Consider the following 115,735-nt stretch of genomic DNA (forward strand, 5'->3'; position numbering starts at 1 on the left):
AATGTAATTTCAGTGTGTCCCTGCCCCAAGCCCCTCATATATCTTCTATTACAGCTGTAAAATAACAACATTATTTAGAGAATTATACGGATTCGCACTATACTGGATCTTGTTACAGAACGGGGGCCAGATTAAATGGAAAGAGAGATATTTAACGGAGTAAAAACAGCCTATTATTTCCCAATTTAAAAGAATGACCCAATCGCACAGTTATCGATAGTAGTGTGACAATCTTCAAACAGAAGATAACTTCAACAACACTTGGGTATTAAGTCGTATAGGTCTTAAAGGATTTCGTTTTAATAATATAAAAAAAACAATACACGGCATCAAAAAAAAAAGGCATATGGAGTGTGAATGATGGACGACGAACGGTTTGTACGTTTAGCAAAAATGAAATTGAAGGCCCCTACAATGTCTTCAAAGAACACTTAACATTGATATTTTTTCAGCAGAAGTTTGCTCAAGTTTAATCGTTAAAAGGCAGATTACGTACTGCCGTGTGCTGGCTATCTTCCACAGCTTCCAATGTACGGATCTACAAGAAATTGCGACGGTGGAAAAAACGTAATAATTTTGTGTTTTATTAAATCCAGGAACCCAGTTGGGAGCACAATCTGCCTAACTATGGCTTTATTGTAGTCAGACGTGCTTTCGATCTCCCCTTGCAATGAACTATTGCTTCTTTACCACACCTACTTTTGAGTGGTTTATGAGAACCAGAAAAAATTTATTTATTTTTTTTTTTTAATGAAACTTCCATTTTATTTAAGTACAGTATTATCACATTTAATAGAACATACATTTGTTTTTTTTGCACATAATTTTGATAACAAAAAACATCCACACACTGGAACACACATATGATATTATGTAGAATAAGTATACCCTGCACTGAAAAGTACTAGTTGTAAACTATATATCTTAGGTGTAGTATAAACCCGACGGCCATATACAAGTATGTACTTAGTTAGACAACTGTCTTTTCGTAATACAAGCAATTGATGCGGTTTAAATTGCGATTTTCTAAGAGATGTTAATTGTTATTAGTTCAAAAAATACTATGTTGTATTGTACATAAACAAATTCATCACAAAAAATTAATTTTGAGTTATATATTTTTATGCTAGTAAGTTATTAAAACATTCAAGTTAAATAACGCAACTTTTTAATAAAACGTCTTGAAATTAATATTAGTCTGGGTATTTTTGAACTAGTTTAATTTCAGCGCATATATACTAGTTTTGAACCAGTAGTTTTGTAACTAGTTCAATATTTTTTTCTGCAGGGTGCATTTTAAATCATTGTGTGTGTACTTTATCAGTTATATTTAACAATTTATATGCAATTTTCAAAACACATTTCAATATTTGTATGTAGAGTAAAATTTGGCATAATTTTTGCTATGTAAGTAAATTGTTTATACCTATACAATAAATAAGTAAATATATAATACTTTACTTGTAATAAAATTATGCATACACACATAGCTTAATACATACATGTGAACATATGTATGTATGTATACGGGTATGTATGTATGTAAATGCAGCTTAAATGCTAGACAATTTCTTTGGTAAATAAACTGCTACTGCACTTGTAGTTGTACTCGATAACTTGAGGTAGCAGTTACTTCATGTAGCTAGTATGTACATATGTAGATATTTTATTACTTACAGCTATTTATGCTTGTATGTATAAACTGTGTGTTTTTAATATAAATGCCCGATCAACCACTTGGTGGCAACGAAACACCTACATATGCATTTATTTATATAAAGGGTGATTCATTTGGTGAGATTTTTACTCACACATTATTTGAACAGTAACGGTTCTTATATAAAAGTATAATAGCTCCGCGAATATTGATGCTTATATACACTTATAACTAACTAAAGATATTAGATGGGAGTGTCTTCCGAATATGAATATAAGGGTAAACTGATATTTTACTACCTTAAAATAATACTCGCCTAGTTTAAGTTAAGGGGTCGATCATACCAGGAAGCTCACTTGGACAGCTTAGACTGCCAATACGTTGTGATACCTAAATCTCTTATATAATAGATCATTTGAACCTTACAAATCGACAAAGCGCTTTGAGCATATCAGAAATTTGTTGAGATGACTAATGTCAGTTTCAGATATGTCTCCTGGTTCGCCGAAGGTGCCGAGATGCTTCAAACTCAGTCTTCGAAAAATTGGACAATGGATCAGAAAGTGTCGGAATGTTTTCAGCTCACCCTCCTTCATACAACTTTGACAACTTACGTCTGTCAAATTTTTAACTTTACGGCATGAATGCCTATTGGACAGTGTCCAGTAAGAAACCTTACGATTGCTGCAAAATAAACTTTGCTAGGATAAGTAATTCAGTAGTTCTCCTGTATTCTACCCTAGAATTTTGCAGACACACAGAAGCGAGTCGTCGATCAGCGTCTGCTAAACGCATGTGAGGTCCATTGATCCAGTGCTAGAATGCTAGACGTCAATGAAGATCCAACTCGATGCCATTCCGATGTAAGTTGGGCAAAGGTGCCCCCTGTCGCTAGTAAAACTCGTACAGTTTGTACATACAGGAGGAGCAGCCCCCGATAAATGTGAAATATAGGAAGGAATAAATATTATATAATTTTCACGATCTAAACTCGATGTCACTGACTCTGACAGTCGTATTGGATTTCATGTATCATGAGAATAATTACTGAGTACATCATTCAAGACTCTTCCAAAAGCATAGTCACGAAGAGTCTAAAGAGTAATACAGATGGAATACCAAACGCCTCAATACTTGGGTCACTGCTATGGAGTATAATATAAAACGGAGTATTAAACCTAGACTTTTCAGTAGTTGTAGAAATATATTTGGATTTGTTGTTTAAGATTGTAAGTAAAATTTTAGGTATTGCGGATATTTCCCTAACGATTAATCGGCATTATATAATGAGGGAAAAAAGAAAAAAAAATTATTAACGTGGGTTCACTTTCATCTCGATGGCAAGATTTAGAAGAAAAACCCACGCTTCCAGGGAGGAAGCAATGCTAAAGTCGGTTTGAGAAGGGTAATAAAGGAAAAAAGAAAAACTCAAAATAATAACGGTCTTTCGATGGTTGGCATCATTGGTTCATTTTTCTTTGGAAATACTACAGGATACGTGATTATGGTAAGAGTTAAACGCTCTCCAATCAAGTTGGACCATTTTTAAAAAATCTAAAACTAAAGACATACACTTGGATGATATTTTGGTGCAGCACTTCCTATGAGACAATTAATCTTTTGGATAGACGAACTATTCAACAACGGTTCGGTTGAATAAGGACCAAGGCAACCTCGAGATAAAGCCAGAATCTGTCACTTAACGTAGGAATTTGCGGAATGTTAGTTTAACAGAAACAAATATATGAACCACCCTTTAATTAGTATTTATAAAAATAAATCTACTCTCAGTGATTCACTGTCAGCGGTATGGCTTTGCTCGACGATTCATCTGCAAGAAGGTTGAAATTTGTTAATACTATTGTGATTACCAAAAACAAACACTTGAACACACACACATCTGTGTACACATTCACTCACAACTCACTTGTGTGTACTCACCCGGATTGGATGATGCTGTGGCGGTTGCAATTGTCGTTGCCAAACCGTTGGATGGATCAGCTCGACGTCGCGATGTTATTTTCTTCCAACCGCGTAAGAGTATTTGATTGCGATATTTCGGTGTGGTGAATGTGTACAGTAGCGGATTGACAGCGGAATTCAGCGGCAATATGAAGACTACCAACCAAGCGTAGATATCGTCTGCTCATAAAGAAAAGCAAACACACACACGCATACAAGCATAAGCATTGCATACCGCGACCAACATTGCGTTTGAATAATAAAATTTACGATTTCTTACTTACCCGAAATGTTATAGTTAAAGAAGACCCAAATCTTCATGGCAATAATAGGCGCCCAGCACAATACATCCGTGAGCACAATGAAAAAGAAACGCACCGCAAATTCACAATCCAACAGGGAGAGTGGTGTCGCTTTACGTGTACGCCAAATGGATATGAGCAACGCTGTATAGAGTAGCGCAATCATTAGTAGTAAAAACAAATTCACGCCCAAGAAGATGAATGCCGAATATTGCCAACCCAGTGGATATGGTTCTTGTATGTGTAGCGGGAAGCATGTGCCCGAGTAGGTGCCATAGAATTTGGTGCTTGAGTGCCAAAGTGCAACTGGCGCCACAGCAATGCCCACGCCCATCAACCAAATAGCTAGTAGGGCTATAAAAATATTCTTAATACCGATACGGTGTTGACTGCGAAACGGATCGGCAATGAGTAGAAAACGTTCGAATGACATGAAGGCGAGTATTAGCATGGACACCTCGGATGATGTGACGGCCAGCGAGCCGATAGCAGCGCACTGCCAGGAGGTGATCCAATCGAGTGCGACTCTGTACGTGAAAGAAGTAGAGAAGAAGGAAGAAAACACTTAAGTACAAGTGTGTAGCAGATGGAAAAATGGTAGCAAATTTAATTATAAATCCAAGTTAATTTAACAGCCATTAAACTTGAAAACACGCGCTTTGATAAGTGTTCAGACATTCCTGTTCTGCCGAACTGAACCGGTAGTTCAAAAGATGGGATTAAAAAATATTGCGTAAAAGTGCAAGACTAGAATGTATTAGTTGGAATTTTTTGTAGCAAAACCAGAAAACGATTATCATCACATTTTTTACCAATAGGACAGACTTAGCCTTCTTCAGAGCAGGTTCGTGAATGAAATCCACTGTTTTTACTGTTCTTCAGTTGCGCTTAAACAGCATCAAATGATACCGTGAAGTGGCCTAACCATCGTACTACTATCGCTGAAATTGGTTGCATCAATTTTGACGACCGTCATCGAAGCAAAAGAGTGTCCATTCACAGTATCCAAGCGATCTTTTATTTCACTGCAAATAAATCAATTGCAAATGCTATCTCTTAAGCTCCAAAGCAGAATCCCCCTTTTCGAGGCTTGGTTTGGTGTCAAAGTGCTTATGTTATCATCGACTCTGACGAGGCTTTGTAGATATAGCAAACTTAAACAATTTTTAGTTTGGGCTTTAAGGAAGCCTAAAAGAGGCAAAGCTCTAGTCAAAAGTATGTTTTCAATATCTAAAGCGGTACAGATAAGTTCGACCAGTTTGTCGACGGTTGTCTTCAGTTAACTACTTCTAGTCCCACTATATACAGCAAAGATCGTACCTGATCCACTTTTCAACCCTTTTTACTTAAGTTAATTTTCACTAATTTTTTCTGATATATCTACTTACTTGTAATATTCGCTCCGATAACGATAATCCTGTACGCCAATTGTTATTAAATAGAAACCCATTAATATATCAGCCAATGCCAAATTGCGTATGACCATTGTTACGGCAATATTCTCATCGCGATAAATGAAACGTCCCCAAAGTACCATTATATTTCCTACCACCGTTACAAAAGCCATTATCCAAGCCGAGTAGCGTAACACCGGTTTACTTAGCAGATCGCGAAATGACGAAACACCATCACTATTCGGCTTACACATACGAACTTGTGGTGTCATTGAGCAAAAATAGAAACGGTCAAACACAATATATTTAAGATTGGACATCTGATTGATGGCTTCAAAATCTATGCGTTCGAATGGGATTTCCGTTAAATTAAGATAAGATATATTAAGAGTTCCAATTAGCTGTTGGCTGATGTATAGCGGTGTATGACTAAGGGAACTGTGACGATAATAATTATTTTTAATGTTAGATAATTATTTTAATGCTTACTAAGTAATTGCAATATATCCTGTCATACTCACAGCGCTTCCAAGCAACTACTCCGTAAAAATACTTCACCAGAGAGCTCCTTCAATGGATTGCCAATCAGCCGACTACAATAAAATGACAAATAAATAAGTGTTAAGTGTTGAATTATTAATTAATTATTTATTTTTGACCCGTACGCTCCGCGATATTCAGCGAATATCTCTCTTTCAGAGTGAAAATATTTCAAAACAATAAGGAACAAGTAAGGAAGGGCTAAGTTCGGATGTAACCGAACATTTTATACTCTCGCAAAGTCAAATAGTATACTCGTTTGAGATTTCTTTGTGGATTGGCTGATATTTTCGGTAGAAGGTCAACTATAGACACTGGGGTCCACATATTTAGTACTTAGGGGCTTAAACAGTTTTGGTTCGATTTAGACAATTTTTGGCCACAAGGTGGCATACTTTAATCGCATTATTCACGCAAAGTTTTATCCCGATACAGTCATTGTTGCCTGATTTGCATAGTGGAAAGTGAAATAATCAGATGGAATTTAAAATGGTGTTATATGGAAAGTAGGCGTGGTTGTAGTCCGATTTCGCACTGTGACATAGAAACATGAAAAGAACGTTATGCACCGAATTTGGTTGAAATCGGTTAAGCAGATCTCAAGATATAGGTTTTCACCTAAAAGTGGGCTGTGCCACGCCCACTGTCTAATTTTGAACGCGGTTCCTATAAAGTCATCTCATACCATCCCAGAGATAAAATTTAATGACTCTGGCGTGTTTAGTGCTTGATTTATCGCGCTTTTAGTAGTTTTTAACAGTACCGTTATATGGGGAGTGGGCGGAGTTGCCACCTGATTTCAACTATTTTCACACCGTCAATAGAAGTGCTAAAAATATTTGCTTCCAGTGAATTTTGTTATTATAGCATTAGCGGTTTAGGAGATATGCACATTAAACCTATTAGAGGCGGGACCACGCCCACTTTTTTAAATTTTAACTGCAGATGCCCCTCCCTAATGTGATCCTGTGTACCAAATAACAGTCTTGTATCTTATTGCGGAGCTTAGTTATGGCAAGTTATTTGTTTTTGATTAATGGCGTTTTGTGGGCGTGGCAGTGGTCCGATTACGCCCATCTGCAATACCAACCGTCTCACGGTACCATGAAACATGTCTACCAAGTTTCATAAAGATATCTCAATTTTTACTCAAGTTAGAGCTTGCACGGACGGACGGACAGACGGACGGACAGACGGACGGACGGACAGACAGTCACCCGGATTTCAACTCGTCTCTTCATCCTGATCATTTATATATATATAACCCTATATCTAACTCGACTAGTTTTAGGTGATACAAACAACCGTTAGGTGAACAAAACTATTATACTCTGTAGCAACAGGTTGCGAGAGTATAAAAACTTTATGTTCGCAGTTGCACTGAAGCTATAATACCCTGCACAAATACGAAAGGTTTCTTACAAGAATTTGATTCCATTCGTTCAGTTTGTATGGCAACAATATGCTATAGTGAACTTATCTAAACAGTTTCTTCGAAGATTGCATTATTTTCTTAGACAATAATCACGTTAACTTTCATGAAAATAGCTCGTCAAAGAAAGTTACAAACTTTGTGACAAACTTAATATACTATAATCACGGTATAAAAACTCATAAAAATTAAATTTGAAAGTCGAAAGGTCGCTAAAAGAACAACTGCGGGTTTTAATTTATATATTCACTGACCAAACTTTGAGGAAAGTGAAATTACGATATATACACAGGACCACGTAACCAGCCTATGCAATACTGTAGCGAGTATATTGTGTAGAAGTTTAACTTTTTTCTGTAGAATATATCATAGTCGTGGACCTTCCGCAGAAGAATTATTGAGACTTGAATGCGAGAGAGAACAGGAAATATAAACTGGAAAAGAACTAGAGTGTGTTTATAGTTTATTTCAGATGACACCTTCTTCGAAGTTTGCTTCACATGAAGAAGATTAAATAATTATATTAATAAAAAATATGTTTTATCGGCGTCAAACGAATCCAGTGTACTTCAATTGCCACTGCGTACATTGCCGGCTGAGCTACCAGATACGGGCAACTAAAAGTGTAACTTAACAGCAGCTGGAGATTACAAACTTTTAGAGCCGACCATTTGTTGAATAAAACAACAAAACAAGCTTCACGGAGTCGAAATTCACTTAAACACGTGCCAAAAGTATAAACGTAAAATTATTATTATAAGAATTAACCATTGCGCTTATATTTGAACACAACATTTCTAAAATTAAATAAAAAATTTAGCTTTATGCATCACAAAGTTATTCATACATTACTCACACGCCACGTAAAACCCATACACATATTATATTTAACACCGCACACAATTTTTATTAGTTATTTAAAATTGAATATAACCGTTATTTGCACACTAATTTGCAGTGTGACTCACATAAAGTATCATGGCTTACACATGTATTTGAACAACTTTTGTTACCTTGAAGTTGCAATGCTACGTCAAATAATAAGCGCAGACCAAAAGCGGCATAAATAGCATTGACGCATTCGTGCGGCGGTGACAGTGGTACGTGCCGTTCGGCAAAAAATGCGCCGATAAGCGCAAATTTGCAAAGTAACTATGTCAATAGCTGCACACACATAGGATTTATTGGGACACGGTTAGCATCTTTTGCTATTGATTTGCCAAATGTATCAAAAATGACCAGCAACAAGTAAATATTTACATATTTTGTACCCTTAAATACTTGAACTCACGCCTGCGGTTATAATTTTGTAATGGGTTTGACCCGAGAACTGAGTGAACATGTGCCCTGCGCAGAATATTGTATCAGTAAATTTTCCTAAAAATGATGGTAATTGCGCTGTGCGGTTGTCAATAATTTATACTTCAACGTGTTGTTTATGAGATAATGAATTGGAAAATTATATACAACAGCAAACATTGTGACAGAATCGTTTAACTAATAACCAATAACCAAGTGGATGCACGAAATTTTTTAAAGACTCTTTACTTTCTTACTTGCTGCTTTCATTTGTTTGCTTTGCAGCTGATTGAATTTACAGCTATTGTTGTGTCGATATTAAGGTAGGGTACTGCAATATTGCGTATTTCTCCGAAGCTCTGATTATGAATAACTCATTCATGTCGGAATTATTATACCATATACTTGAAGCTGTAATAGTAGCTGTCGACAAGCAACCGTTATTATATCTGCTGTTTGACAGAAAGCATGGTTTTGCTGAAATCACCTCTCGTTTAATACTATTTATGGCTAGAAATACCAAAAATATAGAAATTTTTCTAATTGTATTGACAAAAGGCTAAGCTTGACAGGTTGTCGTCATATATGGTCAGGTGATTCTGCGATCGAAAATTCCCACCCTTGCTTACGTTGTTCCTCTTTCTTAAATTAACCTCCCTCTAATATTCCAAAATACTCCAAACCTTCATTACAAATAAATGACGCTTTTTTTAATGTTACATTGCCTTCTCAAGCTTTTACCAAGCATTCAAGGTTCAAAGTGACGCTGAAGTCTATAAAATAGTCCTCTGGTACAATGACGATTTTGCGTTAAAAACTTTGACTAACAAATGGCGGGTGTTAGCTGTATACTTGTATATATAGTGCGCATCTTATTTTAGATTTGTTTTCCTAACGGCCAATAATCGATTATGTAGAAACACTAAGTCAAATATAATATGTTCGCAAACTAAATTATCGACCCGTCCAAATTGTTAAGCCCTGTACATTATTAAGGGAAAACAATTTGCATAAATTCAAGTCGGGATAAATAAATATTTTGAAAGGGCTGAGCTTGCAATGGACAGTCTTTTGTTCCCACGATGTTTAACTCAAATGTAAATGATTCACTTTAACATTTACTTCGCTTTGCTCCAGACTTTTGCATTGACATAAGGGTTCGTATGAGTTCGTTTACATGGAGTCGAAGCAAATGAAAATCTTGGGCAACTCTTATATTTTTATGCTTTGACGAGTAGCAGTCGCCATTTTTATTAGAGAGAAGAACGGAAAACAAAGCTTTCATATAGATGTACACTATGCTTTCCTCGCTTCGTGGTTAAAGTGTGTACTGTCAAGCAAAGTGAAGAAAGTTTACCACTATTTAGGGTGTGTCTAGTATCTACTCTGGTTGGACTATATTTTGTTTATTGGACTTACCATAATCATTACTTAAACCATCATAAATGTGGCACCGCCAAATTTGAGAAGAATTCTATGTCTAGGAAAATATTAAGCGTCTTAGCCAAATATTCGCAAATTTTGAGGTTATAAATCTTCAGTATGAGTATATTAGCACATTAAATACTTGTTATTCCAATTGAAATTAATCGAGACTGTCACTTGGTGGATCAAATTTGTTTGAACTGAAATATTAGTTTCTTCTTAACTGAGAGTAGCTTTATTGTGGATTCAATGATTTTGAAACAAAAAATTCGTCTTAATAAAATTAGATATTTGCATCTTTATTTATACAATTACGCTTTTGTTTGGGAATTTTCCATTTTTTGTGGCACATATCTGCCATTTTCGCGCCACACACAGATTAATTAAGCACTGACATGTTTTTTCTTTTTGGGAAAATATCCACACGTATTGTTGAGTCAACTGAAAGAAGAAGCAATCGATTAAGATAAGTACAAACAAGAAAAAACGTTAACTTCGGCTGCACCGAAGCTGGAATACCCTTCACAAATAACGAAGTTTCTATACAATAACTTGAATTTGAACATTCAGCTTGTAAGACAACTATATAATATAGTATAATATAGCCCAATCTAGAAATATTGTACCGCTGCCTTAAGAAATAATATATACCAAATTTCGTAAAGATATCGCGTCAAATACAAAAGATTTCCATACAAGGACTTGATTCCGATCGTTCAGTTTGTATGGCTGCTATATGCTATAGTGTTCAGATATCGGCGATTCCGACAAATGAGCAGTTTCTTGTGAAGAAAAAGATGGGTGCGAAATTTTAGATCAATATCTCAAAAACTGAGGAACTGGTGGGTGTATATACAGACAGACGGACATGGCTAAATCGACTCAACTCATCATGCTGATCGTTTAGATATATATTTTATAGGGTCTCTGACGTTTCCTTTTTGGGTGTTACAAACATCGTGGCAAACTTAATATACCCTCTTCAGGGTATAAAAATGTGACTATTCGTAAAACAAACTGTATTTAACAATATCAATCAAAGAAATTGCAAATGCCAGCAAAATTAATATAATATACAAATGTAACACAAGTACAACACTTATATTATTTTGTCAGAACGTATAAACATAGTACGTGTATATGTGTATATAGACAAGCTTTTCTATACAAGCTTTACTATACAAGCTTACTTGTACATATGTATGATGATTGAGACTTTTTATTACCTCACGCGTCTACTCTATATTCAACTGATCAGCGATTTCGTTTTAGTTTTGACAGCTCCGTTGACTGACGTCAATTCTCTTTTCTCTTTATTTTTCTAAACAACCTCGGGGCTGTACTTCCTAAATTGCATTCGAATTTTCATCTCAAATGGAAACGTATGGACTTACTAAGCCGATATACAATACAATAAATATTATTAACAGCCAAAAGGAAGCTATTTTAAGGGGTATAGCCACTGTAGCTGTAGCACTTATTAAGTTTGAACTTTAAGCTGATGAAAAATTATTATTTTTGGTTAATTTTGTACGATATTTTTTTAAGCGCGCCGATGCGAGACATTTAGCATCCATAATTGTCGTTCTGGAACAAAATAAATAAAACGTCTTCAATTCACATGAGCATACCCATACTTGTAGAAGTACGTAGGGAAATTTGAAAATATTGATTCCTTTAAAAATTGTAGGCATTTGAACAGAAAATTAGATTTTTAGCCAATCATTTCGTAATAAACTGGCCATAAAAAAAGTTTTGAAACAATAGAAATTTCCCTACGTATTTCGATGCAAAATTGAATTTTAAAGATAATCTCAAATTTGAAGTCGATCGGATAAAAATTGTCAAAGTCAAATTTGTCTCGCGAATTGGAAAAAAGTACAATTGTTTTGATAAAAACGCGATTAAAGTTTCACATAGTCTTCAAAGGAAGGTCTTCAAAAACTTGTCTGTAGTGCGTGAGAAATACTTTCGGTACATCTTATCAAAATTTAGAAAAATCACCGAAAAGTTTCGAATAGAAAGAAATTTATACTAGCTAACGCAAAATTGTCTCGAATATATGTAGGCATGTTGTTGCAACAATTATCAAAGAAAATACTTAATATTCTTAACCGTTTGAAGTGAGAAATAAATGTATTGTATATCAGAACCTAGGGAAACAGCAAACAAAAAGTTTAGAAAGTGGACAGAGTTTATCGGCACTGATTATATTTTGAATCCACCATTCCTAACGCAGATCATTCGAAGATCTCTTGATGAAATACTAAAATGATAAACCTTGGATTCTGCAAGTATGATTTCATGGGGTCTTACATTTGTAAACAAACGCTCGGCGGTAACGAATAACAAAGTGCTAAGCATAATTTTTTCAAGATAAATCTTCTCATTAAAAATTTCATTTGAAAACTTCATATTTGATCCAATTTGGCGTACTTTGTTTGATTGGTTTGTTTTTTACTTCCATTGCTTTGAATGGGTGGTGAGTGCGGGTTTTTTTAATCAGTGGAATATTCGAAACAGTTAGCTTTCTAAAGCATCCATACTATATAACTATAAATCAATAGTGATTGGAATATGATGTTCTAATTCCTTTTGTATATTAATTTCGAGGTTTTGAGTTCATTTTTATTTATAAAAATATACCTTGGGTAGAAGAAACTGTCACAATGTGTCAAATCAGGCGAAATGGTGGAGTATTTAGCATATAGATTCGTTATCAGTAAAATATAGTAATTTATATAATTAGCGCCATTAAGTGTTGCTTCCTTTTATTTACCGCAGGTATAGTGAGGTTATAACCCTTAAAATTATAATTATAAGTGATATGCTGTTAACGCTTCCACCGCTACCACAAAGATATTCTTGGTGAATATACATATTTGTAACTAATGCACTGTTCTGCAAAGTAGTCACATATCATAATTTTATCTGTTTTATTTTTCTGTCTGTTTATACGCGTTGTAGCTTTTGATTCATTAATTTTGTGGCATACAAGTAGCTTTGATATGAGCGCCTACTAATGAATTCCGAACACGCCCGTCAGCCAGCAACGCCTCTTCCTCACCATCATTGTTCCGCCCACGGAGCTTAACTACATTTTTTCGATACTTGTTCTGTTTTTATTCTCGTGTGCAGAAATTTGCATGAAAGCGTAAATATTTCTTATCTGTCTTGGATTTGTCTGTTTTGCAACGAATTTATTTGAGTGGATTCCAAAGTAAATAAGAATAAAAAAAAAGAAAGAAATGATAATAAAGCGAAAACACTGATTACAATAACCAAAAAGTTCCAAAGGTTGCACATGCTCGCTTGCGAACCCCTATGTTAGGTGGGGTGCTTGTCAAAGGGAGCATGTTTCGGGAGGAAAATCACACAATTCTTGTTAATAATATTAATGCATTCATGCGTGAATATGGTTTATACTCCTACAGTATTTTGTTGGAATTCCTACCCAACCACTCGACGCCGTCAAAGTAAAATCGATAGGAGGAGAATGAAAGGGTTGCTTTGACCATTGTTTGGGGAATACCGCAAAACAGTGAAGTGTAAAATTATACCAACAACAACAAAGCACACTGCCAACAACTATTTAAATTAATTTGTTATTCAACAAATGCGCATCAATGCAGCTGAGGGATTCCCTAACCGATGATGTCTGGTGCTTGAGGCGATATTGAAAAAACAATAACAACGACAAAAAGCAACAAATAAATAATAATAATCGCAGACAATAATTATGTACAAGGTATATGTAGTATAAGCACAAGTAGGGTTGGGTTAGGTTCAGGCGAAATCTCTCTGCTATGACAAGAAATTGATAGTCTATGGTTATAGAGATGAAACAGATAGATTTTTAGATAGAACAGAACGATCTTTCACAAACTCAAAGTTGTTTCCATAACAAATACTATGTTGTAATAATCATGAACCAAATTTGGATCTCCATAATATCTCAAAACGGTAACAAAGTGAAACATAGTATTTCCTGTCCTGCTCTGCAATGGAGGTAATTCTCTCATGGAATCGCACATTTTATACAATAGTTAAAGCCACAGTCACAGCTAAAACTATTCAACGTTGCTGATTTTGGCTGTGGAGATTAAGCTAGAAAAATTTTCGGCACGAACTTTGCTTGCTTGAAATCTTTTTTGGATCTTAAGAAAGACAGGTCTTAAGATCGAGTGTTTTCATTTAGAGTTTTTACGAGGTCTCTGGTTGAATTATGCAATTGATTCTTCTGAAGCTTGTTAAAGCATATTTTCTAAAAGTTTCTTTCAATTCAAATAATTTAGAAACATTTTGAGGTCCTCGGCTGAGCTATATAATATCGATTATTCAAATATTGTCAAAATAAAATTTACAAATATATTTCTTTCGTAGGTCTTTAGTTGAACTATCTACTTATTCCAAGGTTTGGTTTCACAACAGTTTGTTTCGCTGATCCACGGTTCTTTAACCGTTGCAATGATCCTAATCCTAAAGCTATGTCCAATGAGAGAGTAGCCGTTATGTTCATACTTACTTTCTCCTTTTTGATTGAGCTTTGATCGAAAATTATGAACAATAAAAGTATTATGTTGTTGGTGACATATTATGCTGGGGTATACAAAATTCACCACAAATTCTCAAGTTTTGCAATTTTACAGTCTTGGGCGGCTTAATCATTACTCAACCACGTGCTTTTTGTTGTTCCTTAGTAATGCAATCATAAAAGCTTTAACTCATCTCTCCTTGCAAATGTCGCGCAAAGTAATTAACCCACTTTAACGTTGTGGTGAAGCTGTGTAAGCTGCGCGGCGGCGACTAGGGTTAATTTGTGCAGATGACCTAAAGATTTTAAAATAATAAATTCAAAACTTTTCATATAAAACTATTTATAACTTTTTATCACTCTTCAGTCTCCTTGTACTTAAATTTGCTACTTTTGTGAATTAAAGGAAGGAAAACAGTTGTATTTTTACAATAATAGTAATAATAATTCAAATGTAGCATTCAAAGTTTTTCAATTGCAACGTATTGGTGTGGGTAGTTTGTCAATCTGCGGCGGTTCAGATGTTTATGGCGGCTTCTAAACTCGTTATTACGCTAAATTTTGTACTCGCTCGGACTAATGGCTATTCGAAATTAGTGGTTGTGGAATTTAGAGGTGGACTATGTAAAGTTTAGCGTTCTAAAAATTTCGTTTTTTCAAAATAACGATGCTGTCTATGGTACAAATCTTCAATATGCAAAGTAATTCAAATATACGCCGCCTTAAATTTGCCGGAATTGGTGTCGCAAATCGAACAGTGAATCAATTGCTAACAGGTGGATTACAAAAATCAATCTAGGAAAAATGGATAATCTCTGATGAACTTAAGACGTTTCAGCGAAATATAAATTTTGAAACTGTATTCAGAAATGTTCCGTATCATAAAGAGATAGCTGCCATGCCGTAATTGCTTAAGCGTCGTATATAGATCGGGAGTCAGACACAATACACACCCTTATCTGATGTCATAGGATAACTCCACTAAGCTAAGATAGTAAAAGACCTCAAAAGTAACGAAAATTAAATTATCACCAAAATTTAAACTATTAAATGTGTAGGGTCATAAGAAATTGAACGTGTGGGAAGATTTTTGTAATTTGAAGTGGCCAAAAGAATAAGCACTAATGCATGGGCTTCGAGTACTATTTTTACAATGACAACAATCTTACTTATCAAGAGTTCTTTTATTATGATCGAAGTATGAACTCCACCAAAAAATCTACCATACGTAATTCAATATAACTGTTTTATGTATTCAAATCGTTCGATAAAAAAAACTGCGGATATAAAAATTTTATTACTGAAAGAATACTTAACCAAACCGAAAGAGGCAAAGGGCTCAAAGAACACTGCATTTCTGGAAGCGTACGAAAAAGTTGTTGACCAATAAATAGAAATATGCAAGTGCAATATATGTATATGGAGCTATGAACTTGGTTGATAACTGCTCACCGTTCGGTGTTTCAGTGTTCGTACCAGGTATCTGAATATTTGCGCCAAATTACAGAAAAATCTTTTTTCGACATCATTTTCTAGGAAGTTTAATTTTAAATAGTTATTGTAAGAAAGGCTCATTTATCAGATGCGAAACATATATAAGAATAGGAGACATAGGATTAAATAATATTTTAACTAGAGATGCCACATTACTAAAAAACTAAATTTATAAATTTTCATCAAATAACAAGTTAGGGGTATTTGAAAAAGCCATACCTTAAAAAAATTTTAAAAAATTTCATTGCTATACAGTTCGACCATTTGTAAGCTTAGCAAAGTAATAATGTATTGTAATGGGTGCACTATGTTCAAAAACCAAAAACAAAAAGCATCTTAAATCACTTGTTTTCTCTATCGCAAATTACTCAATATTAATGAATCTGTAGGTGTGTATTTATATTTCCTACATTTCTAATTTCATATCTCCTCTGCAGTGCTGTGAAACCTCGAAGACAGTTTTATGACAAATAAAATTTAAGTTTCAGAAACTTTAAGATTTCGCTGGTTTACTCATTTTTTATTTTTTCATGAAGTATAGAGATTCCGGTAGGGAAATTTGATAAGTGTTGTTTAAAAGGTATTATGTATATATATAGTTTTGTTGATAACAAATTTTCTGATTCTAGTCGCATTATCATGGAATTTTTTCGGTATCCCGAAATTTCAGAATCCGATTTCCATATACACATTTATGGTTTCTCTGCATTTTCAACGCACCGAAATAAGGTTAGAGGTTTTTTATGCAATCCTCAAAATAAACCGGTATCCCGAAATCGGCATTTCGTAATCTCGATATTGAAATAATTAAGCTTTAGTTTACATATACATATATGACTTATAACAGAAATGTTTTAAATTGTACATATGTCATATTGTCAATCAAATAGTTGAAAAATTATCAAGTTTTTGTTCATGCAATAAACTGAACATTCAAAAATCACTTTAATCTGATGATCACCACTACCCATGCACACAATAAATATTCGTATGTAATAAATAAAATATACATACACTGGTCAAAGGAAGCGACTTCAGTTTATTAAATAAACATTTCACATCTTAACTTATTGCTGACGTTGCGTCACCAACGCATGCACACATAGATATAAATGATTTGTGTGTGTGTGGAAAAGGTTAAAGCAGCACATGTAGTAATACTTCTCAGTTGTATGTTTGTATGTGTGTGTTTGCCTAAAAACGTGATGTTGTGTACTTTCTAATCTCACTATTCACACACAACACACCAAGTTGTCACAGCGCAGACCGTCAAAGAGTATGACTGCCAATTGTAACTTTATGAATTTTTGTTTTGTTTTGCTCGTCTGCCAATCTGTTGCTATTTGTGTGCAATTTTGTTTAGCTTTATTTTTGTATTTATCCCTTAGTTTTTTGCTTACTTCGCATATCTACACATATATACAGACATACATAAGTATATGTTTTAGAACCTTTTTTATTATAGTATTTTAAAGTTTGTATATTGGTGCATGTAAGTTATTACTTTCCTTAAATTTGCTTAAAAAAGAGTATTCCTAATTTTGTGGCAAAAGTTTTTTGTCTATTTTCTCCAAAGCTTTTTATCTCGTTTCTTTCGATATTCATTTCAATAAAACAATTTATCTTGACAACAGCATCAAATATTTACACATTGGGATTTCAATTGATTTATGGTCACTCAAGCAGGCTATATGTACGTAAGTAGATTACTGGTCAACGCCTTTGCGTCAATTTTAATCTCAATATTCACTAGTTAGTGCGACATTTCTAAGAATTGAATTCAATTAAAACGAAGAGCTGAGTATTTTACAATTCTTATTTTTGATTATATGTATATTACTCCACATATACATACATACATACAAATATTTATGCAAATAAATATTTTTTTATTACATTTGAAAAAGATACACATGCATACCCAGTGCCACGGGTCGTATACGTAATAAAACTTAATATGCGCACTCTTGTGTGCCGCCGCTTCTTAACTGCTTTCTAAGTCTATTATCATTCATGAATCACAGTTTATTATAACATTATGCAAATGGTTTTGAAATTGTTCTAGTTGTTTATTGAATATGTGCGATAAATTAGCCTCCTGATATGAAGACGATAATATTTGAAGCAGCGCGAATGTTTTATAAATTATTTGAAAGTAATTTTTAGTGGTTTTGTAGTTAATGTACGTACAGAATTCTAGGTTATTTACTATTATCAGCTTTATATTAAATTTATTTAATAATCTGCACATTTTTCGCTTCCCCAAAAGAGTTATTTTCATTTTCTTAAAAAACACTTTTAATAAACTTACTTTATGAACTCTACAAAGAAACGTTGCAGGGAAGTATAATAAACGAAAAGTTGAATGAATTGGTTGAGAAATAAGTTAAATTCTGCAAGATTTGTGCTGACGGCTATTCAGATGTTACTTCAGTTCTGTAGAAAACGCTTAACAAAAAAAACAGCACGGACGGAAATGGAATTCAAGGCTTAAACCTGAAATTATAGATTTAAAGTTTCACCATCGCTCTATCAGGACGGCCAAGAAATAAATATGTGGTTCAAATACTGATGATCTGCCAAACTTGCGTCTACTACAAAATACTTAATCAAGCCGAAGAGCCATTCGAGTATTTTCGACAAGTTTATACCATCAAACCACCTAGTGGACAAAGACACTCACACATGTTGCTCATACGCCGTGACATATCTTAAGAGACGTGGCATATTTCATGCACATTAAAGTGCTTGCCTCATTTTCATTGCTTATTACAGTATATTGTTGCTCGTTACTCACGATGAGGGAATTTGTAGGTTAATACGAGTGTGTCCATATAATTTAGCTTATTGTATTTGGTTTTATGTATATAGCTAAGTGGAGCAATATATTTCTTTAAAGCTCAGCGATTTACTACAAACGATTTGGTTTTTTTGTTTTTTGTCTTTAATGTAAAACTTTAGTCATATATTATTTTGCCGCCCACAAATTCTCAATACATACCTACATAAAACACTACGGACTATTATTCTTATTTAATAGCAGTTGAAGTAGCATAAAAACACTGTAAATCAACAGTCAGCATTGCTTTACGATTTCAAGGAGTAACAGAATTTATAAGCACGTAATGCCGTATGCCTGGCTTTACGTGATTGCTATTGCTCTTGTACGCCGCTATATAAGACATAGTAAACTTTAGCGAGACAAAACTTGATGCTCTACTACTAGCATTGATTTCCGATTCGTGCCCCGACCATATTTGTTTTATAACAGCTGACCATCGGTGCATGAAGTTCTGTAATGTGGCAATGGTGCATTGCGTTCGTGTGTGTACGAGGTGTGTTGTAAAAGTTGACCACGTGTTTCGATTTCTTTCATGTTTTAACCAATTTTTCAGCATTTTAAGGTTATATTTTTCAACTCTCTGCGATCTTCTTCACGGTATTTGGATGCCTATGACTTCTGTTTTCTGTTCCAAAGACGACTCGGAATAAGGACTACATTTCTAAGGATAACTTGTTTTCGTCTTGAAACATTCCTATTATAAAATACTACTGAATCACTGATTATGAAAACTTGTAAGTCAAACTCTTTTTGAAATCTTGAACTTCGAGAAGACCCCCTTATCCTTCGACTATTACAAAACGACACCGGCATTTTCCTTTCTACAAACCTTTCTACTACTATATTCTGGTACTGCTTTGAAGATTTAAGACAAAATATCCTAGCTAGTGATTGCTAGCTTATAACTTAATATATCAAGCTCATCATTCCTCTATTCACCGATCAATTTAAAAATTGTCTTCATGGTTTTTGATTATTCAAACTATCATCCAATCCACCGCCTTCTTTCATATACCCTCTTGTATTTAAATAAGGCTTCTGTAGTTAATCCTTATTTTAAATATACTAAGCAGATTTCTACAATAGTCGGCTCTACGTAATCTAAACGGACCTGAATTTTTATGTGGATAAAGGCAGTGATACATACAGCATTCTATAAAAATATGTCGTCAAAACCACAACTAAACTGTGAACCACCAATCAGCCGGGTTGCATCAAAAAGTGGTAAAGAAAAATCGAAAATTACACAGGCTTACCAAACGGACCTCGCATTTGAAAGCAAGTAAACGTGTAAATATTTAGTTTAGCACACGAGCATTTAAGTGGTCAAGCATTCACCGGAATGTAATATTATAGTTTTGTAAATATTTATACATTTTGTAAAAGAAATTTACACGAGCAAGTGACTTAACAAAATGTGATTTAATAAAATGTGACGAAAAGTAAACAGAAACCCTAACTTCATAATGGAAAAATTTAAATTGAAATGTAAGAAAAAACTTGAAACTTCGGTTGTAGCGAAACTGTTATGTATATAATATACTTTACGAATGCCAAAGAGTCCAAACAAGAACTTGATTTTGATCAGTCAGTTTTTATGATAGTTAAATGATATAGTGATCCGTACGGAACAATTTCTTCGAAGTTTGTACCATTACTTTGGATAATAAGTGTAGACAATTTTGTGAAGATATTTCGTCAAATAAAAAGTTTTTCCATATAAGGACATGCTTTTGATCAATCAGTTTGTATGGCAGCTATATGTCTTGTGGTTTGAACTGAGCAATTTCTTCGGAGATTACGCAATTGCCTTAATAATTCATGTACAATTGCTAAAAGATATCTCGTCAAATAGGAAAGCTTTCCATGTAAGGACATGGTGGTTCCGACACATGAGCAGCTTCTTGAAATAAAGGATATGCGCAAAATTTCAGATCAATATCTCAAAAACTGTGGGCCTAATTCACGTATAATATATGCCGACAAACGGATATAGTTAAATCAGCTCAGCTCGTCACGCTGATCATTTATGGTCGGGTCTCCGGCGTTTCCTTCTGGGTTTCACCAACTTCGTGTCAAACTTTATATACGAGCTGATCAGCACATAATAATAACAAAATAAACAATAAGAAAACTGGCCATAATAACAGCATTACTAAAATCCACTTAAATTGAATGAAATTCAGAACAAATATGGTGACATTTCATGTTGTCAGATTTTGCGCCTAAGTTATGTACATATGTATGGGTGAGCTGCGTTTTCGGGCGATATAGATATGATTTCGCCCAAATATTTGCCTTGAGAGGTCATCACTGCGCTCTGACTAACAAAAGTCTCAAAATTATTTCCTTATATATCTCAATCCTGAAGAAACTATTAGTTTCAGCTCAGCTGAGACAATAATACCATACTCTTTCACTGATTTTTATTTGTACGACTATTGAATGCAACAAATCGCTTGTGTCTCACTAATACACTCTACAATTGCGACTACGGGTACTTCCATTTACTTGCACTTAATATTTTCGATGCTTTCTGCATGGCATCTTCCTCTGTTGCAACACTTAAAGAAACATTTACTTGGCGCAGAATTCAAAACAACAAACTAAGAGACAAGTAGACAAGTTTCTACTTTCACTTTTGGCTGTTGCACTCCACATACTAGCAGAGGGTGAATTAAATTTATCGTCTATAAAAGTAAGTGTAGAAATCACTATGAAAATAGAGTGACTTAAGAATGTGCAAATCGTGCAAAGATGCAAGCTGTCAACTCATACTAAAATTTTAACTGTTCATGTAATGATTGTAATAATTTTTTGTTGTTTTAAAGACCCTAAATGGGTATTAAGTAAAAAATAATATACTTCAACGTAAGAAAAATAATAAAATAATAAATAAATGTTTGACTAGCATCTGGTTTTATATTATAATTGGTATTAACCTTTAACGTCAGTTTCTCGCATCAAATTGATCTACCAGAAGCACCGCGGAACACTGACATTGTCCCGGTGACAATATATATTATATATTATGAATGTCTAATATGTGAAGGCTATGTAATACTACAAGAACTACTGCCATATTTTTTCCTATATTTAAAACCAATACATTTTCTGTTCTCCCTTACAAAGTGCCATAACTTTTTGAAATATAATATATTAGAATTGTATCTTCTTTTATTTTTTCAATGCTAAAAAGAAAGTAATAAATGTGCTTTATTGTCTTAAATTAAAAAAATATATATTTTACAAAAGTAAATATTAAAAGTATGTGACCTTAACAAATAATTAATGGCAGATAACCATAAATTGCAATGGCAGCCTATTACACTGCGAAATAAAACATTTGAAAGACACATTTTTAATATCACTCATACGCACTGTAGCACCAAAAGATAATATTCTCGTTAAATAATAGAAAAAGCAAAAGATTGAATTACTCTTACTATAAATGGTATGAAACTGAAATTTCTTAACTAAAAACACTACATACTTACACATCTCTAATGTCATTCAAACCCCAAAAAGCTCTCGGATGTATGTGTGTAATACGATTGTCATTGAGATTTCTTCAAAATAGCCATAAAAACCATTACGCGACATGAAATGATACAAAAGTAATAAAGTTCATATCAAAACAAATTAATCACCTTTTCCAACAATATTAAATACATAAATAAATATCATAGAAACAAATGTGTAAATCATTTGCGGCATACAGCAGCCGATGAAGGGTAACAATTTCGCTCAGCAAAAAAATAAGCACTAAAGCAAATATATATACAATATATAATTGTGTGTTTGTTAAGTCAGCGTCCGCATTTTATTTTGTGCTGACGTGTTTGTTGCTATTTTTGTATACGATTGTTTTTGTAATAAAAAATTGAATGACAGCAACAAATCACGAAAGCTGAGGTGTTTGCAACGCATGTAAATTATCGCAACAGCACTAACACAATGTTGTTGTTGTCAGTGTATTTTTTTCTAATTTTTTTTTTATGTTTTTCTTGATAATATATTATGTCCGCCCTGTCACGTGATTTCATGCCAAACTGTCTAGGCTGGCTGCACCAATTTACCATAATGTACTCGATATTGACACTAAATGCCGTGCAATCGCCCCTCACTCCGATTGTTGACAGTGAAAAATGATTGGTATTAAATAAAAACAATGTAGACAATTTATTAACTGAATATTTATACACAGACGAATTTCGCCTGTTTCTGGCAAGAGCAAGCATGTGAGAGGTTGAGTGCGTACTAAAAGATAGATGAATGAGCGGCAGGCAAAACATGCCACAATATAATGGCTGTGTATTTAAGTTATGCCATTCTTTAGCTTTTGCTTGAGGTAGCAAAATCACACTGTTTACTTTCAAAGAATTCCACACAACAGCGCTGGAAAAAAAAACATTTTTGAAACATCAAGTTTAGGAATTTCAATGATTTAAAATTAAAACTGCTTGCTAGCATCTTATGTGTTGTTTATATTTATATCAGCATTTACTTAGCGCAAGCAAATCAAAAAATTAGCGATAGCTATTTAATTTATCTCTGCGCTAAAAATAAATTTTAATATTTGTTGTTTGTTTTTGTTGTTAATAAAAACCAGTGTTGAGGGTATTTTGAAGTCATCAATGAACTAAAATAGCAAAGAGACAGGTGTTTTTAAACCTATTGGCTTTTTATTTATTTAAGTATTGTAAATAAAATTAAAAAAAGTGAAGTAATAAAGCTTTATACGTTTTCACAACTTTAACAACATCTCTAACTAAGGCATTCTAATATTTAAATATCGAGTTTAGAGTTAATAGAAATTAGTAAGCTCACGAAGTTAGTGTAGTTGGAAGATAAAGGTCATTATAATTTATTTTAAGTACGGTATTGTTGAACCCAAAATATTGTACAAATAAAAAAGAGGAAAAAAGTTAACTTCGGCTGCACCGAATCTCTAATACCCTTCGTAAAAGCATATTTATATCATAAAAGTGTATAAAAAGAACTTTATTTTGATTTTGATTGGTCAGTTTGTATGGAAGCTACATGTTATAGTTGTCCGATATCGGCAGTTTCGACGAATGAGTGACTTCTTGTTGAGAAAAGGGCAAAATTTCAGAACGATAAATCAAAAATTCTTGCTGATCATTTAGATATATATACTTTATAGGGTCGCTAACGTTGCCTTTGGGTGTTAAAAACATCGTGGCAAACTTAATATACTCTGTTTAGGGTATAATTATATTGAATATATGTAATGATGCGTTTGATGAACGCAGAGTCCTCGGCTACATTGACATGTATTTCTTTTTTTATTAGACGTCGTTTTTTGCAAAAGATTTAGGTCTTTTGGTGCGATTCTTGCATTGATACGTTTCATACCCAAATAATTAACCAAAATGTGCTGAGTCAATCTGTTAAAACTGTTGAGATTCTCTGTTATCTCGCTGATGCCAAGACGACATTTTTCGATGTCACCGTATTAACAGAGGTGGATGGACGACTCACTTGAGACTAGTTTTCGCTGACTTCACGACCTTCAATTAATGCTTTGGCCACTCAAATACTTGTGTTAGTGATAAAGTAGATTCCCCAAAATACTTCTGCAAGATTTTCAACGAATCCGTAGCTGTGATTTGATTGGAAACACAAAATTTTGAGCAAATCATTGCTCAATTTTATTGGAGTACAAACTTCACACGAACAAAAAACAAGTTGTATGCAAAAATCAAAAAAACAAAAAAAAAATTGTATGGATTTGGTTTGGGCGTGCTGTTTATATGGACCAGTCCGGTCAGTTACGGTTCTCATTGACTCGTAATGTATTTTTACTTGCCAATATTAAAATATTGAAAACTCCTATGTAATCATCCGGATTTTCCAATTAAATGAAAAATCACCAAAACAGAAAATACTATTATTTTAATAGAAATTAAACGTACATAAAAATACAGATTGAACAAGATAATTGGTTGAGCGATCTTCGAATACCGTCAATCACTGTAAAGACATTTTTTAGTAATAAATTTCCTATAATCGGAGGAAACTTTAATCTAAAATAATCAAACAAGATTTATTTTTATAATTAGTTATCTTTTAAAGTCATAAAGTCATTAATAAAAATATTATTTATCAAATTTTATTCATTTATACAAAGCATTCTAAAAATTAAAAAAAAATTATATTATAATGTTTTAAAAATCTACTTACAACAGATTTAAAGCGGCAAGATTCGCAAACATGTCCTCTGAAATGTACTCAATGGCATTCGAATCCAAATAGCTGTAAAGAAATTAAGTGCCGCAATTTAGATTAAATTATAGGCGTAAGAAAGTAGTTTTGCATATATTTTTGGTATAAAAAAAGAACAAAAGTAAGTAAACATTTAATAAAATAAAATGTCTTAGGGTGCGGGACAGCTGAGAAAGATTGAGATTCAAAGGAAACATAATATCAGCGCCCGAAATGATTTTGCAGGCATTATTGAAAGCATGCGTGAGGTAATCAAATATGATACGGTAACCCAGTTAGCAAGTGGAGTAAATTTTTTATAAACTTACCCAGAATTAAAAAAAAGTTTTGAGCCTTACCGTATCTTTTGTATATTTTATTTTCTATGTACACTTAAGTATAAAATAGAACCGCATCCCATTGACCGATGAGCTTCATGTGTAAGACAAACTCTCCTGATACAAGTCTCGGAACACCTAACATGAATATACTCTGACTTTGTGGGAATGAGATGTAAGGATTTTGCGCGCGATGTTGCAAGGAATGGACGGTCAACAGGTTTTCATAAATTAATTCGTTTTAAAATAACCAACAAAAATATTTGAAAGACAGCTCAAGAGAGGCTACCTTTACTGAGCACTTTTTCATTTTTTCAAGTTGTTTATGTTTGCTTTCTTACAAGTACGAGTTAAATATGTAATCGAACATATATGCTTACTGGCAAGTATATTTATAATATATATAGTTAGCTGACGTTTTCCCAAACATTGACTTTTACGACTCACATGCAAACTCACACCCGCACCACATATACTTAAGTGAACACATATTTGCCACGACTTTCATCAATAAGCTTAAAGCACGTTTTAGCACCTACATACTCACATTTCGTAGAGACGCTGCATGTGCGGAAATTTCTCGTTACGCAGTGTGAGCAAATTATCACTTAGCATCAGCCATTCGAGGCGTGGCATGTCCACAAACAGCGCCAACGGCAACTGACGCAATTGATTCGAAATGAAAAAAAGCCACACCAGAGAGTTCATGCCACGAAATATGCCAACTGACAAAATGCTGATATTGTTATGCCGCACATCCAATTTCTCCAGCTGATGTAGGCCATTGAATGTGCCTAGCGGCACATGCGATATGTTGCAATGCTTCAGTGAGCTGCCGAGCAGGAAGGTAGGCGTTAAGAAAGCAAACAAAAAAACAAAGAAATGTTGTGTAAATATAATATAAGAAATGTGGAATGGAGAAGAAACGCGCCAAAAAATATATTGCTACAAATTGTACAACAACCGCATAGAGATTAGCGAATAAGCGCGTGATAGGTCAAAGGCCTCAACGGCTTGCCGCTAACGGTGTCTACGCACTTCCGTTACTTACAGCTTCTGTAAGTGTTTCAACCCAATAAAGCTATTTTCACGCAGCGTCACATTACTGCGGACTATCATCAAATACGTCACCTGCAATGGAAACGGGCAAAAGTGGTTGCGGTGAGCATTTAAATTTTTAGCTATAGCGGCTCTATAGTTCTCTACAGTTACCTCGACACTTAAGCGCGGTATGCGCGTCAATTTCGCCTTACGTCCACAATATAATATCGTACGCTGGCGGCAGGTGCAAATACCTTTTGGATATGTTGTTATTTCTAGAATGTAAGAAGGTATGTACAATAAGTCATAAGTTGCACGGACTATATACTTGTATTATATAATAATATTAAGCGTTTGAGCAATGCGTCCGCAGAGATATAAAATGCGACATTTAAACGAATACTTACCACAAATCGCAACTTCTTCGTTGCCACTCACTTGCGTTCGACGTCCACCATTTTCGGTGTCAATGGTTGCTTGCTCCACCGGCGGCACACCCATTGTCGTCACATTTATCAATTCACCCGCGGTGCCATTGCGACCGCTGCTAAGTGTCTTACTCTGGTGTTGTTGTTTTTGTCGCTGTTGTTGCCTACGCCGTTCAATTGCATTGCCGACAATTTTATCGGTCAGCGCCTTACTGCCATAAAGTAGGCCACACTCGACCGGGTGTTCGTCGCTGCCATCCTCGCAATCTGTGCGATTGTCGCAAATTTGACGCTGCGGCACGCACAACGTGTTGCCATCACAAGCGAAGGTGCCTTGCGGACAGGGTCCTGCAAAGACACAGTAGGAGACAAAGAGAGTGAGAGAGAGAGAGAGACAGGGGGAAAAAATTAAAACGCGGAGGCTAAACAAAACAATTTACAGTTGAAATGTTAGTAAAAACTCGAATGGGAAAAAATTAGCGAGCGGTGCGAATAAAATAAAAGGAATTAATAAAAAAAAAATGTCTGCATCAAATTGTTGCCAGATCTACCGTAACCGACCAATTAAAATGAAAAAAATTTGGTGTTTATAGTATTACCAAATATTCTTATTGCCGCGCTAGCGTTTGTTCAACCGCAGCTCGCGTTAGATGTTGCAAATTAATGTAACCGCTAACTACCCGCAGCAGAACGTTAATTTAAAATAATTGAAATGAACTTTTACAAGCTGTCTGCATTTTTATTTGCACAATGCGTGTTCCGTACCAGCGTGATAAGGGAGGGAAGATGAACTCAATTAATTAATGTCAGAAACGGAAAAAATCGATGAATACATTTCTTAAAACCTACTGGTAAATATACTGGTGGCTTCAAAAAATAGTACAGTCGATGTTACAAACTACGAGGATCGTTTGAATGGTTCGTGGCTCGAATTTATACTTTTCCGCTGCTTTCCTATCGATTACTTTTAAATAATATCCTAATTCGTTGCAAAAGTTTTTACGACTCTTGGCTATCAGCTCTTCTCCGGAGAAAGTTCCCTCCAGCACCTTCTGAGCTGCAAAGTACGTTGACTATCTTACGATCTGGGGCTTCCTAATTACAGATTCACAGTTTAAGGTTCACATCGAGATTTTCCACATTCCTTACAAAAGTTCGTCGAACGGGGATTCCGTGTATCATAACTTGTCTTCTCTTACAATTACACCACCAACAAGATGGTAGGTAATATGTAGCCCATATTGTTAAAACTTTCGACACCCTTGCGATGTTGATTGTTTAGGTCAGGTTACAGTAGATATTGACTATGTCAATGATCTGGTTACTTCCAGATAGTGCTTTTTGGCCTTCACCATGGACACATAACTTGATTCCAGATAATTGAACTTCCTTAATAAATCTATTTCCAAAAAAAAGTCGGATGTTTACTGTTTAATTTTAAGTAATCGGTCAATCAGCAGTTAATTTAGTTTTCAATTCAGTAATACTGGGGCAGAATAACGGATTTTTATTATTTAAAACAACTTTTACTATAACATAAAATTATTAGATCAAGTTCTAATAATTAGAATGCTCACCATTTTTTTTTTGTTTCTATTGGTTATTAAGTGTTTTTTTTTTATAAATATATAAGAGATATAAGACGCTTGAGGTTAGTAGTATATTATTCTAAGGACAATAAAATTTTCTGCTGGGACAATATTTAGTGCGGATCTAATAAATAAATAACTAAAATTAATAATTAATTAATAGGCAGCCAAAAGTATGATACTGAAGTCTCAAACGACCCTCGTTACTTAAATACAGTATATATTTTTTGTAAGTACATACGTATTTATACTCATACCTAACATATATGTATCATTGTTGTAAATTTTCAGTTGTTGGACAAATGGAGTATCCTTTTTGTCTGAGAACGCTTCGAAACGGCTAATGGATTTTTGTTGAAAACTAGAGATTTCTAAGTCTTCAAATTAATTTCGAACATTTTCGCCATAACCGTTATACAAACCATATTATTTCAATAAACAAAGTAAATAAAGTCGCTTGGATAATTTGCTAACTGCACATAAATGTTAATGCACCATATGTGCTGAGTCGTCTTCTGTGATTTCACTACAAAGAAGCACTTTAAGGTGACACATAAAAATTTACAATCGATTTACCAGCCTATTTGTCTCAAGCCAAATCAAACCAATGTCGATATCTATTATATATACCTATATACACATATGTGTCTACATATAAAGTAACGTAAGGAGCATCTTATTTGTACACAGACATAGATGCATATCTCTTGGCTTTACTACAATATCGAAGACATCAACAATTATTTGATATTCACGTTGTATATAAACGTTCAGTCGAATAGAAAAAATCGACTCGTTATGGAGCATATGCACACTCGGTTTCATTGTATTGGCTCAACATTCACTGACATACGCATATTTAGGGCAATTATTAGCATTAAACACATATCGAAGGCTTTGCTTAAATTGCGCGGCTTTTCTTGTGCCGATAACAGTAAATGTCAGCCACGTTGCGTGTACTAATGTATGAAAAGGCTTATATAAATAGTTATGTCTTCATTCGCAAGTATAAATATGCATTAGGTAAGTACTAACGTATAAATATTATAAGCAAATATTGCGATGTTTGGAGTCAAAATTCAAAGCACCGTAAGAAGACTAAACAGAACCGAAATGTATGTGGATATCATCGAATATAGTAAAAGCATGTTTTAACTCCTATGGGGCCGTCCATAAATTACGTCATCGATTTTTTCAGATTTTAGATATAATCATCCTATCGTCATTTCTTAAAGACACCGTCTTTACCGACTTTGACTTTACCGTCATCCGCAGACCAACCCCCCCCTAATTTAGAATGACGTAATATATGGACGGCCCCTATGCGTCACGTCTTAATTTTCATCTATGGGGAAAATATTTACATATTTTATTACACACAGTCAAGATCACACTTGACCTGGAAAACCGAAACGTTTAATATATTTTTTCTAAATTCTAGATTTTATTTTTATCTGAAGTTTTTCGTAGGGTGTCAAATCATTAATTTTAATTTTTGATTACTACCCTAATGTATGTACATACATATACAAAATTATTAGCCATCGATATTAAAGATATTTACTAAACTTTAACTATTCGGTGATTGTTATAGCCGAAGATTTCCATATTGTTCTGAATTGCTTTGAATTGATTTTATGAACGACTTATTTGTCACATAACAGAGTAATAATAACAGTAATAATCATAAACACCAATTGGCGTTATGAATTGTTAAAAATGCGAAAAGTATTTCAAATGCGAATATTTTCTTTTATTTTTGGTGCTTTGTATTAAATTAGGAGAATGAAAAACAAATGTATTGAAATCACGCAAGGAAGAGCTAATTTCGGGTGCAACCGAACATTTTATACTCTTGCAACTTACAAGAATCAAAGCTCGGGAAATTCCTTCTGGTACTGGCAAAACTTTATATTGAAAAAAGTTGCGAAAGAATTAAATATTCGTTATTCAATGAAATCGTGAATAAATTAAAATCAAATTTCGTATCTTCTAGATATTTTATATTATATTAATAAAGTGTAAAATGTTAACCAGAGCATCGAAATTCGTTATATTAGGGATATGAGGTTTAGACCAAGGTATAGACCAATTCCATTGTAATGCAGCGCTAAACCACATAATTTTTAAGAAAACTTGTCCATTCAAATTCATTAAAATATCACACATTTTGACCAACCTAAACGGTTTAAATACAGGTGGAAAGACGAAAATCATGTTATGGGTTATATTGGGGCTAGAGAAAGGGATGGGTTCATTGCATTAATTTTGACGTTGCTCAGTTGTACTCGAAAACATATTTTGAGGCTATTTTATATATATATATAATACTCATTCACTGACATATTCACCATACAACTTGTTAGAATAACGAAATTCATTATAAGTAGTATATGGGAGTTGAGGGTAGTATTGACCCGATTTTAGCAATTTTTGCCAATACCATCAGCAATCGTATGAAGTAATGTCAGCCCTATGTTCGAAAATCTTAAAAATAGTTATATGGTCAAGTTTTCTTCCAATTGTATCCATTTTACCATAAACACAGAGATACACCGTAACGATTAAAAGACACTCTCTAATTTTCATAGAGTTAACTCCCATTATGATCGATATATGCGGTATAAAGTCACCCGGAAGTTCAAAATCTTTATATTAGGTATATGGGACTATTAACCCGATTCATTCTATTTTTGACATACAGACAAACTATTATCAGAAAAGGATTCTCTCTGTATTTCAATTATATATCTCATATATTGACCGATATTTTCGGTAAAAAGACAACTTTTCTGTACTGGAATCAGTGTAAAATTCAACATCTCCGACTGGTTTATTTAATGTTGTTATCGCACTTTTAGTAGTTTTAATTAAAACCGTTATATGGGGAGTGGGTGCTAAAAGTATTTGTCCTGAGAGAATTTGGTTATTATAGCTTTAACGGTTTAAGAGATAGGATAGGAGGACCACGCCCACATTGTAAAAAGTTTTTAAAGTGCAGATGCCCCACACTAATATGATTCGCTATACCAAATACCAGTCTTGTATGTTACTGTGGAGCTTAGGTGTGGCAATTTATTGGTTTTTTGTGGCCATCTGCAATAAAAATAAAATTGGGTGGGTACAAAAAGTATTACGGATTCTCATGTTTTTACATTCGGTAAGATAAAGTGCAGCTCTTCTGCAAGATACCAGAAGTTACATAAAGATCAAAGCAACCATGTTAAGAGTAGAACTTCATAACAGGGGTTTTTACACTTCTTGGCTTTCATTGATCTTTCATCTTAGAATTATGGCAAAGGACTTATTTTAGAAGTAAAACTTAAACAGTTGAAGACAACAGATATAGTGGACGTATTGCTTGGGACCCAGTAGAGTAGTTTATATCAAGTCTTCATTATATGAAAGTACAAAATAAGTAGTACAAAAGTAATTCATATTTTCAGACAGTATAGGGATGTCATACTAGAAGGTAGACTGATTCGCGTTTTCGAATAAATATATCCACCGTGTATGAAATACAATATTAAACACAAGACCTGTTTCTGGCTTTTGCTTGTGAATTTCCTGAACGGTTTCAATCGTTATCTCCTCACATGTGACATTATATTTCTGCACGGCTGCGTATATAAGTCCAAAAGAGTTTTAAATGATTAATTGACTTCACCGAATCGATTATAGCAGTCGTGAGTGCCCGAGTGTACTCAGACATTAGGGGTCTCGGGAGTATTAGCTGGACTGCTGGTCGATTAGATGTTAGCGGTGTGATATCCAGTAGTTGCAATGCCGAACAGTTTTGGTATGTTTGCACGTAAATTGTTTAGACAGCGAACGCGTTTAACTGAGAATTATGGTTAGCTTCGTGTGTGTGTATGGTAGTTTCGGCTAGGAGGTCTGACCGGAGGCTTAATTCTGGCACCACTGGGAGCAAGAGCGCTTGAAGTTTGCATCAAACTGTTCATACAACACGGCCGTTCGGATAGTAACATGGCTTAATACCCGAATGCGGGAATAACTAACCGTTTGTCAATTCAATGGGAAGTTGCGTTACAACCGGGTGCCGGACCCAAAAGTACGGCAGAAGTTTTAGATGGACCTCTATCTCTACCAAGGTGGTTAGTGTGTCCATTTCACATTGCCAATTGGTACTGAAAAATATTGATTTGATCCGTTGTGTTTTTAGTACCGTAAGACTGTCGTCAATAGATACCCATGTTAAACACACCGGACGTTGTCCGCAATCCGCGTAAAACTTTCACTCTCAGGAAAAAAATTTTCGATTTTCCGGTTTGGTTTTTTCTATCCTCACATGTGACGCCCTTTGACCTGCAGTTATACATACAAATGTAGATGAATACAAAAATATGCTTCGTAAGAAAAAGATTTTTTCTTTATGAAAATTATAGGTCATTTTTAGCTGATCTAGGGTTGGAAATAGTACAACATAGCATCATATATGTCATCACATATGAAAATAAAAAAAAACATATAGATAGACGAAACTTATTATGCCCTTCTTATTTGATTAATTTTGTGTAAGCACTTTTTTTATTATTAAGTGATCTTTAAGTTTCAAACACTTTTATCTATAGCCTATAGTCCAACAAAATGAGAGACAGTTACTTAATCCACATAGAATTTATATACGAAAATGCACTCACATGAGATCTCACGTTAGCATAGTAAACGTGACAGAAATTTACTCCTTATCAATGTATCACATTGTGTTGCCCAAGTCTTCATAAGCCACTTTGCTCGTATTTGGTACAATTTAATCTAAAACGCAGCCATTGTTGGAAGCACTAAGGCAAAATGGCCTATACATAGAAATAGAACTAGCGGTCGAAATGAACAAATAAACGCCATTTTATAAGAGGCGTAAAAATACGTCAAGAATAACAAAGAAGCAATTAATACTTGTAACTTTATTAAGTGGTTATAGCATGCCGCAGCAGAAGGCAACAACATGCATGTGTACGTACATTAACAATTATCAATTTCTGCGATTGTATATAGATACAAACGTACATATGTAATCGTATGCAGGCACAGTCACGAATACCACAAGCCTGAGCGTGTTTGTATACATTCTCGTATGTATTAAGTCACTACAAGATGCTAGCAAAGGAACAGAAAAAGAAAACATAAAGGCATGAGTGACAGCGGGTCGTGAACATATCGAAAAGGGCATTAACGGGAAACGTGCGCCAGAATGCGAATAGCGCATTGCCTATTGCCATAAATAGGTTAATTTGAACGCCTGGCCCATGGGAGGAAAGGAAAGATGCTCGCACGGCATATAATTCACACTGGACAATGGTTAAATTGCATGGACACTGCCGCAAACAAAAAGAGTCATCAAAAACAAAACAAAAAAAAAAAGAAATGGTGAAAAAGAAGAAGCAAACTTTCACGTAAACCCAAAAGCAAAAAAAAAACGATTTGATAAATACACAAGTTCAGTTTATGTGGTGTGTTGTGTGTCAAAAGCCAATAGGTGACACTCACCCCCCGTCAATTGCATTATAAATAGCAAAAATAGACTAAGTAGACAACTGACAATGGTCAATGGTCAATAGGCATTGAAATGCAATGGCAAGGTTCCGAGATATTTTAGCAAATGAAATTCAATTTGGTTTCGCCGCCGTATATTCTAAGGTGTGGAATTGATAATAAACAGACAACAGCAATGATATTGGTCGGCCATTAAATTTGCGTGAATTTGGCATTAATTTTATTTTATTTTTTTTCATTAACCAATTGAAATATTTTGCATTTTTATGTGATTTTGCGGCTATAAAGATTGTTAAAAATATAAGCATTTACACTAGGGTGTCCGTGAATTAAGAAAGAAAATTTTTAGAGCAGGCTTTAGAAAACTCAACCCCTAAGTTGATGCAACTATAATTGAAACAATTTGTATCCCATTTTGTTTCGCAGAGATATTCAAGTTGATCAGGAAAAAAATCCACATAATAAAGGAATTGCTACCAATGGACTGATATGTTCACAATTTTTATTGGTTTTGGTATGACTGTCATTGAATTTAACGTAATGAAAATGTCACATAATAAAGCAGCTGCAACCATTGTTCAAAGCTCTTACTAAACATAGGGAAGTAAAACATGACGTTAAGACAAGAACCATTGAAAATCTAAGCTAAATTGGCATGGTGACGGTGTGAAAACGGTGGGAGCTTCGCTGCAATAATGACAGAATTATGACAGCGAGAAATAGACTAAGCTCTTCTGTTTTTATAAAACAAGCACCTTTAAATTTAGCAATAATATTAAGTTTACTGAAAAAAATCCTTTTTTTTTCAAAAAATAGCTATAGTAATATGTATCTCGCGTTGTATGAGTACGATTGGGTTTACGCAAATTTGCCTGCTGCATAGTAACAAAAGCGATCCATTTCTGAAGTGGATAGTTACGGTGATGAAAAGCCGCTCACTTACGACAATGTCAAAACGGTCATGCTGAAATCGCGGTTAGTTGCCGGCCACACTTATACTGTCAACAACTGAACTGTCTAAAGTAAACAATCGCCTAGAAGTGGCCTGTTTTGGCCAATAGGAGAGAAATTTTGTTCCATCAGGACAACGTCAAACCACACACATCGAAAGTAACTCGTCAAATATATTAGGAGCTTAGTTGGACTGTTTTTATGCATACATCTTACAGTTGGACTAGACATCAAGTGATTATTACTTGTTCTTGTCTATGGAGAATGATATTGCTAGTCAAAAATTCGGCTTATGAGAAACTTATGAAAACGACTGTCCCAAATTTTTTGCCAACAGAGACGGAGGTTTCTATGAGAGTGCCATTATGAAATTAACTCCAAATACAAATAAGTTATTGAACAAAATGATGCATGTGAGTATCACATTAATGGGATAATTATAATTATGCTAAATGAAGCCTTCAATTCAATGTAATTTAACATAATGTATTTCTTTTTACTACACCTTTTATATTATCTGTGTTTACCAGAAGATATGTTCTTGGTAGGATTGCTTAACAATCCAAGACTTATGTAGCTAATCAATGATTGAAAGTTGTCTTACAATTACATATGATTACCTTAATTCATTTCTTGCATTTTTGCTGTAGTTTTTGCTTTATTCTGAAATATTCGGAATTTTTCTTTGTTTTAAGTTCCCTCCTTATTTTGTATTTATTTACATATACGATATGTATGTTATTATCTGCGTTGTCTTTTATTAGGGTCATGAAATGTGCTCAATTTATTTGCATGTGGACAAGAAAAATTACCAAAGCGTGTGTCAAAAACTCCACAAAATGCAAATTATATAAAAAAAAGTGTATCAGTTGGGACACTTTTGTAATTATGATTATTGATAAACACATAAAATTTACGGTAAATATGCGAAATAGAAATACAATTATAAAATATATATAACAGTCAAATCATATCATATAAGGGTACACGATATATGGTCGTCTTGGGTGTTCTAGACACAGCAAAAACTAAGATTACATAATCTTCTTGAAACGTTTCCTTGCATTAGCGGCGTCATTACTCTGTACGAGGTATAGAGGGATACATAAGAACTCACGGCAATACTTCAAACTACAATAAAAATGTGTAAAAACAATGCCCACATCAGGAAATAAATAAATTGACCGAACTGAACAAACAGATAACCAGAGAATAAAGTATTAATATACAGAAAAAAACGTTATTATCGGCTGCACCGAAACTACCATACCCTTGACAAATAATGTTTCGTACAATAACTTGATTTTTGTCCGATCAGTTTGTATGGCAGATACAGGCTTAGTGATCCGAACTGATGATTTATTCGAAGATTTCACCATTGCCTTGGGCAAAAATCTGTGTTAGATTTTTTCTCGTAAAAAAAGTTTTCATACAAGAACTTTAGTTTTATCGCTACTGATCCGATATCGGCAGTTCCGAAAAATGAGTAGCTTTTTGTTGAGAAATGGAAATGTCCAAAATTTCAATCAATTTCTCAAAAAAACATTTATATATTTTTTTTGAGGTCTCCGACGTATCCTTCTGGGTATTACCAATTTCGTGCTAAACTTTATATACCCTAATCCAGGTATAAAAATCGAAGTAGGCAAAAAAATAAACCATTTGATATCAAAGGAGTTTTTACTTACAAAAGAATGAGTAACCTTTATGGTGTAGTATGCGGATGGATGAAACATATTTCAATAACAGACAGACAGACAAAAAATGTGTAAAGTGATTTTACAGTGAAAGGAACTGGTATTGGTTTGTCTTTGAAACTCAGTTGACAGTTGCAAATTATTAGTTACATAAAGCGGTTTAAAAGATGCAGTAAGGTGTTTAAAACGTGTCAAAAAGACAAGTGTACTAACTTAAAAATTACTAACGAGAACCAAGGAACTTTTTAAAGTGATTCATATCGCATGTTTGAAGTTCTAAAATTCTCTGATATATCTAAAACTAACGGTCAACATATCTGAAGAACAAATATGTTTATACGCAAATATGTTCCCGTACGAACAATACCTATCAACTTCTTTTCTATAAGATATGCAGATATGCATAATCCATCCACCAATATACCTACAACCCAGAGCTGCATCGAATTGTTGAATAGGAAAGTCCTGGTAAGAAGTGACTAAAAAAATCATTTAATCGGATGGTGGTTAACGCTTTATTTAGAAAAAAAGTTCTAAAGGAGCAAAAAAAGAAATAAGATAAGAATTATTAGCACAACAAAGTCTGGAATAAGTGTGTCCTTACTACAAATGAAGAGGTCAGCACCACCCTCGGCTTAATTGTTTAAATCACCATTATTTTAGTCCAAAAGGCACTGCACCTTTTCGTCAAAAATGTTACCTGAGTAATCTGTAGTTCATTTCGTTGTCTTAATTAGGAAAATCTCGAATTAAATAAAATTAATTAGGAAATATTATATTATAGCTACTTAAAACATTTTATCACAATTTACGCTCTCATTATCAACTTGAAACGTACGCTCATAATGTCTACAAAATGTTTTAGCTAATAAATTGCGAACTCGTAAATTACATTTAATGACGTTAAATACTCACCTAAACTTAAATAGAATATTATTGCCGAAAGTGTAATGACCAAAAGCAGCAGACAGCCACCGATTGCGATGCTGCGTCCATAAACCATATTTTAAAAGTTTAACCAGCTAATTTTATTTATAACAAGCGAGCGCCGTTGTTTAACAGTTCATTTGTTGTGTATTAAAAATTCTTAATTTTCTCCCGCAGCTCAAGGCCCGTCTTCACTTGGAGTTTACATTTTACCAAACATACTTGTAACAGCATTAACCAGCATAAAAAACGCTTAAGCAAAATTAAACGCTTTCAAAAGTTGAAGCTTTGCAGCAACGCTTTGTGTTCGCCTTTCCGTTAACCGTTTTAAATGTTATTCAGTCACGTGACAACAATCACTAAACAAAGAGCTTCCGCGTCGTTTAACGATTAATCAAATACATTGTTGTTGTATTGTTGTAGTTGATATTGTTTTTGCTTCTTCTTCATTGGCAATAACTATCATCACAGGCAACATCAACAACAACTTCAGCGACATGATAATACGAGTTGTTTGCCCTTTTTTCTACATATTTACACTGTGAAACCCATTTTTTTTACACACGTCAACACTTCAAAGGTTCACTTTATTAATATGCATTCGTATATATTTTTAATAAAGCACACAACAGTGTAAACATAACTTTATACTGCTGCATATCGTCAGCATCTACTCGTATATAAAAGCTTCACAAATAATCCATCATTATCAGCATAAACATCATCAAACTGTATGAAATCTCCATTAGACAAAGTGACCGACGTTTTGGTTAAATGCTCGGGTGGCAGTTGATTTTTCACTTAGCTCCCTTTATTATCAGTCGCCTTTGTTTTAATAGCGTTCGACATTTTACGATGGTTTTAGTATTTGTTACACTGCGTAAGTTCGTTCACAGTGCATATATGTGTGTGTATATATAATTACGTCTGTAAGTTTGTGCTTATAACTCTATATGAGAACTTTTTCGTTAAACTTTTATTGACACATTACCTTAAAACTAATATGAGAATACTAATCCTCCTTCCTTTTAATCATTTTTTCCAACCAAATCTAATATTCCTCTAATCTAAGCTTTAAACTCTAAAAAGATGTTGAAAGTACCAACACAAAGGAAGAAAACGCGCTAACTCTGGTTGCAATGAAGCTAAAATACCCTTGACAAATTAAAAATATTTCCATACAAAACTTGATAGATAATAGAATAGAAATAGATATGATAAATACATGAAGTGAAGTTTTTTTTATCAAAATATCTTGCGTGGTGGACTCGCTGAGTTACTCTTCTTAATAATATACACTGTCTTTATCAAATTCAGCCACACAATGGTACTAAGAAGACATTTAACCAAAGCAAGAGTTGAAATTGTTAATATAGCCATAGATGTCATTTTTGTCAATCATTTCTCAGAGTGAGTAGTTAAACATTTTCCATCAGGCTTATCAATCATTTAAAATATAAAAAAACTGACTATTTAGGTAAAATTGCACCAAAGAGATAGGTGTAACAGAAGGGTTCGTTTCAAGAAACCAGCTGAAAAGTCGATGGTGTTATGTATATGCACAGTACAGAGAGAGAGAGAGATAGAAAGAGAGAGAGAGAGATGACGTTTGTTTAGTATGACACAGTGAAAATTGGAAAGGTAATAATTTTAGTAATTTCATCTGTTTCTTTACTAAAAAACCTAAAACCTATTTAAACTGTAGTTATATGGAACCGACTAAAGAGATAATTTTATACAGCTAACATTTGCACAGTATGTTTTTTTTATCAATAAAGGTCGCAAGAAATAGCAAAACTTCAGTAGAAAAGCTGAAAAAACTGATCAGAAAATCTAAAAATCGTTCGGAGCTCTTACAATCTTCAATTTCGATGGATTATAACAAGAAACATACTAAAAATAGAACTAAAAGCTCAACCAGATCTCTTGCCAAGAGATAAGACTCAATTATTCACATACATACATGATTTTTAACTAGGTTTAAAGTAATATTTTTTCCTGTAAATGGTTTCTATCTTATTGCCAAATAAGGGAAAAGGTAGAAACAATAAGACATCTTTAATCTAATCTAATCTCATCTATCTTTTAATCGCTAAAGTAATTTACTATCATGAAGCCCATTATCATGGACAACTACTGTCGTAATTTCAACCGAACAGGGCTCGTTGTTTTGTTTTGACTAAGTGCGGATAAGGGGTGTTCGCGGGTGTTAGAAAAATTTTATAAGAACAATATCGGTCGGTCGAAAAGTCCACAGTGCACGAGATAGCTGAGGCACATAATATAGTAAGGATATCAAAATAGCACATACAAAATATTCTGCATACAATAATTTACTTGATAAAACTGGCGATGCTCATACTACGAAGAGACTACTTTACTGTAGTATTTGACCTTGTTTGAGCGCATATGGAATGTTTACTACGATATTTTGCGATGGCGGACATAGTTCCCCAGAAACACGACAAGGCAAGTAACAGTCTAAACAGCGGAATTCTCTCGGCACAACCAGCTCCGAAGAAGTCGAATAAAATCATATAGGCCGAAAAGATGGTGGTCACCGTTTTTTGAAGTTTACGAAGTGTAATCTACATTGAGTACCTGGAGAAGGGAAACGATTGTACGGCTCTAATATACCGAATTATTTAATTCGACGTCAAATTGCAGTGCTCTTCCATAATAACATAGTTTTGGCTAACACCTCCACTCTCGAATTGGTCGAATCAACTACGAACTTTACCCCATCGATCTATTGAGTTAATTTGGGTTTTAATGGAATTTCGAACGACTGTTAGATAGTTGAAAGAAAAAAATGTCAGTGTTTTAAAACATATTATATATTAATATTATATAATATCTACATATGTAAAAATTGCGGGTCAAGTTTTGTTAGGGGTAAACTTTTATAAATCGGTTTTATTAAAATTAAGCACACTGTTTACAGTTTGATTTAACTTAACAAATAGAACAGTTTATATCTCTACTATGTTAATAGTAAAATAATTCATAAATAAAAATATATATTTCTAAACTCTAAAAAATATATAGATAATTCTAATTTCTGATCCGAATCAAAATATAGGATACTTAATATCTCTAATGAATCAAAAATCACAACCATGCATAAATAAAAAAATAAAAAATATTTCTAAAAATATGTATGTGCTCAAAATTTAAAACAAAATTAAAATCGTTATAATTTTAAATAAAATGCCAAATGGAAAATTCATTAAATTGATTCATTAAATTTTCCATTCACAAATATTTGTATCAATAATTTTCAAAATTAAATCTCAAGTACAATACTTTGAATTCTTACATCGGCAATAACAGATATTCCGGCTTTATTCGCAAATAATATTTTCGCTGCATTGAATAATATAATAGTTTATTATAATATATGCCATAGTCACAGCAACGTGTGATTAGATCTACTAGTTTTTATATACAGTTTTTTTACATGTATATGTGCAGCAAAAATTTAGTGCTAACTTCTTTACCCTCTATTTCACGAAATTTCTATAAACTGCACTTAAATGTCAATTGTCTACAGACCATCACTTTGCAGCTTGTGTAGAGCCTGTTGTGTACTAACCAATGTCATAATGTACATATTAACTACATTTGTACATAATCATATATTTATACAAACTGAGTGAATTTTAGAGACTCTACAATGACTTTTTTAGCACCATCGTCAAATATAAGTACTTCCATGCATACATACTCACTTTATTTGCATACATGTATACAAATATATACAAGTATACATGTATGAACGTTATACAATTACACTTAATATTTTGTTTTCGAATTTTTTGCACATTAGAAGCCGTCCACTCTTTACTTTATGCTTTTTCATGGTGTGCGTTAATTCCTGGGACTAAAGTTTGGGCACTTAAATGCATGCCAAATAAGCGCAAAGCATCATGAAGACATCGAAAATGAACAAAGCTACTGGCATTTATATGCATGTGTGCATACTCGTATGTATGTGAATAGACATTCTATAAAATGTGGCCAAAAAAATGTAAAAGCATTAAAGCACGTAAAAACACTCATGATCTCAAACCTAATTCTACAATTACATAAGCTCTAATGCTTTTACTACTTTACATATATGTTAGTACCGTTAACTTAATTGAAATTTATTGCTGTTGTCCAAATTTGAAATTAAGCCTAGTTTTTTTTTTCTAAAATACCAACAATTCCTACTTTTTCCTCTTTCATTGCCTTTTTTTTAGAAAAAAATGTGAAACAAAGGGTACCTAAACTGGTTAAACGTTAAGGTACTTGTGGTCATTGAAATTAAATCGTAAATTTTAGTATAAATAGCACATTGGGTATTCAGAGTGCTTCATATTTTCAATGTGAAAAGTTCAACCTTGAAACTACTATAATGAAAAACTAACTACATACTCGTTTATTAGGTTACTTTAGATGGCTGATCCCTCAGCAAGGCCTACTTAGACTGTAATGTGCTGTCCTTTGTGAAGCTATACGAAAACTTCTGTAATTGCATACTCTGAACCTATCACAAGTCTGCTTAAGTGTTTTAATTCTGTTTCCACTATTTCATTTGTGTGCCTAGAAATATGAGTTCCAAGGTGTTTTTGCCATAATCTGCCAAAAGCGGGACATTCGAGGAGGAAGTGTTGAGATGATTCTATCTCAACTTCTTTCAAACAGCTAATGCAGTTGGCATCCGGTAAGATGTTCAATCCTACAACCATTGTAAGGTGGAGATTGCTGACAGCGAAGAGTTTTCTAGACCTCTTACGATTTATTCTGAGCTAGAATGATTTTGCGACTGCACAGCTGCTGGTTGTTGACCAACGCTTGCTGAGCTGGACAAGAAGCCAACGGAGTCCGCAGTTGTTGAGACTAACAGTTTTCTGCAAAACGCTGTGGCCAGACACCCAAACCATTTCAGTCATAAAATGATCTTTGCTAGAGATAAGAAGTCTTATTATATATATTATATTACCGTAAGGACATTACTAATTGTTTTGGGTGATTTAAAAGTATTTTCAACATACCGTTAAAATGGGATGGTTGTAAGTAATGGCTTGTCTTCGTTTGCGACCAAAAAATCAAGAAGACAGGGGATCCCGATGTTATAAGCATATCGCCTCACAAATTTTTAAACGGTGTTTGAGAGTCACGTAAGAGACCGTATGTTTTTCATCTTTTCTGAACTTAAATATCTGCTTTGGGATACTAAAGCCGTCCACATCAAGTCCTATTACAAGTGTGCTGGAAAATATATTAACGAATGGAACATTCGTGTTAACTGAGAAAAGCTTACTTTTGAGAGAACAATAGTGTGGTGATCACCTTAAACATTTTCCCATAGAAGAACTTGAGAAGATAGCTAGAGGGATAGTAGTTCGATCGAAACAATCAATTGCCTTGCCTTGGGCAATAATATACTCATATAACAAATTTCGTGAAGATAGTATATTGTCAAATAAAAAGTTTTTCAGTTTGTATTGCAATTATATGCTATAGTGGGCCGATATCCGACCAACGAGCAGCTTCTTTGAAAGAGAAGGATGTTTGCAAAATTTCAGAGCGATATCTCAAAAACTAAGCGACTAATTCGCGTATATACAGACAGACGGGCGTGGCTGAATCGACTCTGTTCGTCACGCTGATCATGTATAAAAATATTCTGCACTATTTTGGAATCAGCCACGAAGTTATGGCGGAGCACAAGCTAGCCTTTATTAACTCGCATATTGAGTATTAAAGGATTGAACTCCACCATAAATGTTTGAAAAATAAATTCCGAGTATGCTGGTGCGCAAACCAATATAAATCAACTAACAACTACTTACAGCCTTGGTAAACCTATGTCATCGTCTTACGAGTATGACCGCGAATAATTTGGAATAAGGTTTAAAATGTAAAATGTTTAAATGTAAACATCAAGATATATGAAGGTGATTAGGAATTTTTCACATTTATATATCTTTTTGTTTTTGTTTTTGTTTTATATTATTATTATATTTTCCATTATTTTCTTAACATTCACATTTCTACACAGTGCACCATATATTCAAAGTAATTTACTAAAGTACACATAAAGTAGTAATTTCCTTCACCACATAAACGTATAAATATATTCACATATCAACTACTTTACGCATACAAGTACATACATACTTGTACATATTTTCCTTTGCACACATCTTGTATACTCGTATAACTCCTATGGAATTGTTGTCACATAGAGCCAACTATTTAACAGTAATTTCCTTCCATTTGTGGTCAAGTTAGACCCAGAGTCAATGCTAAAAATTATACACAGAATATTTGCACTACACGCACATCCATACACAAGCAAAGCAACTCAAGTAAAGTTTTTACACAAATTAAAAGGACATTTCGGTATTTTCGGGGTAAAGACTAACAAATTACATACGTCCCAAATGTGTAATGACTAAGAAGAGCCAAATGAAACTCAAAATACCTTCATCCAAATACCACAATCATTATTTTAAATAACAGTAGACTAGCAAATTTTTCCAGGAAATTTAATATGGAAAATATTTCAATTTGGAACCAAAAACTAAAATTGTGCTCTTTATATATCAATATACTTGTCCATATTATGCATCAGATATGTATTTTTAAAATTTTCATAAAATTCGAATGGATTTTCAAATAATTTTTTTATTAAATTTTAAAATTGGTTTTTTGCTTTATTTTCTACACGCTTTGTGACGCTGTGCTTAAAATAGAAACGGCACGCCATAGTGCCAAAGATATTTTAGAAAAAGAAAACGCTGGAAAAATGTGCCGAATCCACTCTTCTTCCTTCTTGTTTAATAAGTATTCATAAATAAACATTCATACATGAGTACATGCATAAATATTAGGCTGTCCGTTATTTCCCAAGTTGATTTTAATTTTTTGCAAACGCTCTCTGAAAGTACAATTTTAGCGCTTAGAACGTTTAATGCATAACATTAACTATGAATAACGTTTAAAAGAATTTTTTTATGAAAAAAAATTTATAAAACTTTTATTGTAGAGCTGCAAATTTTATAATAGAATTTAATTTTTTCAAAGTTGGAGAGGATCAAAAAATTATTGAAAAAGATCAAAAAAAGTTAAATATATGGGAAAAGTAAAATGATTTAGGCACTGCTTAAATTGAAAATGAACAGCTTGTTTACATTGCGTCCGTTTGCAAAAAAACAGAAACAATTTGGAAAATAACGGATACCCTAATAAACATACATGCAAATATGTAACTCATATTAACAAAAAAATATATATAAAATTTTCAATTGAGTTCTTATTGGTACTAATTAACTTAATTTTTTACATAATTTATTAAATTTGTATGCACTGTCGAACTCAACTATTAACTTACTTCATTTTCTTCAATAATCCACATAATATCGTATTTATACCCAGAACAAGGTAAATTAAGTTCTAATACCCGGTAAGAAATGGCGGAGATTCTATAAAGTATATATATAAATGATCAGCGTGATGCACTGAGTACTACGCAAACTAGACCCTAAGTTTTTGAAATATCAATCTAAAATTTAGTACACGTTCTTTTTTTCCTAAGAAGCTGTTCATTTATTAGAACTACCACTATCGGTACACTACATCCTGTAGCTGCCGTACAATATGACCGATTAAAATCAAGTTCTTGTGTGGAAAAGATTTTTATTGAACAAGATATCTTTCCTAAATTTAGCATGGATTATTGTTCAAGGCAACGGCACAATCTCCGAACAAATTGTTCAGATCGAACCACTATAGCATATATGTAGCTGCGGTACAAACTGACAAATTATCTTCACCAATTTAGGGTATTTTTATTAAGGAATCTTAATTCTACTTAAAGATTGTTTGTATAAAACAACGTGACACGAAAGAGCTAGCAAAATGTTTTCCGTAAGATGCAAACCTTTGGCTGATTACATTTTCAGATTTAAATATGCTACGTTGCTTTAAAAAATACACCTGTGAAGTGTAATACTCGTATATCACCCTTTAGAAGAGTATTCAAATACATCTACATATGATATGTACCTATGTTTGTCAGATAACCAAATGTGCAAAAATATTTATGCCCACACATTACTATATTAAGTTAATGTTGCTCATACGCACTGACGAACCAACTAAATATAGACGTAGAACCGAACTTAAGTATAGAACAAACATTTTTTATAATTTTAAAATTTATTGTAACATTAGTGTTTGGCTTTAAACGTTTTTTTAATGTTTTTTGATATCATTGGCAGATAACAGATTTTTATATAAACTTTATTTTTATATTATAATTTTATATATTATTTTTATTAAGTGCTTCGTTTCTTTTCTATTTTTGTTGTATCACGATTAAACGTTCAATGAACTAGTGGAGACTAACAAATATTAAATCATATAAATCATTACATTTAATAGTAAAAATAATAAAAATATTTTTAAATAATCATAGATTATTATAACTTACATGATTAAATTTAATATATAACATTACCCTATGTTACAGTGCGAAAATAGGCGAATTCGGATTACAACCACGCCCACTTTCCATAAAACACAATTTTAAATCTGATTCTTTCACTTTCCAGTATACAAATTAAGAACCAAACAACATATCCGGATAAAACTTTGCACAAATGGTGGTATTTTATCTAACTCCCAAAAATTGTCAAAGTCAGACCATAACTTTTGAAGAACCCAGACACCAAATACGTAGACCCCAGTGTATATGGTTGACATTTTGCCGAAAATATTTGTCAATCTGTGAGATATATTATTGAAATTCGGGGGAAATGTCTCTTTGCTCAAAAATAGGTTGAATCGGGTCAATACTTCCTTATGCCAGCATATACCTAATGAAAAGATTTTCGTGGGGAGTGGGAGTTATTTTAATGAAATTGAGAGAGCGTATTTTTCTAATAACAGCGTATCTTTGTGCCTAAAATGGAAATGTTAAAAAGCGGGTGGAAACTTGCCCTAGCCCCCATATAATTGATATTCAAGATTTTGAATAACTGGCTGACTTTAATCCATATACATACTTGTTTATATTTGTATAATTATAAAATTGCTTGAAAATAAGTTCTCAAGCACAACGGAGCCATGTCAAAATTAATGCAATCAGCCCTTCCAATTCTCTACCCACAATAACTTTAGTATAATTTTTGCTGACGAAAAGTAAAATATAGTAATAAAACTAAGGGAGACTAAGACGTTCATAATAAGTTAATACGATAAAAAAATTTATTGTAATCTATTCATGATTTCGTCGAAAAATGAAGTTGACCCTTTTGCTACATTTTTTAATATTACCAACACCCTTGCAAGTTGCTAGAGTATGAAATGTTCGGTTACACCCGAGAAAGGGCTTACTTGTTTTTCAATATTGAAATTACATTTGACAGCATTTATTTTTAGCTGAATAATTTAATAATAATCCTCTATTTTTTTTACTTTTATACTATTCTTATTATTTTTATATGTCTTACAACGTTTATTTTTATTTTTTTTATTTTTTTATTTAGTTTATGCAATTTCATTTTATTGCTTTTTTATTTTTAATTTTGCCTGTTTATTAAATTGATTAATCAAATTTTTTTTAATATTATAAAATATTCAGCGCTGCTTTTTTACTTTTATTTAAAATTTTCAGTTTACACTCACTTATATACGAATTGGTTAATTAGAATTTAAATCCTTTACATTTTAACTGAAATCAGGTTTCAATAATTTTATAACACACACGCACACAATTGCGAATGATCACATTAAAAAAAAATTTACCGGTGAATGGGAATGCCATGATAAGCCGCCTAAAGCCATTTCATGTGTTTGACACATTTTCAAATCACTTTCTTTGCTCGCTTCACATTTTCGATAACCAAAAAGCACCCAAGCACATATCTACATACACTCACACATATGTACATATAAATTTACTAATATCATCACTATTTTTTATAATTTTCTGCTTCTTGAAAGAATTGTGCACCACATCCGCTTAATAGAAGCGCCAAAGCGTAAGAAAATATTACAATGTTTCAACAATTGAAAACACACATCTAAAAGCGAAAACTTTTTCGATCTTGTGAGACAACGGCAAACGTCCTTGCGCCGGCACACACAGCATCCGACTGAATGGAAATTAGCGAATTGTTGCTGATTTTGTCAATGACCAAAACGACAGCGTCCACGACATGCTCGTCGACGCATCGACGTCGACAGCGGCAGCAACGAGTCTCATCAGCAAATCCTCTGTATCAATAACGGTAATGATGACGAATAAATGAAAGACGAAGAAGGCACCGCGATGATTATGACCACGCAGCATATGACACTCGTACAGTGGCAATTGGTAAATAGTTGTAGCATCAGGGAGGAGGAGCAAGGCACAACAGCAGCGCCATGCCATGGTAAGCTCATGATGATGTTGTGCATTCCTGCAGATGAAGCTATTCCACGTAATGTTGCTGGGTCTTTTATAGTGTTGGTAATTAAGTGCTTTATTTTCGCAAAGCCAAAACAATGATGATTATTCTAATGAATTTGGGTTTGGGATAAAAGTAATATAAATGATTGTTTTGAACGAATGCTTCTAAAGTGCTGCATTGGAACTTATGTAGTGTTAGATGAATTACTTCTCAAGCAATAAAAGTTAAGATACCTGCGCGGTAGTAGTGGGGGTTTGAAAGTGAAACTGTTGTTGGGAGATTAGATTGGTTAGTTATAGTTCGAATAAGTTGATTCAGGGAATTCGTAATGATTATACATTAGGGTGGGTAAACAAAAATTGTTTACGTTCACTTTATGCTCTGAGTAATAGAGTGGAAGACACCTCAAAAGAATTCTTCTTATTATGACCTCTTAATATTAATACGAAAGTGCTCCTATTTCAGTTTTCAAATTTTTCCTTTATATTGGAAAAAAAATCGTATCTCGAAAAATAGGAAAACACCTCCAGCTATAGACAAAAATTTATATTAAAGGGCATAAATTTCAAATAATTTTTGAAGTGTCGTAAAATAAAGGCAATTACTATTTTTTCTATAAATGTTTTTATTAATAATTTATTAACAGTACGAGAATACAGGTAAAAAGTCAAAAAATAAAAAAAAATAAAACATTTCAAAAATATCACAAATTAGCAACAGATGAAGGGAGTTTCAAAAAATTGGCACGTGACTATATCCACGATTTCAACCCTCCTAGCAATCTGAAATCAAAAAAAAATTAAGAATCTAGAATATTGTCGCAATGTCAAGTTCTACAAAAAAATTGAAGACATTTTTTTCACGAAATGGCGACTGCCTGAAAACCAAACACATTTTTTGTACCGCTTTTTTTTGACTGTTTCGAATTTTTGTTAATATTAAATTAAAGAAATTTGGGAATATAGATAGTTCCAGATATAACCAAGTCTATAAAGAAGACATTTTTAAAATGTCAAATAAATCGGTTCAATAGAACAGGGTATATGAGATAAAATTCGGTCATCGAAACAGAAATCATTATATTAGGGTAAGACCATGGTCTAAACTGATTTCATTCATATTCAGCGCTAAACCACATTACGTTTATGAAAATATTGAAATATCACATATACTGGCGAATATAAACGGCTTAAAGTCAGCAGAGAAGTCTGAATTCATTATATCGGGTGTATTTGAGTTAAGAGCAAAGTTGCAAATAATATAAACATAAACAGGATTATAAAATTATTTTTAACTTTTAATCCCAATAACAGAATTAAAAAAATTTTCAATCTCATAAACCGGATTAAAAACTTATTTTTAATTTTTAATGCACGTTTGCGTACTTAATTCAAACCGAAAAATAATATTTTCAATTTTTAATCCCAACATCGGGATTAAAAAAATAAAAATCCAAGTTTTAATCCTAACATCGGAATTTTAATCTAAAATTTTTTAATTCAAAAATTCGCAAGCCTGGTTAGGAGAAGGTAGTCAGTTCAGACATACTTCAGGTTAACTTGTGACGTTACTCAAGTATATTCGGTAACATGTTTCCACGCAATTTTATGAAAAAAACACACTCTTCGGTATAAAGTCAAAAGGAAGATCGAAAATCTTTATAATTTGTACATGGTACCTGGAGAAAGTATTCCAACCGAATTTCAATAATATACCTCACAGGTTGTCTGATCCTTTCCGTAAAAAGTCAGTCATAGGCACTGAGGTCCACATCTTCAGTATAGGGTTTGACAATTTTTAGACTTGAGATAGCATACTATAAAGGGATTAACATATTTGTGCAAAGTTTTATTCTAATATATTCTTTGGTGCTTGATTTGTATACGGTAAAATTGTGTTATATGGGAAGGAGGCGTGGTTGTGGTCCGATTTCGACCATTTGCACACCGTTACATGACAGAATAATGCTAAGTACCAAATTTGGTTAAAATTGGTCGAGCATGTCTTGATATATGGGTCACGCCCATTGTCCAATTTTGGTACCGGCTCTTATGAAGCCCTTTCATTCAAATCTTATGTTTTACATGTAGAGAGGGCGTGGTTTTTATTCGATTTCATCCATTTTAACACTGTCGCATATCGAAAATATTTGTCCTGAGCGAATTTGATTGATTTGACCTTAACGGTTTGGCAGATATGTATATTAAGCGTATTAAGGTTCGGGGCCACGCCAAATTTTTCAAACCACAGTTGCCTCTACCTTATGCGATATCGTAAAGCTTAGTTATAGCCCTTTATACTTTTTCGTTTAGTGGCATTTTGTGGGCGTGGCAACCTTCCGATAACGTCCATCTGCAATGAGTCATAACGAGTTAGAGCTTTTAAGTCGTGCAAGAGTACAGCTGTAAAATAAAGACTTCTGACATTCCTTCTTAACATTCGCCTCTAATTCGATAAATATGCTAGACGAATGGATCTAATGACGAATGAGCATACATAAGACGAAATAAATTCTGACGTCAAATAAACACTGTTTGCTCTCTCAAACCTCTAAGCCTAAGTGGGACCACGACACAAAATACTATTCCAAAGTTGAACCTTCAAGTTGTGCTTCAACATAGTTCAGCGATCAAAAGTTAGACAAGTTAGTGACGCTCCAACGTTGGAAAAATTTAAACCGGAACCCGGAATACAAGTTGAAAGCAGTAGAGGGGTTTTCACTGTCTTAAAGAGAGCAAGTGAAGAAGATTTGGCTCCACTTGATATTTCGAATATTGAAGCCAAGATACAAGGGCGTGCAACTGTTTGGAACTAATCAAGAAGAAAACCAAAAAAAAACTACCGTTCTTACGAATTTGATTCTACGTAACAAGAATACATCCAGATTCTTATATGGCTAAGGACTGTCAACTCGTCAACATTCTACGAAAGAGTTCGGGGAATGATATTACTTCGTCATCTTGAGCAGCGAAAAAATACATTGTCATTATATTTGGTAGAATTTTTCAAATTTGCATTTATTTTCTAAAATCTATGATATTTTGCACTGTTACAATAGTTAGTACTTTATTTTGTTTTATTTGTTGTTCTTTTCAAATGATCGTTGTTCTTTATTTGCTCGTTAGTGTGTATGCAGTTATTTAGGATCATTTTGTATTATTGTGTGTGTTTGCTGAATTAATTGTAATTATTTTGATAAATTCATTTTAATTTATTATTATTCTGATTGCATATGTATTGGTGTTGAGACATTTTAATCAAATTTTGGAATAACTATATTATGTTCAGTATTTATTAGCATAACAGTTTTATTTATTATAAAAGAAAAAATATATTAGAAAATTTTATTCAAATGGAGACTTTTTCAAGTGTAAGTGTTTAGTAAGTGAAGTAAGTTGATAAATGCAAAATGTAAATGATCTTGTGCTTGATATGGTTGGTATTCCTATGCAACCGTGTAATGTCATAATTGATGAGATGAGAACTAATTATAAAATTAACGTAAGAAAATTTAATAAAAAGTTAAAAAAAAAATAAATAAAAAATAAAAAGTTAAAAAAAATAAATAAAAAATAAAAAAAAAAATAAAATTTTAAATAAATAAAAATAAAATAAATAAAATTTTAAATAAAAAAAAATAAAAAAAAAATAAAATTTTAAATAAATAAAAATAAAATAAATAAAATTTTAAATAAATAAAAATAAAAAATAAAATTTTAAATAAATAAAAATCAAAATAAAAAAAATTTTAAAATAAATAAAAAAAGAAAAAATTTTTTTAATTTAATTTGAAATTTTTATTTTTTATTTTTGTCTTTTTCCTTTAGGATATGTAATTTTCAAAACACTAAATACAACTACATACATACAATTGTGTAATTTTAAATAAATATTTTTTATGTATTTTGTTTGAAACGTTTATTGCTACATTAAAAGGCGACTAAATGCTACAAAGCTACTTAAATATAGAAGGCGTTTCGACATTATTGCAACTGTTAAGTAAGTACATATGTATGTGTGCACGAATTTTCATTAATATTTTTTTTTCTTAACAATAAGCTGAACTTTGCAAAGTGTTAATTTTGCTTTTTTCTATAAAAAAAACTTATAAGTTAAGAACTAAAATTGTGACATTTCGCTAATGGCAATGATGAACAAATACATTAAGCGTAATTAAGAATAGATTAAAAATAATACAGTGTTAGGCAAACATTTAATTTTAATTAAAATTTGAATAAAATATTGAAATATGAAATTAAAAATATAAAAAATCGACTACAGACTAGATAAAGCATCAATCAATTTTCAACATACAACTCATATGCTTACGAAATATATTATATAATTGTATTTTTTATATATGAATTGAAAAATAATGTTTGATTGGTATTGAAAAAATAATTTTAAAAGTAAAAAATTAAATTGAAAAAGTTAAAATTTGAAAAAGTATAGTAAAAACCGAAAAATTTGCAATGTTTGAAGAATAAATGTATAAAAAAATAAATAAATATAATTCAAAAAGATATAAAATTAAATAAATTGTGAAAAATTAAAAAAGATGCCAAGTATTAAAGTATATAAAAACTATAAAATTAAAATTAAAAAAATATCAATAGTACACATATGTACGTACAATACATGTATATGTATATAATATGGTATATAAAAAACATAAAATTATAAAAATGATATATGGTATGTATGTACATAAAATTTTATAAAAAATTCAAAATATCTAATATTAAATAATTATCAAAAAGTAGCCTATATTAAACATTTTTAAAATAAATTACTAAAAATTAAAATAAAAATATGTACACACATAGGTATGTAAAAGGTAAAAGAATATTTTTCTTTTAAAAGCTTAGGTGGGCACACATAAAACAATTTTTCTAGAAGGGTATAATTCATGTTCTCTTTAGAAATTAATTTTTATAAAATATCTTGTTTTTTTTTCTCTTATATATATATAGTCATATATATTGGTGTTTGATAAGATTAAGATCTTTAAAAACTTTAACATACATATGCTTTTTTTCTGAAACAAATGAAAGAGCTTAAAAGTACAACTCAAGCTTAATGCTGATTTTTTTTTTTAATAAATGTCGGAATCTTTTAAAAAGTCCATTCAACAAATGTTGCATCACATGCAAATTAATGCGGACACGCTTTGCCGAAGCTTATAAATTTTACTTTTCAAAGTTTCGATTTTATACAAATTCATTAGCTAATTATACAAATGGATTTCACAAAGCAGTAACTACACTAAAAATTAACTTAATCGTATAATGAAAAATTCAATGCGCTCACTTGTAAGTTTACAAATCGGTTGTAACGCAATATGATATGAATTTTTAAATTATTAATACATATTCATTTTTTAACCAACAATTTGTCCACTAAATTATGCATTTGCATACTTCTGCATTATTTTTGTGTTTTTATTTTATTTATTATGTTTTAATTTACTGTTGTTGGTGGTAAATTTGCACTCTGTAGTGTGTTTATTAAACTAATATGTCTTTAGTACTGCAATTATATGTATGTGTGACTACAAACTACCAAAACAAATATTAAAATTATACAATAAAATGTCATTTGACTTTCTAGTGGTGCACTACAGCACAAAAATATAGCTAATTAATATAAGATGTAGTAAAATTGGAATGTATATGTATTGCATTTAATATATAGCAAGTATTGCCTATATACTTGACATATTGCATTTTTATGCGTAGCTTCTACAGATACTTCCTGGCGCATATGCATGCATGTATGTGTTTAATGTGACAATTTCGCCTTTCAATAATAAATCACTTATAAGAGTTTTGTAACATTTAAAGTTTCAGTAGAGATCTTTGTGTGTAAGCTTTTGTTGAACATCAAAATTTGTCTTATAACAAAATGTTGCAAGTAGCTTTTTATGCTATTTTGTATACCATAAAAGTTTAAGCACATTTTTCAATCATATAATGTATATTATAATTTCAACTAAGTCGCTAAGTGTAAATGTGTTTGTGTTTTTTGTTCTTTGCTTGTAGGATATGTGGAATTTGTATATTTTTCGTTAATGTAGAATTCGATGCAGTCAATTACGTGTTTGTGGGTTACAGAAATATGTTTCCTATTCATTTTTGTGACGAGTACTGCTAAAATTTTTTTATATATTTATAGTTTATGCAAACGTTTAACAATCCGTGTATATTTTTGATATTAGTAGTTTTCAAAGAATTTTATGATAATAAGTCATTAATAAAATGTGTCAATCTGGATTATATTCGATATGTAAAACTCTATTTAAGAGCATATTCGCAGATTAGTAAATTTCTTGTTTTATATTTATATTCTGTGTCATATTTATACCCAAACACCATGTGGATTCTTGCTGGTCGGCACTGCATTTTCCAATTGTCTTGGTGAGCCGATTATACGACGACTGCTACCGGGTTTATTTGAACCTTTGAATGAAGTGAAATAACAATATTTATATTATATATTTATTACACAGGATGATAATTATAAATAATTATATAACAGTTTAAAGGCACTCGTAACGAACTCTATATGCCTGTATAAACAAATCATTATTTATTGCAATACAAAGAGGTTTGCGAATTTTTTAATTAAAAAATTTTGTTTGGATTAAAAATTATATTTTAAATTGTTAATTTAAATTTCGGAACTAAAAATTAACTTTACAATTTTAAAAATTAGATTTTCAATATATAATATAATTAGCATTTCGTGATTGAAAATTAACTTTTCAATTTTAAAAATTAAATTTAAAACTTAAAATCGGAATTAAAAATTGATAAAATACTATTTGAATTTAAAAATTGTAGCAACAAATAAAAAAAATTATTTTTCAAATTAAAAGCTTTAACGAAAAGGGTTAAAAAAAAATTTTAAATTTTAATATTTTTGACTGAAACATTATAATTAAAAGCAATAAAATATAAATAAGACAAAAAGCGCTAAACTACATATATTGATATTTTATTAAGAATAAGAAATAAAATGTATGAGAAAAAATTTAAATTCTAAAACAAATTCTCTTTTGTTTTTGTTAATGTTTAATTGTAAACTTGAGATTACCATGTTTTTTCTCCCGATTTTTGGGATACATTTTTTTTGCTTTGCAATCCGGTATTTTAGGATTTGAAATTATAAAATTTATTTTTAACATTTTCGAGACAACAAATAAACAAAATAGTTTAATTCAAATAATAATTAATTCATTTTTTAATGAATTATATGCAACCCTGAATACAACACAATTTTTTATTAGAAATACCTTCCAAAAAGTGTTTGATCTCATCAGATGTTGTAACGGTGAGACTTTGCAGATTCACTTCCTTCATCTCATTCACCAATTGCTCCACCTAAAATATAAGCAAAAATATCATTTCTACATTCTATTAGTGGCCATTATTAAAACGCACTTGTCGTTTCTTCTCTGTGATCGCATTTTCAATTAATAAAATTTCTTTTTTCAAATTCTCTGCTGTTTTATTAGACGTATCTGTATTGTGTATAGCTTGATCGATTTCGCTTTGTATGCGCTCCATCTCCATGAGAAAATCACGCTCAACATTTTGTCTAAAAATAAAATATTATGATAAAAAAAAACAATTTTATATAAAAAATTTTGAAAAAATAATTTTTATAACAAAAGCGCTTAATAATTACCTATTTGCTTTCTGTTTAGTGGCATTGCTGCGTTGCTCCACCTCAATATCGTTCATCAACAGACGTATTTTATTTTTGCACTGTAGCAATTCAGTTTCACAATTGGCCAATTTTGAACGCAATAAAGCAATCTCGGATTTCAATGTTTTCTCCTGTTGTTTCACCAGCTCATTTTCTTCCTCTACATACTGAAGTGTTTGCAACTGTAAATGTTATTAATTAATTGATATATTTTTAATATATTCGTTAGCAGTGTTGAAAATAATTCACAAAACAAACTAATTGAATTAAAATGTAAATTGATTTTTTTTAGTTCTGAGAATTTTATTTTAAAAAAATTTTTAAATTTCTAATTCGGATTGAAATATTTAAAAAGAAATGTTTAACCCAAATAACGGATTCAAATATTAAAAACAAAAATCTAATATAATCTAAGTTTATAATAAAAATTTAAAAAGTACATGTTTTTGAATTTTTTTTCGCGCTTGCGTAGTTTGTGTTCTACCATTTTGAACTAAAGTTCGAACAGAGCCATCAGAGTCTCTGCCGATAACATTTCACATTCGAACGACTTATACTTTATCCGATCCTAATTGTGGGATTTAAACTTTAATTCCAAATTCCAAATTTGAAAATTTATTTTTTGGACCCAAAAACTCGAAAATCGAATTTTTTATACATTTTTATATAAAATTTATTCCAAACTCTACTACTAAATCAATGTACATTTTTACTTTCATTTTATGCACTATAATCATGTATTACAACATACTCACCTGCTCACTGCCCTGACGAAATATCTGATCTGCTTTGGTGATTTCGCGTGAAATCGCTTCAAGTTCTTGCGCTTGATCGCGTTCTTTATTTTCCAAATAAACTATTTCGGCATCATACTGACATTTTAAAAAAATAAAATAATTTTTTAAATGATTTTAGCAATGAAGTTAACCAAAATTTAACTTACTTTACTCAATTCCAGTTGTTGCGCAGATATTTTTTCGCGTTGAAATTTGATCAACTGCATTAAATCACTATACTGGGTCGCCTGAAAAATGCTTTCGCTCTCCTCAATACTACCCACACTGCCATTGCTACCACCACCACCTCCACCACCACTACCGGTGCCACCTTCAGCTAAGCGCTGAAAGTCCACATCATAATCGCCTACATTGTTGTAATCATGCGTTAAAGGGTTCACAGCTGCATTGCTCATACCACTCGTTAAAAATTGTTGTTGCTGTTGCTGCTGCAATTGTAACGGGCTATTGCGCGGTGGTGGCGGATCGCGATAAGGTGGTGGCACTAATGCCCCATTTGACGAAATTGTTGGCGCATTTTTGTATAGCAAATCCGGTGGCATATCACCACCGCTACGATTCACATTGCCATTGTAGATGTCAAGTAGATTTTCACTACTACTACTGCTGCAACTATTACTACTATTGTTGTTTTTGAAGTTGTTGCTATGTGGTGTGGCATACAACACGTCCGGACTGTTGGTGGCTATGCGACGATCCAGCGACTCACGCACAACAGCCAAATTAATTTCATTGATTGACTTGCTGTTCTGAGCACCGATTTGTTGATATATATTGTTGCTGTTGTTATTGTTGTTACCGTCATTGTTTCTTTGCTGCGAATCATGAAAAATCCCAACACCATCGGTAAAAGCATGACTGTGGGTTCGTGGCATTTCAGTGGGATTTGAATGAGATTTTTCGTGGCGCGGGATGAGCTGAGGTAAGGCTGACGAGTTATTATTGTCAGTTGATGTAGTATGTGAACGTGAAATAGCTGCGAGTTGTGGCGAATTTGAGTTTGTTGGTGAAGAATTTTGTACCGGCACACTTCGTTGTTGTTTATGTAAATTAATATTATTATTGATGTTATTATTGTTATTGTGACGTTGTGGTATACCTTTGACAATACCAATATTTTCAATATGTTTTGCATCGTGAGCACTGTAAGAAAAAAGTATATTAAACAATTGCATAGAAATCTGTTTACAACGACACTTACCCAAAACTCTTTTTCTTCAATTCACGTGGTTTTTCAAGGTGTGGCGATATATTTAAATTTGTATCCAGGTTGTTCAAGTGTGGTGACTTTGCTTGATGTGGATTGTAGTTACGATTCGTATTGTTGGTGGTGTTGTTGTTGTTGTTGTTATTAATATTACTATGACTATTGCTATTGTTATTGCTTAAGCCTAAAGGCTTTCTCAACATCACAGCTGCATTATTAGTGTTATTGTTATTGGCTACAGAATTATCTACACGTTGCGTTGTTGACTGTTGTTGCTTATTTTCCGAACGTTGCAGTATAAATTGCACATCATTGGCATATTCACCCCATTCCAGTAATAATTTAAGCGGATTTTCGTTTGGCGCCAGCAAGCGCTCATTGTTGCGCCAACGTTCAATGAGCGTAAAGCGGCCTACTTTCCCAGTGGCATGCGCCAGCGCAAATACCACATCCTAGCATAGAATGAGAAGAAAAGAAATAATATAGAAAAATTAAAAAAAGAAAGAAAAAAAACGTTTACTTCGTCTGCACCGAAGCTGTAGTACCCTTCACAGGTGCATTTCTTACAGCATAAAAGGGTATAAAAAGATCTTTATCTTTATTTTGTATGGTATATTTATGCTATAGTGGTCCGATCTGAACAATTCAACAAAGTGAATTTGTGTTATTTGACCAGATATGTTCTAGAAATTTGGGACGGTTTATTGTCCCGTTGCTTTGGACTCTGGTCAAATAAAAAAGTTTTACAAAGAAGTATTGCATATTGATCGATCAGTTTTTATGGTAGCAATATGCTACAGTGACCCAATGTCATAAGTTCTGACAAATGAGCAACTTCTTAGGAAAAAAGGATGTGTGCCAAAATTTCAGATCGACATCTCAAAAACTGAGGAACTAATTCGCGTATATATGACCGACAGACGGGCATGGATAAATCGACTCCGCTCGTCTTACAGATCAATTATATATACATTCTATAGGATCTCCGACGTTTCCTTCTAGTGTTACAAAATTCGTGGCAAACTTAATATAACCTGTTCAGGCAATAAAATAAATTTAAATTTTTGATAATAATACCGATTTATCGATTACCACCTGCATTCTATAATCAAAAGTAAATATGCTCATTTACATACCTGACATGTTGTATTCACAGTAACTCCACATACAATTCGTTGAATACCCTCCACCCAAACTTTCAATTCCATGGTCGGGTGCTAATGAATTTTAATGCCCCAATTTAAGCTCTATTTTATATATGCACTTCACAGATCTTTTATAACTCATTTGTATGCCTATGGGAGTGGCGGTAAAGTTGTGGTAATCGCGTGCTCGTTGCAAGTAAAATGATCTGCTGTTGCCACTAACGATAATTGTAATGCTGCGGGCAACACAAATTATTCGTTTACAACTTAACGCTCCACTGAAGCGAAATGCGTTTGTCGTTTTTATTATGCTTCTCAATATTCTAACTTTTTTAATGTACGCCTTACAACCACATATTTATGGCAATAATGGGCATATGTTGCAGCGATCATTATACAAATTTGTTGTTGCAAATGTAGGTACATATAAAATATATCTGCATTTCTTATCACGATAGTTTTTGATTAGAAATGAAAAAAAATGTATTTATGCAAAAATAATATTCAATCGATTTTCACTTTTCACAATTCACATTGGCTGTTTCCCTTTCTCGTCACAAATTTATGCCTCGTCACTTGTTATTTTCATTATATGTAAGTATCTGCTGCAAAAACTGCATTTGACAAGTTCAACTTGTGCATCACAGCAGCACTATTGTTGTTGTTGCATGATTATTCAAGGGGAGTATGAGAGATAATAATGAGGGCGTTTAATATGAAAATTCTGCTTATTTATGTATGCCTTTTCTGATTACAATATCACATTTTCACTGATTATCTTTGCTTCACTTTATTTTTCGAATTGTGTGTTCTTATTAATAATGATTAAAACTACAACGAAATCTCTTTTATATTAAATTTTTCACTCAAAACTTGTTTCACCAAAAATTTCTCATCAACAAAAAACGCCATTTTGCCCTTCTCGTACATCTCTTTGCATTTGACATTCATCATGCATTTCAATGCAACATTTTGTTTACTCTCAAAAAGGGATCTGGGTTGCCTACTAGCTGCCACACTTATTGGTTAGTGCTCCAGATTTTACCATACTAAAACCAATCAGATTTAATGGAACTGTTATACTCGTTAATATGTTGTAGTAGCTTCTCACATTCGAGTTAGTCATTAAAATTATTAAAAGAATTGGATAGCGCGTATCCCTAAATAATTTTATAACTAGTTTGTAAAAATTATTTGTTGCAACTCTGTGAACATATTTTGGTCACATTTCCTTTTGTAGATCTTTCCTCTAAAAATGTTACCACTTCTTTTTTTAGCTCTTTTTGAGACTAATATTACAAATAAATGTAATATACGTATTTATAACAATATTCACATAAGCTAGTTAAATTATTTTACTCTCTCACACTCTATTAAAATTTCAGAATATTACACAAATATTATTTTTGTTACAACAGCTGGCAGCTCATAAAATTTCCCAATTTTCATCTTCTTGTGTGCACCATTTCATATTTTTGCAGTGGTTTTTTCAAGTCAGCAATGTACGCAAGGATGAAATGATGCGAGACTCTTTGAATCGAGAGAGAGCTGTCAAAACCCACATTTTTTATAACATTTGCCAATCATGCCACTGTCGAACGAAAATGGATTGGGTATTATAAAAAAAACTTGGGGGTATTTTGCATTTCGATATTATTTTTAGGTGCTCCGTCCCCGAGTAGGCCTATATAACGCATATACATCCCTATATACTTGTATTTACATAATAAAATTTTTAAAAAATCACATAACATAAAAAAATAGCATATAAATAAAAAAAATTATAACAAAGCAACAATACAAGTCATAAAAAAAGGTCATGGTTTTATATTGAACGTTTTAAATTAAATTAACAAATAAAATTTAGTTGCACGTTATTCAAAAGTATTTGTGTCGTTCCTTGAAATTTCTTTTCGCACTGCTTTTGTTAGCTATTTTTAGCGGGTTTATTTCTGGCATCCCGCCTTTTTTAACATCAGCTGTTCGAAATTCCCTGATTTTAATAATCAGGGAAAGAGAATAACAGAAAAATCAGCGAAAATGAGAGAGTCTCGCATCATGTCATCCTTGATGTACGTTTGATAAATTGCTGTGCCGTTAATTTATTTTTTATTATATTTCCTTAAATTTGGAAAAATTGCGAATTTATTGATTTTATTGTGAACAATGTTTGATTTTACATGAGAAACTACCAAATGTGAAATTACCATCGATAAATATAAAGGAAAAGTGTTTTCGCAGTTTGGTTTGGGGGAAAGTATGCACAAAAAAGTTTGATCGACGAAAGAAAGTCAAGAGTCGAGTGGCGGATTGTGTTTGTCTAGAAATTTGAGCTAATAAGAAAGGTGTGTAGAGTCGTAAGCTTAGTGATCGAAAATTTTTGATTGGTACAAGGAAAAAAATAAAGCCTGAACTTCCATGGTGAAGATATAAAGTCTTGAGCAACTAACAAAGAAGTATCGGATACATATATACGGGAAGTAGTTTAGTGGCTGTCGCTGCTTATCTTGTGATTGCAGCGACCAGCATAACCAATAAAAGCTAAGCAGCGTTAATTATAACAAATCGTAAGCACCTGTAAGTAGTTCCGAAATGTCGAGTCGCAGTCGCGCAATACTTAATGTAAACCTCGATGCGGCTATGGCCAACGATCCGTTACGAGAGCTCTTCGAAGCATGTAAAACTGGAGATATCGCAAAGGTAAAGAAACTAATTACCTCACAAACTGTGAACGCCCGAGACACTGCTGGACGCAAGTCGACTCCTTTACATTTTGCCGCAGGTGAGTTTTTTTTTTAACTTCAATAAGTTGGAGGGCGGAGTGGGTTTAACATATGTGGCAGATGTTAAGTTATTAACATATATATATATATATATATATTTATTTATGTGCATATATTAGATCTTTAACGGTACTGCTGATACAGCATACAAGTGCAAACATAAATACACATCCACACAATCATCCAGCATTGGCGTGAGTTCATTCAAGTAAACACAATAGTTAGGTATGAACGTCCTTAACTTAATTCGTCCTTGAATCACTGGGGCAACCGACTGACGCGCTACGGCTGCAATTGCGTCTACAATGCACACGTTGTTTTGACCCAGTTTGCTTGCAAAATTTATACAGTATTTCATGGTGCGGGTTAAAAGCGGTATCAAGGGTGGGTTTGCTGAAAACAAGGACAAGGGAGTGACTAACCATTATGTGCAATTTGCATATGTATAGTCAGGCCGGGTATATGTTGCTGTTTTGAATTTTGTGACGACTGAGCTGAATAAAGCTTGGTATATTGGTCCTTGTAGTTGATGCTGTTGCTCCATTTTTGATATTCCAGCTTTAATTTGTGCAACAATTTGTTGTTACTAGTAAAGTGTTGTGCGTCGATGGTCGTGACGTATTTCGATTTAGCTTGACCTGGATGACCAGATTGCAGTGAAACACTGTTGGCTAAAATTTGTTTCAAATGCTAAACACGTCATATTAGTTAACACTCGTAAATAGAAATGCTTTTCACTAATACATATATGTAAGTATATGATTTCTTTATATCCTATACCTGGTATATTAAGTTTGCCACGAAATAGCCCAGAGCCGGCAAAACTGTAAAATATATATATAAATGATCAGCATTTTCTCCCCAAGAAGCTGCTCATTTATCTGCCCACTATAACATACAGCTGTCATACAAACTGCACCATCAAAATCATGTCTTAAGGAAAACTTTTTTATTTGACGAGATATCTTCACGACATTCGGCATAAATTATTATCCAAGGCAACGGTACAATCTCCGAAGAAAACCGATCGGACAACTATAGCATATAGCTGCCATACAAACTAAATCTTTAATATTTGTTAAGGGTATTCTAGCTTCGGTGCAGCTGAAGTAACCGTTTTTAGTTGCTTTAATTCTTTTTGTGTCAACGTTGTGCTCATGTTTTGTGCGAACACCCATAATGTACCTTCTGCGATGATTTGCCACAACGATAATGTTTTGAGCACGTTCAAACGCTATGTGTTTTTAATCTCAGCGCTTAATTAGATGCTGAAAATAAATTAACAGGTTTATTTTTATACGTGAGCGTATCAGTGCAATCGTGTAAAACAGAGGGTTGTCAATATCGCGCTATTTCAAAGCTTTTCTATTGTTCGAGTAATCCTGTTCGTAGTCAAAAGACACACCACTAATTGTGGTCAATCTATCAGTCATCTAATCGGATAAGAGGTCACTCAAAAGAAATACCTATATATATATATATATGCATCAACTTGCCCACAAATTAGAAGACGTGGAAAAGATTTGACGTCAGAAACAGGAATGAGCTGGTCTGGTTTGTGCACCAGGCTCAAGTGCATAACATAAAATATTGATCAAATATATTTCTAGAATCCTATGATTTGACAAAATGTTAAGAAATTGGACAATTGTACGGTTTCTGACACAAAAAATCAGACTTATACAACCGACCTCATGCAAGAAGCTCTTTTGACCATATAATGAAAACCGCGCGCTTTGTGTGAGATCAATATTATACTTATAGTGGACTTGTGAGAAATAAAAAACGTTGAGAGGTCTACGGGGCCAACAAAATGTTTTTAAATTCAAAAAGATCCGTTTAACCGCGTTACTTATTTCCTTGTTACGTTGTTGCAAAAGATCTCTTAATTTTAAAAGCTTTGTTTTTTTTTTTATTTAACCCACAAACTTGCTTTCGTTTTTATTTAATATTCCAATTGTGTCGTTGTAACAATAACAAAAGCCTGGTACGTTGCAACATACTGAACTACAATTTGCACCTCTCGCGTCAATTTGAAGTTTCACTCTTTGCTCGTGTTCACTGCTTTTGGCTCCCAACTAATATATAATATAAAAATGTATCTAAATTATCTGAAAGTGAAGTGTATGGTGCTTAGCCACATTTATAATACAAAAAATATATATTTCGTTATATGCACGTTTATGTACATGCATATGTACATATAAGTTTATTTGTACCTAAGTATGTATGTATTTAATTATTTCCTTTCAATTGTTTACCATACTTTTATTTTCATTTTACCTACACAATTTATGTGGCCATATGTTCGACTGCCAGTTAAAGCTCGTCTACTACTAACTTAGTTTCTCTCAAAGGTTGTGAATTTTCGAAACTTTGACTGCTTCGGCCCTCGATACTACTCGTTTACTATTGTACACTCAAATGTGTAGAGTTTTGTTTGCATTGTGTAAATTAGAGTCGTTGAATAAATGTAAGACATCTATCAAAAATATTTATTATAATCAAGCGATATTAACATAAATATACAATAAGAATAGGCGTTGGCAACAATACACGGTTCTTTTAGACTTAATCTATGAGAAATAAAATGCTAGAAACATAGATAGATAGAAATAAATTGAGGCTTGCACTGTGACCTAAGGTCTATTCTGCCTTCACCTCTGTCACACCGACTCACTTCGGCCCAGCACTTTGATAAATTCCAGAATCCAGCTTTGTACTATTGAGACGATGTAATCCCCATTCGATTGTATAGATCCAAGGGCCTTGATCCTGCGTCTAAGGACTGCAGTGCAGTCTAGAATCATGTGCTCGGGAGTTTCCGGCTGCATGTGCGAAAACTGGCGGTTTGCACAAGAGGCTATACCCAGTCTCTGGGGAGCTTAATTATACTGTTGAACCTAGTAAGGTTGTAACCACCCATTAGCTAGTTTGCCTGGTACATGCTTGTAAATTGTTCATTATTTTTCCCTACCCTCTCTTTTTACACATCGACTGATGACAAAAATTTCTGCTCGGTAAATGCTCGGAAAACGTCTCATAGGAATGGAATGTTTGGTGGGCGGTTCTGAGATGCCTGCATCAATGTCTTCCGACGTTGTCGAGCTGTCAGTGTACCACTTAAAAGACTTAAAAGTGCTATCTCTCAGCACTAGGTGCAGCATGTAGTTACACCATTCCGCCTTGTGTGTGTTCCAGTATGACTTCTAGTGCTGTCGTTAAGCACGTACGCATTGCACCTGATACGCAGACACCAGCAAGTCTTTGCAGTTTCATTAGTTGCAATTCTACCGAAGTCTGCGATGCTTTCGATCCTGATAATTCTTGACTTGCAGGATTTACCAGCTAAGCGATTGCACACCATAAGTGCTTTTGTTGCATTAACCATGGCTAGATTCACATGCTTATTCCTCCGAATAGGCGTATCCAAAGTGAGACATAGATATTTGGCCTCATTTGTCATCTCTAATTCTCCACAGCCATAGGTTGGGTTCCTTAGGCCCGGACCTCCTATTGGTAAACGGGAAGATTGTCGTTCGAGTGCAAAATTACAACAATTTCACCGAAGATTCTTGAATCAAATACAAGCGAAGGCGTGAGCCGCCTTGTTGTTGCCATTTCGGTATCTTTTTAGCCTACCTATGGTACTATAGGGTGTTACGGTCGAAATCTGCCAAAGTGAGTTGAGTTATTGGTTACAGGCTAGTGGTGGTACTTTGAAATGTAAGTTAAATTTCCCTCATGTAGCTACATTCTTACCAATACAATACAATTCTTCTTATTAAATTTTTGACTGCAATTTACAATTTTAATTGCACATACGTACATTGTTATAAATATAATAGTTATTAATTAACAAGTTAACAATTCATTTCTTTCAGAATGACTCAGAACAGTGAATTCACTGTAATGTTTGCAAGTTAAGTTTTCTTGCAAAATTATTAATAGGTATAAAATATAGTGATAGAGAGACAACTCATGGACGGTAACGCGCCAACAGCGACCGACCTTGCCTGCATAATGTTGTTATTGTATTATGACTGATATGAGTAGTGTTACGTTTGGCTAATTGTTACGTATGGCTAATAACGAAACCCATTCGAAACGCCAAACAACGAATGAATTTCAATTCAAAATAAATACACAAAAGAAAAAATGATAAACTATTGTACAAGTAACTAGAAGAAAAATTATAACAAATAACAAAAATGGCTTAACAGAATGACCAGTTAACTGATTTGCGCTATACGAGGACCGTTTTATAATTCAGTCACAATATAAAAAGTTTGCGCGGACGAATGAAAGTTTTGACGGAAATTTTTTATTACTTTATGGTAGAGGGAAAAGTTCCGGAGACTACTGTACAGTGACGTAGCAAAAGGGTTTTTTGTGGTGACTAGTGACTAGGCTAGTACAAAAATTCCTTTTCCGGGATTCCTCCACTAGCATTAGCTCAGCTCTATGTATACGGGTACTGATGGGCTGTCTCTACATTTTTTAAAGTTTATTGTAGAATGGAATGGAATGGAATACAACTCTTCCAAATCTTATGATTGCACTGAAATTGTTCATGACGGTTTGCGTGTCCGTAGCTTCATATGAGAGGAGTTTCAGCAAATTAAAATTAATAAAAAACTATTTGCGGGCAACAATGACCCAATCGCGGCTTAGCAATTTTGGTATATTAGCCATCTAACACGAAGCAATACAAAATATTATATAAATTTTGATGAAGTTATTACTGAGTTTGCAGCTGCCAAAGCTAGAAAGAAGAAATTTTAATTATATAACAATTCCTTTTCTGTCTTAGTTATTATTGTGTTTGGTTATTTCTTCAATATTATAAATAATAAATGATCCATGTTCTTTATCATATAACATTTATTGCTTTTTACTTCCCTTGGGGTGACACCACCAACTTCCGCATCGGGTGCCACCCAAGGTAGCTACGCCACTGCTACTGTTACTCTAGCAGAAAAGACTTTTCAATACTGTAGTAGATTATTTTCATATTCTGTTTCATCACTTGAGCGACAATATATTTATTTTCAAAAATACACAACTATAATCTTATTATCTTGGACACAATTGCTTCAAAATAACTCGTTTCGATGTTGATAAATTTTCTTCAAATTCAACATGCACTGAGATATCAAACTGCCCTAGTAGGTTAGCACCAATAGTATTGTTACGTTAAAATGGGTTATTTTTTCGTTGGAATTATTTCGTATAGCTTTTTTTTTTTACTCGACATTCAAACAGTTATCACGTTTTACCCATGGCACTGCAGCGAACCATTGCCATGTTGGCTTGTTGGCGATGACTAATTTGTGGTAACGCATCTTAAAAGCTCAATTCAAATTCTACATGCAAAATATATAACGATATATATTTAGTACTGCAGTAGCGTCTTGCTATAAATCACTTCAAACAAATAAAACGATAACTTTTTTATGAATATACTCTGAAAAAATATTGAGACAGAAAATAAACACATAGCATATATATTCATTTAATTATACCTTGAACAGGATATATGAAGTATATAGGCAACGTCGGAGGTCCTATAAATACATATATATATAAATGATCAGCATGGCGATCTGAGTCGATTTAGCTATGTCTGTCTGCCTTTGTATACACGAAAAAGTCTATCAGTTTTTGGGATATCGATCTGAAATTTTGCACACGTTCTCTTCTCCCAAGAAGTTGTTCATTTGTCGAAACCACCGATATCGGACCACTATAGCGTATAGCTGTCATACAAACTGACCTATCAAAATTAAGATTAAGACCTTTTTATATCCTTTTATGCTGTAAGAAATGTACATGTGAAGAGTATTATAGTTTCTGTGCAGCGAAACATAACGTTCTTTTTTCGTTTTTTTTTTACTAATATAAGTATTTGTATGTATGTATATATATTAATAGCATTCTTGCCAGTCAAAATTTCGCAAACTGCTTTTAAGATATATTCTGGTTATAAATTCGTTGTTATTACTTTGCGTTGAAAAATTTAGTAAATTTTCATATACGTATATTATATAGGGTATATTAGGGTGTCCGTTATTGTTCAAGTGGATTTATTTGCCAACGGCCCTTAAAATTTCACTTTTTGTCCTTAAAAGTAGGATAGAACGTAACGAGCGCTTAATTTTTAATTTAAATCGTGCATAAATAATTTTTCCATGTAAAAGAGTAACCGTAAAAAAAAATTATAATATTCTAGTACAAAAAAGGTGTGAATGATTTTTTCTCTAAAACTACTCCTTTAAATTTATACGCTGTAAAAGTCTTGGGAAATAATGGATACCCTAAAGTATATGTCCGTATTTATTATTTATTAAGATAGTAGTCTGAAAACAGATGTTAAGCTCTCGTTGTGTAACGTATTGTTTTCAATAAGATTGAAGAATGAAAAATTTGTCAATATTGATATGCTTAAAATACAATACCGTAAAAATAATTGCACGAGCTGTATTCACAACAACATCGACGTTCATCGATATTCGCTTTTTTTCCTAAAATGCCTTTTTATTTTATCTTAAAGCTTACTTAACTGTCGACTTTATCTACTTTATTTTATATATAGTAGAGTTGACAAAAAAATGTCCAGTTCTGAGCTTTCCATGCAAAATTAAACAATAAAATACATATAACAGGATCTTTCGTATGAAATAAATATTATATTTAGCCTTTTTTTTTAAACAAAATTTATAGCAAATAATAATAAAATTAATTTTCAAACACTAAAACTAGAAATGACAACATTTCTGTGTCAAAGTCTATTAAGATCTCTTTCACGAAGTAAACACTTTTTAGCTCCAATACATAGAGTGAACATCATGCTTATGATGATAAATAGAATTGCTTGGAGCGCACTATGTTTTTGGGGCTTTTTACTGGTAAATATGCTAAATCTTAATATGATATCTTCAAGCCGACTGTGCCGTAATCACTTGGTAATAGTGAATGGTTATAAGACCTATCTTCACACAAATACACTTAGTCAAGCTTTTCCAACTCAGGCGTACACATTTTTAACTCACTGTAGCATTTCTAAAACTTCTTGAATAATATTTAGTAAGTTATATATTTTTTATGGTAATTCCACTTTTTTAAATATCGTTGTGAATAATTTTTAATTTAACAGTGGTTTATTTTGATTTGGCAAAGATTGTCTGAACTTGTTATGTATTATGCTTAAAAAAAAAAATAAACAAATGTTTGTTGGTCATTTGTATGTACTCATATGGCGCAATTCACTCAAAATCATTTTTCATGTTAATAATTGATAAATGGTTTCTTCCAATGATTGCTTGGGCAAGACGTTCATTAATTATTTTAATACGCTTACTCCATTGTCTAACACCATAATTTTATGGCAGTTATACTATAATTTGAACTAATGTTTGCCACTGCTATAAAATGCTTTAATTAAAACATTTATGCATTGCGTCCATTTTGCTTAAATATTCAGATTACGTAATTTCAGTTTAAATTATATTATATATTAAATATATAGTTCATTGAATTGAACTCAAACTCTGGTATGCCTAAGAAAATATGGCATGCAATATCTTCTAAAAGATTTACACTGTATAAGGTGTATACAATTTTTTCTCTAATATCGTTTCAAAAAAAAATTTTATTTTGAATATGTATGTTTTTCCATAAAAGTAAATGCCTCAAAATATAAATAAAAAAGAAGTAATAAAAGTATAGTAGAAAATCACTGACTAAAATAGAATTGCCGTTACTTTATCTTTTGACACATTTAGTGTTTCGGGTAGTTTGTTATTTTCAGTCTTATGAATACCAACTTGTCGATCCGACACTACTCATAACTCTGCACGATGTTTATCAACATAGACCAAATTTATAATAAATAAATTCAAATTTCAAACTTATTTCCTGATATGATTCGATCACCAAAAGTTCGACAAAAGACAGTAATGTTTTTCCGTGCTGTTTGACTTAACCGACCTGCTGGAACTGTTTATAGCATAGCATAGATAATTAAAGTTTTTTTTTAGGATTATTCGCACTTTAATTTTACGTACGTTTTTGAAAATAATTCTAAAGTTTCCACTATTCACTCATTACCAAATTTGCATTACTTTGGTTGCCTTTAAATAGACTACTTGTATCCAGCACATTATCACGTATATTTGTTGACAACAACGACACAATATCCTTGTTCACCTAATGCCATGCATATGTCCTCGTATTTACCTGTCGCATTGTGTACAGCATTCGGTAACCCCATTTAACTTGGTCACACCGCATTACTTGGTGACCCTGTAAACAGCTTACCCTACTTTGCCATTTCTTCTACAAATTAGTAGCTGGCTATTATCCAGTTTACTCTTATTCAATCGTTGTTATGTGTGACAAGCTATGAAGACTATTTTTCACAATATACTTGTGCAGTGTAGTCTACGAAAAATGTGCCCAAACTGATTACAATTGCATTTATTTTACCTTTGTAAAGAATTGAATATTTGCTTATATGCCATCAAATATCTAATAGATGCATCAAAATGTGAGCAGATCTCTCCAAGGAGGTTTATAGCAATCAGAGACTTTAATACCAGTGAGCTCATAGCTCTAGTGACTGTGAGCGGTTTGAGTTTTTTCTATAAGTAGTTTATTTTCCGAGCGGTTATACTTTCAAATGGACGGAAAACGTCTTGAAATGAGACCTTTATTATACAAACTTTATTATAGTATTTAAAATTGTTAAATTTGAAGTAAATACAGTTAGTTTCTTTCTTAACCTCTCCCCGGATCGAGTATTTCTGTAAAATGAAAAAGTCAGCGGTGATTTTGTTTGTGTTTCTTTGGCAGACATCTCGTTTGCGATATTGTATAACATTTTTGGATATCATATCTTGTAAATATATAGCTAAATATGGTTTAGTAATAAATTTAATATATACAAATTTAAATAAAAAACATTTTTCGTATCGTATATGTCATGAACAAAAAAAATTTGGTACCGCGGCAAACACTAACTGTAAACTTACAGAGTTGCATATTTTTGTAAACCACTTTATATATATAATTATGTACTTACTTATAAAAGAGACAAAAGCAGATTTTATTAGCTAATAAATATTATATTTACTTACACAATCGTGTCATGTCCTATTTACAAAATTTGCATAAATATTTCCCATAATCCCCTTTAGGTTATGGTCGTCGCGAGGTAGTTGAATTTCTTCTTAACAGTGGCGCATCCATACAGGCCTGCGACGAAGGCGGTCTACATCCATTGCATAATGCCTGCTCATTCGGACATGCCGAGGTGGTGCGGTTACTCTTAAAAGCGGGCGCAAGCCCCAATACAACAGACAATTGGAATTACACACCGCTACACGAGGCGGCCAGCAAAGGTAAAGTGGACGTTTGTATAGCGTTGCTGCAGCATGGTGCCAATCCGAATATACGTAATTCGGAGCAGAAAACGCCACTGGAATTGGCCGATGACAACACACGCCCCGTACTAACGGGCGAGTACCGTAAAGATGAGTTGTTGGAGGCGGCTCGTTCCGGCGCTGAGGATCGTCTATTGGCGCTACTCACGCCGCTCAATGTGAATTGTCACGCCAGCGATGGTAGACGTTCCACGCCGCTGCATTTGGCAGCCGGTTACAATCGCATTGGTATTGTGGAAATATTGCTGGCAAACGGCGCCGATGTACATGCCAAGGACAAGGGTGGTTTAGTGCCATTGCATAATGCTTGCTCGTATGGACATTTTGAGGTGACAAAGCTGCTAATCAAAGCCGGTGCTAATGTAAATGCCAATGATTTGTGGGCGTTTACGCCATTGCATGAGGCAGCGTCCAAGAGTCGCATCGAAGTGTGCAGTCTGTTGCTGAGCAAAGGCGCCGATCCGACGCTGCTGAACTGTCATAATAAGTCGGCAATCGACTCGGCGCCGACGCGGGAATTGCGTGAACGCATCACATGTAAGTTGTATGAATAATATTTATATTTATATATATTTAAGTCATATTATTTCTCTGATCTCCCCCCTCAGATGAATTCAAAGGTCACTGCGTGCTGGACGCATGCAAAAAGGGTGATCTGGCACGTCTAAAGAAATTCCTCTCTTCCGAAAGTGTTAACTTTGTACATCCGTATACAGGCGATACACCGCTACACGCTGCCGCCATTTCCATTGACCCCAAACGCAAACAGATCGTTGAAATACTGATACGCAAAGGTGCATTACTGAATGAGAAGAATAAGGCCTTCCTCACACCATTACACCTCACAGCCGAGCAATTACACTACGATGTGATGGATACATTGTTAAAGAATGGCGCCAAAGTGAATGCATTAGATGGGCTGGGCCAAACTGCTTTGCACAAGAGCGCCAGAGATGAACAAGCCGTGCGCCTCCTACTCTCTTATTCCATTGATACAACCATTATTTCGCTTGAAGGTTATACAGCTGCACAATTGGCCTCAGATGCGGTGCTGAAGATATTCAAAGATCCACCAGACACGGAAACACATCTGTTGGAAGCTGCCAAGGCAGGCGATCTGGACACGGTACGTCGCATAGTGCTCGCTACACCACACACGGTAAATTGCCGCGATCTCGATGGACGTCACTCTACACCGCTGCATTTTGCCGCCGGCTTCAATCGTGTGCCAGTGGTGGAGTTCTTATTGGAACACGGCGCAGAAGTGCATGCCGCCGATAAAGGTGGCTTAGTGCCACTACACAACGCTTGTTCGTACGGTCACTACGAGGTCACGGAGCTGCTCGTGAAGCATGGCGCCAATGTAAATGTTTCGGATTTGTGGAAGTTCACACCGCTCCATGAAGCTGCCGCCAAGGGTAAATACGATATTGTCAAATTGTTGTTGAAACATGGCGCTGATCCATCAAAGAAAAATCGTGATGGTGCCACGCCGGCTGATTTAGTAAAGGAATCGGATCACGACGTAGCGGAATTATTGCGCGGAAACTCAGCTCTACTAGACGCTGCGAAGAAAGGCAATTTGGCGCGTGTACAACGTTTGGTCACACCGGAGACGATCAATTGTCGTGACGCACAAGGACGCAATTCAACACCATTACACCTGGCGGCCGGTTACAATAATTACGAAGTTGCTGAGTATCTGCTTGAAAATGGCGCCGATGTAAATGCACAAGACAAAGGTGGTTTAATACCACTGCATAATGCTTCATCCTACGGACATTTAGATATTGCAGCGCTCTTAATTAAACACAAGACTGTGGTGAATGCCACTGATAAGTGGGGTTTTACGCCGCTACACGAAGCCGCGCAAAAAGGACGCACACAATTGTGCGCACTACTTCTAGCACATGGCGCTGATCCCTATATGAAGAATCAAGAAGGTCAAACACCAATCGAATTGGCTACTGCCGATGACGTGAAATGTCTATTGCAAGACGCGATGACAACGTCATTAGGCGACTCGACACTGAGCTCCTCACAGCAATCACTTCTCAGCAATTCTCCATCACCGGCGCCAACAGCGACTGGTGCGGCAGCCGGTACAGCTGCAGCTTGCGCTGGTAGCTTGACTGCCGCAGCAGCAGCCTGTAATGTGCTTTCACCAACCACTGAGACCGTAACACTGCCTTCCGGTGCCTCGATGACGCTTAGCGTGCCAGTGCCATTACCGCTGTCAACACGCATTAGTCCCGCACAAGGTGCTGAAGCGAACTCTGGTGATTTGACCAGTTGCGAAGAAGTTCCCGATCCGGAGTCCATCACCAATGTGGCCAGTTTCTTATGCAGCCAACAGCTGGAACATTTGATAGATCTCTTTGAGCGTGAGCAAATCACGCTGGAAATACTAGCCGAAATGAGTCATGAGGATTTGAAGCAAGTGGGCGTGTCTGCGTATGGTTTTAGACACAAAATATTGAAAGGTATTGCGCAGCTGCGCGCCACTACAGGTGAGACAGCACTAGCATAACTAACATATGGCGTTTTACTTTAACCAAATTACTTTCTCACACCGCAGGCATTGGTAACAATGTCAATCCAGGCACTCTTTTAGTGGATCTCTTGCCCGACGATAAGGAATTTCTCGCGGTTGAAGAGGAAATGCAGGCTACTATACGTGAACATAGAGACAATGGTCAAGCGGGCGGTTACTTTACGCGCTACAACATTATACGCGTGAGTTATAAACAGCTCGAATTTCATTAAACTCTCATTTTAATTATTTTCATTTGCACTGTTTTGCAGGTTCAAAAGGTACAAAACCGCAAACTTTGGGAGCGTTACGCACATCGACGCCATGAAGTCGCTGAAGAGAACTCCATACAGGCCAATGAACGCATGCTCTTCCATGGCAGCCCCTTCATCAATGCAATTGTGCAGAAGGGCTTCGATGAGCGTCACGCCTATATTGGTGGCATGTTTGGGGCGGGTATTTATTTTGCAGAGCACAGCTCAAAGAGTAATCAATATGTGTATGGCATTGGTGGTGGCATTGGTTGTCCCTCGCACAAAGATAAGTCCTGCTATGTTTGTCCAAGGTGAGTCACTGTTCGTGCAACTGATCGAATTTTTATAGCACATATTTATATAAGTGGTTATTGTTATTCTGGCAACCGCATAAAAAATATTCCCCAAATAACTTAGCGCTTGCTGCCTAGGTGGTACTTTTATATTAGAATCGTATCGGTTTTATTAACCCCAGTTTTTGGTAAAGAGTTTTTTTTATTTTTGTTTGATTGTATACGGGGAAAAATAACTGAAATGTTACAATATTGAGCAGTTGGTATTCTCTTAATTTAAGAATTAATCATGAAAAACGAATTAATTGTATATCTTTCTAATAAAAAATTATGTTTTGCGATTTTACGAAGTTATATATATATTTTTTTTTTTATAATATATTTATTTATTTATTTTTATATAAAGTACTTATCGAAAATAATATGTATTTGAAAGCAAGGTTTTCTTGTAAGAAGTAATAAAACAAAAAATAACAATTGTTATTTATATATACATATTTCTGGTCCTTGGGTTGTCCGATTGTCTGATTTTGTCAGATGGGATTTTTTACCGAACTAATCATTTCAGTAATCTATCATCTGTGGCCTGTCACATAGTTTGAATTTGACTCTCAGTGAATTTGTTTTCATAGCTCATATCAGAAACAGAATTCGCGTTTAACCGGTTTTAACGCCAGTAGAAACACCGTTGAAAATGTTTACTTCGATATTGCATCTATCGGACTTGCTATTATGCTTCGAAAATTACTTCGAGTGTTTACTGATCGTTTTGGTTAATATTTTTGAAACAGCATTTTTCGATTGTTAAGCTAGATATATCTATATATCGAAATCCTCGATATAAATAAAGTAATTACAATATATTTCATAGCTGCTGGTCTCCTGCTATTAAAATTATTATTAGAAGGGCATCCGAAAATTTTAGAAGTATCCATACGGAAATTATGATCACAAGTAGTAATTTAAATTTTTTTAGAGACAAATAATCAGTAGCGCATTCATAGAATTAAATGATCTCTTTAGTTACCTATAATGCCGATTTAATGTAAAACTTCGGTCCGTTGTAGATTGCAAGCACCCTCATAGATTGTTTTCTGTTTTTTTTGTTAAACCCTGAACAGGGTATATTGAGTTTGCCACGAAGTTTGTAACACCCATATTGAAATCCTATAAAATATATAAATAAATTATCAACATGGCGAGCTAAGTCGATTTAGCCATGTCCGTCTGTCTATATATATGTACGCACGCATACTAGCCGCTCAGTTTTTGAGATATCGATATGAAATTTTTTTCTCTCCCCAAGTAGTTCATTTGTCGGAACTGCCGATATCGGACCACTATAGCATATAGCTGCCATACAAACTGACCTGAATTAATTCCTTTTGTGGAAAACTTTTATTTGATGAGATATCTTCACGAAATTTGGCAATAATTGTTGTCCAAAGTTACAGTACAATATCCAAAGAAAGCATATAGCTGACATACAAACTAACCAATCAAAATCAAGTTCTTGTATGGAATCGTTTGATTTTATGAAGAGTATCACATTTTATATATAGGGAAATGCGGAAACTCTAGATGAGTAATAGCTAATATGAAAATATTCAAAATGGGCTAGACTCGAAGTTAATTTCAAAAAAAGCACCTAAAATAATAATAATGAAACTCTCAATATATTTATTTTAATTGTTTACATTTCATGCTTTTCATGTGCTCTCCTATAGACAACTCCTCCTGTGCCGCGTTGCATTGGGTAAATCGTTCTTGCAGTATAGCGCCATGAAAATGGCACATGCGCCGCCTGGACATCATTCGGTGATTGGTCGACCATCGGCAGGTGGTTTGCATTTCGCTGAGTATGTAGTCTACAGAGGCGAACAGGTGAATTACGGATAATTATTTAAAAATAATAATAATTAGACTGTAATATGCTAACATCTATTTAGGCGTATCCCGAGTACTTGATAACGTATCAGATTGTCAAACCCGACGATAATAGCAGCGGCAATGAGGAATCGAGATGATGGCCATCAGTTGGTTCCACTCCTACCACAACTTCGCCTGCACAACAGCAACATCAACATCCACAGCTGCAACAACAACAACAACAGCAACAATTGCAACAACAACAATTGCAACAACAGCTAACGCAACAACAACCTCAGCAGCAGCAGCCGCAACAACAACAACTACCACAACAAAAACACCACAATAGGATAATAACAGCAACACATCACACTCATCCGCAACCAAAATTGCAACAGCAGCATTCACTGCCACTGCAACTGCAGTATCATCATCCCGCACTTAACCAGCAACAACAGTTGGTCACCACCACACAGCCATCACCGGCTGGCACATTCATCAGTCAAGCGGCCGGACTTATAACAACGGTCGCCAATGGCGGCGATATGTTAGGTCATAGCGGCGATATGTCGCCGCTCTCTTCCACAAATTCGTTTTCATCGGTGGACACCAATCAGACACTACTCAACTCGATTGCCAATCAAACGCAAATGCAGTTTCAATATCACCACCAGCAGCAACAAAAACAACAACATCAAAAGTCGTCACATATGCTGCCACAATTGCCGCCGCCACCGAACAACAATGGTAGTAACCACCTCAATCGACATGCTGCAAGCAATCGTTCTTATCGCACCAAATACGGACAATTCATGATCATCACACCGGCCGTCTCCATTGATCGTGACTACGAGCATGATGAAGCATTCGGCAGTGGCGGCTCTGCTGCAGCCGCCCTAACCAATAATTTCGATTTCGATGAGGATGCCTATTGCAATGACAACAACAGCAATGCCAATGGTAATAATAGCATTGGCAATAACGGCAATATCTTCCGCATGTCACTGTTGCACAATAGCAGCAGCATTGACAGTGGCAACAGCAGTGACAGCTCATTCCGCTCCAACTACAATCCCTATCTGCATCATAGTCGTCAACATTTGTTGCCCAAAACAGCGCCACACTTCTACACATTCTCCTCGTGGCGTTGGTGTACGCTCATATGTGCGGCAATGCGCTGCTTTGGCGGCGGGCACAGTTCGAATGCGCCATACAGCAGCAGTTTTGCGCGTCCACCCTATCAACGTTCGCGCAGTTCCGGCGCACAAACGACCCGTTCCTCGCAGCCGCATCGGCGCTTGCGCTCCTCCTCGTTCACCGCCGAAACGGCATACGAACATTTCTCGGCACCTTTTAAGGCGCGCAAAACGCGCGATCATCTCAACAACATCACATACGAATTGTGACGGTGGCGGCAGCAGCGCGCACGACGACAACAATGTCAATTCGAAATTACACCCATACATGCGTGGGTGTTGGCGGTGGGGAAGGTGGTAATTGCAATTGCATTACGAATTCGAACGATTCGAACGACTGCATTGCAGCTGGCGTTTAGAGCATTTTTTGATCTCCTATTCGTATTTATATTCGATTTGCTGTTCGACGTAAAGACAAAGCCATATGACAACTGTACTACGCTTAACGTCGCGTACACAGTGTCGTCGTATTCCAATTTAAATGTTTATTATTATTATTATTATTATTACGATTATGATTACATATTATGAGAAAAAGAAAACTATTACACTCTTACATTTACTCCATATTTCTTGTACTTTTAACTTATAGTCGTCGTCGTGTTAAAGCAGAACAAAAACAAAATATATACAAATATATAAATTATATATTAGCATGTAAGCTTTAGGTAGCAACGTTTCGGCAGTATGAAGAAAGAATGAAGAAATCGATTGAAAAAAAAATAAAATAAATAATGAAGAAAAAAGCGAATTGAAACCATAACGGCGCAGCAATGAGATCAAAAGCAGCAAAGAAAATGCGTTACGATTCTCTAAATAAAGAGCAGAAATTATTTGTGAAATTGCACACATACCATACATACATAAAGATGGACGCGGGATATTCAGTCTGAAATCACCCATATCAACGTTCTTCACATCTGAACCATTCGGCGGCTTTTCAAATTTAGCTCACAGGTTCTAATATCTGACACTAGAAACTACAACATGAATATCAAATTAGTCTAAAATACTTTTAGTGTGCTGGGTATTTAACTATTGATGCTAAAATGGAAAATTTTTGAAATTTATGATATTTTCTATCTTAATTTAACGTCGGATAATTCTTATTTCCAAATTCAGTTACAAAGTTCGTCAAAAATTTTGCGAAATATTAAAATTTTAAACAAAACTTTGCGAGATTAATTTCGAAATTTTCGAAGTTGACAATGCCAGCAGCAGTGTCAGGTAAAAACAAATTGAGAAAAACAAGCGCATTAATGTATGATATGTCAAAAAAAAAAAAGAAAAACTGCAATTTCATGCGAGAAAATTTTCGAAATTTTCGAAATTGGCTATTTCATAGACAGTGTCGGGGAAGAATAATTCTCCCATCTTTTCTCTTAAATTTTCGAAGACCTAGAGTTAAGTTGCAATAGTCCCGCAGTACCGTCCACCCTTAATATGTATGTATGTTTCGTGAAATTCATATATTTTTGCATAAGAAAATATTGTGAAATTTCGAAAAAATTTAAAAAAAAAAAACAGTTATCGATTTCAATTGGACTCTGCGTTTTTTTTTTAGTTTACTACACAGCTGTGAAAATTTTGGTTCACTTATGAAATAATAAAAACCGTGAACGATTTCAATGCATGCAATTAACTACAAAAACTGCTGTGATTAGGGGCGTCATAAAGTTTAACATGAGCCTATAAGCTTTTACGATCACAACTGTCGACAGTTCTGTCCGCAAAAATCGGTTCATCGTAAATGGAATGGAGACGCATTTTGTTTTTTTTTATCTGGTCAAAGGCTGTTTACATAGAAATATTCTAAAAAAATAATTCTAAAAAAAAACTGGGTTTACTAGCAGTTCAATAACTGTCAAAAATATTAGTCAAATGCTTTTTGCTACTGCAATAGCAATATATCAAGACTATGTTTTTACATAAAAAATGCGGACCTGGACTCTCATTCGACCCGGTACTATCACAACATTCGTTCATTTAGTTCTTCTAAAGTACGCAACTAAGGTTCAATTTTACAATTCAATCGCACTTACGATTTTGCGCGACTAATCGCAAAAATAACTGTTACATTCGTACATTTGTACATACATTACATAAGTATGTACTACAATTATGTAAATGTTGTGACGCCTCTGTTTGCAGCTGACGAACTGCACGCCGGTAATGGTAAATTTATTGCAAATGTAGACTGCTAAACGGGCAAGCAATTCTTGTAACAACAAAGTAACGTCTATTTTTCTCGTGTACTAATGCATACAGTAACACCAACAAATATATTATACATACATATTTAAATAAATAAATTAATACATATATATATATATATATATTTTAATTAATCGACTTTGAATGCATAACATTAAGTGTTTACAATTTACGATCTTCAAATCATTCTCTATACATATATTATTATTGATGTATAAATGATAATTGTATGAAGATATAAAATAAACTTAAAAAAATATATAAAAATAAAATGAAAAATGCAATGTTTAACTTCAATTAAAATATAACTAAAACGAGAAGAAAAATTAGTTTTATTTAAGGAAGCGTATAATGACGCTGAATTTGTTTTTAACAGTTAAATTTCAAAATATTTTAAAAATATAAAATTTTTACTATTTATATAATTTTGCATTTCTTCATTTGGTTTGTTTTTATTATTTTTTATCCGTTCCGACTACTACAAGTATATGCTGCATTTAAAATTTATGATTGCCTTGGTCAATAATCCATGCCAAATTTAGTGAAGATATCTCGTCAAATGAAAGACTTTTACATACAAGAACTTACAATAATTCCGATCGTTCAGTTTATATGTCAGGTATATGTTATAGTGATCCGATATCGGCGGTTCCAACAAATGAGAAGTTTCTTGAAGTGAAAAGAATGTGTGCACAATTTCTGATCGATATCTCAAAAACTGAGCGACTAGTTCGCGTATATACAGACAGACGGGCAGACATGGCTCATAAATCGGATCATCTATGTGTATATTTTATAGTGTGCCCCCGACGTTTCCCTCTGGGTATTACAAACTTCGTGGAAAACTTTATAGAAGCTGTTCAAAGTATGCAAATATAAAGATTACGCATTTTTTTCATAAAGTTTACCTTACCAAAATATTCTATATAAAATTGAAGGACAGGTTTCAGCTAACTCTTTTTAAAGTCGTAGCGGATACTACAGCTACTAGTTTTAACACTAATGCATTAAAAAAGATTTAACAAAAAAAAATGTAAAAAAAAAAAATACGAAAAAAATAAAATTATTTTGAAAAATCTAGAAGTGATAGAAAAAATCGGTCAACGAAAATTCAGAGTATTAAAACCTTCATAATTATGTTTTTTAAGAAATCTCGATTAATCACAGAGACAATAATAGAATTTGCATTTCGCAAAAAGTCTTTATTCGTTATAACGCTTCCTATATACTCTATCAAAAGTACCATAATTGATAATAGCTGGAATGCAATACAAAAACTACTAATCCAGTGAAATTACGTCGGTGGATTGGAAAAATTTCTCAAATACCTTTTATATATGCTTAAAATATTTTCTTACTCATTTATTTGAGTTCAATTTTCAAGAAAATTTATTTGAGAAAAAAAATTTCAAAACAGAAGTATCAAGTCGCTGCCGAGTGTCGAATGTTTTTCCGCGTACTTTACTTTGATATTTCATTTCTTAAAATGTTTTTTAGATCCTTTTCCGTGTTACCTTCGATAAATTAGATCTTATTGAGGTCGCTGAAGAATAAACCTCTTAGGTTAACAGCCAAAAGAAGTAGTCATATGTAAGCAGTATAGGCACTAAATAATCCGTTTTGTTATTAATAAGTACGCCCGGAAGCATTAGACCAATGCCAATTTATTGCGTAAGAATTTCATTCCTGTTCTATAACTTACGCAATATCAGTTTAATTGACTCAAAAATTGAAAACTAACGAACTTATCGACTCTTCAAATCTTTTTTCAACAGTACCCTAACTGTAGACTCTTAGCTTAGATTTTTTGCATGATGGCGAAATTAATGTTTCCAAAACTGGAGACTACTACAGTTCTCAACTTAAACTCAAATATAATATGATTCGTAAAATGTTAGGAAAAATTTGAAATTGCTCCAACTGAATATTTAAAAATAGATATGACAATTAGTATTAAAGATTTTTTTCCACACAAAAAGTTAGAATACGATTTTTCAACTCGTGTTAGAAGTAACTATATAGCAGAGGCGCACAACATCTCTTATGGAAAGGCTCTACACATTGAGATGTTTAGGTCCATGAAAGTTTTTTTTTTTTTTTTTTCAAAACGAACCCCTCCCAAACGAAAGAGAAACAAAAGTCGTAACCTAACTGACTTTTCCTTAAATTTTGCTCTTGTTGTATATGTATAATGTTGATGTATGCCTTGTTCGATACGCCACTCTGCAAGTATACCACTACTAAAAAGATAGGAATGCTAATAATTTTAACATTAACATTATTGTAACATATGCATTTGGTACAACACGCAACATCAATTCGAGCACAACATTTGGACATTTAAACGAATAAATGCGTTCTTATGTAAAACTACCATGTTTTGCTACCCGTTAACAATTCGTCAGCTGTCAAGTAAAACTTAAGCACTCAGCCCGCAGGCACTCGCAAATTCTTCGAGCTTGTATTTATTTTTTATATTATTATACTACCTTATTTTAATATGGACTTGTAACCACAGGGAACATACAAAAGTATTCACAAAACATTTGTAAACTGCTGCAACGGCAAATGTGCAAAATAATAAGAAGAAAAAATAACTCATCTGTTCATCATTAAAGTGTAATTTATAAAAGCTTTGACTTTCGAAATAAAAAAAAAAAAACGGTTACAATAAAATGTGCGGTGTGTGTGTGGCGGCTGACGAAAGATGACCAAACCATGTATAAGCGGTCATTGTCTGAGCGCATGCGTACGTTATACTCTACATATGTATGTATATGTACAGGGAAGGCGCTCTGGGTTTGGTTATTCATTCATTAATTTTTCAGAGCAGCTGCCGTTCAAATGTAATGTACGTGTGTGTTTTGTTTTAACGTCAAGTAGGCAGAAGTTGTGGTCGTGTATTTTGAATGACTGACACTTTGCGGTTAAACGCTGGCGACTGTGGATCTTATGTGTCTATATCTATATACATACATACATATATAAATATGTGTGTTTTTCAATATAGTAAGTATTTATGTAATATGTCGTAAACATATACATACATATATAATAGATATCATTCAAATATTCATAAATGGCTGATGGATTCAAAGGTTCGCCTTCAGATTTCAAGTCCATCTATGAATTTTCTTTTTGGTAAACTTTCGAAAATACAAAAATTTTTTAAACATAGTTTGTCTCAGTCGACAATATATTATAGTTAAATATTGTATATATAATTAAAAAACAAATAACAAACACATATACATACGTATATGTATGTATTTCATTTAGTCGTACATGGTTCCAATAATGTAATTATATACAAAAGCATGTATATATTCATAAATATATTAGTAAACATATTGACCACCAAATTTTTAAACATATTGCAACACCAAATCTTACAGAGTGACGAATCGAATAAGCAGCTGGCATACATCATACACATAAGTACTGACATGATACGAGTTATAACGGAAGAGAGTGAGTAAGAAATGAGGTATTCATATAGTTTCTTGTGTTGAACTCAACTGTATAACTTTATTGTAGCTTCTATATATAAATTTTGTTACGAATAAGGAGAGGTCAAAAACATGAACAAATAATGGAAAATTAAAAACAAAGGCTTCTTAAAAACATGTAGTTTTTGTAGCGATGTAAAAAATATATAATAAAGCTATCTATTTCTATAAAATAATTAGTTTCGAAGGGACACGGAGGAACAGATGAATTTACGTATATATAAATGTGAAATTAATTTGTAAGAGCCTTTATATCATGGAAAGAGCATTGGCTATTTGTGTTGCGAATACATTTCTGAGGGCATATAAACCAACAAAGTTTTCAAAAGTTATCAGCAACTGAGAAGTAGAATCTAGAAGCTGCACCACATGCCAATCACTTTTTAAAGAACTAGTAGTAATCTAGTTGAAAAACATTTTCTAATCTAGAACTCTGCAATATATACTATTGGTGTGATATTTTTCTTAAAAATAACTTTTTATTAAAACTGTTTTTCTAAACTAGAAATTGAATTATTAAATATATACCTACACTACTACTACTGACAATAATCTGAGATGTATTTAGGAAATTACAAATCTTGCAGAATTTTGTGCGGAACAAATATTTACACTATTTACTAAATAAAAATATATTATTATTAAATATAAATCATAAATATGTATTATATAAACACCTATGTATGTATGTATGTACAAGGGGCACAACTAATATGATCACTTAAAAAAGGCTTTTTTCAAGGTAGTCTGGTAACTTATGCCTATTTACATGACTTCTTTGGAGGGTGGTTTTTTATAGGAAAATAAAAATTAATTATCTTGAATATTTAGAGTGCTTTTATTTACATATTGAAAATATAAAAAAAAAATTTGTTGGAAAATTTTAATAGTTTATTACTCTTATTATTGTCGCGCGAAGCTGGAACCTCAAAAAAAATGCACATGGGTGGCCCGGGTGATTTTGGCTTTTGATGTTATATGAAATGAAATATTCTTGATTATTCTCAATCTATAGACATGTCATACTGGTCGGAACTACTGAAGTTAAATTTCAAGGGTAAATACCAAAAATGCGTACTTTGAAAAAAAAGTCCTTTTATTTTAGCAAAGAAAGGGTTGTAAACTAAAAAGTTAGAGGTGAAAAAAATTCTCGTTAGTACTGACGAGAACTGTAAATGTGTAGAACAGCCTTTAAAAGCAATCGGTTCAGTAGAAAAAAATCGATATTTTCTAAATATATGTATCTCTCTTGTAAAAAGTAACTGAAACTGTCTCATTTGTATTATTCAAAAAACAAAAAAGAAAACCTCGGGAAAGTTAAGAGGTGAAAAAACGACTTTTATTTTGGAGTTGCCGCCATTCCATGATTCCACTTTTTTTTAATCTTACGATAATGTCTTTTATATTAATCAAGAATCTATCATTGTTTTATTTTGAGAAATGATCACAGGAGTAGAAATTGTTACGACAATGGCGTAGCTTTTTTTTTTTCAATTTATTCTGTGTACGTACAATTACTTTTTTTCTAACAACTGCCAAAAAAACACACGAAATTCTATCTAAAATCTAGACTAGAAAAAATCCCCTTTATTTATAAGCACAGAACAAAATTTAATATCACACGCTCCCAAACTTTTAACACCGTCACCTTTTAAAAAAAATTTTATTTCAGTTTTCTTTTCTTTAAAAAAATATTGTATATATCGTCTTCACGTCACGTTGGTTATGCCAAAATCTGCAGGCCGGGACTAGTGCAATTTGAGAGACTATAACAAAGACAAATTAAGCACCAGGCACGACCTACGCAAAATGACACAATAGTATGATAATAGTAGACGTGCGAAGCAGGAAAAGCGGCAAATGCGCATTATATGACTTCAACGCTTGCGAGAATAAGATGTTAATAACAGTCGTAAAGTTGAATAAAGGCAATCCCGCTACTCCAACCACGAGGCACAACAATCACCAGCCGCCGAAATGCCGTCTGCCATTTCGTTATTATCACAAATTACGATAATTTTTATTTTAGTTTTCTTATTTCTTACACACAAATGTACTTTAGTATCCATCATAGCAGCCGAGAGCGCCGCCAAAGCATTCTGGCAATTAATTTATTAAAATGTGAATGTGGCGAACTACCGTTGGCGCGTTTCCAGCAAACCGTTGAGATGACGACAAAGTGTGGTAGTAACTGGAGAAATTAATCGCTTGCAAAAAATAAAAGCAAAATGTACAAATAAAAAAACAAAAATATAAATATAAGCAGATGCATTCCAAAAGCGCTAGCGGCATTTCTAGAATCTGCATTCTACCATTAACACACCTGTAGTTAGTTAGTAGTGTATACACATGCGTTGGTAAATATTTTTTTTAGGTTACACACATAAGTATGTATATAGTTAAATGAGAATTTTAGTTCGCAAAAGGATGTCATATTTAAAAGTGCAAAACCATTCTCATTATTGGTTGGAGTTTTGAGTCGCGGTGATTCAATTGTTGGGAAAGCCTCAAATTAAGAAATCGAGGTGTGAGCACAGCAGCTAAAACTGTATTTTAGCGAAAAACCCGATTTTTTCTGGAGTTAAAAAAAAAATTTATAATTATTTTTCGAAGTCAGTATACATTTTTTTGTTTGTAAATAAATTATTAGCACTTACCGCTTGCTTGCACGTTTCCCAGACTATTTATAACCTCAAAAGCGTAAAATATGAAAAGAAAAAAAAAAGTTTTGAACAATAAAACTTTATAGCGATTAAAATTAAAGATTAAATTAGAATAATTAAAAAATACAATTAGAAAAGATATCATGTGATCAATTATTTTAAAAAAATTCAATAATATCTATTAATAGTATATTATACTTACTTTTCATTTTATTCTACATTTTTCTTGCCTTAAAATTTTTTCAAACACAATAATAAATAATTTCGTTGAAATAGAATTTATGTGCAATAAGAATTTAAGTACAATAAGACCCTTTCAGATATATTTTGCTCTTGCAAAATAATAGGTTTACCCAATTGTCCTGGGAACGACCTTGTTGCTGTCGTAGTGACTTGAAATATTCCGCAAATAATTGTGTATGTTAACGAACCTTACATGTACATAAATAAATGTCGGTTACAAACCATAGCCACACGTTTGTGAAATCGTAATACCAATGAAATTTATGAACAGATTCTATAGTAAAACCATAAGCACCATATGCTAAACAAAAGTAATTTATAAAATTATTACTAAATGTCATCGTACTTTTTAAGATCTTTAACATTTGAATTAAATTTTAATTTTTAGTCCCAAATACTGGCGTAAAAATTAAATTTAAAAAAATGTAATACCAAATATGGGCTTGAGTACTTCGTGTTTTACCATTTTGAACTAGAGCTCGCATGGAGCCATCACGTTCAATACTCTAGAGCACAGGTCGCCTAATTTACACATTCAAACTATTTATGTGTATATTCTATATTATCAATTTTTAAATCAGATTATATATTAAATTTTCAAAATTTTGGATGAAAAATTACAATATTTTGGATTAAAAATTAGAAAATTAGCTTTAAAGATTTTTAATTCCAACATCATAACAAATTGCGATGTTGGGATTAAGAACGCAGAATTTAATTTTTAATCCACAATTTTTGAATAGTAAATTCGCAACCCTACATGTAATGACAAAAAATCTTCGTTTTAATTTTTTCCATAAAAAAAAAACTAAATATTATGTAACACTAACCTTACATTGCGGGAACGAACGTTTAAGACAAGTTGTATGCATATCAGTTGTCCTTAAAGCCTTTGAGCCACTTACTATATAAACACAACTTTTGAGTTAATGGTTGAAATAACTTTAAAAGAAAAAAGCAATAACTTTCGACAAAGACGCGAAACCCACAGCTTCCAATACAAATTATTCACATTTTTAAAAGCACATGCGGAAAACTTTATTCAATACACAAGCGTTTCGCAAAATATTATAGTATAGTATATGAAATAACTAAAACAATACATTATAGGAAAACACAAGACAGTCAGTTCATTAAAAAAAATTATAGTATTAAGTAAAACTAAATAATGTATATATGTATTTTATTAAATGTGTATGCAGCAGTATATTCAAACACCATTCACTGCTTCACCAACGCTGCCGTTCATTTGCTGAAATTGTTGTGTAGCAGACAGCGTTAATGGCGGCTGAATCGCACTTGGTTGCACTAGCACTTGTGCGCTCTTCTCTTTACTGTCCAACAGCACGCGCACCACCTCCGAAGTGAACTTCTCTACCAGTTGCAGTGCGCGAGTCGCGGGTAACTCCAACAGCGAGGCAGATACGAATTCACCAAAAGCGGCATACTTCTGTTCGGTTAAACAACGACGATTGATTTGTAAATTGTAAGCTGAACGTGCTGGCGCCAATGTATGCTGCTGTTGCTGCTGCAGCTCCTTTCGTTGGCAACCAGCATTGTTTGTATTGTTGTTGTCATTGTTATGGCTGGTATTGAATGTATTATGCGGAATGTTTGTACGCGATTGTGAATGCACGCCAATACCAACACCGGCAGCAGTGCGTTCTTGCATTGTATCCAAGCGGCGTATTTTGATTGATGGCGGTTGGAGTGGTGCAGGTGAGGCGGAGTATTGCAATGCACGTTTATTTAAGGCGCCCAGCGACGATGACGCCGCAGCATGATGGCTTCTACTGTATGGCGATCTGGAATGTGGCTGACGTTGTTGCATGCTAAGCAATGTCGAAGCGGCGCTTAGCTTTAACGGATGCGCGCTTCGGGTGTCGTCTCCGCTCTGACTAGCGCTAAAAAAAAAAAATATAAATACACAAATTGTTATTATTATTAATGCAGAGGACTAGTGAAAGTGTTATTACGATTCTTCATCGGCGGCATTTGCATCATCTGCATCAGGTTCCTCCATTTTAACGGCTAATAGGCCATTAGCGAATGTTGACATATCGGCGTTGCTGTGGTTGCCACCACCATCGCTTAATGAATCACGATTGCCAGTTGTCACTGCAGTTGAATTTAGCGGTTGTTGCTGTTGTTGTTGCAGATATTGTTCCGACTGTTGCTGACGACTACTTGGCTGTTGTTCATCATCATCGTCACCGGTGTCCGCAAGTGATGTACGCGGTTGCATGCTTTTGTACGAGCGACGCGGTCGTATGTGTTCAGAGAGGAAATGCAAATGTTGAAACAGCGGCCATGGTGATTCAACATTCTGACCAGGATTCTCATCACGTAATTGCTCGAGACGACGCTTCTCCAGATTGTAGCGATTGCGCAGCTGGAGCATACGATCCTTCAGCAAGGACACTAAGAACAAAAAAAAAAATAACAAATTTACTTTTATTATATATTATTTGTCTTTGGTGAAGTGATATAGAGGAGGCAGGTGCAACTGGTAGACGCATATAACTGTTATGTCAGCGTTAACTGTTGTATATAAACAAACACAACAATTATACAGATGTATATATTGTAAGTTCATCTACTACCATTAATAGCTATTCAAATGAAAAAGACCATATGATATGTATGTACCCCAATCTAACTAATAACAACAACAACTTAAAGTGGAAAATTTTGTTTACAAACGATTTTTGTTCACAATTTTCATATATTATTTTGTTTCTATTGTTTCTGATTTGCTTGTATTGTTGTTGTCATGCGCACAGCAATATCACAATAAACAACTCAATAGAAGCTTTACTAATTATTGACCGCATCAATGCTTCCGTTCGGCAAGTTTTTTGAGTTATTTTCTTTATAGAACTGTAGTGTTTTTGCTCTCTTCCGGCTCTCACTACCACAATCTCTTCAATTTATTTTACTGTAAATACTTATTAAATCATTAATAAGTACTTGTATAGTATTGTAATTGAATTTTTTAATAAATTAAGAGTGATTTAGATGTATTTAATAAAAACTCGTACATATGTATGTATGTGTTTACAAATAAGAAAAAAATTAATTCAATTTAAACAAAAAAAAAAGTTGTAGTGAACAAAAATTAATAGAACCTTCTAAATCCGTCAATATTATAGCATATACATATGTATGTATATAGATGATAAAAGCAAAGTAAGAAAGTGTTGCACTAAAACACACACTACTGCATTTATCTTAAATGAATTCAAATAATTATATTACCACCACCACTATCATGCCAACACTGCATTTTAACTACTAATTACTCACCATCAAAGCCCAATTTGTTGGAAATTTCCTGCCATTGATGCGCTGTATGCAGTTTGTCCTTGAAACTGGCTGAATTGCGGTCATAGAAGCCAGGACGAGCACGAAATTCTCGTATGAGACTCAAATCGAATTCGCCTGTTGGCGCATAGCCACGACCACGTTTAGACGGTTGCGGGTAATCATAATTTACGTAGTCCACGGTGTTCGCGTTGTTGTGTTGAATCGCGTTGTTGTCTATTGGTTCTGTGAAGAGAGGCAATGACAAAATTAAGTTTACATCATTCGACATTTCGTTTATTTATTTCAATGTTATATAAATAAATACATTCATACATATGTATGTGCATATGCAACCATTAATCTCAAATTTCCGAGATGATTAAAACAAAATATTCCATTCGATGTTCGATCGAGCTGAAGTTAAAGTAAATATCAATGACTAGTCAAACATGCAGGCATTTCATAGTCTTTTATGTAATCAATTAGAAAATTATTAAGACACAGTAGGGTTAAAATTTTTTTTGTCCTAAAAATATCTCAAGAATGTTGTGTTTAAATTTTAGTCGACTGGAGCATATGAGTATATTATACTCATGTTTTCAAAGTCGGTGCCACTCGTAACACCAAAACTACTACACCGATCGTTTTGAATTTTTGAACACTATTTCTATACATAATGATCAAGGATCAAGTGGCATATATTAAAATATTAGATGAGATGATATTAAATGATGAAATAACATTTATATAGTTATACCTACAAAATAATGACCCTAAACTTAGCTGACCATTCGTCCCGGTTGGCCCGGGACAGTCCGGATTCCGAGTTAAGCGTTCCGGACTTTCCGGACTAACAAAAAGAAAAAAAATTAATTGTTGCTCTCTCACCTTTTATATGTTGCGATTTTTAGTGAATTATAATATGGAAAAAATCGAAGACTAAAAAAACCGTCTCGGATTTTGCCGGAAAAATATGGTCACCTAACCCTAAACATACCGGGTCAACGGAGATTAGGTTCTGCCTTAGTCTGTTGTCTCCTAATCAACTACATAAAAAACCTTAAGATCGATAGGAGTGTTACGGAACAAAAACCAACCAAATCGAGAGTTAAAGGTGTGCAACCATTTTAGCTTACAGTTTTTAAAAATTTTCTTACTACATATATTACTTCTATTTATGTATATATATGTGGAACTAGTTTCTAAATTTATTTAACATAAACTGTAATATATTTTGTTTACCTGCAATCGAAATATATGGACTATGCAAATATTTATACATTAGTGAAATATTTGAGCAAAAATTTTGCGACAAAAAAATTATTTTTTTTTACTTGAAAATTCAAAGATTCGTTTCGTTCATGAATCACACCTATTTTTATATATATTTATATATTACAAATTGGCATGGGTATTCATAAATACTACAATAAATATTCCAAAATTAAAGAAGTTTATGCGTTAAGTGCTGACATGAATACCCATTTATTATTTGAAGTGTTACTCTAAGTCTTTAGTTTTGGTGAGATTAAATTCACTCCTTGAATTAAGTACTTAACTTGCAATTTTTTCTCAATAACGTTTAGCTTATTTACTGTCAGATAAGTTTGAACGCGCCAGTATATTCCGAGTATTTACCATATATAATAAATAACAACGAATAGATATACTATGTATGTTTATGCACACAGACGAAAAAGTCTAATCCATGTACAATATGTATATGCATGTATTTGTATTTATATGTAACTATTTTTATAAATACTTAAAAAACTATACACAATCATTTTTATTAATCAAACATATCATCATGTTTATTATAGGTAAATATGTATTTGTGTATACACAATTACACATACATATATGCATATTTTTATTGCCAGCGAGTGAAACTAGCGCAAAATTCATGAAATTCACTAAAACTTTAACCGTGGAAACTATTTTGCAATACTTTTGATTACTTTGTACAATTGTTCACAGTTTTATAATACCAATTTAATACATAGATTTGTTTTCATTTGCATTGTTTATTTCTATGGTTTTTATTTATCACAATTACGGATTGTTAATTTTTTCGTGACGTCTAATTACGATTTTATTTTTTACACATTTGTCTTTGTACATACATACATACATACATACATATGCATAAATACTTAATATTTGCATTTGCTTTAAGCTATCTTTTGTGGTTAAGCAGCGATGAAAACTTTCGATATTCCAGAATATTACGAAAAGCAAACACTACAAACAATTCCTAAATATTGCAGTCGTTTTCTTAATTGCTCGCTGAACTCAGCAAATTAACTTAAACCGCGAAGTTGAGTGTTTTATGCAGCAAGTTTATACTATACTTACAACAACAACAATAATGCAAACAAACGTGGAAAAATCGAAATAGTGTTAAATTTAATATCAAGCAGCGATACGAAATTATTTATATTTTCTCTTGTTTTTGTTTTTTTGTAGTTTAATTTAAATTCATAAGTTAATAGTAGTGGCAACAAAACGCAAGCATTGAGGATAAACCACCAACACCATGCCATGGCGCTTCGTAAATTTGAGCCGACGCTCTCACGCTCTTTTTTTATCATAAATACGCGTGTGCTCGCGTAAGCTCTATTTGGGGTTTGCTCGTGCTTTTATGTATGTTTTTCTCTGGTTTGCCGCAAAGCTTCAGTAGTTTAACGGCAAATGAATGACGGTTGCTCTCGTATTCTTATTAAATTTTAATCACCCCAACCTCACAAGTTGGTGTTGTATACCCGCATGGTTGACAATGTGCACGTTCGCTCTCACACTCTCTCCCTTCGTTTTATACTCTCAGTTTGCACGTTCGTGCCGCCGTACGTACTGCGCAAAGCTGAAGAACAAAAAATTAAATATTTTTCTACTTGCACAATAATATGTACAACTGATTTAACGTAAAAAAAAACTATTTAATATTTGCTCGCCGCTGCTGTTTATATTTCATATTATTTATAAAATCAAAAAAGCTTTCAACTTTAAATGAAATATGAAAAATAATTGTAAATTTGCTATATTATTGTGTTTTTCAGAACTTCGTCGGCATTTTATTACATTGAAAGTTTTTAAGATGGCAAATGTTTTATAATAACGCGTATTGATTATATTAAATATTTTTTGTATGTATAAAAAATAGTGTGCACATGGCAATGTAAGCGTGTACGTACGTACCATATACTTATAAAATATATGTGAACGTGTTTGCTTATTATTTATGCATACATATATATGTACATATGTATTTATGAACGTAAATATATTTTTTAATTTATTAGAGGCAGCTCCTCGGTCATCGCACTACCCCTCCGCTTACCAACTTTCATGGCATAAAAATCCATGTTATCTGTGCTACACAGCGCGCCGTGCGGCCTATCGCTTGTATGTCTATTGTGAATTGTACTATATTTTTTACATGTCGACTTTTTCAACTTAAACTACATATTTACATATGCTTGCATGCATTTATTTATATACATATATATTAATTACTTATGCATGCTTGTAAAAATATTTTAAGTACAATAAATAAATACTTACCAATTTGGTTGTCCATTTAAATGACAATTTTGATTTTCACAATTAAACAATATGCGCAAAAATAAATATTTTTTTATTTTAAAAATTTTCTACGCATAAAAATGCACGTCAAAAAATCGATTTTTAGCCAACTACTTTTTTTTTAATTTGTATTTTCTCTTCTTTCTTTTAAATATATACGAATTTCATAAATAAAATAAATTTAAAATTTAAAATATTGTTTGTCGTTCGGCATTTAACCCGTTCTCCGCTGCTAACACAACAAACGACCGCACACAACGACAATAATTTTAAAACTAAAATATGAAATTTTATTATTTTGCTTTAACACTTACGCTGCTCGCACACACATCATGTTACGCTTAAATATAATGAAAATGTAAAAATGACGAGCGAAGGCAACAGAAGAAAATATATAAATTTATAATGGTAATTCACATGTATAAGTTTTTCGAATATTTGTAATGGCATAAAAAGACGAAGGCGCGCTCACGCCGAACATGATAATAACAAAATGCAGAATACACATACACAGAAGCATACAGAAGAGTGAAAAACTAAAGTAGGGAGAGTACAGCTGCTCTTCATTTGGTTCATACTCACAGCAAGCTCTCACTATAAACTTGTACGCTGCTGTTGTGCTACATTCTCTTTGGTGGCAAGTCATAAAACAGAAAACAGAGTCTTGAAACATACCGGTTTTGCGTCTTGTGTTGCGACTCTGTATATGCAACATTAGTAATTTGCTATTTAGCCCAATTGACAAAAATTAAATGGTCTAACTTTTAACGAAATTAAGCGCGTTTTTGACACATTTTATAATAAAAAAATTTGGCAAATCTTATCATAAACTAATGATCGGAACATTTGTTTCAATACCGTACATTTTTACAATAATAAATATATATAAATTTTGCTAATTCGATTTTTTTTAAAAATGCTACCAGAGGAAAATACTCTTATGCGTCGCTTTTATATAGAGTTTATAACAAAATAGCGAAAACTTATTCTTTTATAAACTAAAGTGTGCATTACGAAATCATTTCGCGACTGCAATCATAGTTTAATAGTTTATTATAAAGATGCGTATGATTTAAAGGAGTACTGATCCAAGCTGACAACTATTATTATTATTATTTTTTTTTTTGTGAAAGCAAAATATGGCAACGAAATGATAGTTTAAACGCTGTCAAATAAAGACAAATAATATTAGAATCACCTAAAAATTCATTAGTACATATATTGAAACCCGAAAAAGTAATAACAAATAGAAATTTCGACGCTTCAGAACTTTTAGGCACTTTTTATGGATTTTTGAATTTTATTTTCTTTTACTTTTTGAGAGTTAATGAACCTAAGCACCAAAAACAATGGAGTCGTAAAGAAGCATGTTAAAATTATTGCAAATATCTATGAAAAATTATACACCAGTTAATTTTTATATTCCTTTTTTCAAACATATGTATATATGCAAGTGCAATATATCGAAAAAAGAGACTGTTTAAAGAATTGCAAAAGCTGTACTCTGTAATGTACATGCCTTGAATAAAATTATTGAATTTAAATTAAATGGCTTGCTGGGCTTCTCTGTTGCAGCAGCTCTCCCTAATTACTTTAAATAGCAGTTGCGAAAATACATAACTATAGCTATATTTACATAAATGCACATCGTAAATACACGCAGACATATTTATGTAGCGGCAAGATAAAGAAAATAAAAAAATAATAAGAACTTCGTCTCAGAACGTTTAAAAAAAAGTGCGACAAAAGCAAATTGCTCGTATTATTGGAGATTTCAATAAAGAACCCATGTATATATGCACAAAGCAATAAATTGTTGCAAATATGCATACAGGATACACATGAACCGTTACAAACTTACATATGCCTCTGTAAAACTATGTTTTTTATTAATAATCTCGCTTTTACAGAAAATTTGCAAACAAAAAATTGTGCAAATGTAATTAAATGAATGCACAAATCAATTATTTACTCATATACTTATACTCTTGTTTTTATATTTATTTAATTTAATTTTTTGTTTAAATATGTGCCTGATAATTTTCTATTATATTTTCGTATTTCCGCTTATTAACTCTCTTCACACACACACACTGAAGTGGCCATTTAACACGCTCTTAGTATCGCTCTCGCATCTATGGTAAGTCTTACGCTCTTTCGATATCTCAGATATTTTATTTACTATTAAGTATTTACTTTTATGTTTTAATTTAATATGTACAAAATGTGGATAGAGAAAATTTTCTTTGCTATAGAAAAAAAAATATTAATAATAAAAAAATATGAAATAAATGAGAAAGCGGACAGCAAAATCGATAAAGAAGGTGAATATCTTATGGGGGCGCTATTTTTAATTGGTATGTGTAAGTATGTCAATCTGTAATTATTTTTAATTGAATATTTGAAAAATATGCATACATATGCAAGTATGTGCCGATGTTTATTTGTTAATAATTTTATGAAATAGAAAGATTTTTAAATCGACCACGTTTTCAAAAGTCAAAAATATACTATATTTTGAAGAGTTATATGTATGTATGATACACCTTTTCAAATTTCAAACTGTTTTAATGCATAAAATAAAAAATAATAATAAATGTGTATTTTTTATATGTATATGTACATCTTAAATTGACCTAAAGGAAGAAATAATAATAAAAGGATAATAGTATATAATCAATATGATCGAAGATTGTTGCGATGCCTTGGATAATAATCTGTGCCAAATTTTGTATAGATACCTTGTTGTGTGTGTGCAGATCGATATCTCAAAATCTGAGGGACTTTAACCCAGCTCGTCAAGCTGATTATTTATATACACATAATATGTACCATATATACTCTATAGGATTTCCCGACGTTTCTTTATGGGTGTTACAAACTACGTGGCACACTTAATATACCCTCTTCAGGATATAACAAATACCAAAAAAACCGCTTTAATTTTTTAGACATTTTTTATCTCTATAATGACTGAATGGTATATGAAATATATGTATATAATTGCTTCGCATTTTCGCATTTGAGAGTCCTCAATACCACTTACCTGTTTGGACGTTGCTAACCAAATCATTTTTGTCAGAAAATATAAAATTTTCAAAAACTATGAACAGAAAACTCTAAATTCTGTTACTATTAAAGATTAGTGCTTCAATTTTCAAATATAGAGACGTACGCTTTGGATGTTTCATTCAAATCTGTAAGATAGAAAAAAAATGTTAATTAGAATTAGACTTGATAAAATGCTTTGCACATTAACTACTAATAAAACGGCATGCAAATTGAATAAAAATGCATATTAACAGAATTAAATGTTCCCTGAGTTTCAATAAAGTACCTCACATACCGTCACCAATATATAATATAAAATCAACTGGATATTTGAAAATTTTGTAATTAGTTATATGGGAGCTAGAGCAAGTTTTCACCCGTTTTGACTTATTTTAAGCAGAAAAATACACTGTTATTAGGAAAATAGACTCTCTCATTTTTATTGAGATAACTCACATATTGACTGATATATGCTGTATAAAGTCACCCGAAAGTTCGAAAATCTTTATACTAGGAATATGGGGGTTTGTTAACGGATATATTGACCCGATTCAACCCATTTCATTTTTTTTTTTGACATTCAGACATACTATCAGGAAAGCAATTTCTTCGAATTTCAATTATATACTTCTCACATTAGGCCTTGGGGTCCACATATTCCTATACCTAGGGGCTTGAACGGTTTTGGTTCGATTTGAACAATCTTTGGTTAAGAGGTGGCACACTTTAAAGCGACTATTCGTGCAAAGTGCAGATGGTATTTAAAGTTGTGTTTTTTTATTATTAATTAAATTGAATTATATACGTAGTACTGTAAATATTTATAATGATTTTGTTTAATGCTAAGTTACCGAGCTTAGAAATACTAAGTTATGTCGCTAAAATTGAATTTTTACTTATCGTAAATATCGATTTGTTCACATATAAATTTTGGAACTTATTTTAGTTAGATAAGTACAACCAGAAATTGTATATCAAAAACGCTGAAATAATTTAAAGAAACTAGATTTAGACGATTAACGTAGTAAATACTCATTTTATTTTAAAATTGATCGAATTGAAACTAAATATTTAACTCAGTTGACGGCATAAACAAAAATTGTAAGTATCCTAAATGTATGCTTCGATTTGAATGTGATATTTCAGTGGAGTGTTAGTATTAACTTAGAACCAATTATTGTGCATATATATTTTTGTATGTAATAATATTCTAGGCATTTCTTTAAATTTCGGTTGCATAGATACATATATACTATGCACTTTGATGAGTACTTATATACTATATATACATATATAATCTTGCTATATATAAATAATACACACCATAAATATCGATTTATTTCCACATTTGTATTTACATCAATAACAGTTGAAGACACTTGTTGCTCATGTAAACCGCACATAGGCCGGGACAAGTGCAATATTAGCTTAACATACAATATAAAACATTGTCACTTTCCCGCCCTGCGTGCAATTCCATGATACCTCGATGCGTGTATACTTAATGAAACGGAATATTTAATGTCTCCGTTGAGTATAAAACAAACTTTCTTCCTTAAGCTACAGCTGCAGACATATTTATACCCTGAACAGAATATATTAAATTCGTCATTAAATTTGTAACACACAGAAGAAAACGTCGGAGACCCTATAAAATATATGTCCGCCTGTCTGTATATACGCAACTAGTCCTTCAGTTTCCGAGATATCGAGCTGCTCATTTGTTCACTATAGTATATAGCTGCCATACCAACTGAACGATCAAGGTCAAGTTCTTGTATGGAAAACTTTTTTATTTGACGAAATTTGACATGTATTATTGTACAAAAGAACACTACAAAACCTCCGAAGAAATTGTTCAGATCGGATCACTATAGCATTTAGCTGCCATACCAACTGAACGATCAAAATTTAGTTCTTGTATGAAAACTTACTTTATTTGTGAAGGGTATTATAGCGTCGATGCAACCGAAGTTAACATTCTTCTTGTTTTATATGCCTTTAATGCACATTTCAGTGCATAATTATCATTTTGTGTATAAATAAAATGCATATATTGTTTTCGAACAATTTCGAATGAGTACAAGAAAATCTAGTTCTCATTTTTCATTTAAAAAAATCTGATTGCCGCATAAGTATTGAATTTCCGCCTTCGCATATGTACTTGTATTTATGCATGTACGTGCGTTGAGCATCCTTTGCAGCACAATGAAAATACAACAAAAACAAAATGCATGTATCCTGCCAGACTGCGCTCGTGCATTCTTCCACCTCCGCTGTTAACGGTAAGATAATGTGCCAACGCCAATTGAGTTCCTCACATACCATCTACACATAGAACTTATGCAGACAAATAGCTTCAACAAGTGAACCATTAAAATCCTATATAATACACCACATACAAAGACACAAAAAATTTGGCTCTTATGTCTGGCATAAAAATTTGGCAAGCTAGTAAGTAACACTATGTGGTCTGAGTCGGCGGTAACGTCTCCTCCTCCTCCACCACGCCCTTCTCATTTTTACGCTTATTTCGGCTTGTTGCACACTTGCCATGTACATACATATTTAAATGTTTATGTATACACTAGTAGCTGTGCATATGTTTGTTCTGCTCCTTCCACGGTGTCTGTCTCTTCGATCCCATCGATTTTTTGCACATTTTACCTTGACGATTACCTCCTTCAGCGAAGGACTGTTCATCTTCAATATCTGCACACACAAGTGAACTACATACATACATCTATATACAATATATACATATGTGTGTAGGTGCATTTGTATAGCGCTCTTTTAGTTTAGTGCTTTTGCTCTACTCCAGTTGCTGTCTGTTGTCGGCTGTTTATACCTTTTCGTGCTTCTCAAACAAATGATGCGGAAAATGCTTTTATTGTCCAAGTATTATATGTCAATATGTTCTGTTGTTTTTATTTTATTTTGGCGTATTAAATAATGGTACAAGCTGTTGGGTCTACACTTCAGTAGTGCTGGTTACCTGAGATTGGTCTGAAGGTTCAGCATGAAACACACAAAGAATTTTTTTTTACTTAAAATGTGCAACTGAAAACGAAGCGGCATCGATCAAGCCGATCTTTGCACACATACATACATCTAGTGTATGTTCACTGCTGGTTCGTGGTACCATTGCAGGTATATTTTGTTATTGCTATAACAATTTGGAATAAACACATACAATATAAATTTGCTCCAAATACAGCATTTAGTCGTATTCAAGTTCAGATAATTTGATCCTTGCAAAATGGGTCTGTACAGTTATGTATAAAATAATAATACCACCTGGCAGGCAAATATTTAATACTAACTGAATGCAGTTTTCCAGCTCTGTATCAAGATCAATTATTGAAATAAAATACAAAACGAACAGATTCAGAACTCGAAAGGATCACGTGGTTATTGTTGTTGCTTCCGTATGAAATATTTCTATGCGTATGCTAAATGTTATGCACAGGAAAAAAAAAAAGCGCGCAAGCGTTTCCAGAATATTTGGGTAAGCTTGATGTACTGGCCTCCATAATCGCCAGATCTAAACCCATTTGCAAAGCTTTGAGTCGATTTAACGAAAGATGTGTTTAATTGTCAGCCGAAAAACAATACTGAACTATAGGCTACTATTGAACGCACTTGGAATGCGATTCCCGTCAGAAACTGTTGACTCCATGGCAGAACGATGTACCAGTGTTATTGTCAACCAAGGATATGAACAAAGTATTGGAATAAATATTTTTATGCAAAATTTAATAAAATTAATACACGTTTTTGTTATACAGTTTTATTATTTAACAAAAGTCGAGTCGAATATAGTGTTCAGATCGGACCACTACAGTATATAGCTGGAATATAAACTGATCAAACAACATCAATTTATTGTATGGAAAACTTTTTTAAATGACAAATTATCTACACCAAATTTGACATAGATTATTATCCAAAGCAACGCAACAATCTCTAAACATATTTTTCAGATCGAAAACGAGTATACAGCTAATACTCATACCATAGTTGCCATAAGAAATGCACCTGTGAAGAATATTATAGCTTTTTCAATGTCTCAAATGAAGAAATGAAACAAAATTCTAAATAAAAAATTATTAATATATGTCCTTTCCTCAATGAGATTATTACATTTTATAAGATTTTTGAGGAAAAAACTTTATACATAGATCCACAAAAAAAGTTAACGAAAATTATACTCTTAAATTTAAATAAACTTAATATAAGTAATTAAATATATGCGAAGTAGCAAATCTTCAGTTTACATACATATGGATGTATGTATGTAGATAGAGATGGATATATCAACTAACGCAGTAAAATCTCACACAGCAACCAAAAATAAACATATACATACATACATATAGGGATATTTATGTATGTATTTACAAACCAAATAAACAAAAGACAACTGAAATCTAAACTTTTGAAAAGCTTTGCATTGCGCGGCATTTCTTCATGTAAACAAAATGACAAGAGGCACACAAATTAAAGCGTTAAAATACAAAACATTTTAGTTTATAGTCATCCGTTGAGTTTGTGGAATAAAAGGAAGTTGTCAACAGTGCACATTTGACGACAGCCCACCACTACATACTTATGTATATACCATTTTACAAGTAAAGCAAATTTCGAATTTTAACTGCGATGAGCCACGAATACTCCCAACGAAGCAGTTAAACAATTCTAAGAAATAATGATATCCAATCGTAAATTGATCATCAATCCGGCGCTGGAGCTGAGCTGAAGAAGTAATCTGATAATAAGATGAAGAAAAAACAAAACAAAGAAGTAAAACACAGAAATTTGTAGGATAAAAGGGCTGACACCGCGTCAAAGTGTTTAATGAAAAGAAAAAGTACGTAAACTAAAACACGGGTATTTTTTATAATGATGCCAGCCAGAAGTGGTCAATCGAACAAGCAACTAACGTTAATATGTAGAATAACTTACAACAAATAGGTAAAGATTAGAAGGATTCATCATTGATGACATATCCATCAGAGGGTTGGTATTGAAATCACCTGGACTACTGTGTTATTGCTTTTGTTTTATATTTTACATTAAGAGAGCTAAGTTGAAACAGCGCGAGCAGAAAAGTGACGAATCGAAAACAGCGTATTGTATTTATATTTCTTATGCAACAAATCATAAAAATCGTTATCAAAGGTTTGTAAACAATTTTGGTACTTAAAATTAGGGGACTACAGGTAAATACATTTTTGGCACGCGTACATGTGTATGTACGTACAACAAAAGTGCTTGAGTGTAGTTTTATCAGTGTTTTTCTACCCAAAGGCGTTGCAGCTGACGATATGAGGAAGCGTCTAAGGTAAATAATTGACGTGCGACAATATTAAGATAAAGATACATACAAATCTAACTACGCACATATATACATAAGTATATATTCCAAAAAGTTAATATCGTTTCTCGGCAGAATATATGTATGCGTGTAGTGCTTAAGGTAATATACGATAGATAGCACACTAACTATAAGATTTTGAGCAAAGATATTACGAAATAATTATTAGTAAAAACTAATGTAATATTTATACAAAAGAATAACTTATATTCATTTAAATTTAAAATATTTCAGTATTTTTATCTTTCAATAAAAAAAGTAATTCTATCATATGTACAATCTATTAACAGTTATTATAGCCATTTGCGCAAAGTTTATATTCTCTCTCTCTGCAAATAACCGTTTAAATTTGAATGAATGACTTAACCCTCAATTTTTGCGCTATGTAATGGAATACAAAATATAAAAACCATATTCAAAAAGTCTTTCAGTTATACTTTTTAGAAGTTAGAATATTGTAACATTGAACGTATGTATTTCCATTTTGTAAAATGTGAAACTAATTTATTTTTTTTGTGGTTTTCTTCAAAACTTATTTAAAAGTTCGAAAATAAAAATTAATTTTGCAAATAAACGGTATTCATTAAAAATTTATAAAACTAAAAAGTCCCACTTGAACAAATTAAGTTATATTTTTCCAGCTGAAATGCAACATAAATACAAAACCGCAAAAAAGAAAATCAATTTTTTACATTTCACTAATAAAACAATTTTTTTATCATTGCAATATATGTACACAACTGCATACATACAAATGGTATTTAACACCTGAGTTAAATTTATGTTTGTATCATAAATATTAATATTAAAAAAAAATAAAAAATACACATAAATAAAAACAATAGAATATAGTAAAAATTAATTAAAAATAAGTAAAATATAATAAACTGTAAAGTAAAAATAAAATATTAAACAAAAAAAATAGCTAACAAACTAGCAATTGTTACGGTCTTAATTTTTTCAATAGAGAATAAATAAAGTTATGCCATAATTACCATATCCAATATAAAAAAAGAATGATTACGTGTATCACAAAACAAAAGCACAATCATTAGGAATCAAGGAACTCTTGCGATGCACAGAGAAAATATCAAACAGCCAAACAGAAGCACTATGGAAAAACTCGATTGCCAAAGCACACTCGTGCTCCACTACACCACTTCGGTGATGGCAATGACAGCGGCGGACAACAACGATAATAGTAATAGCATGGTAATACTACAAAAATAAAAATCGATGATGCAATCGCAACTAGACAATCGAGAAAACCCGCTCGACGGTGGTACAACGCCACTGTGGGACAACACACGCCTCAACATCACCACAATAACACATTATGCCATAATCTTGCTGGTAAAAACTCGTAGGAATATGTTAAATGTGCCCCAGTAAAAGCAACAAGCTGTAACATAAGCTGTCCAGCAGCGGGACAACAACAACTGAAAAGGTGTAATCAACTATTGATTGTGAACACCACAGCCAGCGAAAAGGAGCAAAATACACGATGCCACCACAATCTAGTTGCAACACATACATACATATGTACGAAGATGGACGATAATGGTAACAGCTGCAACAGCTGTGCAGTTGAGGCAAAAACTAGAGGCGAGAACCGGCCTTGCAGCAGCAGCAGCAAATCGGTGGCTGCTCGGACAAATGTTGCGAGTACATACATATGTACCTACATATAGTGGCCGAGTTAAGTGGGTAGATATGGCGTACCAACTGCTGACTGTGCGGAAAACTACAAATACTGCAGCCAAAGCGAAGTTGTTGCGAAATTAACGATTGCTACAAAATGCAATACATGCACACAACTAAAACTGTAACGGTGATTTCGCTATATATTTTAACATCCTGTGTGTAGGCCAGACAGTGTGTGAGTGAATATACGCCGCCCTCCACTTTCTAGCGCACATGCACGCGCGCTAACAGCTCTCTATGGGTGTTTGCCTTCTTCTATGTATACGCGGCAGGAAACCAGTTTTGCACCTTTTCTCTAGTCGCTCTTTCAATGTTATGTTGATATGGTTCTTTTTTACCGTTCACTGCACCTTTCCGGGTGGTGCAGTAGCGTAGCATTTGGCCTAGAGACAGTTATATGTAAAACAGCATCAGCAGCAACAACAACAGCTGTAAGACTGCAAATTTTAACACCATTAGAGGTGCAGATAGTTCTTCTCATGTGTAGCAAGGAGTGTTGCGCGTTTTTGCGCATGCGTGGCACATTGGCATGCTAGCTATAATAGCCACCTAGTTGCTCCGTTGGTTGCTTGCTTGCTTATCTGTAACTGCGCTCCATTTTTCGCTTCCTTCTTTCAAATATGCTACACACATCTACATGCAACTACAATATTTAGAGGCTGTCTGGCACTGTTCGAGATTTTGCTGCACCTCCTTCAAACAATAAAATGTAACTGTAAAGTAAAATTAAATGAATATGCCTTTTCACTAATTTACCACAAATCTCGCATTGAGCGGTGCACAAATGCATGCACACATTCATACATACACATTAGAATGTATATGATGCGAATGAGTGGCTATGGCGAAATGTAATTAAGTCAGTCTTTACAAATACACTGATACAGATATATGAAGTGCACTTCATATTTTCTACAGGTAATATCATTCCAAAGATGTATTAAACTTATATCTTTAGACCCGCACCAGGTACTTCAAGAAACATTAGTTATCGCTTAGTTGTGATTCCTTCGACTCTCTATCTGACAACAGCAAGTCGAGACCTTTCTTTTTAACTTTGATATATTTGTGATGGTTGTTGATCGCGTACCAGGTTTATAGATCACGGTTTTTAACAAGGGTCTAGCCATCTCGGCAACGAAAAAAATATTAAAGGCGCTCTTCAAAAGACAGCTGCAATGCCGATGAGCTAGTCAGAGGAGACATCCTTGCCACGCTCACATCGGCATCGGATAGATCTGCTGTCTAGCACTGGACCAATGGTCTTCGCATACGTGTAGCAGGTGCTGGTCGACGACAAAATCCTGTGCGACTCCGAGATGCTTTTGGCCTAGATTAGAGGACGCTGGTTATCTATTGAACTATTTGCCAACTATTTTGCAAAGTTCATCTTGTCGCAATTGTAGAAGTTCTTAATGGACACTGTCAATAGGCACTAATGCGGTAAGGCTAAACATTTTGTCGGACGCTAGTTGTATGGAGGAGACTGAAGTGAAAACATCCAGGAACTTTCTCCTCCATTGTACAACCTTTGAAAGACTGAGGCTGAAACATCTCGATAGTCTTACCTCCGGCGAACAAAAAAAGGAGGAGTTTTTAGTTACAACAGACCGACGTTCTAAGCTGTCCTAAGCGAGACTCCTCGTAGAATCGATCTCTTACTCTAACCTAACCTCCTCAAAAAGATATAAAGATTGTATCAAAGACTTACAAAGTCACTGTGCTTGGCCGGATGGGAAGAATCTTAAGGGATGATGCATTTGAAGCACAATTGATGCTGTTTTCGATGAATGATTATAGCAAAGGTAAATGCTTTTATATAATTTCATACAAAAAAAAAAAAACAATACATAATTCTAACAGAGCAGATTTCCGACGTCTTGTTTATTTGACCATCAAAAAATTCATTTTTGTTTTTTGCTTTTTGGAATGGCCAGGATTGTCTTCAGGATTATTAGATATAAAGGAATATGCAGTGGATCTGTGCAATACTGGGTAGACAAAGATAGTAATTATTTAAAAACTTATGATGAAGAGATTATTAGCAATTGTAACGAACTTTTGAACACTAAATCGTCCAGAATACACTGGCTTTAGCAAGTTATTTTTAGTCTTTTATGGAAAACCTTTATATATAATATAGAAGACTAGTTTTGGAACACAAAAGCAATGAAATTGAACCAGTTCGGGAGTAGTGCTTCACATTGAAGGAGCTTAAGTAACGTACTAGCCCTTGTTGGCGTACTGTAAAAAACCTTGCTTAGCAACATAATACAATAAATACACGAATTTCGTATTGTTGGAAAAAAACCGTGGTAATCTTTTCTTTTAAAGGTACCAATTAATGGAATAATTTCTCAAGCTTAACTGTGTTGGCCTGCTCCATTCATTTATAAATCGACAAATATGCAGAAAAAAAAACCTAAAATTTAATTCGCGGAAAAAAGGCAATGAAGCGACGCCACAAACGGACTACCTGCAAAAGCAGCAGCATAATCAATAGCACAGTCTCATCCATATATTTCATTATTGAGTTGAAAAATCTGAAGAGTTTGGTTTGTATGCCAAGATCAGATCAAACCATTTACTAAAGGCCACGCACGCATCAAATCTAGAGTTTTGAAGACTTTACCATGATCTAAACATACCGGAGGAAGAATAAATAAATCTTGATATAAAAATAAGCTTACTTATAAACACACACTCTTCCATCGTTACTCATTTCCCCCCACAATTTAGGTACATTAATGTGAGCGTAAAATGCTTAACAGCGTCATAGGAAGCCGCCGAGGCAAGCTTTCTGCAAGCAGACAGGGAAAGACCAGTAAATTCAATTTGAAGCTATGAGCCACAGTAAACAGACAAAGTAGTACACAGCAACAATGTGGTTTATTGAAGATAAGCTAATTATGTTGGCGCTTAAGTTCAAATGAATACAAGAGAGCACATATGCACGTGTGTAGATCGGCAGCGGATATGAAATGACAATAATTTTAAAATTTGATTTATTCATAAGTGAACGACATTTAATGAGCTACAATTAAAACATTGCACAGTTATATCGTTCGTTCAGTAGCTTGTGTGATTTTTATACCCTAAAGCCACAAAGTTTGTAACAACCAGAAAGACACGGCGAAGAACCTATAAACTTATACATTCATGATGAGGCAAGCAGATTTAGCCATGTTCGTATGTGTGTATGTATATACGCGTACTAGCCCTTCGTTTTTTGAGATATCGATCTGAAATTTTGCAAACGTCCTTTTCCAATAATCTAATGAATTGTTGGAACCGCCGATATCGCACCACTATAGCATATAGAAAACTAATAGATCAAGTCCAATCCTTGTATGAAAACTTTTTTGCTTTTTTTGCTTTGCTGTTTTTTTACAAGATATCTTCAGGTAATTTGGCACATATTATTATCTAAAGGCTGTATACAGCTGCCATTCAAACTAAACGATCAAAATAGAGATAATTATCTTCATAAAAGATATTTTTTTTTCTTTTTAGGTAATCTTGGTACCACTTGAAGGTATTTTATACCAAACAATGTATTCATCGTCCTCTATAATTTCGTTTTTTAACGGTCGTGTTAGACAAATTTAATCTTTCAGCAAACTCTCGAGTTGTTATTCGACGATTTGCATCGGCCAACGACTTTCATTTTATTTGCATCGACTTCAAGTCTTCCAGGACGTGGTGCATCTTCAATATCGAAATTGCCGGAACGAAATTTTGCAAACCAATTTTGGCATTAGCGTTCGGTCAACACATCTTCTTGGTACACATCACATAATTTCGCCTCGCTTGAACTGCATTTTTACCCTTTTGATAATAAAACTGTAAAATTTGCCGAAAATGCTGTTTTCGATCTTCCATCAGCGATAGGGCACCAAACAAAAACTATTCCAGAAATTTTTTTTACAAACAAGCCTTACTACATATATCAGCTATTCAAATATATAACGGTAAATCGGTTAAGTGTGAAGTTGGCTGCGAAAAAACTCAATAAGATCAGCTGTTGTCATCAAAAAGCTCAATAGCTAAAAAGAACTAGCAAAACGTTGTCCGTTGGATGCAAATCGTTGGTTTTTGTTTTCAGATTTAGTTATACATATACCTAGTTGCTATAAGAAATGATCCGTGAAGGGTATTACAGTTTCAGTATAGCCGAAGTTCTGTATACATATGTATTTTTGTTTCGCAAATGATATCGCTGATACTTAATAACACCAAACAACACCGTTTCTTTGAGTAAAATTCGCGACACATTTCTTTTAATGGAGTTCGTTTTACTAAATACCAAAAAAATATCAATACAACTATACCGCCAAACGAGTACATTTCTCTTTTTTTGCAGATGACTTACATACATATATATATATATATATATATGAATATATAAAATCGAGATTGCAAAATAAGTACCGCACAATCTTCATATAGCGTGCTAAGATCTGATGAAACTTTACTTTTTATTGTCGCCGGTGTTTGTGCGTAATAGAGCGGAAGTACTCTAAATAAAACTGGGACAAATAATTCAAATGCGATTTTTTTTCAGGCTTGAATTCTTGAGTACCAAACAGTTTTTGCAAATAATTTCTCTTAAACCTTTCCTGAAACTGTTTAGTAAATATAAATGATAGTGGTCTGCAATTCGTTAAAACTTCGATAGTAATTGGTATTCTACAAAAATACTGGCGTAGTCATATAGAAAGGCTTTTCAATTAAAAAAAAAATTGTGATATTCTGAAATGATTGATAAACGCATTATAGTGACCTTAAATTAAGCAGATTTCCTGCGATCACATACTAGTTAATTTAAGCAAAGAATATTTTTTTAAGAATTCTTTCCACATAAAAAAGGCGGCTACTATGATTGTAATTATAATCAATTAAGTATTTCAGATAATCAAAAATAAAAATAAACGCTATAATAAAACGTAGGCATACGATAATTCCGAGAAAATAACGTAAACATGTGCATACATAAATACTCAACTCCAAACGTAAAAGAAATTGCTGTTATGTTTGTGGTTTCGCTGCAGCAGTTGACTTGCTGCAGAAACGCATGTTTCACATGCCATCAATAGCTCACAGCCGACAGGCAGACAGAGGAGCCCATGGCTACAAGGACCCAGCAGAATGGCTAATGATAATGGTTCATCAACACTTTCGTCATTAACGTGTCATCTTTGATGTTTCGACATGAGGGCAAGTAAAAAGATAAAATTAAGAAACAAACCATGGCTTTATCACAAAAATGTGAAATAAACAAGAAAAAATGTTAATTTCGGTTGCACCTAAGCTTTGATATCCTTCACAAATACAAAGGTTCCTTACAAGAACTTGATTTCAATCGTTCAATTAGTATGGCAGTAATATGATATAGTGATCTGATCAGAACAATTTCTCCGGATATTACATTGTTGCCTCAGACAATAACATGTTCCTAATTTTGTGAAGTTACCTCGTGAAATGAAAGACTTTTCCATACAAGCACTTGATTCCGATAGTTCAGTTAACATGGCAGCGATATGCTATAGTGATCCGATCTAAAGAATTTCTTCAGAAATTGCATTATTGCCTTAAATAATAATCCATGCCAAATTTCGGGAATATACCTCTTCAAATAAAAGAGTTTTCCATAGAAGAACCTGATTCAGATTGTTTAGTTTGTATGGCAAATGAGCAGCTTCTTAGTGATCATTTATGCATGTATATATATTAGTTTCCGACGTTTTCTTTTGGGTGTTACAAACTTCGTGGCAAACTTTATATACCCTGTTTAGGGTATAATAAAGAAATAAATATTTGGGATATTACTTCCTAAATATTGCATATACTAAAGGGAAAGAAAAAGGAAAGATCATAAAAAAATTTGATATTGAATTTGCTTCATATTGTGTGTTCAGTGTTTAAAAATGCAAACGTATATATTTGGGGGATTACAGATCTAAAACTTTATTATTTATTTTGTTTATTTTTCCAAGAGGAAATGTTGATAAAATACGCAAGTACACTAGTACTTTACACGTACTTTATTTTTCGCATGCATTTTTCAATATTTAACCACTGTAAATACTACTCCATAATTAGTCGTGAAATTTCGTAATTCATATTGAGAACTAAAGACGTAAAAATAACGTCTTTAAATGCAGTTATGCAGCGAAATTGTTTTTTCTGCTAGTAATTTTAAATTTCTTTTATGACTATTCGTTGTTATACGAAACTAAAAAAATCGTCTTTCAATTAAAACTAAACCGATTAACTTCTTATAAAGAAATGCTTTAAAAAAAATTGAGTAGGAAAAATTTTATAAAGTTCCTATCGTTGGATAAAAATTCTTCAGATTTTATTTAATTTTCTAGATCATAGTGGGGACTCTGAATCGTTGGTGGCAAGCGGACTTCTGCTGCATAGTTCTAGGCAACCATTAATTTTCCTTTTTTGCATTGTACGAACGAATTTGGAACATGGTTTTGAGGATGGTGCTGACATTTATTAATTCCTTGGAACATTTTAACCCTCTCAAGATCTCACAAAAAGTTCATTTTATTCAGATTTCCAAAGCAATTGTGTTCTAAACGAAAATGTTTAAGTGTGCTGTTGATGTTATCGAAAGGTAAGTTTAGCAGAGAGGTTTCAACTGGAGACCGAAGGAATAAGATTTAAAAATCAATACTAAGATTTACAAGTTTTAGGAAATGCGCTTTCTCGAAAAAAACATTCAACTTCCGGTAAAGTAGGTCCCTCGACAGGTGGGTACTATTACCATATACAGCTCATTTTAGCGCTAAGCAAAAGTATTATGTAGTTCAGTTTTCACAGTTGGATTAATTTATGCAAATCAAACATTTGACACAGCCTGTAATATTTTGAATGACTCATTTGTAAAATTGCCAAACCAACAACAAATACGCAAAAATGCCACACAGCAGCCGTTTTTCATAACCTATACACTCTCTCCAACTGAACAACCCACTGAATTCAACTGCCAGCGCAACAAGCTTTTTGGTGACGAAGCCTTTATATTGGTCTATTTCCACTAGGTTTCTTGCTTTGGAGCATTTGCACGTGCGCCAAAAGCAGCAGCAAATGAATTTTGAGGGTGGTAAGCATTATGAGCCACATACTGTGCGTCTCTTTCGCCTCTTCCGTTTGAAGTGTGTACCCATACTATTACATTTTATTAAATTTCTGGTGCTTAAACATTTGTTAAAAATTTTATTTACTACGCAGCCGAGTTACATACAGAAGTGAAACGAGCTTAAGACTGTACAATTGGTATAAACATGCCACCCATTAATATATGTACATATGTAACTATGCATAATTATTAATAACGCAGTTTTCGAATATACAATCATAATGCCCATAGGCATTGTGACAATCACACATAAATAAACATACATATATACGTACTTACTTATATATGGAGAGAAGTTTGTGCTGCTCATTGCAAAGGGCGCGTTTTGTTTGATTACTTTTGATGCTTTTTTAAAGTCGATTGCGCCATTGAGTGTTTGCTTTCCCTAATTCATTTATTATTGCTGCGCAGTGTAGAGTTTCAAATGAGATTTCAGTTGATAAATTTTTCAAGTATAACTTATGTATGTGTAACACATGTACATACATATGTGCATAACATCGATTTACAGCAATGTATTTCAATATTTAATTTAACGTCAATGGGTTAAGATTTCTACCACTATACAGTATTTTTTTACCTTTGATCCGCCACGTTCTACTTCTTGATGCTAGATCCAGCATCAAATATATTTCTTTCAAAATTATGAAGCCTATCGTTATACTTTATGCCAGAGGATTGATCATAGTTCATCTCTATTCTGTACTTTTACGGCTGCTTACGAACTAGCGTTACATAATACATTATGATTGTAGAAACAGTCAGTTTTGAACAGCCGATATCACACTTCGAGTTTACTGCCTCTGCCAATGTTGTCAGTATTCAGGCCCATTGAATTCGTTTTTTCTGTTTTGTTGTTGCAGCGAGTACATAAGCGCTGGTTAGGAGGGGATATTGAAAAATCAACTGTCATCGAAGTCACTTAGCGATAGATCCGGACTATTTCGATGGGTGCGTTTGACAGGGCATTCAAAGAGGTGGCTATTGTCATGCGAGCACCGTTTACTTGCAAAACATACATGTGCTTAGTATGTCTGGCTCTATTCTGTATAAATCGGAGTTTAATCTACTACAATATTCAGAACGCATACAAGTTTTTCTGTATATTCATTCCTCAAACATTTACTTCAAGGATTTAACTATTAACCCTATTTGAACAACAGAACAAAATAAATTTGTAGCAGTAAATTAGCTCAATAAATTCTAGACTAAAATGCAGTCATAAAAGCTAACGGCGTTTTATTATTTAAAACTGAAATTGCTGGACACAAACATCTTCATATGTACATATGTATGTATAACGGAAGCGGGAGAATCAGCAACCACAGCAGTGTTAGAATCTGCAGCATCAGCAGTAACTTTAGGTTTGTAGCAGAAATACTGCAAGCTTTTTAATGTATTGCAAAAAACCTGAATTCGCAATATGTCATAGTTGGAATCTGCACCAATGCACTAGTAGAAGAAGCAGACCTGTTTTCATGAAAGAGGAAATTATAGACACATACGTATGTATGTGTGCTAATTTTTGACATAGTAAAAAAATGTAAGAGAACAGATAATCATCAGTGTTTGATCATGGCCATGACCATGATGCTTTCCCGGCATTCGTAACTACATATACATGTGTATATCGCCATGATAGCAATACAGTATGGAGAAGTCGCTAATATCATATGGAGACTGATGAATATGTGCCAGGACTTTGTGGTAAAACTTTCCGCTTAGCTTTCAATTAACTATTATTAATTACATTTTCAGGACTAGCCTAAGCAGTTTTGTGAGTAAATTATATATTGCTTAAAATTATTTTATTTTCATTTTAATAACTCCAAGTTGTAAATATTACATGTGCTCATTGACCAACTGGAAAATTGCTTAAACTTTATTTATTTTATAATTAACTTGAACATTATTGCGACAAAATGTTTGGTTAGAATTTCAAGGCGGCTAGAATTTAGTTTCACATTTTAAACTTAATTTCGTTCATTATAGTTGCTATATCGTTAAGTCAAGTATTTACATGCAATTACAAAGGATTTAAAAAAACAAAGATTTCCAGGTTTCATTTGTAAAGTCAGGTACTCACCCCTTATGTGGTCTCAAAATAGTATATTTCAAATTGTCTTGATCATGTACATACATAGACAAATTGCATACAGAAGAAAAATATTAACAAAGAATTGCCAAGTCCAACGAAATATTAATTCTTATTTTATAAAATCACGGGATAAACGAAAGTTTTGTTCTTTACTGATTTGTGTTGTTGTTAATGAACAGAATGTTGTTAACACTGTACGTTTCGTTCCAATTTCACGAAGTTTTTTTTTTGGTTTTTTTTGGCAATACGGAAAAACACTATTTGAAATCTTGCTGTTTGCAAAATACTGCAATATTATCATAAACAAAATAATATAACGGTCTATCAAAATTATTTTTTCAATAACTCACATACACAAATGCCATTTGCAGCGAAACTGATAAGGAATATGAACAAACACGTTACTGTACTAATAGATCCCACGCTACTGAAACTGTAAATTAATATGTTTCAATACAAAAAAAAAATCGTTACATCGTCAAATATTATAACACTTTATACCGTTTTATTACTTGACTTGTCGATTCAACCGGCTTCGCTGATGGAACTGATGGCAATACTTTTTCAAAGCGGATGAGTTATAGAAACTACCGTTCATTTCGATGGCGCGCGCACAAGTGATTCCTTCAGTGCTACAGATTCGCACAACGGCTATCTGTCTCCTGCTGATTCTACAAAAATGCTCCATCTAGCAGCTAGCTGCGACGTCAGACAACAACAATACACACGACAACTTCAACTCCTCAAAAATTTTTAACCAGAATGCCAACGAACAAATAGAAAAAAAGGAAAAACGTACAGCTACAAACGATAAGGAAAAAAGAGTAGCAGTCATATAGGTATGGCAGCAACAACAACATCGACAAGACAGGAAAACAATGACGACGTAAATAACTGCACTCAATGGAGACTAGGGCAGAGAACAGTTGCGTCGACGCTGTCTGAACCGATGTCGAACATGTTTGAAACGCATTAAGGGCACCAACAAAGCCAGCCACAGCGACTGATCAATACACATTAAGTGCATGTTCAGACTGGTACTCTTTTTTATCGCTCAAACCGGTTTTCCTTGGCGAGTGGACGATCAGGAGAGACAAAGGAACCACGCTTTCTACGCAAATATATAATATTCAAATGTGTATGAAAATATGCATAGCATAATAGAAATGTTTTTGAAACAGAGTGAATTACGATACAAATTAGGTTATCAATAATATTTTTGTGCAACGCGAACAAGAATTCGAGAATGTGATATGAAAGAAAATGCAGAAAATTGTGTGAACGCAATGAGTGACTCCAAAAGAGAATTTATCAATAATGAGCGACAAAAAGAGTCCTCGTCTGAACGTAGTCTAACAAGCATATTTTCATATGTTTACACATATTTATTGTGGGGAAGGAAGTTTACCCAAGATTATCATTTTTTTTAATTTGCCCAACTGCTTACAATAAATGTATGTATATAAATTATGGTTGCCACTGTTACCATTTTGTTTCTTACTAAAAAACGCCAAAAATTTGTTTAACTTGTTAACAATCGGATAGCCCCATTTTAAGGATGGGCGGCTAGTTACACTTTTTATTCTTGATGGAGTATTTTCATTAAATAATTAATAACTAACATTCTAATAAAACTGATCAATGTCCTGTGGAAAATATTTGATAAATTTCCCACGTTTCTAATTTTTGTTTTTAATTAGAATAATTATGGCAACACTAACATATAAGCATTTACTTATTTACTCGAAAATGTACGTACATATGTATACTTCATGCTTTGCAGCTGCCACCACAAAATGTTAAAAGTCTGTACAACTCTCTGTCATCATGGGGCTTACAACGAATTGCTCGCTGCCGGGAACTTTCGAAATAATAAATATATAAACACACACACAGATATAACTAGTCTAGAGCGTTGCAGTTGCGCAGACACCCCTAGCAATTTTTTTGTTCTCCGCCTTCCATTCCTTTACCGAATTTGGCGTTTACAGCATGTATGACTTGGCTTAGGTTTGATCGAGTTCGAGTTACAACAGTGTTGCCATTTCAATGTTTACGCATGTATGTAAGGATGTGTGCAACCAAATAGATTCAAAATACATTGTGCATACATACATATGAACTTTATACGTCAATTTTCAATTACAAAATAATAAGGAAGACCTATGACCAGATGCAACCAAATATTATTCATATCTGGAAGTAATAGAAAAGTAAAATTTCGTTTCACTCATTGCATTAATTTTCCGATCCTTGCTTGACTTTAACTTTTAAAGGTTTTGCTTTTCATTCCTCTAGTTCCGGTTTTTTTTCTACGTGGTAAAAGGCATTGTTTTTGTGGCAGTCCATGTTGTTAGCATGTTGTATAGTTTCCGTCCCATTTTCTGTTCAAAAGGATTACAATGCACTTCGCGGCCTATTTTTTAGAATTTTTCCGATCATTTTCAATTCACAAATCCAAGATTATTATTTATTTATTTATCATTAATGTTTCGCTATTTGACGTTTTAAGCAAATTTACCAAGCGCGTCCCTTTTATTTTTTCCATACGCAAAACACAGTCAACTTAAACAAAATAGCACTCGTGCAGTCATTTTAGAAATAATTGTCAAAAAGCGCAATAAACACAAAGTCCTATTATCAAGCATCGTTACATAGTAATACAATTTTTTTTGCTCGATTTTGAAATACATACTTATGTAAGTCGATGGGTTTACCCATATTAATTCTATCAGCAGTTTCAAAAGTGCTTGCTAAAATCTGTCAATAATTATAAATATTTGAACTCGTTAACTTCTGTTACCGAGGTAGTTATGGAACATAACATCAGCACAAAAAGCATTTTCCCTAGATGGTCAAGAAAATAGAGTGAAGTTGCATAAGTTTACATCAAGGCGAAAGTTAGTGAATATGTTTAAAACATTATTAAAAATAACATAATAATACTCCTCATCGTTCCGAGATGTGTAAAAAAAAATACTCGAGGTCAAATGTTAGCGATTTTCAACGAAATTGTAAGTTGTATCAAAAAATTGTTTTACACTAAAATTGTACATCATAAAATAAATTATCTCTAATAAATATAATATTTCCCTAGTGCCAAGGTTCTGAGTACGCTCTGAGTACGCTATATCATAGGTGGCGTGGAAACGTGTGCATATTAAAACGATCATTATCAACACAGGAAACAACATGAGGAAGATCAATATATTGTACATGATGAGATTGCCAAAAGTGTCATCTGGCCACCGCACAAATACAGAAAATACGTAAGTTACTATAAACAATGCATAATAAAATTTCCGAAAGGGCTGACAGACGAATCAGGGTGAGACGAAATGCCTTAAGGACATGCAGGATCGTCAAGATCATGTGCAAGAGCCTCGAAAAAAATCAAGCATGTTTTTTCTCATAAGGTCGGTAGGACGGTTGTTGGTGTAATGACAGGTCACAACTTACTGGACGTCCTATCCGACAAATACTACAGCCCGAATTAAAATAAACCTTCATTTGGCATTACTAAGGACCAGTAGGTCTATGTTTTGGGTGACAGCCAGTAT

General features: G+C 33.4%; 4 protein-coding genes and 1 long non-coding RNA gene across 8 annotated transcripts; 2 read left to right on the forward strand and 3 right to left on the reverse strand.

Moving 5' to 3' along the window:
• Positions 1–3,165: 3,165 nt before the first annotated feature.
• Lgr3 (Leucine-rich repeat-containing G protein-coupled receptor 3) lies at positions 3,166–37,782 on the reverse strand. The gene is made up of 12 exons (XM_070108999.1): positions 37,583–37,782; positions 26,896–27,264; positions 26,660–26,763; positions 26,499–26,578; positions 25,995–26,279; positions 25,089–25,160; positions 22,379–22,450; positions 5,837–5,908; positions 5,310–5,753; positions 3,904–4,448; positions 3,599–3,799; positions 3,166–3,488 (listed from the first exon to the last, which is right to left on the reverse strand). Exons 1-12 carry the CDS (start codon positions 37,668–37,670, stop codon positions 3,445–3,447), a joined length of 2,376 nt encoding a protein of 791 aa, XP_069965100.1. The 5' UTR covers positions 37,671–37,782; the 3' UTR covers positions 3,166–3,444.
• A 15,414-nt stretch (positions 37,783–53,196) lies between these two features.
• RASSF8 (ras association domain-containing protein 8) lies at positions 53,197–59,837 on the reverse strand. The gene is made up of 8 exons (XM_014245136.3): positions 58,893–59,837; positions 57,751–58,208; positions 56,696–57,692; positions 56,508–56,624; positions 55,732–55,934; positions 55,485–55,641; positions 55,337–55,424; positions 53,197–54,500 (listed from the first exon to the last, which is right to left on the reverse strand). Exons 1-8 carry the CDS (start codon positions 58,962–58,964, stop codon positions 54,400–54,402), a joined length of 2,193 nt encoding a protein of 730 aa, XP_014100611.2. The 5' UTR covers positions 58,965–59,837; the 3' UTR covers positions 53,197–54,399.
• A 1,140-nt stretch (positions 59,838–60,977) lies between these two features.
• On the forward strand, positions 60,978–77,841 carry Tnks (tankyrase). The gene is made up of 7 exons (XM_036372962.2): positions 60,978–61,683; positions 70,882–71,664; positions 71,736–73,637; positions 73,706–73,863; positions 73,933–74,225; positions 75,935–76,091; positions 76,157–77,841. Exons 1-7 carry the CDS (start codon positions 61,494–61,496, stop codon positions 76,232–76,234), a joined length of 3,561 nt encoding a protein of 1,186 aa, XP_036228855.2. The 5' UTR covers positions 60,978–61,493; the 3' UTR covers positions 76,235–77,841.
• A 3,521-nt stretch (positions 77,842–81,362) lies between these two features.
• On the forward strand, positions 81,363–83,773 carry LOC118682925 (uncharacterized). The gene is made up of 3 exons (XR_011396849.1): positions 81,363–82,495; positions 82,882–82,957; positions 83,024–83,773. It is a non-coding gene; the product is annotated as an uncharacterized lncRNA (long non-coding RNA).
• A 3,141-nt stretch (positions 83,774–86,914) lies between these two features.
• jigr1 (jing interacting gene regulatory 1) lies at positions 86,915–112,845 on the reverse strand. Of its 4 annotated transcripts, XM_070109026.1 has the most exons (6): positions 112,677–112,845; positions 112,164–112,608; positions 95,968–95,989; positions 89,208–89,450; positions 87,878–88,322; positions 86,915–87,805 (listed from the first exon to the last, which is right to left on the reverse strand). In XM_070109026.1, exons 3-6 carry the CDS (start codon positions 95,981–95,983, stop codon positions 87,112–87,114), a joined length of 1,398 nt encoding a protein of 465 aa, XP_069965127.1. In that variant the 5' UTR covers positions 95,984–95,989; positions 112,164–112,608; positions 112,677–112,845; the 3' UTR covers positions 86,915–87,111. The 4 variants fall into 4 exon arrangements, with proteins under 4 accessions (XP_069965127.1, XP_069965122.1, XP_069965128.1 ...); XM_070109021.1 differs by having other exon boundaries at positions 112,164–112,845; XM_070109027.1 differs by lacking the exons at positions 112,164–112,608; positions 112,677–112,845 and having other exon boundaries at positions 95,839–95,981.
• Positions 112,846–115,735: the final 2,890 nt, after the last annotated feature.

The sequence above is a fragment of the Bactrocera oleae genome, chromosome 2 (genome assembly GCF_042242935.1).
Source record: "Bactrocera oleae isolate idBacOlea1 chromosome 2, idBacOlea1, whole genome shotgun sequence".
Lineage (NCBI taxonomy): Eukaryota > Metazoa > Arthropoda > Insecta > Diptera > Tephritidae > Bactrocera > Bactrocera oleae.

Excerpts from the sequence above, each read along its gene's own strand:
- Tnks (XM_036372962.2), top strand. The coding sequence starts at position 61,494 with ATGTCGAGTCGCAGTCGCGCAATACTTAATGTAAACCTCGATGCGGCT. Across the intron at positions 73,864-73,932 it reads CGCGCTACAACATTATACGC|GTTCAAAAGGTACAAAACCG; the intron begins GTGAGTTATAAA and ends ACTGTTTTGCAG. Across the intron at positions 74,226-75,934 it reads TCCTGCTATGTTTGTCCAAG|ACAACTCCTCCTGTGCCGCG; the intron begins GTGAGTCACTGT and ends GCTCTCCTATAG.
- jigr1 (XM_070109026.1), bottom strand. Across the intron at positions 88,323-89,207 it reads CAACAAATTGGGCTTTGATG|TGTCCTTGCTGAAGGATCGT; the intron begins GTGAGTAATTAG and ends TTTTGTTCTTAG. Across the intron at positions 87,806-87,877 it reads AATGCCGCCGATGAAGAATC|CGCTAGTCAGAGCGGAGACG; the intron begins GTAATAACACTT and ends TTTTTTTTTTAG.
- RASSF8 (XM_014245136.3), bottom strand. The coding sequence starts at position 58,964 with ATGGAATTGAAAGTTTGGGTGGAGGGTATTCAACGAATTGTATGTGGA. Across the intron at positions 58,209-58,892 it reads CTGTGAATACAACATGTCAG|GATGTGGTATTTGCGCTGGC; the intron begins GTATGTAAATGA and ends ATTCTATGCTAG. Across the intron at positions 57,693-57,750 it reads TTGAAGAAAAAGAGTTTTGG|TGCTCACGATGCAAAACATA; the intron begins GTAAGTGTCGTT and ends TTTTTCTTACAG.
- Lgr3 (XM_070108999.1), bottom strand. The coding sequence starts at position 37,670 with ATGGTTTATGGACGCAGCATCGCAATCGGTGGCTGTCTGCTGCTTTTG. Across the intron at positions 25,161-25,994 it reads ATGCAGCGTCTCTACGAAAT|CTATTTGGATTCGAATGCCA; the intron begins GTGAGTATGTAG and ends ATTTCTTTACAG. Across the intron at positions 3,489-3,598 it reads CACAGCATCATCCAATCCGG|ATGAATCGTCGAGCAAAGCC; the intron begins GTGAGTACACAC and ends ACCTTCTTGCAG.